General features: G+C 39.4%; 6 protein-coding genes across 8 annotated transcripts in view; 1 reads left to right on the top strand and 5 right to left on the bottom strand.

Moving 5' to 3' along the window:
• Positions 1–3,373: 3,373 nt before the first annotated feature.
• On the bottom strand, positions 3,374–4,960 carry LOC137257543 (uncharacterized). Its single transcript, XM_067794868.1, has one exon. It carries the CDS (start codon positions 4,958–4,960, stop codon positions 3,374–3,376), a length of 1,587 nt encoding a protein of 528 aa, XP_067650969.1.
• Positions 4,961–14,745: 9,785 nt separating this feature from the next.
• On the bottom strand, positions 14,746–16,647 carry LOC137258233 (uncharacterized). The gene has a single exon (XM_067795826.1). It carries the CDS (start codon positions 16,645–16,647, stop codon positions 14,746–14,748), a length of 1,902 nt encoding a protein of 633 aa, XP_067651927.1.
• Positions 16,648–21,819: 5,172 nt separating this feature from the next.
• LOC137259010 (plasmolipin-like) lies at positions 21,820–67,968 on the bottom strand. Its single transcript, XM_067796712.1, has 5 exons — positions 67,896–67,968; positions 31,399–31,567; positions 29,468–29,635; positions 28,305–28,403; positions 21,820–27,382 (listed from the first exon to the last, which is right to left on the bottom strand). Exons 2-5 carry the CDS (start codon positions 31,507–31,509, stop codon positions 27,224–27,226), a joined length of 537 nt encoding a protein of 178 aa, XP_067652813.1. The 5' UTR covers positions 31,510–31,567; positions 67,896–67,968; the 3' UTR covers positions 21,820–27,223.
• A 147-nt stretch (positions 67,969–68,115) lies between these two features.
• On the bottom strand, positions 68,116–81,376 carry LOC137259009 (CKLF-like MARVEL transmembrane domain-containing protein 7). 2 transcript variants are annotated; one of them, XM_067796710.1, is made up of 6 exons: positions 80,984–81,376; positions 76,492–76,605; positions 74,759–74,899; positions 74,051–74,248; positions 73,634–73,732; positions 68,116–70,018 (listed from the first exon to the last, which is right to left on the bottom strand). In XM_067796710.1, exons 3-6 carry the CDS (start codon positions 74,888–74,890, stop codon positions 69,860–69,862), a joined length of 588 nt encoding a protein of 195 aa, XP_067652811.1. In that variant the 5' UTR covers positions 74,891–74,899; positions 76,492–76,605; positions 80,984–81,376; the 3' UTR covers positions 68,116–69,859. The 2 variants fall into 2 exon arrangements, with proteins under 2 accessions (XP_067652811.1, XP_067652812.1); XM_067796711.1 differs by lacking the exon at positions 80,984–81,376 and having other exon boundaries at positions 76,394–76,514.
• A 15,438-nt stretch (positions 81,377–96,814) lies between these two features.
• On the bottom strand, positions 96,815–106,602 carry LOC137258347 (uncharacterized). 2 transcript variants are annotated; one of them, XM_067795997.1, is made up of 5 exons: positions 106,392–106,571; positions 101,750–101,893; positions 99,407–99,586; positions 97,898–97,990; positions 96,815–97,431 (listed from the first exon to the last, which is right to left on the bottom strand). In XM_067795997.1, the coding sequence occupies exons 1-5, from the start codon at positions 106,422–106,424 to the stop codon at positions 97,270–97,272; spliced, it is 612 nt and encodes a 203-aa protein (XP_067652098.1). In that variant the 5' UTR covers positions 106,425–106,571; the 3' UTR covers positions 96,815–97,269. The 2 variants fall into 2 exon arrangements, with proteins under 2 accessions (XP_067652098.1, XP_067652099.1); XM_067795998.1 differs by lacking the exon at positions 101,750–101,893 and having other exon boundaries at positions 106,392–106,602.
• A 12,664-nt stretch (positions 106,603–119,266) lies between these two features.
• The window catches only part of LOC137258356 (uncharacterized), an 11,813-nt gene continuing 4,811 nt past the window's right edge, over positions 119,267–126,268 (top strand). Inside the window, exons 1-2 of the mRNA XM_067796008.1 lie at positions 119,267–119,501; positions 125,478–125,784. Coding sequence (XP_067652109.1) covers positions 119,415–119,501; positions 125,478–125,784 — 394 coding nt within the window. The 5' untranslated portion in view covers positions 119,267–119,414. The remainder of the gene's footprint in view (positions 119,502–125,477; positions 125,785–126,268) is intronic.

Raw genomic sequence — 126,268 nt, 5'->3', positions numbered from 1 at the left:
ATGCATGGATAGTGTGAGATTATTACGTATGGTGATAAACCGGAAACAGTCTGGTGAATTAGCAGCGTAATTAGTCGTGTCAGGATCCGGTGATCTTGGGTTCGATTCCCAGATTTGCTCTGTTGTCTTGATTTGGTTGTAATCAGCCAACCAATGCTTCCGGGTTTCAACATAGTGTTAAACGTGTACGATCTATGCCAAGCTTTCACGCTGCGGTAGGCGGAACACAGGTCAGCTGATGTTAAACTCTCCAGAATACCTACATACGCAGTCAGATCCTAAATCCTAAACTGATACAAAGGGGCATAATGTACAACCCTCTCAACCTGCTGATTGACAAGTATTAGATGAGCCCAAATGACCCCAACTTGCATCAATGGGAACGCCCTCCAGAACATTCCATTTGAAACAAGAGGGAAACATGTTGTCGTCTAAATATTGAATGTTCAATTCCCTCGTGCGAATCCTGTCGTGATGGTGTTTTGCTGAACTAAATCGCTCTACGAGACATGTGTTAAACAGTGGTTGTATTGATTTCATGCCACGGTCAGCATGTATTGCACGTTCTTCATCGCCAATCTACCTGTAGTAACCAAGTGTGTTCGCCCAGATTACTTGCCCCCCTGCTTGTCATAAACGCGTTCGCTGCGCTGGCTCATCTAATACATGTCAAGCAGTACCTATGTCAAGGTAAATCAGACAACGAATTCAGGTATTCAGGTAATTTACAGGTAATCAGTTTGATTGGGATTTCTGTTTGTCATTGGAATTGTGGAGACTGATGAATAATAAAAAAGGTATGGCATTTTATGGATGACAACTTCTTTATACTATTATTATGCGACGTTTCGGTACAGTGTCTTAAGCCGTTGACAAGAGCACACGTGCAGTATAAACGTCTTTCATATGTTTATATAAAACACATATTCCCTGCTATAAACAACAGGAAGGCCATTGCAATGACTGTTGGCTGAACAGATAGTAGTCATGTGACAAAATGTCTATTAAGAGGCTTGATTGTAAACGTTGGACTTGAAGGATGCAGACGGGTGCATGTGCAGGCTTCAAGGCGATATACGATAAGGCACTTGATGCGGGTTATGAAATTATGTGATTACTGTGATGTATTATTGAAATAAATACGTTTTAATTTAAATATGGTTTTTATTCAGTGTCTCCATTCTTTCACTAAAATGTGGAAATTTATCATGGACACACCTAGAACATCTATTCTACTACTATTTAACACTTGCATAAATGCACTCAACCCACCTTTTTATATTTTATGGACATGCGCAATTTAAACACGTTAATTCACGTCACGTTTGACAAATTAATGACTGAACGTTGTATCTTATCCTTATCCTATGTTCCCATGGTTTAGACTTTGCATGTGTTTGTGACGTCACCTTTCCCCGAGCACCGGGTGTCCTTACAATATGACGCTGATGAAAAAAAACCCGTTGTTTGCAAAACAGTCCAAATAGTACAAATCCTCTTTATTACTTTTAGCAGAGATTTTTTTTATGATTGTGGAAAGTGGGCAGTCGCTTTGATTCACACACTTAGAGAATATAAATATATATTTTCACAACTGATCTATGAATGTGAATGAGTGGAATTAGTTTAACAGCGTTTTACGGTGGGGTACACCAGGAATGGGCTTCACACTCGGTGTCCATGTAGGGAATCGAACCCGGGTCTTCGGCGTGACGAGCCACAAGGCTACCCTACTTGTCGAAGACAATATGGCATGATGTTAATCACGTAGATGATATGTACTCCCACAGCTCCCAATAGGTGTCGGGATATTGTGTAGTGGCATGGAGCAGCAGAGCTATTCGTTGAGCTCAGACGGGTACGTTGGACACACCAGAAACATATGAGTTCGAATACCAATCTTTCCGGAAATATATTTAGCGTTGTCAGTATCAGCGCGAGAGCTTCACAAAGTAATAAAGGCGTGAGACATGTGTCAGTTTCCTTCCATATTCAGCGAACACATTGTACTGTTACCAAAACACGAGTCCTGGAGATATGGTGGATGACTGTCCTCGGACCTACTCACATCGCTCACATCGCACACATGACCATACCGCAGTACTTAGTATCCGGGACGGAAGTGATCCTCAGTAATACAGACGTGCTTGTCGTATAAGAGGAGAGTAACACGATATCGGATGTTCGCTGGTTTGGTTGGTATCCTAAATACGAAGATGCTCGTGATTGTGATCACTGCTGGTCCAGACTCAATTATTTAACGACCGCTGCAATCTAGCAGGAGTTTTGCAGAGTGCGGCGTAAAACCAAACTCACTGACTCATCACCACCTGGAAACCCAGCGAATTGATTCTACTATGTCGCTGTTTAACTCGACATTACGCAACACATCATGACAGAAGACGTGCCCTCACTGAAATGCTTATCGAAGTTTAATTTTATACTATTCAAAAATACCTTTTATCAATAGCGACGTCGTATTGTGTGGAAAGTGTGTGTAGGGATCTGTCTGCGCATGGCTTACAATGCATGTATAACGGTAGTGGTATCGAAAGCGGTGCCCCAACTTCAGGGGTACATAAGTACAGTAGGCATTAGCACCTGAGTATTATAAATGATCACATTGGGCGATGAAGGGTTTGCCAGCTGTGTAAAGCGTCACTCTACACGGCGTTTCAGTTACACCACGGCGCCGATGTAACGTTAAAATTTAACTCACTCACTCACTAAATATCAGTTTCTTCAAACTCGACGTGAGCAGGTGTTTTCATTCCTCGATCACAAGTTCCGCAAGGACAGACAACTCTACACATGTGACCCCAAGACAGTAAAAGATGCTTCACAATGGTATTATTAACAAGACAAAAGCTGCAACAATTTCTGAAAACCACAATTTTATACAATACAAGATACATGCAATATCACACATGTAGACAGGACATGTTTAAGTGCGTAAATATATACAGGAGGATGCATTTGGTTAACCTTCAAAACTTACAACTTTGTACTGATTCTAGACCAGAGATGACATCCATGCATACTGATAACAGCCAGAGTTTTGCAGAAAGGCATTGCGTAAAACGTGCTCTGCTGATGTCAGTGAAAACCGCCTTAAATCAGTTCCTGTTAACCCCGAGTCCCTTAACTTCCGGCCGTATGCTGCTATATGGCATGTATCCATAGCCTGATGTCGGCAGGCGTGACTTGAATACAAAGAACACCATAGTCTGAATTAAAGAGGTTTCACTTAATAAAGTTCTGTGTATGTACTGATTCTCACCACTCAACAAATTCTTATATAAAGGATTCTGAATGGTCCAATCTTCCGGCACAGAAACGATTTCAACACTAATGCACTGCCATCATCAGGTGACTAGCTGTCGCGTAGCCATTGGGCAACATTCTGTACTTGGTTATTAGCTTTTGGTTTCTTGTATCGCCAATTGTCATTCACCTGCCAACTCGGCTTGTAGTCCTCGTATCTTCTCTCAGAACGAGCGTTGAGAGGTGTCCACTGAGCTAACCTCAGTCTCTCCTTCTTTGCAGCCCTCTGAGAGACACTGGTAAAATCGGAATCATTATCACGGAGTCTGTACCTCAACCTATCCTTGTAGTCTCGCCGTCTCCGTATGTCCTGATCGTGTAAATACTTCAGACGTTCGTTTTCACTCATGTACCAATCAGGGCCCAGATCGGACCCTCCCATCGGTAGAAGACTTCCTCTGGTAAGGAGATGGTCCCTTCTCATTCCAAAATGGCGTTCACGTTCCCTCTGGCGTTGGATTTCTTTCTCCCTTTGCCACCAGTTCCGGTGATCAGTGCGGTCCGGCAGTATACCATAGTTCTTGTTGAGCCATTTCGACGTCTCCATAATGGCAGGGTCAGTGCGACGGTACCGCCGATAGCGGTTGTGTTGCTCTAAGACTTCGCTGTCGATGTCGTTGTATAGCAAGTAGTCGTCATATTGCCTGTCCCATCTATCTCTGTCTGTGAGTCGGGGCACGTGACCTATATACCTTCTCTTCCCCAACGGAGTCTCTAGGAAGTCACGGTTCATCGCCTCATCACGATAGATGCGGAATGGCCAGACTCCAGGATTCCTTGGCGCAGCGTGGTTGTGGATCCACAATGCTGTCTGAACCTTTCCTGTGTCGCTGACAACGTTCCTCTGGTGTGCTTTCTGCTTTCGAATTATTCTCGGAGGTCGAATCGGTTCTGTGTAGGAATACCTCGGCCGGGGCTCGTCGGGAGGGTATGAGAAGTATGGATAGTGGCCACTGGGGAGGTCATACGGGTAGTGACCTTCATAGTCATCTTCATCTTCTCTCAGAGGATTCCTTGAATAGTGCCCATTGTACGCCGCATATGGATAGCGGTCTTTCAGAGGATTCTTTGAATAGTCGGCAACAGGTGGTTCGTAGAAGTCAAAGTCTCTACTGATGGTTCTTGTGGCGAGGGTTTGGTTCCCGTGTGACAGAGGTGCTAATCTCTGGGTGGGGAACTCATAAGGAAGGTCTCCACGACCGTAGTCAGCTTCACGGCTCCACGGAATGAAAAGGCCACGGACTTGCCCCACGCTATGCGCGGGGGAGCCGGGGTGGTGGTAACGTTTGATACGGGAGGGTGTGTGGGGGTCAGCAATGTCTCCAACCGTTCGCGGCTTCTGTCCCTGTCTAGTTATGATCTGCTCGGGGGTCCGGGCCAGGATGACGACTGTTCCAGGGGTTACTCTTCTCTCTATAGGTGGCTCATTCACAGTGAGGACTTGTGTACCATTGTCGTCTACAGGTTCTATAATCTCTGTCCGGTTGTCGTCAGTTCTGTTCTGGGTGGGTGCCTTATTGGTTCGTGTTGGCGGTAAAGATCCTGCCGCCTTATTAGATTGTTCAGCCTTTGGTTCAGGTCCTTTGGATCCTTCAGCCACGTTTGTTCGTGAAGGTGGTTGGGATCGTGACGTCATTATAAATGTTCAGATTTTTGGAGAATTACAACGGTGTCACCATGTCCAGATCTGAAATGGTGAGGACATGTTAACAGACTTAATAACTGATACATCAGGACATATACATGTGTAGAAGAACCTTGCATGTTTAATTAAAATAACAGCGATCAGTCTGAACCCCCCAAACAGCCTTCACTGAGTTGGAAGGAATGGAAGTATCCATTTTCTACTATGAAGAAGTGAATCACGGCGAATGCTCCGCATGTTATCTGGGTACAGGGAGCTTGCTATATTCACTGACCATTGTATAACTGACCACTGAATACCGTCGTATGAAGAACGGCAAATAATAGAGTATTATTACGTATTTTACTATGACGTCATGTTTTGTTATTATTGCTATGTAACACTAAGGCACGCTTGAGGAAACTGTTATATTTTCTTATAAACTTAACATAACATAACATAACATAACATAACATAACATAACATAACATAACATAACATAACATAACATAACATAACAATACCACAGTTGAAACGTACATTCACAGTTAAATCAACTCTTGAAAGGTTAAAATGTGGAGGACCCTTTGATTCGGGTAAAGAGGGTTACCTTGCTGGAATGGTTTTTGAACAATTACATTCATCTATGTGAAGTACATTTATTTATAAGAAGAAAAGAAAATCAATCCAAAGTGTAATTACCAGCTTCCACTCGCATGAGCTTGTTTAAAGCTGTGAATATCTAACCGAACGGTAGTTCTTCGCCAGCTGCCATTTTGGATCTTGAATCTTGGGTCTCCATTGACGACAAGGGCTTTTCTTGTTGGAACAAAATAGGTCAAATGGAATGAAAGACAGCCGTGCACGCTTCTTGTCGAGAGTAAACTCTTGTCGATAGGATACTATTGCAGTGAGAGTGTGTAGACACTTCGGAACACTAGGGCGTATATACTGCTGTAGCTAACCTCAGCGACTCATTGTTGTCTGTTTACTTCAACTATTTGTATCTCACCGTGTGGTTTGAAAGGAGTAACATACTGCTTTGGAAACAAATATTTTGTTCCTCGGCGGGACAGTAATAAATCTGTACATTGAACGAGATAGATATAGTTTTGAATGATAGGCGTTTAGACTTGCTGAGTGAGTATCAGCGCTTGGATACCCGTGTGGTATTAAGACAGTCTTGCATGTCCATTGTGTTGTTTGTGTAGGCAGTCTGTGTGTGTGTAATACGTGCACGTGTGTGGTTGAACATAGCTCTGAGCAAAATAATTTTGTGTGCTATCGCATGATACATCCTGATTTGCCGAAGTGGTGTTCATTTAGGCAATGAATGTAAAGCTGACGAGCACTTGAAAATTGGACCTAACTTAGATAACACACAAAAAGTACTGTATGGTGAACAGTCGCTGAAATGCTACAGTGGCTGAATTACAACAATGAAATCTGTATTATCTTTTTGGGCTTTTAAAAAAAATATAGCAGTAACATAGCTCAGTGGCGATAGCCTCAAAGAGTATCAGTGGTCTACTCTCAAATGCCTACATAGGTAACGTCTGTTTGTGTCTTGTGTCTTATGTCTTGTGTCTGTCTTCATATGGATTATGATAAGGAATTGTGACGACTGAGCTGAGTGACTAACGGTGGAGCCAAATTACTTTCGTCGATCCACATTGATCTTCATCCCTATCTTCATCCCTATCTTCATCCCAATCTTCATCCCTACACATCAAAACAATATTGCTGCATGAGCGCCAGTGGACTGGAGAGAAATGTGCCAGAATAGGATGATGACTGGTTCGATACCCGCATTTACCCTCATTCTTCGTCACAAAATTTTTAAACGGATGCCCAGAAAAACCAATAGGAAGTGTTGAAAGTTATGTCCAATAAATCTAATAGGAACAGTTGAAATGTATCTCAGTAGAACCAATAGGACGTGCTGAAATATAAGTCCATGAAAACTAGCATGAATTGTTGAAATGTATGTCTATGAAAACAAGTAGGACTTGTTGAAATGTATGTCTATAAAACCAACAGGAAGTGTTGAAATGTATGTCTATAAAACCAACAGGAAGTGTTGAAATGAATGTCTATGAAGCCAATAGGAAGTGTTGAAAAGTATGTCTATAAAACCAACAGGAAGTGTTGAAATGTATGTCTATAAAGCCAACAGGAAGTGTTGAAATGTATGTCTATGAAGCCAATAGGAAGTGTTGAAATGTATGTCTATAGAACCAACAGGAAGTGTTGAAATGAATGTCTATGAAGCCAATAGGAAGTGTTGAAAAGTATGTCTATAAAACCAACAGGAAGTGTTGAAATGTATGTCTATAAAGCCAACAGGAAGTGTTGAAATGTATGTCTATAAAACCAATAGGAAGTGTTGAAATGTATGTCTATAGAACCAACAGGAAGTGTTGAAATGAATGTCTATGAAGCCAATGGGAAGTGTTGAAAAGTATGTCTATAAAACCAATAGGAAGTGTTGAAATGAATGTCTATGAAGCCAATGGGAAGTGTTGAAAAGTATGTCTATAAAACCAACAGGAAGTGTTGAAATGAATGTCTATGAAACCAATAGGAAGTGTTGAAATGTATGTCTATGAAGTCAATAGGAAGTGTTGAAAAGTATGTCTATAAAACCAATAGGAAGTGTTGAAATGTATGTCTATAAAACCAACAGGAAGTGTTGAAAAGTATGTCTATGAAGCCAATAGGAAGTGTTGAAATGTATGTCTATGAAGCCAATAGGAAGTGTTGAAAAGTATGTCTATGAAGCCAATGGGAAGTGTTGAAATGTATGTCTATAAAACCAATAGGAAGTGTTGAAATGTATGTCTATGAAGCCAATAGGAAGTGTTGAAATGTATGTCTATGAAGCCAATAGGAAGTGTTGAAAAGTATGTCTATGAAGCCAATAGGAAGTGTTGAAATGTATGTCTATAAAACCAATAGGAAGTGTTGAAATGTATGTCTATAAAACCAACAGGAAGTGTTGAAATGTATGTCTATAAAACCAATAGGAAGTGTTGAAATGTATGTCTATAAAACCAACAGGAAGTGTTGAAAAGTATGTCTATGAAGCCAATGGGAAGTGTTGAAAAGTATGTCTATGAAGCCAATAGGAAGTGTTGAAATGAATGTCTATAAAACCAACAGGAAGTGTTGAAAAGTATGTCTATAAAACCAACAGGAAGTGTTGAAAAGTATGTCTATAAAACCAACAGGAAGTGTTGAAATGTATGTCTATAAAACCAATAGGAAGTGTTGAAATGTATGTCTATAAAACCAACAGGAAGTGTTGAAAAGTATGTCTATAAAACCAACAGGAAGTGTTGAAATGTATGTCTATAAAACCAATAGGAAGTGTTGAAATGTATGTCTATAAAACCAATAGGAAGTGTTGAAAAGTATGTCTATAAAACCAACAGGAAGTGTTGAAATGTATGTCTATAAAACCAATAGGAAGTGTTGAAAAGTATGTCTATGAAGCCAATAGGAAGTGTTGAAATGTATGTCTATAAAACCAATAGGAAGTGTTGAAATGTATGTCTATAAAACCAATAGGAAGTGTTGAAATGTATGTCTATGAAGCCAATAGGAAGTGTTGAAAAGTATGTCTATAAAACCAATAGGAAGTGTTGAAATGTATGTCTATAAAACCAACAGGAAGTGTTGAAAAGTATGTCTATGAAGCCAATAGGAAGTGTTGAAATGTATGTCTATGAAGCCAATAGGAAGTGTTGAAAAGTATGTCTATGAAGCCAATGGGAAGTGTTGAAATGAATGTCTATGAAGCCAATAGGAAGTGTTGAAATGTATGTCTATAAAACCAATAGGAAGTGTTGAAATGTATGTCTATGAAGCCAATAGGAAGTGTTGAAATGTATGTCTATAAAACCAATAGGAAGTGTTGAAATGTATGTCTATAAAACCAACAGGAAGTGTTGAAAAGTATGTCTATGAAGCCAATAGGAAGTGTTGAAATGTATGTCTATGAAGCCAATAGGAAGTGTTGAAAAGTATGTCTATGAAGCCAATGGGAAGTGTTGAAATGAATGTCTATGAAGCCAATAGGAAGTGTTGAAATGTATGTCTATGAAGCCAATAGGAAGTGTTGAAATGAATGTCTATGAAGCCAATAGGAAGTGTTGAAAAGTATGTCTATGAAGCCAATAGGAAGTGTTGAAATGTATGTCTATAAAACCAATAGGAAGTGTTGAAATGTATGTCTATAAAACCAACAGGAAGTGTTGAAATGTATGTCTATAAAACCAATAGGAAGTGTTGAAATGTATGTCTATAAAACCAACAGGAAGTGTTGAAAAGTATGTCTATGAAGCCAATGGGAAGTGTTGAAAAGTATGTCTATGAAGCCAATAGGAAGTGTTGAAATGAATGTCTATAAAACCAACAGGAAGTGTTGAAAAGTATGTCTATAAAACCAACAGGAAGTGTTGAAAAGTATGTCTATAAAACCAACAGGAAGTGTTGAAATGTATGTCTATAAAACCAATAGGAAGTGTTGAAATGTATGTCTATAAAACCAACAGGAAGTGTTGAAAAGTATGTCTATAAAACCAACAGGAAGTGTTGAAATGTATGTCTATAAAACCAATAGGAAGTGTTGAAATGTATGTCTATAAAACCAATAGGAAGTGTTGAAAAGTATGTCTATAAAACCAACAGGAAGTGTTGAAATGTATGTCTATAAAACCAATAGGAAGTGTTGAAAAGTATGTCTATGAAGCCAATAGGAAGTGTTGAAATGTATGTCTATAAAACCAATAGGAAGTGTTGAAATGTATGTCTATAAAACCAACAGGAAGTGTTGAAAAGTATGTCTATGAAGCCAATAGGAAGTGTTGAAATGTATGTCTATAAAACCAATAGGAAGTGTTGAAATGTATGTCTATAAAACCAATAGGAAGTGTTGAAAAGTATGTCTATAAAACCAACAGGAAGTGTTGAAATGTATGTCTATAAAACCAATAGGAAGTGTTGAAATGTATGTCTATAAAACCAATAGGAAGTGTTGAAAAGTATGTCTATAAAACCAATAGGAAGTGTTGAAATGTATGTCTATAAAACCAACAGGAAGTGTTGAAATGTATGTCTATGAAGCCAATAGGAAGTGTTGAAATGTATGTCTATAAAACCAACAGGAAGTGTTGAAATGAATGTCTATGAAGCCAATGGGAAGTGTTGAAAAGTATGTCTATAAAACCAACAGGAAGTGTTGAAATGAATGTCTATGAAGCCAATGGGAAGTGTTGAAAAGTATGTCTATAAAACCAACAGGAAGTGTTGAAATGTATGTCTATAAAACCAATAGGAAGTGTTGAAATGTATGTCTATAAAACCAACAGGAAGTGTTGAAATGAATGTCTATGAAGCCAATAGGAAGTGTTGAAATGAATGTCTATGAAGCCAATAGGAAGTGTTGAAATGTATGTCTATAAAACCAACAGGAAGTGTTGAAATGAATGTCTATGAAGCCAATAGGAAGTGTTGAAATGTATGTCTATAAAACCAACAGGAAGTGTTGAAATGTATGTCTATGAAGCCAATAGGAAGTGTTGAAATGTATGTCTATAAAACCAACAGGAAGTGTTGAAATGAATGTCTATGAAGCCAATGGGAAGTGTTGAAAAGTATGTCTATAAAACCAACAGGAAGTGTTGAAATGAATGTCTATGAAGCCAATGGGAAGTGTTGAAAAGTATGTCTATAAAACCAACAGGAAGTGTTGAAATGTATGTCTATAAAACCAATAGGAAGTGTTGAAATGTATGTCTATAAAACCAACAGGAAGTGTTGAAATGTATGTCTATAAAACCAATAGGAAGTGTTGAAATGTATGTCTATAAAACCAATAGGAAGTGTTGAAATGTATGTCTATAAAACCAATAGGAAGTGTTGAAATGTATGTCTATAAAACCAATAGGAAGTGTTGAAATGTATGTCTATAAAATCAATAGGAAGTGTTGAAATGCACATGCAATAAAACTAATAGGTGTTGAAATGTTTGTGCAATAAAATCAGTTGTCAGTGTTGAAGTGTCTGCCAATGAAAACTGCAGTATCGAGATCATGCATCTTGTATTGTTATCAAGAACAAGTCATGGGTTGACTGTGTGGACACCGTCGGATTCGAACACAGAATCACGTTGCCACGTCAGCGTGGTCCAACTTGAAGAAACTATTACCGAATCCACAACCCAGAACAAAAGACAACTTTATTGTATATACACGTTTGGCATCTGTGGAATTCAACCACTGTAAAGAACATCGACCATACGGTGGTGACGAACCTGACTGGACAGTCAACACTGAGAAACTGAACACACACGTTATTTTGTACATATCAGTATTAAAATGAGAAGTGTTTAAAATATGGAAAGGGATCATCGATTTTGTACATGACGTACAGGGGTTGTGAGAGGCGTGGCGTGGGGTGGGGTGAGGTGGGGGTGGGGCACTTACTTTGTACATACTTTTCCATAAAACTCATCACACACATCCACCCCCCATCCCCTATTCATCCATACATAAACATAACGATGATTGATTATTTAACAAAATTTTGATACAAAGGCTGCTAGATTTTAGGGTCACAATTGATCTTAACGATATGACTAATTTCTGCTATGAGATATTGTCTCTACGCCTCAAAATTATACATCAGGGTCCTTATTCTCGAAACGTTCGCAGCCCTAAGAATTCCTAACTTTGATCGTAGCTAGGGTGTTAGGAATGGGCTTAAGAGAATAGCTAGACAGCTTCAAAAACACTTCTGGGACATCCTTGTCAGCACACTGGCGCTCAAACCCAAACAGTTGAACAATTGTTTGAAGGACATGCCAAATGAAATTGTTAATCAAATGGTCAGTAACATGAGAAACGCCCATATGCCTTTTTATTTAACATTTTATGCGTATAATATGTAACAAGTAAGGATAAACTGTCAAATCTACCTATTCATTTTTAAGAGCAATGAACACGTATTTGTCAGAGCTTAAATTCATTCCACCCATCATAGCGTTTGCGATCTACGCAAGAAACACCTTAGACGTGAATACAGACACATTGACACTACAGATAACAATCATATCTACACAGTTCTGGTGAAAACAGTTTTTATAACAGACAATGAAGACAATGAATTGCTGTCAACCTATCTAACAATAGTCGAAAACAGCAATAAACACGCAACTGGACTTACTTTGCCACAGTAAATGCGTTAGGGGATGAACATTCTTGGACATGTTACTCATTAGAACGTTCAAGTAACCAAAGACATTTTTCACCAGTGTAGGAATAAACTTTGAAGGCGACATTCCAAAAAACATTGTTATCGAACTATAGAGCTAGACTACCCTCAACCCCAACAGGCAAACCCACCCAACATTTCTGAGGAATCCACCCTGGAAATGGATTCACTAGTTTCATCCGTCCACGTCAAGACACGATTTAATGGCAGTCGTGAACCTTTCATAAATGTTTCTCCTCGTCAAACTGTATACCTCGTTTGAAGTAACCATACAAAGCATTTCCCTCTGTCGTGTTCGCCAGATGGAATATTCGGTGTGTGGTATACCATGAAATCAGACAAGACCATTCCTACGGGCATCAAGTATTATGTGGGAGACGAAAGAAAACCCAAATGGATCTGAAAGTAACTATCAAGACTGACCCGAAAAAGGAACAGTTTCCAAGTTACTTTCTGATGAAAACTGTGCACACATTCTATTGTGTTGTCATCTAGGGCCTAGATTTTGGAAGCTTTGCGATAAGATAGTCGTAAGTGCCATATATTAATATCAACAGCGCTGCCACATATTAACAGCGCTTCCAGAATCTAGGCCCTGGGCACAAATTGTCCATGCACTTGTGTCTATCCTGCACAAACGGAAATCATGTTTCACACTCCCTGGACACGCCATGTCTATATTCGACCCCTGTAACAGATAAAACCACGACCGCTTCTCCTCCAAGGCAGAACCAATGTCTGGGATTGACATCAAGCTATAGAGGAACAACGTTCAGAAGAGAGAAATATCCTACAATGTCGTCGAAAGGTTGTCGAGACATTTGCAACACAATTTTACGACTGCATTGATTGTGTTGGATTCATCACTGTGTGGGAGGTTTTGATACTGGAGTTTGAGTAATCAGGTCACTAGAATAATGTTCTCACAGAGCTTCATCACAGTCGAAGCTACAATCACATACACACATGGTCTTCACGAACTCATGACATGGTCAGAATATGGCAATCATGTTTTGATTACTCTTAATCACTAGAAAAATAAAATGTTCTCACAGAGCTTCAGGACAGGTGAAGCTACATCACCCAAACACATGTTCTTCACGAACTCATGACAGTGTAAGAATACGGCCATCGTAATTTCCTCATAGAACCCATTCATGTTCCTGCCTTCTGTCGAAAAAAAATCTTTTGAGAACAAGTCTCCAAGGTAGGAACTGGGTTGGACCTGTTGCCAAGGCTTTCCCTCCCGTGGCTGATAGTGGTACACCGTGTGGCTAGTGGTGTCTCTGGCTGTCTCGAACTGCGCCTGTGTCGAACCACATGACCGTGTATCTAGTTATTGTGCCAGACGCTTCTAGTACCTATTCATGTCGCCAAACACGTGTTGTATTACAGTATATGACATTCACACCGGGTATATGACAGTTATCATATACATTTAGGATATATCAGTTCTCACTATACACTTGATATATCAGAGTTATCGCATGTATACAGGCAGACTATCTAACAGTCACTTACACAAGATGTATATCACAGTGTTCACGTAAACAAAGGTTTTATAACTTTTACCACATTCCCGTAGGATTGATCACAGTTAACTGAAATATACACAAGGTATATCAGTCATGCCATACCTTCACAGGATATATAACAGTTGTCATATATACACATAATACGGATATGTATAATAGCCATCACATACACAGAGTATGTGTATATCACAGTTATCTGTTCCTCGCAGTGCACACGATTGTTTACAAATATATACATAGTTAAAAACGTATATCATATCACAGTCACCATATATACAGAAGATATATAATTCATATAGTACACAGCAGCGGTAGATCACACGTAGTTACCACACCCATACACAGGATATATCACAGTGGCAGTCACGTGATGTTCACAGATATAATACATCCATTGTGGAATCTAGTCCTGGAGAACATAAGAGATGATGTCTTGACCCCGACTCTTGTCACACCTTCCAAGCATCACTGTCACTAGACATGCGCACATTCCTTGATCATATTATATAATGGATTATCTATTGCCGTCTTACGTGTTCAATTCATTATCAGACTCTTCCAAGGATGCAGCATTCATAACACTCACGGCAAGGTCCAGTGACATGGTAATGTCAACAGAATGCCGAAAACAGGGGATTTCTTGCCGAAACTATTGTCAAAAAGTTCCAGTATCTACACCAAATCGATATGTTTTATCATCACTGGAAAATACTACCATCACGCCCATCCAATGAACCTTTGAACTTACGGTGCCAAAACTCCTTTGAGGGTGATGAAATCAAGTTTTGATTAGACTTCAAATTACTGTTTCATAACACTACTATTCGTCAAAAAGCGAAGGAGGGTTGTTTTCATTCGCGTTTGGCAATCCTCCACCCATGTGGTGATGAACACCAGAAATAACCTCGTTGTGACCATAGAGGGAAATGAATCCCTGACATGGAGAACGAACATTTTAACCCCAAGGCTATATCCCATCGCCATCCCTTATCTGTTACTCAACCACCTGTGCACGTTGTCCCGTCCCGGAAGTGCCGAAGGTCCCATTTCATTCATTTCCTTTGAGTAGTCCTTGTATCTGTCCCAGCCAGGATCCCTGGTCGGCTCCTTAGGTCTGTAGTTATTGTACGACTTGGCAGAAACCCGCGAGAACTGACTCTCGTCGTCTCCATGGCGGTCGTATCGATCTGGGGGGATTTCTGGAGACAGCCTGTCTGCATGAGACCCCCGTCTGGGTTTGATGCTCTCGGGAGGATCGTACGCTCGCCTGTGTTTTCGGTTCAGGTTCTTATATCTTTCCGTTTCCCTCAGTGCTTGTTTGTGGTCAAAGTGCCGCTGTTCCCTATAGCCAGGGTCGGAACCATACATGCTATAGTCGCGTACAGGAATCAAGCGTTTAGGATGACCTCTTCCAGGTTCATAGTACCGATGTCGTCTCCTTTCCCTCTCCAGTAGAATAGGATCTGAGCTAAAGTTCTTATTCACCCATCTGGATGTGCTGTAAGCTTTTTCGTTGTACAGTATTGGGTTTGTTGGATAGTAGTCTCTATTTGGGTTGTATTCTGTGTATTGATCTGAATCCAAGTACCTTCTGTCATACTGGTAATATCTCCCATCGAAGTATGGTGTGTCTAGCCAGTCTCTACTGTCTCCAAAGTTCCGCTCAACCCATCGAGCTGTATCTGTAGCTTCTGGCTCCTGTCCAATGAAGCGCCTAGGTCCCAACGGTGTCTGGAGTATGTCTGAATCTGTCTCGACGTCGTATCCGAGCCACATTGGGCGACTTGAATACTCTGCTGCATATCCTGAATGTCTTCCAACCCAGGCAGCAGTATTGCTTATTTGAGGATCAGCTACGAGTCTTTTCTCTGACCATGGTGGGGCAATTAAGGAACCCCTTCTTGGTACTTTACTCCAGCTAGTTTTGGGAGGTCTAGGGGTGGCGTCATACCTCCTGAGCGGTTCCTGAGGAAAGGTTCTGAAGGTGTGGTTGCTAGGAGCACGAACGTTGTACCTTGGGAATGTCCACCGAGAAGACACAGGCGTCCGCAGCACGTCCTCTTCGTTGACCAGTGTCCTTGTAAACCCACTGATCACAGATCCTTTTACGGGCATAATGCTTCTGTTAGAGATGACAGTGTCTTGGTAGTCCCGGGGAAGGGACATCATCGACCCCTGGTCTGGGTGCTCACTCCAAGGCGTGGGTGGGGGAGAGTCGACAAAATCTCTCCTCCTGAGACCCTGTCTCGGAGTCCTCGGTAACTCTCTACGTCGGCGTCGATGACGGGAGGGCGTCGGCGGCTTCCATAAATTTTTTATGCGTCGTGGGGTTCTCTCCCTTGGAAACATTGGACCAGGGGGCGGTAGGTCAGGAGTGACCACGACTGTCCCTGGCGAGTATCTGTCCCGGGGTGGGGTCAGACCTCGTGGATGTCCAGGAACGATTACAACAGTTGCATTTCCCCGACTTGGAACTCGTTTTGGTCTTGGGCCCTCATCTTTGTCTGTTGGTTGTGGTTCGTGCCGTGGCTTTGGTTGTTGCCTTTTTTCTTTCTTTGGTTCTGTCTTGGGATGTTCCTTTGGCTTGTTTTCCGGGGGAGGTTTTCTCTCCGGGGTCTGTTTCCTGGGAGGTTGGTCAGGTTTGGGTTTAGGTTTAGCCTCTTTTGTCGGCTTGGGTTCTGGGGGTTTTTGCTTGGGTTTATTAGACGGTTCACCTTTGTCATACAATGGTTTGTCATCGTAAAGTCGCGTGTTGTCATTTTTGCTTTTGTCATACATATCATTCGACTTTGATTTGTCATACATATCATTTCCCTTAGATTTATCATACATGGGTTTGTCATCGTACATGGGTTTATTCGGAGTGTATAATCTGGTGTTCGTCGCCATGGTGATGGGTCACGCTTTACCTGAAACAAAAAGAATGGTTGATCCACTGAACAATGATATTATATAAACACCATGATATACGCACATATATTAGCATATTTTCAGGAGGGGCGGTAGGGTAAAACGGTGGCTCGTCATGCCGAAGACCCGGGTTCGAGTCCCCACATGGGCACAATATGTGAAGCCCATTTTTGGTGTCCCCCGCCGTGATATTGCTGTAATATCACACGGGGTTTTTGGTAACTGACGAATAATACCATGGGTGGAATGAAACGCTATCGTGACAAATAGTTCTTATGTCGGTGACCTACCAAACAATACAAATTATGGGATACCCTGCCAAACAGTATAATTTGGGATATCGTGCAATTCACATGTGTGATATCACATCAAACAGTGCATATATGGAATATCATACCAAATGGTACATACATGGGATCACATGCCAAAGAGGACATATATCGTGTATCCTACCAAACAGGACTTAAATGGGATATCATACCAAACAGTACATATATCGGATATCATCCTCGACAGTACAAACATGGGGTATCATACTGACCGGTATATATATGAGACATCGTACCAAACAAATTTAAGATATTGTAGGTTGTTATAATATTCTCATCATATATGATAAATGAGTGATAAATATATACGAACATTAAATAAATGACGGGTGCGATTTGTTTTTACAAACTATAGACATTATGAACCAATAGTAAAGGTTTCTTGGAGTTCGTTTTGACATTTTACCAATTTCTAAAACGATGAAAAGTGACGTACCTTCAGTCCCAATTATCACTGATCCAAATAACCGGTCTATAGTACAACACCTACGGGGCTATACACTTCTTTCTGACACAGTACTAGTTCGATAACCATTTTGCCATTCAATCTCATTCTCCAAGGTTGGCGTCCGACAACAACATATCTCTACCTTTGCACATGAAAAGTGAATATCGAATTCAGCTTCCAAAGTACATGCAACAGTTCACCAAACACTGTAGCCTTCCAGCAACGTAGAAAACAAGCAGTACAAGACCGTCCGATTTGGCGACTTCTGTGAACGCTAAAGGCCAGCATTTGTCACTCCGATTTTGTACGCTATTAAACGTGTTTTATTACCTCTCGTGGTTTCTGTTGAATGTTTGAATGCCGCTTTTATTTGTAAGGATCTTGGCAGGCCACGTAGGACAGAGACTTTTCTGTAGACGACTTTCTTTAGTTGAATAGCCCGTTTCAATTACAACTATATACGCGATCTATTCATGGCGTGTTTGAGGGAGGCGTTTATCTAAATACATGGATAAAAGGCCTGTCGAATGTCATATAAAGGAAGTACAGTTGGTTATCATTGGTTGTAACCGGGTGATGTTTGAACAATCGGAGTGAAGGATAGTGTTATTGAACACACCATGTAACTGACGGAGTCTCCCGTTGAGATAGAATGGCATCTAATTTGGACATGTGCAACGTCATTTCTTACGCCAAACATGATTAAATATGGATGATTTTTAAAAAAAAAAAAAAAAAAAATTCTTAAAAATAAATGTATTTCTTTAAGAGGGAATACTAACGAAACTTGGATCTAGCTTCGGGTTGTCCTGCTCAGACTATGTGGGTTGTCTGATTGTGTCATCGTGACCTATCCATCATGACCCAATAGTACGTGCTCATGCTTTCAGTCATTCGTTTGGCTGGTCCGACCCTTCTCAAAATCTATACCTTAGTTATCCTCACGTGTTTAGGATACAGGTTCTTATCTACATAATATTACTATGATGTATGGTGTCATCAAAACATCTACCGCTTCTGTGGAACAGGTGTTCATCCTGCCATCCCATTCTGTCAGCCGCCTGTGTGGAGACGTGGAGTACAGAATGTCCGTAGTTCAATCCTGTAGCTGCCTCATTTTAACAGGGGGCTGCGGGATAGCCAGGATGTTTTAGCGTTTGCCTGCCACCACAATAATCTAGTTCGATTCCCCAAGTTCCTGGTGTAGCCCGACGTGATATTGCTTCAAAATTGACGAAAGTTATATAAAACAACACTCGATCATATCAAAAGACATATTACATAAGAAATGTTATTTATGTTTACCCTGCCTGACGTTTGACAATAAGGAAATACATACAGAACGTCAGTTGGTCAATAGAGAATACTAAACGACCTTCTGTGTAATACCATTTTTATTAAACGAGTTAATGAACTGGTATCAGACGAGCGAAAGCGAGTTTGATACTAAATCTTTAACGAGTTTAATGAAAATGGTATTTCACGGAAGCGAGTTTAGTATTCTGTTTATTACTCGTCAACATAAATTGACAGAAACTGCTTTCAATGTGAGGACTCTCAGCTTTTAAGTCAAGCAAGGTCTAGTAAAATCGCGACATCAACATTAGCATTGTGACGTCACAACTTTGAACCATTTTGACGTCATACCTCAAGCGGCATTACACTAGTGTACTATTGAAGTGAAAATATTACACTGCAGTATCTTCAACGGGCGAGTAATAAACAGAATAACTAGTCTTGACTATCCTCAGAAAGATGTCAGAGCATGACAGGTGATTCTCTCACATGGCAAGCAGGGTGTGAAATAACCGGTGGCCCACTAGCCCGTGGCTAGTAAACATCCAGTCGCAACATATGTCATATTTGGGATTTCACTTTCTTAGTAAAGTAGAAATTCTAGTACTTTTTTCGGTTGAGTCCCATCCGGGATTCGAACCCGCACCCTCAGAGTCAGGCACCTAATCGCCAGCACACAAAGTCAGCCGCCTAGCCCGCTCAGCCACCGCGACTTCCACATCACTGGCACCACTAGCTTGTGAATATTTTGGGGGCGTGTTGTTAAAATATCCATCAGTCACTGACCTGGTAAGTTATAACACACATTTAAACCATGCAAGGTTATGGCCTGATAAAATGTTTATCATATCATCAGCTTAGTGATAACGTATTCAAGCTATTTAAGCATAAACAAAACATTTCAGATATTTAGACATGTATTTTCTTCGTTTTGTGTGGTGTTTTACCTTTCAATACTCTTTAGCTTTTTTCTCAATTCAAATATCAGGCTAGTGAATTATTTGGTGGAATAGTACCTTTCAGGCATAGCTAGCTCGACTGGGTAACAACATCTGGAAACTGTTTCAAAGCACTGATGGCAAGTCCAAAGTGAAGCGAGCTGGGTCTACACTACTTTCAGTGATATTCCTGCGGTATCATGGCAGAGGACAAGCTTTAATACCGGGACTATAACACACAAATATCAAATATTCCTATGGTATCATGGCAGAGGACAAGCTTTAATACCGGGACTATAACACACAAATATCAAATATTCCTATGGTATCATGGCAGAGGACAAGCTTTAATACCGGGACTATAACACACAAATATCAAATATTCCTATGGTATCATGGCAGAGGACAAGCTTTAATACCGGGACTATAACACACAAATATCAAATATTCCTATGGTATCATGGCAGAGGACAAGCTTTAATACCGGGACTATAACACACAAATATCAAATATTCTTGTGGTATCATGGCAGAGGAGAAGCGTTAATACCGGGACTATAACACACAAATATCAAATAATGAGAAATAAGGAACAGGAAAAGGAAAAATCTGAAAGCCAATCAAAAACACAATGAAGGTTTACAGAATTTTGAACATCCAAAATTGTAAGAAAATAATCATAATTTTTGGGGTAAAATTTACCATTAATCATATAGGAAACAGCCACCACTTCGAATCAAGGAGTCTCACTTGTTGTCTGTGAAGCATGATTTGAAACAACATTCTAATGTTGATATTGTGAATATTAACAAGGCAGAATTAATTTCCTGTTTTCATAATCTAAACTGGGTTTGACTGTCCCGAGTCATAGGAAGATATTAACTGAAAGATATACATCCCTGCATGAAAAAAAACATCACCCTGTACTTTTACCAGTTAACTTTATCTGACATGAAATTCTAAACTTTTCCCTAAAAAATAACCTCTATAATTTGATAAAGCAAGCATTCACATATCAAAAACAAGTACATCGTTGAAATGACCATGAACTTTAATGTAGGTAATTGCCAGTGTTTAAAATTGGTGTTTTTTCTGTCCTAAAACAAAATACCTTATTTTGAAAGGGGAAAACAATAATAGATTATGTGGCCTATATATTCGTTTATTTATTGTGAATGGATGAAAGTTCGTAAGCTAAGATTTAGAAAAAAAATGTAACATTATAAAATGCCTTAACAGTTGATTTATGCACAAAACAAATAGATTTTAGCTGTAATTATCAGTATCCGGCAAGACGTGTTTATTCAATACAATTAACTCAACATCATAAAACATTTGCTTCCAAAATCTCAGTATGTGGTCTTTTTCAGTTTTAGTCATTAGCAGACTGAATTGTTGGAGAAAGGTCATGTATGTTCAACATACAGGTTCTTCCTGATTATAAATAATAAAGGCTTCCTTGATGTGTAAATGCCATCTGGGTATATAACATGTGGTTTCAGCAGGAGAGGAAAAGTTAGTTTGGGTAAATGGTCAGTCCTATCACATTTTCATAAAAGTATTCCTTCATAAAGAATAGAAAAGGTTACTGTATTTGTAAAACTGTCAAGGGATAAAGTTTCTTCAACGACAGGTTGATTAAATTGATGGTTGCACCCAACTTTTCTCTAGGATCAGATTTTATTTTCAAATGGGGTGGTGTTTAATTAATACATGGGTGTGTACATGGGCAAGCGCATAGCCTTGTTGATTCATATCCTTGCATCCAAGATACTCTTTTTATTCTCTCCCGATTGCCTGGCCTGGATTTGAACATTGTCATGAGGCTGTTTTGCAGGTGGGTGTGGCATTTAACAAAGAAAAACATAATCCCATAAAATATAGATTTTCCCTTGTACTGATGCGAACATGTGACTGCCCAAAATTGAACAAACAATTAATCCGATAAAATATGGATATTCCACCAACCTGAGGCACACAAAACAAACTGCACAGGTTTCGATTTCAGCAATATTTCAGCAACATCACAGCAGGAGAACCCTGAAATGTGCTTCCCACATAATACGAATGCTGGGAGTAGCACCAGGGTCTTTGGTTGAAGGAGCACCTGGTTACCAAGAAAAGAAACTGACAAGAGAAAATGTAATTTTATTGTTTATTTACTGAATCCCTTTATAATGATTTACATGCAAAAAATAAAATAATAATATCACTGATAGATGACCTTAAATGACTGAATAGACTTGAACTATAAAGGCTTTGAAAGTGAAAACAAATCTGGTATAAGTTGCTTATCAGAACTAACAATCCATCATATTCATGAGTCTAAAACACTTGTTATAAAAGCCCACAAAATGTCCAAGCATAACACTAATTAAATATTCAAGCCACACTATCAAAAATCACCAGTTTGTTTCCACTCAAAAGAAATGTTTTCCTTTTTCCACATGTCATCTTTTACCAAAAAAAAACAACACTTGAATAAATCGAAACATTTGTATCATTACATCAATTGAAAAATTTGTGGTAAATAAAAAACTGTGGTTTCCCCAAAAAATATTTCAGTGCCATATGCAACTATTACTGTAATACAAACGTCAAAGTCATTAACTAGCACCCTCTGAAACTGGTTAGGATTTAATTATTGATAAATTAGACGCAAAAGTAATAAAATATCAAAACTATATGATATATATTTTACATGACGTACACAGACATCCAGTGATAAACATGATTATATATGTCTAAGGTATGCACTACAGGGCAAACGTACCCTGGAACTAGGGTTGGCATAGCAACCACTATAGTCAGATGCTTCCATTCACCAACATCTTGATGACTATAAATTTTACACTGTGTAAATATCGTCAAGTCGGGAAAATATTTTGAAAAATTCAAAACTACGAATTATTGAGCTGAAAATGCTGTTGAATTTACAAAACAGTGAGTTTAGCTTATTTTTTCATAAACAAATTTAATCTCTAGAAAATATGTTAACTGTGACTTGCATATTAAATAGCACCTTCACAGACACACAATGTTAAAGCAACATAAATGAGAGTTACCTCCCCTAATAGCCAGTTTTTTTCAGATCAATTTGTAAATATTTCTGATATATTTTGAGACTTCTGGTAAAGAAACGCCTGTGAACATGTCCTCCTACTGCTGTTAAACTGACGTAATTCATACAGTGTTCAGCAAATAGCCATCAAGAACTCTGTTATTGTAAGTGTAAGCACGTTATATGATGTAACAGCTACACATTAACAGTGATTAACAGCTAGTAACAGTCCTAACAGAACAAACAACAGATGGGGTGTACAGATCTGTACATAGGAGAGTTCAAACATCATATATAGATTCATCTAACAACACAACTGAACTTTACAACACTTTACCCCAAATGCCGTGAGATACTGCTATATTGTTCAAGCATAACAAAGTTCTTTATCAGTCTCAAATGCCCTGAAACAGGTTATTTATGAAAAATTCCAAGAATTAAACAAGAAATGAATAATTTGATAACATATTGTCATGGATTAATATTGCTGATTTTGTTCATTTAGCACATGTAAAACATCTAAAACACAAATTATACACAGAAATTAGTAAGACTTGTCATCCAAGAGATACACAGATCTTGAGGAGAAAGGGAAATATTTGTAAATTTCAAAATAGAAACTGAACAGAAAAGAAAGATATTTAACAATCATTTTAATTTCAAGAACACTTCATTTAGCTTCAGTCATAATGAAAAATTAGCAATGTTTGGAGAATTAAACATAAACAAGTATATTTATAAAACAACAACTTTACAAAACAAAGTACAATTAACAAGAAAAGAAGTAGAAGTAAGTATATCCTTGTATGTAAAATCATCAAAAGTTCATAAAACGTTAGATGAATTTTAATACTTTAAAATTCATCCAACTTTCAATATCAAATCCAAACCATGTAAGTCACTGTTAAATACATAACCCAAGTCAGATCTAATAAAATATACAGCAAAGAGAGATACAGACTGATATGAACATATATCATACACAGGCTTCAAGACATCACAACTAGAGTTGTGCATGCATGTGACTTAAACATGTACATACACAAAATAAAGAGAAGACCATGTACTTTCACCCTGATCAGAAGATGGAGGGACATTTACATTAAATGATGAAGATGACAAATTTAAATAATGATTACAGATCTAAATTCACTGCACATCGGCATCACAGGTGATGATTTTGCTGATTTCCCAAAGCAATTCTTGAGCTAGGATGATCGTAATGCCTATACATCAACATGAGACTTCCGACTATTGAAGGGCGATGATCTCTGTGTGAAACCCAGCCCTTGCATTTGCAATGCCGTAATTAGTACAGGTGTACCCAAACTGGTTTCAGCTATTCACAGCCAACATGAAACACATGATCAACTTGAACTCATAGGTACAATTTTCTATACTGAATAATAAAACATTTTCATATTTATATATTTTTAAACATTTAAATTTTGAAATACATGTCAGTAAGTAAGACATAAAACTTAAAATAGAGACTGTGATGGTAATAAAATTTGTTTAAACACTTAGCTTGCTTAAAAAAAAAATTAAATGTTTCTCGGACACTTTCTTTTCAAAACCGACGATCGCAATAGGAACTTTTTGACAAGATTTGATATAAAAAAAAGTGATGAGGAAGGAGCATGTTTTTGTTCTCACAGACAGAAAAGGATGATTGGGATATGGCCAAGTCAAAATTATCATTTTTTAAAATGGCAATAAAAAATTGTTTCATGCACAAAAAAAACTGACGTGCTGATGCCTGAAAAACATTTCACTGTTTTTTATTTAGCGTTATATTTTAAGTTGAGTTTCAGAAGGAGACAGATGACAGATCAGAATTAATGTACCTGATTCACGTCAGTCTGGAGTGCTATTCCCAGGTAGGTAAGATTTTAGGGATGCTTTGGGACTTACAGGGCCAATATGCGCCCATACGATTACCAGGGAAACCATCCAGGTTGTGTCCCTTTGCATATACATATGGTCTAACAGTCATCAGTCTTTCAAGGTTTCCATATTTAATCAAGGAACCCAGGGTGAACTGCTTTCATCTTTAAAACTGTTCCATCCCAACTTCATCACAAAGTACCTAGAGTGGACCCGCAGCTGACCAAGCCTGGTGTAGTGGTCACTGAAGGCCCTCTCCATACATACAAGGCTGTTAAAGAATGCATAAAGTGAAAAGATGATATGTACCAAGCTTGGCAAAATATACAACATATTCGTACAAATGTGTCCACCGAGAAAAATAGACATTCTAAATGCTACACAGATTTTGGACAAGGGAACAGAATCTGGACTGGTGTAAAAGGCAAATGTCGGCTCAGTGAATTAAGGCCCTTATCTTTGAAGAAATTTTTTTTTCATCCAAGAGACAAAATTATACAATTATAACTTTTGAATAAGGAACAATTGATAATAGCTTCTATTCATATTTGTAAAGTGAAAACATGTTTTGAGTAGTAACATCCCTATCGGCCTTTACAGGCCTTGTCACACCAATGTAATCAAACTATCAAACTATTGAAATCAATACTATCCCATACATTTAGAGGGAACCAGAGATAAACTGTTACCAACAACAAGTAGTCTTATCCAAGTACTGCTATCCTACAGTTAGATTTTATATGAGTCCTAATACTGCTACCCTAGTGTTAGATTACAACATTCACGCAACATCGATCATTATAAGCTCACCATTTCTAGTGCCAACAGTACTGGCAATATTAGTTACAAGATATTAAATTCCTCACAGACAGGAATCTGAGTGAGAAATCCCGTTTCTCATATCAGAAAACTACACAAGTAATTTAATTTATAACCAATTTATAACCTATGATGATAATTTTCAAGTTGTTCTAAAAGCATACCACATCAAAATATGTTATTTTATTTTATATTTTGCAAGAACTGAATAAGCCTTTTTGAGAATCTTGAGTGTCATACTCTTGCAAGATCGACAATTATGAAGTCCTTTGTCAAAATTTGAATACGCTTCAATGCAACACAATCATCACTTAAAACTACCTTGAAGACCTTTAAGACCCCGTTTCACAACCAATAAAAGATCGAAATAGGTGAAGAGATAACAACAGATGGCAATACTATTGGTTTTAGATTGAAGGGTATGCCGGCACAAATTGAAGTTTATTTATTGAATTGTCTAAATTGATGAAGAATTTACTCAGATTAATCACCAGGTAGAATAGGATCAATTAGAATGTCCATGCCCCAAATACACCCCTTAACTCCATATTCTGACATAGTTAACATTCTTTCTAAAATCACCATTGCTACTTACCAAATATCGTGCACCTTTGTGTATTTGTCATCAATGTTATGTATATCAGGAATCTCTAATTAGGCAAGAGCGTGCTAACAGAAATAACAGGGTGGCACATTTTGTCCAATGAATTCCCAAGCTCAACCTTTTGAACTCAACATGCTAATTTACAGTAGTGAACCTGACATGTAATGGGACACTGAACTGACACATTGTTACCTGGACAATTATATATTTGTTTATTATTATTGGAAATTTGATCCTGCTATTGCAATGAATAAAAATGAACAATTGATAAAACATACAGACAATTTACACAATCCAATTTGACACATTTTTTTTGTTTCATCTAATCTTTAAAGCATTTCATTTTTAACAGCCACAGGCATCATTTCACAGAGTGCAACAGTAAAATATTCAAACTTACATAAATAAAGTTCTAAATATAAAAACGGTTCCCTTAATATGATGATAATATGTATCCTATTAATAATTAATAAAAATTTGAAGTGATTTAATTCTTTCAGGTTTTGCATAACAGTCACATTAGCAATCATGCTGTTATTTGAGTATCAGGTCCAATATACATTATCAGGGCATAATATGAACACATTCAGGCCCTGTGCCATTAATATTAATCATCAAGTTTACAAAAATGTCAGCGTGCACTCAACACATGTCTATCTACAGAGTCAATATATCAGTGTTCTCAGACCAGTGTCAAGGTCAGTCTAACAGGTTTGCTGAATATCCACAAGCTGTCAATGTTACTAGCATGAAACGGTTGTTTCTGACAAATGTAGCAGTGTTTGTACAATTCATTGGAGGGAAGTTCAAATAATTTTTTTAGACATCCACAGTTCCTGATGCATCTCATAACAGAGTTAATCTGCCCAGTCAAATGAGAACAAGGACATTTCATCTTTGGATGAAATCAAATGACAGTTATCTGCTGATCAGAAACCATATTGCTCAGTCATTGTGGAACATCTGAATGCTGCAAATAATAAGGGCATTGGTAGCCATTTGCCATTATTCAAGGTACTTTATGAAATGGTAGCCCAAAATGAGCTTATGATAGTTTAAACCAGATCCTGAGTAAACTGAAAATGGATTTTCAAAAGCCTGCACTTGTTGTAATGGTGACTGTAAAGTAAGTGTATGTCTGGTTCCGCGTGACGTAGCCGCGGCAGAGACGAAGCTAGTACTGAGTCTTGGTCTCGTAGGATGTAGTAGTCGTAGTTGTCTCCACAGTAGCTGGAGAGGAGGTGGTGGTGGTGTGGGCAGGGCCACTCTGCCAGCCACGGTACTGGAAGAATGTGTCTATCCCAAAGACGGCTGTTGCAGCGAAACAGAAGAACTGAAATACAGAATGGGAATATAATGTTTCCTTCAGCAAGCACCCCTGATGCTTCTAGGTTAGAATTGGTCTGTGCTGTCTGTCTGTCTGTCTGTCTCAATCGATTACTTCACACCAAGGACCCGTGTTTGATTCTCCACATGGGTACAATGGGTGAAGCCCATTGCTGGTGTCCCCCTTACCATGATATTGGTGGAATATTTCTAAAAGCGATATAAAACTAAACTCACAACACTCACTCCATTGATGATGAAGGGATGACACGGTCAGACATTGTTTGGCTCATGGCATTCACTGACAGTGCGCTGGATTGTCTTATCTAGGTTCGTATTTTACAAACAGATCATAGCACTGACTGTCATAGGTCTACGTTTATCTGCAAGTAAGTGATTCTAGTATACTCTGCTTTTTTTACAGAGACTTTCATTCACACTGAAGTTGTCCATTGTAATCAATTGAGAAAATGGCATAATTTACATACAATATATTTCATAAAACAAGAAAATACAACCAATAAAACGCAAATCTAAATTAGAGATTTCTGGTATCACAACAATAACATTTCTTTTTAGGATATTTCTTTTTAGGATAGCATGTAGAAAATAGATTCTACATGTACAGTGCCACTTACTGTCAAACACAGAAGATACGTATCGTAACATGGATGCAGCCTTGCAGTATATTGCAATACAATTATATTGCCTTAGTTTCAAGCAATCCTCTGTTCAGGATTCAATAACCAGAATAGAAATGCATTAATACGTTCTTCTACTGACAAACTATGGATCATACAGACCCTGGTATTTAGACTATCACATCCTGGAATATGCAAGGAGGTGGTGGGGGTGGAGGGGCAACTCTTTTCATTTTCATGACATCCTTTTACTACTAAAGGCTAAGAAAGTCATATGACAGTACTCACGGATGTAGCAGCAATGGATGAATGCCAGCCTCCACGTGCAGCTGCAACGATGCCCGAGATGAGGAAGAAGACGGTGAAAACGATGTGGCATATAAACTCCTGCAATAGAATGTGTGTATCAGTTAACAAAGGGTGATGAAGAGTGAGTGAGCGAGTTCAGTTTGAGATCGCTTTTACCAATTTTCTAGCAATATCATGGATGGTGACACCAGAAATGGGCTTCACACATTGTACTAATGTAGGGAATTAAACCCAAGTCTCCATCGTGACGAGCAAACACTTTAACCAATAGGCTTACCCCACCGAAACGAAGAGACAAATGCATCCAAATTGAACATGTCTGACTCTGGACTTCACAGGTTGTCATATAATGCTGACAATACCTTAAACAAAAACCTACAAACATAGGTATGCCCCTACCAGGTTTTGACAACATGTTATTGATAACAGGTTTATGGCAGGCAAAGGGACACAACTCTTCACAAAGAAATGTTGGTATGCATGGGTCATTCATGTCTTGCATACCTTATGCTTCAGTTTTATAACTTACAGTGTCATTAATTTTATAGCAATACAATGTTATAAGTAATGTATGAATATTATAACTCATAATACTGTACAGTCTTATCACTAACCTTACACTTCTGTACAATGTTCTTATACCTGCTACACCTAAATGTTATAATACATTGTTATCACTGATATCTGAATACTACACGATACAAATGAATGTTTGTTATACAATGTTATCATTGATATCCCAGTACAATGTTATTATTACTATTACAATGCAGTGACTATACTACTGTTTATGTAATTACAATGTTATAACAAGGATATATTATTGCCCAATCTTATGACATGTCATAAAAAGGATGCATTACTGTCAAATATTACATGAATGCTATCTTTCTGCCTTGGGTCTTAAGGTAAGCTTAAGGTCTTGTAACATTTCTCTTAGCATACATACCCCCTATGTTCTAGTAGAGGAGGTACAAATGCTACAAGGAAAGTTACGAGATATCTTCTTACGAGAGTTTTGTGAAATAACCAGGTTACAATACTGCCCATTGTTACAACAATGTTATGTTCCTGTCAAACATCACCAGTACTACCATACAATGTTGTAAACATGTACATATCTCTACAGAATCATTACTTACAATCAAGGGCCATGGGCCTGGAAGTTTCTCAAAGATGTGAAGGAAGTGGAATATGAACAACAGTGACACTACTACTGCTGCTGCCACAGCCACAAACTGGATCCAGCCGGCTCCATAAGGTACCCAGTACACCACCGATGTGCAGATGAGGACAATGATGCACAGGACCTGTAACAGGAACGCTCAGTTCACGTCATATCATGTGTCTCTGTCTAGTCACTGCTGCCATACATGTGAGTAGGCTGAGGTCAATACAAGGACTGCAATGATTCGATCTGATTCATTCAAAATTGAATCTGACATCTTAGTTTTGATTTTCCATAACTATTATCATCACTATTTTTATTCAATATTTGAATATCTATTTCAAAAGTTTTAACAGGAAAAAAGTAATTTAAAAAAAACGCAAAACCCAATTGGTCGACACTGTGTTAGATATCCAGTAAGCATTATAGGCATCACCAAGTTGACGATGGATTTCATGCTAATAAAACCGACTCACTTGATCTTTGAGAGTTCAATCTGATGTTTTTACTTGCATGATGAATCGAAAATGATTGCAATTGAGGATCCAATATCGAAAATCAAATTGAATCAAAGTCTGGGTGAATCATTGCAGCCCTTTTCAACACCACTTATACCAGTATTCCACTTACATGTTGGCATGTCGAGAAAGCCCTGAAGTTAAGTAGGTCTCAAAACTTTACAACCACCCCTATGGGTTTCACCAAATTTGTGAATTTTGGAGACCTGCATCAATACCCAAAACCTGGACCCATGAAGATCTAAGTTAAAACTGGTCTTCAGCAACCCATGCACATCATAAAAGGGATCGGGTGGTCAGACATGCTGACTTGGTTGACACGTCATCGTATCCCAATTGCACAGATCTATAATGATGTGTGTTTGTTTGTGAACATTTGTCAAATTTAATGATTAGCTTAATTCATTCAAGTGAGTTATACAAAAACAGCAAAATTACAATTTATCAAAAATATGTTCTTTACAACTGATAATAATTTTTAATCCTTCTTTCAATTGATTTTCGATTATTTTCGATCATCAGAGCACCAATAGCATGCATGGCCAGTAGAGCTGCAAACAATATACTATGTATCACGAATACTGGTAACGAAAACGCTATGTATCACAAATACTGGTAACGAATACGCTATGTATCACAAATACTGGTAACGAATACGCTATGTATCACGAATACTGGTAACGAATATGCTATGTATCACAAATACCGGTAACGAATATGCTATGTATCACGAATATTGGTAACGAATATGCTATGTATCACGAATACTGGTAACGAATACGCTATGTATCACGAATACTGGTAACGAATACGCTATGTATCACAAATACTGGTAACGAATACGCTATGTATCACGAATACTGGTAACGAATACGCTATGTATCACGAATACTGGTAACGAATACGCTATGTATCACGAATATTGGTAACGAATATGCTATGTATCACGAATACTGGTAACGAATATGAATAGTTATTCATGAACATAATCTTGTAGTTAAGTGAAGTTAAGTGAATGATGCACAATATGTAAGCTGTAACCCTCATGCTGACCGTTAATTTGTTGTAGTACTAGCTAGTGATCTGACATGACACTCAAAGAAAGAGTCAAATTTGGTATGTAGTACACTAATAGTTGTAGTCTACAGAATCATGTCTAGCCTTTGCAAACTAACATGGCTTGCACTATTGCAATGCTCACACATATTCTATTCTTGCATGTCTCACTTTAATAAAGGCTCAAGTAAAACATGCTGAGATAAAAAATGTAAATATTCATTCATATTCGGTTCTGGTGACCTTGAAAAACGAACTGTATTTGTGAAGGGCTATGGTTTGATTCACCGAATATGTGAGTTTAACTGCCCTAATGATCAGTATCACTTACAAATTCTACTATCTTGAGTATTCCGGGGATGGACTTGATGTATCCCACATCAGGGTGGATGCCTGTGGTGCTACTTGTAGTGGTCGTGGTGGTTGTCTCGTAGGTAGACATGTTGACTTCAGCACTTTTTCACCGATCAGTGGAGACAAGAGATCACGGAAAATTCCAACTGGAAAGAAAATATCACACCATTAAACAACAGCTGACACCAGACAACCACTCATCATGACAACACAAATAACAAACGGAAGTCAGAAAAAAGACCAGGAAAGATAAAACACCTTGAACCAAAACGGAAGTAAAAATCTGATAAAAACTGATCAAAACACAAGCTTCCCCATGACAGTTAAGAGCTGCGAATCCATGTCACAAACAACTCAAATATGGATGACAAACAGAAATTTCTATATGGTGTTTTATCCACTTTTGCTATTAACTAGTACTGAGTGTCCGAGTGATTTTGCTTTTTGCCACTCTTAGCAATATTTCAGCAATATCATGGTGGGCTACACCAGAAATGGGTTTTCTTTATTGTTTTCACAACGTTTCTGGTCTATTCCTTGCCCCTTCATCAGGTGGAAGGGGCAAGGAATAGACCAGAAACGTTGTGAAAACAATAAAGAAGAAGTTGACATCCATAACATTTTGTCGTATATTAAAATACCGACTTCTAAATGACTCTCAAGAACCTCAAATATAATATTGATAATGGCATTATACTGTTTGAAACAACAAAGAAAACAAAAATTGATAATGACAAAGAGAGTTTATAACTGAAATCACCTGTATACAGGGCTCGATTTGGTGCTTTGCTAAATGCATTTGTGCAACCCAATATTACGTAGTGCATCCTAGTCATCAGTCTAACTTGCACCAAGTGCATGTCAGTTTTTGAATGGGTAAACATTTGAATAAAATATCTAAATAATTCAAAAACATATTTCTTTGATTACATACTGAAATAATGCAGTGCATCTGGAATTTGGTGGGTGCCACTAGGATTTTATCTTAGGATGCACCTGGTGCAAGTAAGCTGACATCTCTTAAATCAAGCCCTTGCACACAATACTATAACTACCAGTTTCATAAATGAAATATTATCAAACTCTGTGTTAAAACAATACTAGTCAAAAGGCGATATAAACTTTATTCCGTATTTCAAACATTGTTCAAATAGGATGAGAATTATAATGCCACATGCTTTATGGTGGCGAATAGGAAAAAACAGGTGAGGAAATGTCACAAAGCACTTCCTTTCACGTCATAAAATTGTAACATAAACCACTGAGACATTTACGACCATGATCTGGAGGTGCATTTCAAAGTTGCATGAAATGGTTTCTAATATCGAAAAAGTTGAAATATGTCCTTTGTATAAGAGATATTAACATATGTAATTGTGAATACAAGGATTGAAATTAACAGTGTCATTGTACGAATGGCACAGCTAAGATTCAAATGGCATGTTCAAATTTTTACCTGCATGCCCTTATGGTATGCTTGATTTACTGAAGGGCATTAAAGTATTTACCATATTCTTCGTTATCATCTTTCATGATTTAAAGTGACATTTTGACAAATGACAAATGATAAGGTGTGTAGGTCAGACAGCCATCAAATCATTACAGTCTTTTCAAAGTTTGAGGTCAGCAAACAAACAATAATACATACCTAGCATTGTTTTATTACTCATGATTTATTAGTGAATGTTACCATGGTTACAATACAAATACATTTACTTCAAGTCATTTGAATTACAGTTTAACAGACCATGAATTTATGGCTCACCTTAAACTGAAATGACACACTTAAATTATCAAGACAGTGCCCATTAGACACACTTGCAAAAAAACTTAATTTCGATCGCCAGAATATTAAAAATGTGCCAGTTTCAAATATGGTAAAATCTGAAGTATGGCTGGTGAATGTAGAAATATACTGGATGCATGTCTGCATGTCGGGAATGTATCAAGAAATACTAGTCATTCTTGAAGTCTACGAAAGGAATTGGGAATAACATGAGGTGAATTCTGAAATATAACCAACCATTAACTTCTTTGAGAAGTTGGTACGCTAAGGAAGGATAATATATAGATGTAAGTGAGTGAGTGAGTGAGTGAGTGAGTGAGTGAGTGAATGAGCTCACTTTTAAGCCGCACTCTGAAATATTCCAGCTATATGGCAGTTGTCTGTAAATAATCGAGTTTGGACCAGACAATCCAGTGACCAACAACATGAGCATCGATCTGCGCAACTGGGAACTGATGACATGGGTCAACCAAGTCAGCAAGCCTGACCATCCAATCCCGTTAGCCACCTCTTATGACAAGCATGGTCACCTTTCATGGTAAGCATGGGTTGCCTATTCTACCCCAGGACCATGGGTCTCACAGCGTTAGAACTTTCATCGAAACAACACATGATCGGTAACGATGTTAGAATCTCTCTGTCCTAATGAAGGTATTCACACATAGTGTTATCCTTTCCTGACTTGTGAACAATCTCCACGCATCATTAATGAATGTCAACTTCTCACTGATGAATAAGGAAACTTGATGAAGGAATCATGACTTATGAGCGATGATTGCCCATGTCAGACTTTCGTCAATTTGGCCTCACTACACCGCTGGAATAAGGTTGATATGAATGTGATTTAATGCCCAACTCAACTCTGCTTGGCAAGCACAGCACCTGCTTCCCTGTTTAAAACATAACATATGCAGACTTGATATAACCCCTTCACGTATGACCACATTCCCTTATATTGTGAGACATTGGACAACATGGGCCGTGTAAGATTATACAGTCATTCCTCACCATAACGCAGGTCTTGGGGTCCATGAATAATTCCCCGTCATGAGATATCCACGTTATACACAAAATGGAAAAAAGACCACGTAAATTGTATTTTCTATCTTAACTGCTATTTCAGGTACTGTGCTCAGTTAAAACTATGTCGTATCGGCGAAGGTGAATGAAATTGTAAATTAAAATAGGAAATTTGCTATCAAATAACACTAAGATATGATAATTCAAGCGCTGTTCTACTAATGCTTCCAAAGCATTCAAAAATAGTAATCTGCAGTGTATTAAAATCTGTTCACTTACAAAAAAATTTAAAAACCTATGACTTCATAGAAGTTCTATTCTGTTCTCTATTTTATGTCTTAAGCAGTTATTTTAACATTGACAATAAATATTGTTATTGTGTGAGTACAACACATTACATCTCTCTACTTGCAGTAACAGGTCCTGCACCCAGTAACATAAAGACCTAAATCTGTGCCACTATGACCTGTACGACAGGCCACACCCCTCCCATGTACTCCCCCACACATTTGGCAACCATTCCTTCCCCACCCTGGCTTGTGACTAATCCCTCGCCTACTCCACAGACCAAACATACTGATGGCTGCTCCATATAATCATCCATACTACACAATCATCTCCATGCAATTATTATGTAAAAATCACATGTATCCAAATGTCAATAGTAAATCCCAAAACATTAATACATAAATGTTTTTGCCTTTGTATAAAAGATGCCAACTTTCAGAGACAAGGGAGATAATTCAGTATAGACGTTGAGTTTCTACTCTCAGAGAAATTGAGATTTCACAGTTATTTGGTTACACAAATTTGATTTGACTGTGCAGAAGAATCATCAGCCAGACAAAAACATGTCCTGAAATTAAAGTTTGGTTGCAGATATCAAATATGATTTGGTCACAAAACACATTTGCTAAGCATGAGAATATTCTTAAAACAGTTATGACTGTCAACAATAAAATGCTAAGTGTTCCAGTTATCAGTTGAGAAAGTGTACACAGACTCTTCTAATGGTGCTGAACCACTTGCGAGACTTCTACGCAGTATAGGGCTATATAGCACCCACACCTACCAACACATGCACATGTGGCTACCAGTCTATGTTTATCCACGTATTTACATTTGTTAGAGGTGTATGTGGGCGGTCACTCCTATCTCACTGGAACGGGGACATTCAAGGGGAAAGGGCCAAAGGCCCAGATGATATATTACACCACAATCCCTAAACTGTATGATGCTTATTACTCCATGCATTTGATTGGCCAGTTTTGACAAAGACATACGTGTAATAGATTATACTGTAATAATTGAGTCCTGATTCACTGAAAATGGGCCATACATAGAAATTATCACACAAGCAAGTGTGTCATAATACTTGTATGAAATGACTGTGAAATTGTGTATAATGCACAATTTTGAATGATTTTCGTAAAAGTTGTGTGGCACACTTACAAGTGTAAGAATTTCTTTATTACCCATTTTATTCAAGTACATTTGTGCAGTATAACATAAGCAAGTGTGACTGCCCTATTCATTGATGTCTTGCTCAGTTGTTCAATGATGTCACAGACAATGAAATTCAGAAGCAATGGTTGCTTGTTATGTTTCACCACATGGATCATAAAGACTGATATCACCTATTTCAATAGTCAAAATATCCCTTGTGCAAATGCTTGATATTGATAAAGGTTTTTTTTCAATAGTACAAAATTAAACATCAATAAGCATTGCAGTGAGGGGCAGTTCTTCTGCCTTCATGTGTTGCATAATGTTGAGTCAAACAGTGACATTGTAGAATCAATTCGCTGGGTTTCCAGGTGGTGATGAGTGAGTTTATGCCACACTCTGCAATACTCGTCTTACATAATTGAGTCTGGACCAGAAAATCCAGTGATCAACATCATGAGCACCAATCTACCCACTTGGGATACAATGACATGAGCCAATCAAGTTAACAAGCCTGAACACCCCATCCTGTTAGTCACCTCTTACAACAAGCATGGGTTACTTAACATTACGTTTAACTCGGATCTTCACAGGTCCCAGTTTAACAGTTAATATCAAACAGTCGATATCTCTTCATTCAAATGGTTAATATCACCCATGATCAAATCACTCGTATTTCCCCAGTTCCTGGATTTAATATTTCTTAAAGTCCAAATAAAATACCATCAAAATAATATGTAAATTTCCAAGCAAGCTCCCCATTAAGTCGGGCCATACATGACTGGTGGCTTTGTTGTACAAAGATAATTGCAGGTAAAATGCCATAACTGACATTTCACATGCAAGCCTTTAATGGGTCCTGCTATGAGGACTAAACCTGTGAAACATGTAACCAGTCAGGCATGTTGCACAAGCTAAACCACGGGTGACATTCTTTACATGAAATCTGAGACTTTCATGGGTTGTGGTCCTGTATACTCTATCATGTATCAGCAATATAAATACTTACGACTTACAATTAAATGTGGAACGAGAGGTTGAGTGAGAGGTTGACAGTTTGGCAGAGTGAGTGGTTGAGTGAGAGGTTGAGTGTTTGGTAGAGTGAGTGGTTGAGTGAGAGGTTGAAAGTTTGGTAGAGTGAGTGGTTGAGTGAGAGGTTGAGTGTTTGGCAGAGTGAGTAGATGAGTGTTTGGCAGAGTGAGTAGATGAGTGTTTGGTAGAGTGAGTGGTTGAGTGAGAGGTTGAAAGTTTGGTAGAGTGAGTGGTTGAGTGAGAGGTTGAGTGTTTGGCAGAGTGAGTGGTTGAGTGAGAGGTTGAAAGTTTGGTAGAGTGAGTGGTTGAGTGAGAGGTTGAGTGTTTGGCAGAGTGAGTGGTTGAGTGAGAGGTTGAAAGTTTGGTAGAGTGAGTGGTTGAGTGGTTGAGTGGTTGAGTGAGTGTTTTTTAGGCCGCTGTTGGCACAATTCCAGCTACATATTGACAATATTAGTAAATATTGAAAGAAACAAGGCCTGGTACACCACAGCCATGTTTGTGGTCTGACAATTACAGACAGGTAAGACAGTGCCTGCTTCAACCGGCCTGATGCAAAGTGTGTCTACTGTGACCAGAATCACCACAAGGAATGTCCATACAAACAGCCTTGTTCCTATTTGCCATAACCGGATATATAGAATCTGTTCCACTTCCAAATTCTGTTGGCATGCATAACATTTAAATATTGACCTGCACAATCATAAACAAGATAAAAAAGAAAAGAAAGTGGCCTAAAGCTTTTACACCATAGAGCACAAATAAGCAGTAATTGGGCCATTGTAAGTGAAATCAGTAACTGGCTTCATAGTACCTTCTATTAAATAGAAACCATATCCTGTATCATGAAGCGACCCATGATCTTAGTGAGTCAAACAAACACCTCATCTACTTGCCTACCCTACAGGCCCCATTCCTCAAAGCAATCATTGTGCCACAGACAGTCGTATGGTCTTATTAAAGAATAGGAGTTACGATCATCTTAGAGCGTTCGATCACTTTGGGGAACAGGACCTAGTAGTCAACAGCACAATGTTTGTTGCTCCTAGTGTGAATGAACTGGCACTTAGCCTAAACTAGACTGACACTAAGTGCATGAAAACATTTCTTTAAAATAATGACAAGGTATAAATTACCACAGAGGCTTTCTTCCACTCCTGGCTTTAAAGCGGTAACTACAAAAGCTTAAGTTTGGCTTGGACTTGACAGGACATTTATAAATATAGAAATACGGATTTCAGAGTCATGGTACAAGACTTAGGCTTCCCAGTTATTAGAATCTTCTTATAAAATGTTAAGTGATCAAGATGTGTATGTGTCTAGCTTATTGGGCCTCTTTACATCCTGCTACAGAGAAAATCAATCACTACATGCTATAAGTGCATGTTTTATACACTGTCAGTGAAGTATTGTTATGTGACAATTATAGATCATCTTTCTGACAGACAGTCAATATTGTATTTAGCCTGGCAAACAGAATCTATTTGTGATGTATCAAATGTATGGAGCATGATGATAAAAGAATTATGCTTATGGTCAGTGGACAGCTAGATTAACATCTAGTCTCTGAAATAAACACCTTTCGCATGACAGAACACTGTTTATAAACATAATCATGAAACATAATAAAAACAAAGCCCAGGGACTTTCTTCCTTCCTCCTTCTTGTATCCTTACCAGTTTCCAATAAGAAAAAAATAAAGTGTCCACACTTTAACGAGAACAATGGACAGATGAACAGAGCCCAAAACAATACTTCCCCCCCCACCTTGTTGCATGAGAAGTATGATAGAGATACAGAAGGATATCCTTGTTAGTCATGAGAGATCAATGGTGGAGAGGTTAGAAGTCAGTTCAAAAACACTCTGCAAGGGTTCCTATTTGACTAAGTGGGTGAGTGAGTGACAAGAGTGAGTGAATGTGTGCATGAATGTGTGGGCTGTGGGCTGTGTGTACGGGTGAATGTGTGAGTCAGAGGGTTGTGGGTGAGGGTGAATATGTGAGTGAGTGGGTTGTGGGCGAGGGTGAATGTGTGAGTGAGTGGGTTGTGGGTGAGGGTGGATGTGTGAGTGGGGTGTGAGTGAGCAAGTGGGTTGTGGGTGAGGGTGAATGTGTGAGTCAGAGGGTTGTGGGTGAGGGTGAATGTGTGAGTGAGTGGGTTGTGGGTGAGGGTGAATGTGTGAGTGAGTGGGTTGTGGGTGAGGGTGGATGTGTGAGTGGGGTGTGAGTGAGCAAGTGGGTTGTGGGTGAGGGTGAATGTGTGAGTTAATGGGTTGTGGGTGAGGGTGAATGTGTGAGTGAGTGGGTTGTGTGAGCGAGTGGGTTGTGGGTGAGGGTGTATGTGTGAGTGGGGTGTGAGTGAGCAAGTGGGTTGTGGGTGAGGGTGAATGTGTGAGTTAGTGGGTTGTGGGTGAGGGTGAATGTGTGAGTTAGTGGGTTGTGGGTGAGGGTGGATGTGTGAGTGAGTGAGGTGTGTGAGTGAGTGGGTTGTGGGTGAGGGTGGATGTGTGAGTGGGGTGTGAGTGAGCAAGTGGGTTGTGGGTGAGAGTGAATGTGTGAGTTAGTGGGTTGTGGGTGAGGGTTAAGGTGTGATGAGTGGGTTGCATAACTTACTATAACTTACTGTTACTTGATCGAAATTCTTACAAAATGCCTTTTCTATATCCATGTGAACGCACAAACAAATTTTGCTGCATCCATTGTGAATTTTTATGTGTAAATGATGCAATAATTTGTGTTCTGTAACTCCCTGTTAATTGTGTCGTTCAGACCATCCTGATCAAAACTAGTGACTCTGCACACAAACATGAGACATTTCAAATTCCAATAACACAGCATTTACATAACCATCTGTCAGAAATACAATGTTAATCCGAGCCACTGACAATAACTAGAAAACAAAATGCCGGAATCCATTGCCTTTATCTCTCGATCTCACTATGATCAGGAGCACGGAATAAATTAACAGCGAGCATTAATCAATGAAGATGTTGTACAAGTCTCATAGCAAGAAGTTCCCACCAAATCAATTACAGCTGACTGATCCAATGATAAAGGAGATATAAACATAGCTCATAGTCTCACGCTGCAGGGCATGCGTGCTTGCCTTGCTATTTACGGTGGGGATCCCTCAACTCATGATGCGCGTGCATACATGTACAATGCAGCATCACAGATAGTGCCGACAGCGCTCACCCCAAAATAGATGCAGATGGGGACTTGTTGAGTGGGATAGAGAACTTGGTCACAGAGCCAGAGAGATTTCAGTTGGAACTTGGTGCGAACTTTAGCAATATATCTAGACTAACCTCTAATCACTAAAATGAATAGATCCTGCAGAAAAACAGATGACACATGCATCTTTATGATATAACAAGATGGGTTTAAGCACTGTGACAAACCTGGATGTTACTTTGGACGTGTGCCACAGCTCTTCCGAACTACAGTTCAAACTATTTACTTTTGAAATATCGAGAGGGAAGGATGAAGAAGAGAACATTAATTAATATATACACAAGACTTGCATGAAACTAGTATGATGAGCCTACGGGATTACTAAATACACATATGTTTGGATTAGGTGTTTTGGGCAGCCATGTTTGCCATACACTCGCAGTAATGTAGTGGTGACGGTGGTGGGGAAGAAGAAGAAGAGGAAGATGAGGAAGGAGGAGGAAGGGAAGACAGAGTGAGTGAGTGAGTGAGTTCAGTTTTATGCCGCACTCAGCAATATTCCAGTTATATGGCAAGGATGAGTTGCTGAAGACCTATTCTACCCCAGATATTTACAGGTCGGAGAGAGAGGGGGCCTTAATGTCAACACTGTATGTTTTCAAAGATACTTTGTTTTTAAGATAAAGATATTTTAGGTTCTTGAGAGGCATTTAGAAGTCGGTATTCAAATATACGACAAAACGTTATGGACGTCAACTTCTTCTTTATTGTTTTCACAACGTTTCTGGGCTATTCCTTGCCCCTTCGTCAGGTGGATGCTAACTAACAGTTAAACAGGATATATATACTAGTAATGTACATGAAGCCAGAAAGGTGATTTAAGCATGTATATACAATTGATAGATAGATATTTTATGTGATGTTTTACAGTTGATCATGAATGATTAGGTCAGTTTACACAAGATTGATGGAAAAATTACCAATGTTTCAGTGTTTTGGAACACTTAATGCATTGACGATTTTCAAAGAAACAAAGAACCCATTTAATGAGACAGAACGTAACAGGTGGATGGGAGATTAAAGCTGTGAAAAAACTACTTTATTTACAGCTAATGACATTACATGCTCATGACGTTGTTCACTAGACTGTCTGGTCCAGATGTGATTATTCACAGACCTCTGCCATACAGCCGTAATACTGCTGAGTGTGGCAATAAACAACAACCTAACCATGACTTTTACCTGCGTGACTCCTGTGAGAGTCTGGCTCTACATGAAAGTGTCCCTGGTGTAACTACACTGTTTCAGGGGTGGAAAATCTCATCAAGTAGGGGGGATGTTCACAAAATATCACTTCCATTTTCCCCTCATTGTAACACATTTTATCAAACCATTTTCCTACACATCTTATGTCAATGCATAATCAATATACATAATTCAGAAGGTAAACCATTTCTAGAATCTATACATCTGGATGTGCAACCAAGTCAATCCAGTGGAAGAATTCTGTGTTATAACGAGGTCGTATGGCAACCTCATTGACTGTTTAAAGAGGGAGACAAATCTATAAATAGCCCTTTTCAGTTGATGAACATGTAAATGGAGGTCTAGGGGGAAACCCAGTGAACACTGGCCTCACTTAAACAAACACTACATGCTGGATTATTTGACGTTGCAGAAATAGTGCATCCTTAGGCAACTAGAAAAACAGTAACGAATAAAGGGCATAGTGTTCTTTTCTTATGAAGAAAGAAATTCTAAATTAAGCGTAGCTAAATTAGATTTTGCATTTGTGAAAGAGCCAGCAGTATTCAATGTAGTATCAGCACATCTTGTCACTGTACAGGATATACAATGAGCTATATATCAGGACATAATACTTGGTAATGGCGGGGTTGAGAGATGACACAAATGCCATCTGAGGGTTGTGAGCGTCATGAACAATTGACAGAATTGTTAATAATCCATGTGAGCGAGTTTTGTTTTATGCCTCTTTTAGCAATACTCCAGCAATATCATGGCGGTAGACACCAGAAATGGGCTTCACACATTGTACCCATGTTGGAAATCAAACCCAGGTCTTTAAGGTGATGAGTGAAATCCTCAACCACAGAGCTACCCCACGGCTAACAAGGTAGCAGACTTTGAGCACCAGGATGCAGGGTAACATGGGTGGTACACTGAGCAGCATGGGTAGTTGCCAAGAAAGTCATGTGGCACACTGGACAGCAGGGGGCATGGCCATTGAGGGTTATGCTGTACAATGAGCAGCAGGGGGCGTGGCCATTGAGGGTTATGCTGTACAATGAGCAGCAGGGGGCGTGGCCATTGAGGGTTATGCTGTACAATGAGCAGCAGGGGGCATGGCCATTGAGGGTTATGCTGTACAATGAGCAGCAGGGGGCGTGGCCATTGAGGGTTATGCTGTACAATGAGCAGCAGGGGGCGTGGCCATTGAGGGTTATGCTGTACAATGAGCAGCAGGGGGCGTGGCCATTGAGGGTTATGCTGTACAATGAGCAGCAGGGGGCATGGCCATTGAGGGTTATGCTGTACAATGAGCAGCAGGGGGCATGGCCATTGAGGGTTATGCTGTACAATGAGCAGCAGGGGGCGTGGCCATTGAGGGTTATGCTGTACAATGAGCAGCAGGGGGCGTGGCCATTGAGGGTTATGCTGTACAATGAGCAGCAGGGGGCATGGCCATTGAGGGTTATGCTGTACAATGAGCAGCAGGGGGCGTGGCCATTGAGGGTTATGCTGTACAATGAGCAGCAGGGGGCGTGGCCATTGAGGGTTATGCTGTACAATGAGCAGCAGGGGGCGTGGCCATTGAGGGTTATGCTGTACAATGAGCAGCAGGGGGCATGGCCATTGAGGGTTATGCTGTACAATGAGCAGCAGGGGGCGTGGCCATTGAGGGTTATGCTGTACAATGAGCAGCAGGGGGCGTGGCCATTGAGGGTTATGCTGTACAATGAGCAGCAGGGGGCGTGGCCATTGAGGGTTATGCTGTACAATGAGAAGCAGGGGCGTGGCCATTGAGGGTTATGCTGTACAATGAGCAGCAGGGGGTGTGGCCATTGAGGGTTATGCTGTACAATGAGCAGCAGGGGGCGTGGCCCATGTGGTAATGTGGTACAGTCAGCAGCAGATTAACTTGCATGGCCAACACCCTTTTCGTACAACCATCTTTACTTCATAGATTCTTGTCTCTGGAACAACATGACACAATTAAAGTATAAGACACATAATCCTCAGTCTCTGAAAGCTGCCAAATAGGCTACCAACCAAACCTACACTGTAACCCACCAAACCTAGATGTAACCAACCAATCCACATTGAAACCAGCCAAGCCTCAATGTTATCAACCAATCCACATTATAACCAGTTAATCCATATTGTAACCAGCCAAACCTTGATGAAACCAACCAATCCACATTATAACCAACCAATCCACAATGTAATCATACAATCTTCATCGCATTCACCAAACCTAACTGCAAAGTCCCAAATCTTACCATAACAATCCAATTCATATTGTAACCAATTGATCCTAACTGTAACCAACCACTCTTAACAGTACCTCATTAAAGCCCCACCAATCCCCATAAGTCATGTCAGGATGCACCTGCACTAGTCATGTATATTGTAATTTGAATAGTAGTTACAGAATGAATGACATGACAACTGAACCATTTGCTCACTCAAGCAATTCATACATGTAACGACCAGACAGTGCAGCCAATGTTGAAGTGATACCCAACACATACAACATCATGCACTGATGTATGCTATTTATAGCCTGCGACATGTGTCAAGGTCAGACTTGTAATTACATTAACATAATCAATACAGGATTTGACATGAATGTGGCCACAGCCACTCACAGACTGACATTGCTAGAGTCATCGTCAGCATGTCATTCTACATACTTCCCAAACACAGCAAATTTACATGATCAATGAAAAATATTGCTCTTAAAATTAAACTGTTAATGGGGTATGATTTAACAATCCTTAATTCTCTTTATCTATCCTTTATCAGAATAATTAAATCATCAAATTCCTGTCAAGCAATCACTATACAAATTATGCAAGAGTTATACAATAATTAATAAATACATTTAACAATCTACAAAGATAGTCAAGCCAGTATGTATATTATAATAAACTTTAAGCACCAATTATACCTGATAACTCGAGTGACATTTAGGGTACTCAGGACTACTTCTGAGAAAGGTACTTGGTGACGTGGTTGCCATTACATTGTTTGTTGCTAAGGTACTTAACATTTGTGCTGGCTTGTGATGAGGATTACAGATTGATAATCATTACCTAGATATTGACTGATTACCAATAAATATCACAATTGTGCAATTAGACACAACTAGACAATGTTACAAAAATAGCGCAATATTTTATGGATAACTACTTCTTTAATTGCGAGATTGTGATGTTTCGATACTAACTGTAACCAACCACTCTTCAGATTCTTGTACCGTTTCAAGCAGGAGTGACAATGGTACATGAATCTGTATCAAAACGTCTTACTCACGCAATCATGGAAGTTCTCATCCATAAACTATTGTCGTAATTTGCACGTTTCAAATGCTAAAATGCCACTCCAACAAGAAAAACAATGTTTTTTACTTTTTCAATTATAATGTTTATTTCTAGAAATTGTATTATATGTAGGGATTAAGATACACAAACATATAGCCTCTGAAATGAACATATTTTACAGAAAAACTGCACATGAAAAATATCACAAAATATAATAAAAAAGAGTCCAAAAACTTTCTGCATTTGCAGAAACTGAAACTGTGGTAATCTAGACTTGCCATGCATTCTAGACTTGCATTGTGTTTCTTGGATATATTTGATTCAAGTACTGTATGACAGACTAGGATTAAGATCACTGTGTAGAAACAGGTGGCATACTTTTCCCACTGCTTAATAGCGATTTAGTAGTGAGCGAAAAAATAGTATCTGAAACTAATTATTTTACCCAAACAAAGATATTCTACCACTGTGACAATTTAATTGCAGGTTTGCTATATATATATATCATAAACTATCATAATCATAATCGTCATGACAATGTTTAAGTCGCAGCGTCAGTTTTGCCGGTTACATTTTATGTATGGTACAATTTGACGTCACAGTTGTGGTTTCACACAATCGTGCACCTGCAGGCAAAATGGTCATTGTGTGTATGTGACCGAGTCTAGTTTTATACTGCTTTTAGCAAGATACCAGCAATATTGCAGCGGGAACACCAGAAATGGGCCTCACACATAGTACCCATGAGGGGAATTGAACTTGGGACTTCAGTGTGACAAGCAAACCCTTTAACCATTAGGCTATCCCACCGCCCTCTTTGTGTACATGAATATCAGGTGGATGACAAGCTTTGCATATATTTTGAAAGGGGCTTTTGAATGGAGCTTAGTATTAAGTGGGAAATGTTCTTCAAACTCACCACTATTTTCGCATGTGGGGTTCAATAGTTCCCTAATGCCCCTGAACCAGCTCAACATCCAAACATTATCATGATTCTGGGTTCATATATTCAATATGCTTAGTACTGTCAGGTGTTACCATACACAGGGACAGTAGTTCAATAGGCACTGACAACACAGATCAAATGTATCAACAGCAATAACAATGATGCATCGACTACTTTCGATTATCTCCACACTATTAATGTTTAAATAGTGGCAGCTGTAATAGATGAAGGTTGTGTATTCAAATGGTGATCGGCATGTGCTACTTAACTGGCACCTGGCTGTTTCAAAACGATCCACACTCCTGTGCATCCAACCAGCATGCACACCATCTATAATAAGGTTTAGATAAATAAATAATTTTTAAATAAATACTGAAGAGAGCAATATAAATAGTTAATTTAAAAATCCTGAAGAAGTTTTTAACCATTAACATAACAATATATATATGCACATAATGATTTCAGTCCAGTAATATTTGTCAAAGACTAAGTTTAACATTTCTTCTTTTCCATTGAGTCAAGTAATATTCATAATTATTGCACAAAGTTTTACAACATGTTGCCAAAAACATTTTTCAGAAAAATGACTTAAAAGAATAACATGCCACTGAAAAATGAATAGAGGTGGTGGAAAGACTAGTGGTTAAAGTGTCCACTCGTCATGCTGAAGTCATGGGTTCAATTCCCCACATGCGTATAATGTATGAAGCCCATTTCTTGTGTCCCCTGCTGTGATCTTGCAGGAACATTACTATAACCTATAAGCGGTATAAAACTGAACATATTAACTCAAGCAGCCTAGATATATCATGCCTGTGCACATGGAACAGCAGAATCAACAGATGTCCAACTGAACAGTCTGTTATTACAATACATGACTTTGACTGCCAGGGCAATAAACACCATAATCTGTCTAGCAGTTTAAGACCAAACCACTCAATGATTGGTCTAGACATGCTCAAGGCTTTTATGAACATAAAACCCTTTAACCAGATGAGTAAACTAAATATATTTTCATACTGCTAATAGAGGTCTTCAGTTAACCACAGTGCCATCTGATCAAGAACTTGAATTTATCTTACCTAATCAACAGGCAACACAACAATTGCAAGTGGGTTGTGATACGCTGAAACAGTATAACCTGAATATGATCATATTCATATTTCAATGCATCACTCATGTATGAATAATCTGTATTATGCAGTTTGACAAATACCCTCAATATGAGTTGTGACATTTGTTATGCAAAATGACTTGGGTTGACAGAGAGGGCTATCTGACCATGCTGACTGTCACAACAGTTTGACAATAGTTGTGATAGCACCATGCTGTAGAATATTTCCTGCTATTTCTTGCTGATATTCATACTTGACAAAACCTAAGCAATTCAAGAAGGTCCCCATACAAATTACCAAATATCTCACAGAAGACAGATTTCTGGAAATTATAAATGGACCATGAGTGATGGGACTTTTGCTGCAATGGTATTTGAATCCGCAAGGGATTGTAATGCAAATTATTTAGTGTCAAACTCAAAGGATATATCGTTACTGAAAGGATATTGGTACTATGGTTGTTACAAGTAACACCAGGTTACCCTAGATCCTAAACCTGTTATCTTATCTTGCATTAGACAGGCCAAACCTGCTTACAGTGAAAGTAGGAACAACTGGCATACTGGTTAAAGCATTTGCTTGTCACCCCAAAAGACCCAGGTTTGAGTCCCCACATGTGTACAATGTGTGAAGCCCTTTTCTGGTGTCTCCTGTCATGAAATTCATGGAATGCTGCTAAACTCTAAACTCACTTCAGAGAAAGTACAAATTGCATACTTTCTACTGGAAAAGTCTAAGTTCTTATCAACCTACAATAATATCAATACATTGTCCTGAAATACTAGACCTACAAATGCAGTTTAACATGTATTATTAAGCATGCCCAATTGTAATCATGGTAATGCAAGGGCAATACTCCTGGCAAATATAGTCCCATATTGTCAATAATATTCAAAAGCATTCATTCTGAGAAAATATATCATGATGAATATAATAGTGACTTAGTGGGTTTAGTTTTGGTACTTTTACGCCCCACTCGTCGATATTCCAGCTATATGGCGGTATATACGAAAAGCAATCACAATAGTGTTCACATACTATTGATCACATACCATGTGTATGTATGATTATACACACAAAAAAGTTCAACTTACCCAAACTGTGTAAACAAAGTGAAATCTTTGAAATGGTACCTACCTAGGAAACAGTCCGGGTCAGCTTCTCAGTAAAACAATAGTGGGCGTGAACACAACAATCTGATATTATATCAGAATACCAGTCTATAATGACCTTAAATGCTGTAATTAGACCCACTAATCAATGTTCCCAAAATACTGCTAGGTATCGCTTTAAACGCACACAGCTGTATCAGCAAGTTTTAGTTGGCACCATTCTTTGACTATACAGGGCGCCTCGTTGGACAACTCGTAGCATAACTTGATCATCTCCATCACAGAGGGTGTACTGTAGGAAGTATGCAAGTAGAACTCCATTGCATCACTATGCATTACTACTACAGTGGAACAGGCTTAACCCTTGATATGTCAATGTGATACTGCATAAAAACTAATGTGTTCAGAATCATGATAATGAGCTGTGATTACAGCATCATAATTCCATTAAATAGTTTCATCAGTTTCACAGACCAGACAGAATAATATAGCAGTTTAGTCCTATGACAGATTGTATAACAAGAGGAAAAGTGGTAGGTTTAGTTCTCTCTCTGTGTGTGTGTGTGTGTGTGTGTGTGTGAGTGCGTGCGTGCGTGCGTGCGTGCGTGCGTGCGTGCGTGTGTGAAGGGGTAGGGGAGGTGTAGTGGATAGGGGGCTTAACTAACTAGTCCCTGAAATGTCCATATTTTAAGCGTCCTTCACATAACGTACTAAAGTTTGACAACACATGTTGTGAAAAGTGCGAACATTCTATTCTCACTAAGTTTTCCAAACTTTTGGTGTTGTCACACTCATGCAATTCAGAAACAACCAATAGCAGTCAATGATACTGTATTGATATTTAGTTTTGAAAGTATCGGTTTAAATATGTTCATGAAACGTTTACATTTTGCAAATGTATCATGTTTTTCGATGTTATGAGAGTTATTAATGATTATTTTTCATGCACAAAATGTTGATCCAGTCACAAACTATTAAATATTAATGTACAAAATGTAACTAAATTTATGCAACAATGCCACGAATATCGGTATCATGACACTATCGAACTGTCAGTGACAATGGCCTCGTGATACCTATCCAAACATTAAACTTTTGTATCGTGACATCCCAGGTGACCGATGCTTGATATTGGACATTCATCATTTCCTGCCTCTGTAAGATGAAACTGCTAGTCTGCTAGTACAAGGAGACCTCATACAGTTCCATATGGCCAAGTAATGGGAATGGGAAGGAGGGATTAACAGCAAGACAAAAGAATGCTGATACCAGGTAACAGATTTTGATATCTACTTATAAACCAGGTAGCAAGTACCTGCTAAAAACGTTAACTTCAAACACTGCATCCCTCCTTCAAGGACTGAAGAGCAATTACCTTATTCACTAGGCCAATTGCTGCCTCTGAGAAATGAATCAATATGTGTTGCATATCAGATGATACTGACCCATCTGTATTGACACACATTTACTGGCAATCTCCATACATTCATCACTTCTAGGGTTAATACTAGCATCTTCAACTGAGATGATTTATCTTAAGAGACAGGGCATAATTTTCCTCAAAAGATTGTGTTTCTAATCTTAGGCTTATGCTGCAAATAATAGCTTCTAGTGAGTACTAGATCATGGAGAGGCTCAACATACCTCATGAGACCATCCTTCGCTTGCATCGTCACAAGTCAACATCACACCAAGGAAATAATAATGCATAAGTACAGGCTTTCTGTTGGTCAACATAAAATATACTACCTTTGAACTTACGAAACTGTTTAGCTAAGTTTGTTATGGCTGTTGTGTAACAATAAAGCACTTACTTGAAACATATGTTACCAATCTCTGAAATTTTCATACTTGTTCAGTGTATGTAGTATGGATATGTAAAACATACAAAGTGTTGGATTAGAATGGGAACACTTTAAATGTTTAGATAAAAGTCTCATTAGAAAATGAAAAGTTGATGTGTGACATCATAGTGTTTCACTTTTGATAGGTAAAAATATTTGTGTAAGAATTGAAATATCCTTATCTCCAGTTGACAAACTTATTTTCATATTATGTATAGCATCAACTTACACAGGAACACATCTGATTAAAACAATTAATAGTTGCGTGATATTAAATAAGTGCCTTGTTTGAAGCACTACATTATTGAAACAGTAATAATATACACAGGTATTCATGAAGGATATCCAAGTGTCTGTCTGTTTGAGGTAAATTGAGGGAAAATCCTCAGTTATTTTAACTATTGTTTTTTTTTAAGTTTTCATTTCTTAAAGTCAGAGTTCAACAATATTGTCCTGGACGTAATCACAGAAGGCTAAACCAGAACACATCTACCATTACTGTTTTGATCATCAGTGCACTCATCCCCTACATGGTGATAACATCAGATAACAGTCCAACTGGGGATTGATAAGGACATTTATTCCAGACATGGAAAACTGGCTAAATCTCTGTATGCTCATTTATTAATTAGCATGATTGTGTATGATAATTGTTCCCTCTGTTAACACGGTACTTCCATTGTTTTTACAGTCACGTTATACGGTCATTATGACATGCAAAGTTAATTACTTCATTGGTAGCATGGCGGAAACACCTTGGACATTGGTGAACTGATTTAACTGTGTATGAGCAATATACACGTATCAGAGGGGTACACAAGGTCAGTGGTCTTATACTAGTAGTAGCCATGGTAGCTGTGTGGTGTATGTGTTTGACTTATATTGTTTGATTCTGAAAGTGTGGGTTTGAACTTTGATTCCAAGATGGGAGTCAACCCAACGAAAATAGTAGAATCGGTGCTTAACTGAGAAAGTTACAACTCTATGTGAGCAATATACACTTATCAGAGGGGTACACAAGGTCAGTGGTCTAGTAGCCATGGTAACTGGGTGGAGTAGGTGTTTGATTTATAGTGTTTGATTCTGTGGGTGTGGGTTTGATTCCCAGATGGGACCCAACCCAACTAAAGTACTAGAATTGGTACTTATGTGAGAAAGTTAAAAGAAACGAGGATCAAATATATTGCCTGCATAAGTTATGTATTTGGCCAGTTCATTTAACACTCAAGTTATATTGTCTTCTACACTATTCAACACTATTCTGTAGTAACCAGCAACTTGTGACACCTTTTACCCATGTCCAGCCTGTTTCCATGTTCATTGTTGCTTTGTTTTTGTAGTTGATATGCGTGAAGTTCTCATATGAATATATTCCTGTAATAATGTTCCTGAATAAAAATATGGTCATAAGTACACCATTTACAAAACAGGGACATATCTCAACTACATTAAAGTCATATTAACCACACAACTGGGAAATGGAAGAAATTTGGAATCATGTCTTAGAGTTTAAGGAAGTATTTTGAAAATGCATTTTCATCATTCTTTTACGTGTAATAAGTGACAGCCTAACAGTGAAACTAAATACCCTGAAATCGCAAAAGGGTAATCAACAGGTAATTAGTACAATTACTAGCTGATTGCAGGTAAAGCAAACAATACACATACGTTGTAGTGAATCTGATAATCATCAGAGATAATGAGTATTTACAGGCCATTCTTAGGGGAATGCTATTCAATCAGAATCCTTGCATAGTGGATTTTTTGTATGCTCAAGAAACATTCATAGCTAATAACACAAACAGTAAAACATGTCACTCACACATAAGGGACAAAGTTTTTGGTGAACACAAGCTATCCTCTGAGTACTTACTACTATGCTCTACAGATTCCGTGAAATAGCATGTGAGATCATGAATAAACACGGCAGTCTGAAAATGCATGACATCCAAATTGACCTAATCCACTATCAGTGGCACTGTCAGTCTAACAGCTTAACAATGATTCCATGATGCATGACAGGAAATGCTGTTTTTGAAGATGACATAACGTGTGGTGTAGTTTCTAGGTCCAGGATAGAGAAAGTGCAACTACCAGTATACCTGCAGTCATGTTCAAGAAGAAATCCATCACTTCAGTTTACAGTTGATGAGGTTTACTGATTTGTTCGCAATAAAATGAAATGACTGTTCTGATGCTTGAAGTTTAAAATCAAAAGTCCAGACACACTAATTATCACAAAGGCACATATGAATTATCTGTCTTGTTGTGTCCTCTTAGCACCTTTCAAAAATAAAGCATACTGTAACAACAGTACTATGTGTTCTTATGGATGCAGTGAATGTTTTTCTGTCCTGTTCTACATTTGTTACATTTCTATCCCAGCTTAATGAGAAATGCCTAGCGACCAGTTATCGCCATTGTCTAGCAGTTATTAATGATTTGCTCCATTGTTTCTTAACACAGTGAAATTTACCTTGATGACACACTGAAGTATAAATATCCAAGAAAGCCCACGCAAGTCTAGAAAATGTGGCAAGTCTAGATTTCCATAGCTGAAAATGAAGAAAGTCTCAGGGCTCTATTTTATTATATTATTTTTTTTTTCACTATGGACATTTTTTCATTAAATTATGTTCATTTCAGAGACTAGCTGTTAGTGTAACACACTAGCTATTCACCTATAATTCCTGCTTGTTTACAGTTGCTGATCATGTTTCGCCAAAACATAGCCAACGGGAAGCGTGGTAGTGCATCTTGTGCTTTTCCAACAACTAACAGGACCAGTTATCACCATTTCTGAATTTTTCATGTTGTTCACAAAATAAGACATAAATTATAGCAATAAGTTTATTGTACTTCAAACTTGAAAAACTCAAGAAATTCAAGAATTGGAAATTTTTGGTAATGTTTGTTGTCTCAAAGAAAAAAAAGTAAAGAAGAAGGTGAAAACTGACATGTCACCTGCCTGTCATATTTTGTCTGTATCGTCTGCATAGTATTCGTAGAGTCAGTAAAATGGGGATGCAAATTTAGGTCAGTTCCATGTTTACTGATTGAGTGTTGGCATTACGGGTATGTTTAGACAGATTAAAATCTGCACTTTTTATGGACTGAACTGTAATGGCATCGATTCATAACATAGCTAGGATGATTTTCTTTTAATTCATTCATGGTCACATTACATGACCCCCTTCCTCCCAACCCGATGTGTTTGGCTCTAGGTCTTCTGAGGAGATTAATATTTTTAAGAATGTAAATTCTTATTGTGATTTTAACTCTCATAGCCTGTCGCTTTTGTGATGTGCCAATGTGTAAAATACTACCGAAGTACAAGTAAAGCTATCTGCTCAAGCGTGCCACAGTGACGTGTTCGTGAAAACTGGTAGTGGTACGGGACTATAACTGGTCGCTAGCCAGTAAACGTTTTCTTTGTATAATTCTGATATATATACTGTGTCAGCTCAGGTGACCTCTAGTTTGCATCTGGTGCACTGATCCCACTTGCTGTGTCAGCCTCCGGCTGCAACACGTCCACATGTTGCTGTGATCGGTGAGATAAACTGCTTATTCATATTATTCACTGCAACAGGTCATGCCTAATGTTTCTAGGACCTGCATTCAATCAGAAATATGACTAATGCTTACATGTACAAGTTGAAATGACAGTCTGTCTCACAGACCCTCAAGCACATTATTGTTCCTTCTCCCTATCAGTCTTAGGTCAATCTGTACAACTCACATATATATTTGACTTGCCAATCATTCATGCAAAAAGTTGTAAAGACTTCTCAAAAACTGGATATTCAAGCAAGTTTTAATTCCATGCTCCATACACTTTGCTATACTTGAATCTGCATGATTCCGAAAAGATGCAAAGCGGTGAATGTGAAAAAATATAAGTCTTATTAAGTGAAACAGGTTGTTCGACTTATCCCCAAACACCGAAGCTGGAGTGTTGCAAACAAGCACAACAATGACACTTTGATAAGTGTCGCCCTATTTTGCGATCCTGTTTGGAAACAAGTTGTTCATCTTCACCCTGCACGAATGATCAAACCTATTTCAGCAACATATCCAACTGCACAGCATGTGCATGATGAAGTGTCCTTGACCCACAAACCAAATGCCAACGTCAAATGTGATGCCAGTAAGCTGCACTGGGTCACCCATTATTTAGAGGACCAGGAATGCGAGGTATTTCTGTGAATGTGTGTGTGAAATGCAGCAGTCTGCTCACTCTGAGAGTTTAGGTAGAAGAGTTTTACCATTTTTGTGGAGGTGCCCTGTCCTTGGTGATGGGTCAAATGACTTTACATGTATAATCTGTTTCCACTTTGACATGTTCATAACTATTTCCTTTCAAGATACATAAACCATGGTGAATCTTTTGTTCCACAGGAAAAATATCACTGTATATATTACACAAACATAAAACCATCAGGCTTGGAATGTAGTCTGATGATGTCATCTTACGTAAATGTAGAAATGGTTTGGGAATAGATGCTGATTAATGCAGATCAATCAAATATTGTTACTGTAGCCTGTGCATGCCTGTCTACATTCAGCAATGGTATGGAAATGTCACTTGATACATCATGTAATAGCTCTGATAATGAATAAATTAATCTTATTTATGACTGTGAGTGTTTCAGACAGAAATTCCAACAATGTTGTACCAGGTGCCACCAGAAATAAGACTTCAAGAGCAGTATTGATGCGTGGAATGGAACATATTGCAGGCCGATGATTAACCTCTACCTGAGACTAACACTTGGCCCCTGAATATACATAATACTGACAGTAACAAAAAAAAAAACCCATTTAATTTGAAAAGGAGTCCCAGTCAGTTGGGAGGTTGAGGACCTGGTCAAATCTAGACTTGCTTCACTTAGGATGTTAGCAGTGCATGGAAGGCTAGACAGACACAGAGAACATGATGCTTCATGAACTGAGACTTCTTCCATCCCACTGCTGGCATGGTAGAAGGAGAGGCTCCAGCAACTACTTCTTCATCAACCTCACTTGCACATAATCATGACCATGATGAAAATAAGGACGAACCAACTAAAGAATGAGTTTAACAAGTCAGGTCTACACATGGCAAACACATACAGTGATGAATTTAAATGACTATCCTGGTTTCTGAGATGGAAATGCAGGTTGTCCATATTTGACAAAATCTAGGGAAACACTTGAGGATACGATGCAGTTATTCCACTTTTCACTTGGCAGTCATGAAACAGGATGCAGTTTACTTTAAGCTCTACTGCACTGGCTGTAGTTGATAATTAGGTATGCAACAATAACGCAGTGTTGGTAACATCCATGTCAGATATTGCTAGGACAGATGCAGCCATTGGCCTTTTTGTTCGAGTTAAGTGAAAATCTTCAGGGACGAGTTGGTATTTTCTAAAATCTCCCCATTTCATGGACACTGACAGTCCTAAATTATTCATAGTCTATTTTGATTTGACCAATGATGTCTGACCCTGATTATTACCAGGAAAGGATATAACTGTGACCAGATCAAAAAGCATTAATCTGGTAATCTCAACTCCTGATAGCGAGAAGCATGTCGACAGAAATTTCCATAAAATAAACACTGTGATAGCTGGCTATTGCATATGTAGAGGATACAAAATGACCCTCCATGTAACACCATTTTTATTAAACCATTTAAAGATTTTGTATCAAACGAGCGAAAGCGAGTTTCCTACGAAATTTTTAAAGAGTTTTAATAAAACTGTTTTTCACGGGAGCGGTTTAACATTCTGTTTATTCTCCAACATAAACTTTTAAAAACTGCAGTGAGATACCTATAGTGTGAGGACTCTCAGCTTTCCATGCGTCAAGCATAGTCTAGTACCACTGCGAGAGCAGCATTAGCATTGTGAGTCATAATGTGACATCAAAACTGTGAACCATCATGAAGTCATATGTCTAGCAGTATTACACTTGTTTATTATTGCAGTAGCTTCCAAGGGCGAGTAATAATACAACATATAAGTTGTGGTTTCAAAACCCTTTTTTGAATGTTGATGGAAAATCAGCACAACTTACTTTCTGTATTGTATGGTTTAAAGAAAATTTATGGCGCAATATTAACACATGTTCAAGGCAAACTTAGATACAACTCCTGGTACAAATGTAATATAGTGTGATAGAGCTTATGTTAAACCAATGATAACAATCTTTTCACAGAAACTTGAAAACAACACCTGCAACATGCTGAACATATGAACACCTTTGACTACCCATATGCCTACATCCAAAAGTTTAATGTTTCTAGTCCCTACCTTGTCACTTTCAAACACAATCCCGGTTTTTAATCAAGGGCAGGTAACATAACCTGCCTTCATAAAAATGAACATACAAACTGCACCTTGCATGTTTCTGCCCACGTCTGTGTAGCTAGTGTGTTTGCAGAAGATTACACAGACTACCTGCCTTTTGCTGCAGTTTAGACAACTTGCTGCAGACCTTTTTGACTCATAGTTGCAATGAAACAGACATTTTCAAACCTGAGAAAACTACATTCTTCTTCAAGAATCTGAAGATTATTTGTCAAAACATGACTAAGACATGAATTGCCCTGTCGTACACAGATCAATATATACTGCTAGTACTGACAATACAAGTTTCAGTTTTAATGAAATCTATTCTTCTAGATGGCATGCTTTTATCATTTTAGCTACAGGCATTCTTAGTTGCCATAGTAATAACACTTAAAAACACTGCATCTTTTTCTCTGACTTAATATGTTAAAGGAGTCATTATAATTAATGTCAAGGAATTTTTACATGTCAAAAATAGTAGGTAAACATTTTGATCTTTATTCTGAACTACTTGTGCATGATTATATAGTTATCAGAAGTGAGAGAAAGAACCTTGCTCAATAGGCAAAGCTTACACCACACTCATCTTGTTTGCTGTCAGGGTAACCATGGTAACTGGATTGGATTTTCACAATTTAGTAAACATCCACCTATGATGCAAATTGCAATCTGACATAATGGTATTGCCATGGTAATGGAATATACAAATCTCAAGCAAATACAATCAGAAATGTAGATGTTGTACTTGTAGATTTTGTTCTAATTATTATCATTTCATGACAAACAGTTTGCTCTTAATTTGTGATTGTAGTGTCCACGGACAGCCCACGGTGCCAGTGATGACATTCAGGCAGGTTGATGTTCGGTGGAATGTTTCCATGCTGACCATGCCAGTGGTATTTGTACTGTTTATATGAAACTGAAATGTTTGGTCAAAACAAAGCATACAAAATTCAGTGAATTGTTTAGGCAGACCATATGAGGATGTATGTTGCTTGGGGAAGTCCAGAGTTGGCAACAAGTGAATACCTGCAATAATGTATGAGTTCACAAAGATTTAATAGTAATGGTTAGTTGGTTGTTAAACGTCACAATCAGCAATATTCCAGCCATATGACGGCAGTCAATGTCATTCAAGACAAAAGACAAGACAATCGTTTATTGTATTGTAGGCCACTGGCCCTTATACAAGAAAGTTGCATACAGCGATATACGTCGGATATGCATTAGGACATGACTTATTGGAAGTGCTCGTTACGACGAATAAATGCATACTTAACATAGAGAGCTAGGTTACGAAGGGTGGATTCATTACTAGTTGTTAATATACTAGTAATGGCTATCAATGATGGTCTCGACAGATAATATTCTGGGATATACTTGTAATGTAAATCTTCATAAAACGGACAGTCAAGGGTAAAATGTACTTCATCTTCGACTGAAGAATTGCATAAAGGACAAATTCTTTCAGATTTTGGGATGGACAGTTTTCTGCCTCTATGTACCATTAAGTCCAACAAGCCTGTCCTGTATTTGGCAAATATCTATCGATTACAGTAATAAGTTAGTTTAGATAAATACAATTCAGGTTGTATTGGAGTTTTAAATGTGCTATACAATTCATAACAAGAGCTACTTTCTAGAGTCAAATGCCATTCTTGATAAAACATATTTAACTCTCGATCACGAAATTCTTTTAAAGTTAGCAAGTCTGATAACACGATCCTGTTACTCAATCCTGTTACTTGCCTCTTATGACATACATGGTTTAATGAAGGGCAACCTAACCCGGACTGTCACGGGTCCTTAATGATATTTGAACAATGAAGGATAACAAGTTAGAAGCAACAGCTTGGAAGATAGCATCTCACCGAGACTGTTTCCAAGACCCAAGACAAAATATCAACAGAATACATCTCGGGTGATCTGGCACATCCAGACTACCTCAGTCTGAAATATACATTGTGATGGTCTGTATTTGGACTATATATTGTGTACAAATTTCCAAATAATATATCTCTGGGACTCTGAGATTAGCCTATATTTTGCCTTATTTCTGGGATAGATATTTGTGAATGCGTTAGTAAGCCTTAAACTGGTGGTAGGTCGGGATATATCTCTATGGCAGTAACAACACCACAGTGAGGTAGGTATGTGATACGTGTGTAGTGAACCTACATCGGTGCCCTTCAGTATGAGATTGTTGTCTTGGTGCCAGCTATCACATATAAATCTACAAAAGTCAAAGCATCCACTTTGTCTCACATGGTCCTCTAGCAGGTAACTCATAGGGTCAGTTCTTGTGATCAGACAGGGAACATATTTACACCTTACTGTTCCTGAACAATTATTGACAGGTAGTAGGTTAAGCCTTGCGATAAAGGCTCGTTACATTGAAGACCTGGGTTTGATTCCCCACAATGCATGAAGCCCATTTTCAGTGTCCACCGCCATGATATTGCTGGAATATTGCTAAAAGTCACATAAAACCATTCTCATTAACTCATACTAACTCTTATCGTTGGCCTTGTTCAGGTCTACAGACAGGTTCAGAATTATGCTCAACATCAGAAAATGTTTCAAAGGCTATTCAAGGCCCACTTCTTCTGGCATGGTTTAAGTCTAGAATAATTTCTGAGTACCCTGCCATCTAAACCATGGCTTCAGTGCATATCAGTTGGTCACAATGTCTGCCTGGCCTGGAAAGCCTGCATGGTAAGAAGTAAATGTTTCTAATGCACATTATTTTCAAAAGTGACGAGGACGGTAGGACCTTTTTTTCAAATTTTTTATAGTGACGAGGAGGAACACATTTTCATTGTTCTCTCTCAGAAATATAGCTTGATAAGTTCAGCATGTGTTAATGAATACTGTTGTAGATTCAGCCACACTCGTTCTTACAGACACTCATTCTTATAGTGAAAAAATGGATGATCAGGATGGGGCCAAATCAAAATTATGTTTTTAAAACAGCAATAAAAATTTGTTTTGCTGACAAATGAAAGTGATGCAGTGATGAAGGAAAAACAGCCTAATGTGTCACCTTAACCATTCTCAGTGTTATTACTGTTAATGCTTTCACAGTATCAATGCTAATGTGAATTGGAAGATTGCAATTTCTGACCTGCATGGTAGTGCCTAATTTTGTTGTGAAATTCCATCACTGAATAATGCCCTTAATATCAATGGTATTTCACAGACTGTTGTATTTCTGCAGGAAAATCATTGCGAAATTTGAAACGGAGCAGTACTATATCACTGTGTACCATGTGTCCACACAGAAACATACCTGTGATGTCCAAGATGTATTGAAGCATATATCCTGGCTGGTTAAACTGCCCCTACCCTGACTACCAGCCAGCAATGCATCACATACCACAGCTGGTATTTCAGGTAGGACGGCAATTACAGCAACTATGGTACCTGTAAAGTTGCACTGATTGCCACGGAAAGGAAAGGACAGGCAGCACTATATCCTGTGGAGCTGGAATGTGACTGATACGAACACAACAAAGTATAGCCACTAGTAAGGCAGTCTAGAGCAGGGTTACAAGTCTCACAGTCCTGTCAGTGTCATGCCCACAAGATCAGATGTCAAGGTCTTGACCTCGGCCATCATGGTTGAGTGGCCATGGCTACACCATGTACACTATGTCAACTCTGTGAGGTTGTGTGTCATGCTGTGACAGAGATGGGCGTCAAAATGTGACTAACTGCATGAAATGAGGAAACGCTCTCATGAAAACAATTGTCTCTCAAAGTGAAGACATTAAGTCTGTACTTGTGATATTTCATCAGATATTTGACACATGGCTGAAATGCAGTATAATGAGAGACTCCAGAGAGAGTTAATATATTTCTTCATACTCAAACAGGGCATGCAACCATGTTAAACCAATATGAATCGTTAAAAAAATACCGGCACATAAAAAAGTAATAGACCTTAGTTATACCTTTCAACTCAGACTCATGAAAAATGACTGCATAAAGTGAAGTTCCAAACCAAAATTCTAAGAGCAGAGAATTATTTTGACTGTCACTTAAACATGTGAATTTCCACATGAACAGAGTGGACCTTTTCCAATATAATTCAAATACCAGATCTATGAAACAGTATGAAAATGAGAGTTGGTTATAGCATATGTTACTTAATCATTTTAATTTTGTATATTACAATATATAAACAAAATATCTGTCTCAGCAAGATCATACACCAACTATCCATGAACCTATGACACTGATACACCTCTCACCATGCTAATAGTATGGCTTGCCACAAAGCATCAAAGACTACTGGTAATAAGTACGACCAACCTTCTGATAACATATTAGCTGAATCAGCATTCTTCCTACCAGCATCCCTGACATTCACTGTATATACCAAAGCAACTGGCAAAATGTCTATCAAAACAGCGGCCGGGGTCTGTGTAAAGTGCATGCCTTGTTGCCACAAGTTTTGAGTTTATCATGGTTATAGTGCAACCTTACTCCCTTTACAACTTGTACTACTTACAATATTACTACTGTGACTTGCACAGCAATTTATTAATATATTGTATAACAACTTGTGGAATATATTGCACATGTTCATTTAGTCATCTGCCATTCTGGAAGTTGCTATGGTTACCAATCAAGCTAAAAGCACATTATATGCAGGAAGCTCTTCGCAGTAATTTTGTTTTCGGAAAGAAACCTATTGCCTCATGCTGAATTTTAGCATTCCAATTTGACTTGTCATATCAATAAACTTTGCCAACAAAACAAAAATATGCATGATTTTGAGAAACATAATATACCTGTCTTTTCAAAACTGACTGTAATGCATTCGTCAGCATTTCAAATTGTGGTATATCACTGGAGTATTATCACATGCAGTATTTAGAGGAGGTATAATCTAAGACTATAAACATAACACTATGTTTAGAGGAGGTATATAAAACTTTACAACTGGTATGTATATTTGCAAACTTACTCCCTATCTATATGAACACTTGTATCAAACGATACAATGTATACTATCATCTTCCTCAACAAACATTTCAAACTACAAAGTTTCCAGTAAGTTTGACCTGTATGTGATGGTTGCAAGGAAGGAGAGCAGATGCCACGTTACAGTAATATAAAAATCAATGTCAACAGCTTCTATCTTAAACTAGGAGATGTTGAGAGATAAATGGGAATTTCTGCTATTCCATTCGGTTAGACATTCAAGTCTTATTCTCTCTTAGTCCTGCTATAAATAGTAGACAAATAAAAAATGAAACAAAAAGTTGCATGGCTAGGCCATCATATTAGTTTTATCTTAGTAAAACATGAAATGGGATTTTTTTAGATCAATTTTGGAATTTCAAGCGACATTCACTGCAGACTTGGTGCCAAATATTGGCCTCAGAGCAGCTTTAGACATATTCCTGACGTCAGGCAGTCATGTTTTCTGTTAAACTAAGCATGCATGTGATGATGAGGGAAAACAGATCTTCAGCAGTTAATGCAATTCTGTATCTTGTTTTGTGGCTAGCACCTCAAGAGTTCCTTTTAACACCAGGATATGGAACAACAACAGCTGTGGGTCTGGATAGACAAACAGGGATGTGGATAACAGATGGTTATCAGCCTACCCGTGTATCCTACATTTGATATTTAGACTATTATACCAATCCAAGGATACAGATGTTGTGCATGATAGGCTTTCATTATTGGACCCCTGAAGATCTGGGTAAGAAATGATCTTCAGTAACTCATGCTTATTGCAGAGGCTCTTGTGGGATTGGGTGGCCCAGACATATCATTACAATATTGCTCAGTGCAGTATAAAACCAACCTAACTCACTCATTCATTGTAATGCTTCAAATTGCATCATACCATGTCAGAATCACATACTGACCAATCACAGACTTCATCTCGATGATGCTAGTTGAATGTCCTGCCAATCTAATACATTTCATGTTTTACAGAAAATGCTGACAGCCCATTCTCTTCCCACAGTGGTTACTTGTCATATCTTCCTACATAACCTCTGTTCTAATACGACCTTTTCATGGTGCGAGTGTTCAAGCCTCGTGACTGGAGGCAATCAGATTTATTTGTGCAATCAGCGACCTTGTTTCTAAAGGGATCGTTTGCAAGATCTTGGTAATTTCCGGATGCATCATGAAAACTAGAACCACTTCCCGAGCGTGATACTAAAATATTTCTTCTAGACAGAACTCAGTCATGTCATATTTGTTTCTCCACATTGCTTGCATTTGTCAAGTTGAATCTAGGTCGATGTAACATGTGTTCTGATTGGACAGAAAAAAAGGGAGATAAATCTGCTGCCATTTTTTGCCGCTAGGGGATTTTATGAGAACCGCGAAATATAGCTGTATTGGAACAGAGGTTCGTAGGAAGATATGACAAGTAACCTCTGTGGGAAGAGAATGCTAAAAGCCATGAAATAGAAAAAGGCAAAAGGAGTGATATATTTTGCTTTAGTAACAGACTGATATGTCATCTCTAGAATCAAAATTCATGTATACATACAGTGTTCCCAGAAATTATTGAGAAAATCTTTGTTTTTTTTCTAATGATGCTAAGATTGGAAAAGGGGCTTTCACTATGCACTAAGCATACTAAATAAGGGAGACAACTCTTGAAGGCTTAGAAGGCAGCTCATTACGTCAAGAGTTATCTCCCTTGTCTGAGCAGACAGCTTCCTGTGTTGACATGGCAGAATTTACAGCAAGATAGAAAAGAAAGCTCCTTCTAGATGATTTTGAAAGGGGTGAGGCTGATGCTAAAGTGTTAGCTTGTAGACATGGTATTCCTCTGTCTACAGTATACAGAACTTTGAAGAATATTGAAACAGGAACCGGGATAGAGCACAAAGCAGGGGCAGGTCAGCCTAGGAAATTCAGTGTTGTGGATCGCCGAAGACTTGGGCAGATTGTGAGTAGGGGCAAATTGAAAAGTGTTGAGAACATCAGAAATGAAATGATTAGCAGAGGAAGTCCTCAGGTATGCAATGAAACAGTTAGGCAGGAATTACAGAGACTTAATTGGGTGAAAAAACGTGGAATTCCCTCGCCGTTGATGAAAGATGCACAAAAGGAAAAACGTTTAAACTGGTGTCGGGCTCATGAAAATCAAGATTGGGATAATGTTTTCCTTTTCGGATGAAGGTTCTGTTTGGCTTTTCCCTAACTGTGTGAAAATTTGGACCAAAGATACTGTCAAACCTATCTACCAGCCACCAAAACATAGCCCGAAGTTTCACATGTGGGGTGGCATATCGGCTCGCGGAGTGACGCAATTGTGTGTTTTCACGGGAAACTTGACAAAAGAAAAATACGTTGACATTCTAAATGGTCACCTTCTTCCGACAGCACAAACATTGTATGAAGATGATTGGATTTTCCAGCATGATAATGACCCAAAACACACTGCGCTACACAAAACAGTGGTTGTCGGGCGAAAATGTTCAAGTTTTAGACTGGCCCAGTTACAGCCCAGACCTAAACCCAATTGAGAATGTGTGGGGAGTCATGAAGGACAGAATAAACCAAAAGGGACTGAGAAATATTGAAGATATGAAGGCCGAGGTGGTCCAATATTGGGATACCCTATCACACGATTACCTACAAACTTTGATGGGTAGTGTGCCTAGGCGTAATCAGGCATGCATTGCTGAGCGAGGAGGTCTAACAAAGTACTAAAACAAGACTGAGACTGTAAAAGGATGATGTTTTAACATGTTTATGTAAGTAAAATGCCAGAAGTTAATAAACGTAATGAGTTACATGACGCAACATGATTTTCAATAATTTCTGGGAATACTATATCTGCATCTGATATAGCTTGGTACAGGTGTATGTAGTTCATAACTAAAAGAGAAGAGGTACTTTTGTATTAAAGGTAAGGTTGAAAAACTTTTCACAAAACAATAAATACACAAAATCCAAATTTTGAAGAAAATGTATGAATAGAAAGTTGGGATTCATTGAGAAATCCCTGGTTTCCGTAAAGAAAATCTATTTGATTCAAGAGTCAGTTCCAAATCAAACTCTCTAAGTTGAATGTAACTCATGAACCTTGACCTGGTGACTCATGTTCCTACAGGTCAAGCAATCCTACAGGTCAAGCAATCCTACAGGTCAAGCAATCCTACAGGTCAAATGATCCATCAATGATAGGCTAATATCCATTAGCACAAACATGGGGTCATGGTGCCCTGATGGTAACTGTATAGGTACCGGGGTATCCATGTTTTCCAGAATCACAAAATCACAGACTTAATGATAGAATCCAGACACACAAGGGAATATGACAAAGTTGGTTCTAATTAAATATTACATGCTCTTAACATAAATGCAACATAAAAATTATGATTGAACACTTGTAAAAAGGTCCAAATTTTGACACTATGAAAATATTAACCCAAGATCTGAAATACCCACACTGACTATTTGCATCGACGGTTCTTTTTACGCTACAGTGACGTGATTGTTCATGCAGGATGGTGACCCATTTAGGATGTTCCGCTAACAGATCAATATTTGTACTCCAGATGATGGAGGCTACAGCCGTTGCTCAAGCATACAAACCTTCACAGTTCTGTCATGAAAGTCTGGCCCGAGCAAGGCTCATTACAAGTCTTTCAGTTACACAAAGGATTTGTTCAGACACCTGTTAAACATCTTATATAACAATGCAGGCATGGCAAAAGAAAAACGATATTAACTAAGACGTTTTAAGAATGGTAACAGCTGTTCTATTTCAGTGTGTCTTTGGACATGTATTAAACTAGTTGTCTTAACATGTTGAATAACAAGAAAAACTTGTTGTTTGAACTGACATACGCAAACCTTTCACTGTGCCTTGGGAAGATTTCTTCCCACTGTTTGGCTGCCGTCAATATTCCTCATGCAAACTATAGCCATGTCCAATTTATGATTTCATACTCACAAATCACTTACTTTTCATCATCTAACAAACATCACAGATTTTAAAAACATTTTTACAGCAAACATGAGACTTGAAATGTAATTAACATTGATATGATTCAATCAAAAGTCCCATTTTAAAATAAAAAACAATCCTGTTTCTCGTTCAACGAAATGACCTTCAAAAGGGTAACTGTCCTCACTTACCGTACAGATATTAATGATATATCCTGGGCAGACGATAAGTCACCAGTCCATGACACTGAGTAATACTCGCTGTAAAATCCCTTACACTACAAGAGTGTATGGCTCAAGCCATGGTGACAGTGAGTCAAGTTATTTATAGTTCACACCCTGGATTCAAAATACCATTTGAACACACCAAGTGGCCCAACAACCTGGCCCCTACAGATGAAAATGCTGTCAATAAGCCAACTGCTGCATGATTTGTACGTGCTGGAGCTCTTATCTCAATATACACCCACAAGCACATTTAAAACCTTGCAGTGTTAGGCTGTCAACCAAGTCTACATTGCAGCGTGTTACCCTGCTGCTTATTGTCCGCCCAGTCATAACAAAACATGATTATTCACTTAAAGCATGGACCACGGCACCAGCTGATTTTCATACAACTTTGAATAGGTTCTGGTAGTCTGTTTCACAGTCCCTGAAAAGCATTATTATCTCGTGTTACTAGCCCTTTCTGCGATGCTAATGTCGGAAATGAACCAGGTCTATATTCCTCCCTTTGACTAAAATCCCAAATTGATTACAATATGTCGGGTTGAACCACACTGCATGTTATCTCTGTTAATCTGCGGAAGGAAAAAGTGGCAAACGGAAGGAGCACTTTCTCCTTCCTTCTCACTGGCTACCTTTTCAATTTAAAAGGAATTATTTATCTCTATTAACATTATACTTATGTAACCATTGTGAACCACTTTCATGCTAGCCTATTGATCAATTTAATGACAGAAAATGGTATACTGAGTGAGTGAGTTATAATTTATTGTCACATTGGCAATATTTCAGCCATATCATGATGAGAATAATGAATTACAAAAATACATATTAATTACTGACACATTGTAAAAACCTGTCAACGAAGGACAGTAAAACTAACTAGAATATTATCACTGAGAAGAATGTAAAACTAGTGATTAGATCCAGTTTAACTATAGGGGACAATACAATACAAAAATGGGCTATAAATGACCAACAACAGAAGGCAGGGACGAATATGGTATATTCATAATACTCATCTGTTATATATTCGACTGCAGACAATCGATGTAGCTGCCTCATTACATGATATAGGAAAATTAAGTGTCTCCCAGGATAGGGCAAAGGTATTGGTACCTGGTTCATTTTAAGAGCATAAGTGGTGAGATAGGAAACATTTATATTTTCAACATTTTGGCAACATCCCAGTGATGTTTGGAAATTTAAAAAAAATGAAGCATACGTCATTGAATGTATCAATTAACTTCAGTTAACAATTGCAGAAAGTAACAAAACCCATGGCCTTTCCCAGTAGTTTCAAATCAGTAAATGACATAATTATGAACAATTGAACTATATTACCAACAGAGAAAGTTCAGTACATGTTGTCACTCGTTATTGACACAATACAGAATCTCTGGATGTAGACTTAACACATCTTATATGGACAGAAACCAAAGTCACGCTTTAGGCATTAAACAATATATTAATAATTACTAAACAATTAGATATAAGAACAACACATTTCCTACAATTAGGAATGACATTTTAATGTAGGTTCTATCGATCAAGCAAGTGTTGACAACAGTGCTAGACCATGCACTGAAACACTGATCATTATTGCAAAGAAGTTGTTCATCCATAACATTTATCCCTACTTTGTGCCCCAACATGTAAAAGCCTCTCAAAGAATAACAGGTGTTACCAGCAGGCTTTAGTCATCTGTAGCCATCTAAAGAATCACATAAATGGTTGTAAGAGAGGTAAAGAGTGTCTTATAACCATCCACAATATTTCAAGTCAGAAATCAGAATCACACTTTGATGATAAGCAAGTATTGGAAATTTTCCCGGAAAGTCATAGTATACAGAAAGCGATGCTTCGTGTGAAATTCACACAGCTGTTTCAGCAAAATAATCAATACTGTTACAAGTAAGCCTTCAGTTATGATTGTGATCATGTGGCAAAGTTGCTCTCAGATATTGATCAGTCAGGAAAATTGCTGAACTTACTAACTTAATGAAATCAATTTTACCTTCAAATGATTTTTTTTTAAATATACAAATATCAGATAACAATTATCATGTGACATTATTTGCCACTGCTTAAAACACTATTGACTTAGAGTGGATGAATAAGGTAGTGTAGCAGAAAGTGAAGACAAGACCCGTAGGCAAGTGAAACGTGCTGTCTATAATTTGTAGCTAACGATCAAGTCATGGCCAAAGAATAAGGTATAAAAATTATGTCTCACATAATTATTCAGCATGACTTACCTTAATCAACATCCGCCAAAAATATGTTCAATTAACTTTCACTTCAATGCCCGAGAATAGCCGGAAACTTTAACTCCTAATATCGCAATCCTATTCAATGTCAACACGACAACGACGTAGTACTAGGGTGAACGGTCTGGGTTAGTACGATACGATGTCTCGATAGCTCCGGTGAAGTCTACGTATGTCAGCGTAGCAACCTATCGCCTTGCATGTAGCTCAAAGCGTTTACATTGCGTTTGCTATTTACACACACGAAACCGTACAAAACCGACTGATAACCTCATAAATGACGAGAATTCTGACTAAATCGGGGTATCACTATAACATTATTCCGAGTTTTGGTAAGTAATATACAGGGTCAGAATGGGCTGACAGTTGCATCTCGGCAGTGCAGAATAATGTCATGGTCAAGGAGCACACGATACAGAGGTATTAGAAACTCCCATTGACAGACGATAGTGCGCGGGACAAACTCGTTTGACTGGGAGGGAAGCGTCAGTGAGGCAGCAAGTGCTCCTTACAATCCAGTTATGGAGGTTGAAGTTTCCAATAAAACTCGATGCAAATACGTGATCAGTTAACAATTACGAAATGCTAGGTCAACATGTTAATTTATCAGTGTTGAGTATGAATGCAAGAAGTACCTGTAAGTTAGAAATCGAATGAAGATGACTTACCAAACAGCGAAAGAATTTCTAATTTCTCCAACGGAAGTACAAGCCACTTCCGGACAAGTGGGCGGAGTCAAGAGCAGACAACTTTGTAATGTTTGAATACATTGCTAGCCGCTGCAAAAGACAAAAAACAACATTTTTTTCCCAGCGTTTTGGCGAATTAAAACGCCTCTGTTGATTCGCCATCATTTCCTAATAACAAGATAACACAAATAACACCAAGGAAAAACAATGTAAATTTTATTCTGATACCTAGCACACATCATGGTGGAAATCGATACCTCAGAGCTTCATGTGTATACAAATATCTGTACATATATCACAATACACATGTAGACGTCCCCGAACGCTTTGTGGATTCACTGAGCACCAATAATGAGAACCAGTTTATTAGTGCATTTCAAACGCCGATGAACACATCATGTACATGACAATCAAACACCATCTGTTACTTCATTCATAATTTTGTCAAACTTATGAAACGTAGAGGACAATTACGCCGAGGAGTTGGAATATCAAGCTCCGTCCAATTCATACAAACCAAAATAATACTGATCTCATTGTAGAATCCTATTTAAAAAATTGATTTGAAAAAGTCGCAAAAAGGTGACAAGGTTAATTTAGTTGATTCTTAAAAACATGTATACATGTATGTATCGAAAGTAACATATCCAGCGACGCTTTAAATGAATCTTCTTCAGGGGTAATGATTACATTGAACACTGTCTGCAATGCTGAAAGCAATACAAAATAGAAACTACCAGACATCATTGATACAGAATCATTGAGAAAGTCTAGTTTGCATAATCCCTCCAATGTATATAGGGCGATATAATTCTTTAGATGAATGGGATATGTAATAATTTCATAAACCTCCAATCTATTTCATACATGATTGATGGTGACTACAAACAGAGGAACATGAACATTTGGGGATCCCTAACAAAATAGTGAATGGAACAATTTTCAAATGCAAACGTTGTTTTGCCTGACACTTCCATTGTTTACAATGCTTGAAAATGATAATTGTGGAAAGAAAAGACCACGAAATTCCATAATGATTCATGCCTGTTGTTACACTGCCATTCAGCAATAATGCAAGGACACATGTGCGTGTGTATGTACTGGTGAAACAGTGGTAAAGTCAAGACTGACTGTTCCGTTTATCCAGTGTATTATATTTCCACTGTATTATGATCCACTGGGTAATCCAGACAACCATCATTGTGAAACATGTAGTAATAATTCACAAGACATGTAAGACAACATGGGGCGGTGGGGTAGCCTCGTGGTTAAGACGTTCGCTCGTCACATCCCGGGTTCAGTTCCCCATATGATCACAACGTGTGCAACTTAGTTTTGGTGTCCCCACCGCGATATTGCTAAACTATTTCTCCCTCACCTTCAGACTTTACTTCTGGCAACATAAATGCCAGCTAGCTGTGTATTATATTAAAACATTTTCTCTGTGTTCCAACCAACCATTAAAGGCGTACAATCCTTACTTTAAAAATGACCAAACCGAAATGCATGATAAAATGATCACTAACCAGACACCCAATGCCAATAAAAGGGTACCGTTCCATGATCTAGTAAATGAAAGTATTTTCACCGTTTTGTGTCCATTTTATGCAGCAATGCCTTTTTGGGCAGTGCATGTTTCAAAGTACATTTCCAGTGCCACAGAAGGCGTATAAGCAGTCGGGATATCTGTGACAAAAATGTCTCAAAGAACTTGGGTAACGGATTTGCACAAATGCTATCAATAACGAATGGGTTCCCGGAGTTTGAAACATTGTTTTGGGGCACATTGTCTGACACAACCCGTTGGCATTTTTCTGCTACTTCTGTGAAATATTCTAATGAGAGCAATGTAAAATGAATCTTAAAAACATGATATCAAGTAAAAATACGGATCATGGACATGATGGAATTGTGAACTTGGCATCTCGTCCCAACATGAAGTTTCAGTACTGTTCGAAGTTCTTCTCGGCGCTGTAATCTGGGGCTGTGCTTGAGGACTGTGGGCCGGTCACTCCCCCGGTCCCTGAGCGCTCCTCCCTCCATGCTTTGAAGGCGAAGTAAGCCATGGCTACATGCAAACCCATTGCCACAAACCCGAACACCTTCAGGTAAAAACAGAAAATAAAGTTACTATTTCATTGTGAGTGAAGGCTGTTTTAATCAATGGCGCAGTTAAAGGACAACCTTTCAAAAAAATCGGGCATGCGCATGGTGAAATGGCTGCTTCAACAACCTGGGTTCATACACGTGAAACCGGAAATGAGAAGGATTAGTTAACGCATCTTGTTTCATGTATATGTTACAGATTTGATTGTGAAGTCATTTCATGAAATAACTAATCATTTCAGTCACTTCGTGAAATCACTATATGGGTCAGCAATTTCGAGTCATTTTGTGTGAAAACAATCAACATACTTCAGTCATTTCACGAAACTTCATTTAATCTATATATGGTCGACAGGGATTATGAGGTGTGGCTGCTCTGGACACAGCCAACATACAGCTTCACGTGTTTAAAGTCAAACTGAAGTGCTATAGTCGCCACAAAAGTTTCAAGTACGTGATGTCGAAATTGTGATCCACTTTTGTAAATGAAGTTATTCAGTGAAATTTCATGGAATGACTGAAGTATATTGATTGTATATGAAGCGAAATGGTTGACGTTCTGCGTCATTTCACTTGATGACTGAAAGTTTTAGTCCTTTCACGAAAAGACTGATTTCACAATCTGACTGTAATATACTGAACATATAGAAGGCCTGTAACATGTCTATTTCATAACGCTTTCGAAAGCAATACAATAGGTTTTGAGAGATTGTACCAAAGTTTAAATTATTCCGCTTTTCCAAATGCAGTCGTACAAACTAAGAAGCTCCTGTTCGAATGTATATGTACAGTTTTGCTATGAAGACTAAGGTAAGTTCCAGAACGGACCTGACCTCACAACGCAACATATCAACACACATATGTAAACAACAACAGCCTATGGGTTAAGTTTCGCAAATCCATGTTACCCCTATATACAACATAAGTTCCACCTTGGCTATACTACAGACAAGTTGATATTGGAAAAAAAATTAAAAGCTGTAAAATTCAAGATTCCTAAAATTTTCAAGAGGTAATGTCAACTCTTTATGGGGCCCCCGTCTTTTAAAAAACACGAGTAAATCATACAACACGCACGGCTAAGAGACACTGATGAGCGCCATCTGAAACATTTCTGAACAATTGGTCAGTACACAATGGCTGCCTCGATTATACGTTGAGTGAATGAGTGTTCACAAACAGAGTAACGACGATAACTGACATGAATTTACATCAAAATGAGTTTTAAAAATATTGCTAAATATCATCGGTGAACACATGCCATCGCATCTAGGTTGTGTAGATTTATGATTATGTTCATGATGCTGATCACTGGATTGTCTGTTGCAGACTCGATTATTTACAGACTGCAGTCATATAGTGGGAATATTGTAAAGTGCGGCGTGAAACTAAACTCACTCACATTCTCTGTGGGCATTACAACCAGACCAAACGTCACGCTGTCAGCAGTAGTGAGTGAAGCGCAGATAAAATACATTCACGCAGTTTCATAAAAAGAGTGACCATTATAAAGAAATATTATTAGCTAACTGTGCATTATATAATGACTGGAAGTTCTCTGCCTCTCTTACAAATACTTGATATTTTTCATTTCACCTGATGAAGGAGCAAGACTTAGTTATGAAACGTCGTGTATAGAATCCACAAAACGTGTCACATATGCAGAATTAATGATTTACAATCCATTTAAAAGTAAAAGTTAATTTAGGACATATAAGCACTGTTTGAACATTTTAACAAAGTGTTCTTCATTATTCAGTAATTCAATATTATCATCGGAAAGACTCAGGTAGCCTGCTAGAGAATAATTACTGTCGATAGGGATTGAGAACCATAAACTATAATACTGCAGGAGTTACCTCCCATTAACAATACACCGTCACAAGCGACTGGTTGTTTGACTCGCTGATTCATGTACAGTACGTCTCACAGTCCCATAACCACATTATCTTTCCTCCGAGAAGCCCTTTCTGCAATGTCAAAGTTTTAAATGAAGCAATTCTAGACTTCCTCAAAGATCGCCCCTCTCACTAAGGCTCCTTTTCAATTTGAAGTAATTCTTCTTTTCTGTCAACATTAAAAATATAAACAGGCTAAACCTGCTCATTTCCAGTAGACACTATTAGTTGAATCCCTCTTGTCCTCATCAAATTTTCAGTAGTGGTTGACAACCTGTCTTTCATAAAGTTTGGTCGCAGTTCTTAACAACATTCCACCTGCATGACTGGCCTGTCGAAATCGAGACCAGATATATGAATGAGATAGTTTATTTTTACGCTGCACTCACCAATATTTCAACTATAAGGCGGTCAGTACATAATCGAGTCTGGACCAGACAATCCAGTGATCAACATCATGAGCATCGACCTGTGCAACCGGGAACCGATGACATGTGTCAACCAAGTCAGCGAGCCTGACCCCCACGATCCCATCAGTCGCCTCTTACGACAAGCATAGTCGGACCCCCGAACCTTCACATGTCACCAGATAAATGTCTTTTAATGGCATTTAAAAGTGATATACGTAAAGGGTGGTCAATCCTAGGATAACTTCTTTGCGAGGCATCTCCTCAAACTTGTATATATGCTCCTGTTTCCTTATTCTTTGCTTGATGGCGGTGTTCGAAACAACATCGTAACATCACTCTCACAGCAGTCAAGAAGTTATCCATATATTGTTATCCGTCCTCAGTTCATGGATGTCAGCTTGTATAATATGAGGGAACACAAGGTTTGCTTCTTTGATCCTACTCTTTCAGGTGTAGGGGTGAGAATATATTCCAAAACATTGTTATCCCTCATATTACAAAACATTTATCCTAAGATGAATAAAATTCTGGTACTTAAATGTTCAACTGGCAACTGGCAAGATAAAATGATGATGATTCGCAGTCTTATTTTCGCTTAACATGATTTGCTTTTTTGTTTAAAGCGAAATTCATCGGTACGTTTTCACTGCAAACAGACTATAGCCAAGATGTTTCTGGTTCACGTTTTGGGCGGGTAGCCAAGTGGTTAAAGCGTCCACTCGTGACGCCGAAAACCTGGGTTCGCCTCACCGCAGGTGTACAATGTGTGAAGTCCATTTCTGGTGTCCCCTTTCATTATATGGATGGACTATTGCTAAAAGAGGCGTAGAACTAACTAACTCACCCACTCACGTGATCAACTTTTATATCACACAACTGAAGTGGTTGCTAGGAAGCTATTCAGTCAGAGAATCTCAGGTGACGAATATGCTTTATACCGCCTATACGTTCTCAGAATCCAATATAATCCAGCTTTGGCAGGTATAATCAAATATCATTCTGTTAAAGTAGACACTTGCCATATCAGAAGAATTGTATTTGTAAATCATGTAAAGAAACGACTATCCTTATCGAAAGTGGAGTCCGTAGCATGGTAAGTGAACGCTAAGACACCATGGACACAGGACATAACATAAGTTAAACCTATTACCGAATTTCCTCGATTAAACACTAGGCATATAGTTTCTTCGGGCGCTCTTTAGTAGATGTTTAATTTCAAAAGTTATAACAAGAAGCGTAATGGAGTGTGTATAAACCCAGTGTGTAATGGAGGAAATACGGTACAAAGGGCGTGAAGTGTTACCGCCGCTGCAGCGTTCCCTGCTTGACTACAGGCTTGTACTGCCACCACGATGGACGCAACGAAGTAAAAGAAGGACCATAAACCCGACCATATGAGATCCTGAAAACAAATAATATGCTTACATTAATATACAGGACAAGAGAATTTTGTCCACCGAAACCAAATTATGATAGCTTCATGGCAAGGTGTTATGAAATAGTACCTCAGGTGTGCGGTTCCGGGATGATCTCAGTGTTAGGCCCGTCCTTATCTTATGGCCCAGCTGGGTGGCTTGGTGGTTAAAGCATTTGTTCGTTACGCATATGACCTGGGTTTGAACCCGTACATAGATACGAGGCGTGAAGGATGTTTTGGGTGTACCGCGTTATTATCTCGTATTATCTCAAGTCAATGTAATTGTATTAATACGTAACTTACCCATATCTTCCAGGGAACAAACTTGAATATGATTTTTTCGTAGAGAACCAGCATAAATATGATGTAGTTGATGAGGCCAGTGAGAAAATCTGACATGGAGACGAAGCCGTAGAAGCTGTAGGCGGAACCGTACAGGTAATCGCAGTAGACGCTGGCACGCCCGGCAGACATGCAGATGAATCCGATCAGGGAAATGATCTGGTAACATAAGCCATAGTGAAACGCCTTTGTTAATTTTTAGCATGTTCATTTTCAAAGTCACTATTGTAACCTTCATTCCATATACACCAGCTAGTGAAAGACAGTCAGTTCGCAAGCCTGCGTTCTCTAATAACTTCCTCTCCCTCTCTCCCTCTCTCCATCTCTCGCACGCAAACGCTAGTTATGCGAGTGTGTTTACATGTCCAATCTTACAGCTGACATCAGATGATAATGACGTACATGTATATGCCCTATTTGTAGTCGCCTGCCGTCGTTATATCAGCAGTAAGGATGCCATGCCAGCTCTATCTTGCACTAAGTCATATTAATGTATATGCACTATTCGATGTCGCCTACCGTTATATCAGCAGTAAGGATGAAATGCCAGGTCTTATGAATATATATGCACTATTTGAAGCTCCCTACCGTTGTTGCAGCTGTGAGGATGGCACTCCAAGTCGTGCAGTAGGTGATATCAATGTATATGCACTATTTGAAGTTCCCTACCGTTGTAACGGCTGTTAGGATGCCATGCCTGCTCTTGCAGTAGGTGATATCAATGTATATGCCCCACTTTAAGTCGAACGTCTCCCGTCCATCAGTGCCTGTATTTGTATTTTCTGGTTCGTTGCTTGCCATATTGGATATCTACAAATAAAGAGTGAGTGATTGAGTAAGTTTAGTTTTACGCCACAGCAATATTCCAGCTATGTGGCGGCGGTCTGTAAATAATCCAGTTTGGACCAGACAATCCAGTGATCAACAGCATGAACGTCGATCTGCGCAATTGGGAAACGATGACATGTGTCAACCAAGTCAGCAAGCCTGACCACCACGATCCCTTAGTCACCTCTTACGACAAGCATGGTCGCCTTTTATGGCAAACATGGTTTGCTAAAGGCCTATTCTACCCCAGGACCTTCACGGGTCCTACTAAAAAAGTCATTGTTGCCAATATTTATAATAACTCTGAAACACATACAAGCATTAACAACTTTGTAGAATCATTGTGAGTTAGTGAGTGAATCGTGTTTGGTGTCATTTTCAGCACGATTTTAGTTATGTTGTAAACAATAGTCTGAACCAGGCAATGCCAAAAACCGATAGAGAGTGAGTGAGTGAGAGAGTTTGCTATTTTACGCCGCTTTGTACTAGATTCCAGCAGTAACACGACTGGGAACACCAGAAATGGGCTTCACACATTGTACCCATGTAGGGAATCAAACCCGGGTCTTCGGCGTGATTAGCGAACGCTTTAACCCCCAGATTACTTCACCAGCCCCAGACACCGAAAGCATTAGAAACGATCTTTCCTCTGTCAGAATACCGGAAATATGGTATTAATAATACAAGGTACAACTCTTGCCATTACCTGCATTACCGGCGACGATTTGCTGTAATATTGCTAAAGGCGATGTAACATTAAATTCACTCATTCAGCGACGATCGATGGTTTTACCTTTACACGCAAACCAAGCAGTTTGGGTTTTTCTTTCACTATAAACGTTATGCCATTAAAGCATTCCTGTCACACGTCATAAATATACAAACTGACACAATATTTGCTGTTCAGCCGCCCTAATTTTATTCATTGCGTCGTCGACCAAGCGTGACCATTATTTTGCGTGTCTACTTTGCATACGATATACATGACAAACATACAGTGTCTACACGTTAACTCCAGCTTTCTAAACCCAACACCCCGTCACCGTATACAAGCATGTGTCTATGCGTATGAGTGACGTGTCCCACTAATAGGTGACTTGTACACAATCAACAGTCTAGTTAGTTGTTTCAACGTCCTTTCAATCAACACATACACTTGTCCGCCAGACAAGCGACACCGTTCCCGGAAGTTTGAAATTAATGTTTCGCTATGACGGTTATAACACGGGCTATTATGAAAAAACGCTATCGCGTCTGCTTGTGATGTGCTCATCTGACCTGAAAACAAACAGCTCAAAACTGTTCACAAAAAGTCTCGTTACACAGAAACAAATCCCAGCCTTAACCATCTCGGACAAAGCTAAACACATGAACCATACCTAGATTACAGTATTTATCGAGTATCACAGGGAAAGGCAACAGTATTATAACGAGGATAGTGGGTAAAGAAAACCATTGATAGACTATTACACATACCAGTTGATACTGTCGGTAAGTACTTGGTAACAAGTGAATATTGGACTTAAGTTTACATATAGGCACTGAGTGATGCAGCTGGGTGACGGCTTGCTTACCTTCTGCTCAGATCCGCCCCTGTGTGGGTTCTGATGACACGTGACTCAAAGGAACGCCGGTAGGGGGAGGTGTGTGTGGTTATCACTATCTGTGAAACGGGAGCTGGCTTGTACCTGGAGCATCATACACACGAGACATGACAGAGCTGCTCTTGATAGAACACAACGTGTCTGTCGATTTATTCATGTGTAAACTACTTGAAACTAATTCTATAAACTACGCACAGTTGCATCTTTTGTCAAGTCATGTGGCATGTTATCAGATATGGTACAAAACATGCCATTTTCAATAGAATGTCTGCGAGTGAATATTGTTTTAAGGCATAGTTAATAAGGATGTTTGTTGACATTTCTGAGACATCGACTAATGTGACAAAACCGGGTGACAGTATCGCCAACAAACATGCAACTCACTGGGTCATGATGACCTACAACCAAACTGACATTGTGTTTGTTTCCGACAATTGTTATATTGCTAACATTTCATTTCCTGTTGGATAAGGTTACAAACGTCTGTTCTGGAACGTTGCATTCACAACATAAAAGAAGTTGTGATCTATAATTTTGACAGAACTGTACTACACAACTTCTAAAATTAAAATGATTATTAAACTCGACTCGACAACATATTCCAGCTGTATAAAGACGGGTTCTGCCATTTTCTTTTTCGATATGATGTTATAGCAAGTTGTAGCTGAAAATCCTTAATACGGTAATCGGATTGGTACCACAGACGTTAGGTCTAGAGGAAATTGCACATTAATTTGTTTTGTTTGCTGTCTAACTCCACACTCAGCAATATTCCGGATATATGGTGGCGGTCTGTAAATAATCGAGTCTGGACCAGACAATCTAGTGATCAACATCATCCTACCCACAATCTACACAACTGGGATATGATGCCATGTGTCAACCAAGTCAGCGAGCCTGGCAACCCAAGAGGCGGATACAGCTTTATGAGAAAGGGTACGTGCACACTAACGAGAAAAGGATAGGGTGGGTGGCGGGTGGGGTGTGCGTGTGCACTCTTCATTTCCGTTTCCGCTCGGGTTGGTCATAAAACACAATTTGAGGAGAAAGGTGGTGGTGAGGGTGTTGTTTTGCGTTAATGGACAATTCTTATCAATGGCCAATTCTGACCCGAATGTACAGAGTGAACATGGTTGTAACAATATGCAGCGGCACCTCGAGGGTGCTTTGGGAGGATACCTCTCTTGAGCCTTTCAAACTGTACCCACGTGATAAAGAAGCCGGACATCCTGTTGGATGAGCGAACGCTTTGACAAACAGACTGCGACACTGCCTCGTCGGGAATTTGAAATTAAATTACATACGATAATAAAGACTCCGCCGTGATATTGCTGGGATATTGCTAACTGCGGGGTAAAACCCTTATTGTCTCTGAGTTGGCTTCAGAAATAAACTCAAAGAAATTCCACAAATATTTACTGTCACTCCACTCTTAATGATGCTCAATTACTGCTACATAATGTTTCTGTGTGGTGAAACTATGCTGAAGAGTATAAATTCCGTCCAGTATATATCGAAAACTTACAAAATACAGATCAATCAACCCCAGTAAACCATTAATCATATACAGTAGGACTTATTTTATCACCAAATAAATAAAAACAGTTTGTCAAATTATACAAGAGATTTCACCTGATTATATTGCATGATACTTTCCTAAAATGCGTGAATCATTTACATGAAGAAGTTGTTACTCGCAACAGTTGTACAGAACTGAATATTGTGTATTTGTTACACATTTCAAGTTAAAAAAATAAGTTGCCTTTTAATGTCAGCGTGAACTTTTATCTACAAGCATTTTCCTTTTCATGACACATCTTCATCTCTTGTTAAAAGTCGTATAGTATATTTACTTATCAGAGGATGACACTTGTGAGGAATTCTGATGTGGCTGTTAGGGAAGTGACGTATTGTTTATGCTAGAAAATAACGAACTGGAGTCACCGATTCAAATGGAATATTACCGCTTAGGTCTCTTAATGCCTACAGGGAATAATAGTATGTTGTTTTAGGTGAGCAGCAGTGATACGCTTCCCTGCAATCAAGTGGTCACTATGAAAACTTCCTAGACATTATCTGATCATATCGGCACAAGTAGTGCCTTATGTATCCTTTTTGCTTGTTTTCAATACAATTTGTCTATCTATCTCAACAGGAACTATATATGTAAAAGCAATGTAATTACATCTGTTTAGCATGTAATAAAATTTGTAATGAGTAAGTTTGAGAAGGGAACACTTTGAAATAGAATAGGACTTCTGCTTAGTTTGGTTCAAATCATGGAGAATCCAAAGAAGGTAGAGTACTTCGTCAAAGAAAGGTGGGCAGCAAGTTCTGTTAGGTGGCTACAGGCACAGGCTGAATAACCGGCGTCGGACATGTGTGTACTGGAAGTGTGTTCAAGATGGTTGTCTGGGCAAAAATACCACAGTTGGACAGTTTGTCCGTAACCAGTCGCCACATAATCATCCTCCAGAAGACCAGGTTGCCTTGAAGATTACATGCACACTTCATCAGAGAGTCCAGGCCGAGACAACTCCCATCCAGATGATCTATAACGAAGAATTAGCTCAGCTTGGTCTTCAAGAGGCTGCTGCCATTCCCTCCTTTCACACCATGAAGAGTGGCCTATACAAGCGGAGAAGGAAGACCATGCCTCCACTATCCAAGACTCTTGCTGACGTCAATCTTCCAGACATCTTCAAGCAGACAGTAGATGCAGAGCCATTTCCATGTGATGATGATGTCGAAGAAGACAGAATTCTGTGTTTCGCAACAAGTAATCGGCTCAGGCTTCTCAACGTTGTGGGCACACTTTACATGGATGGAACCTTTCACTCCTGCCCTGCACTCTGTATGTTATCCATGGCCTCACTGACACTAAGATGACTCAGTGTTTTGTTTATTGTCAAACCGACAACGCCGCACGTATGAACGTCTGTTCAGACCCTTGAGTGAGGAGGTACAGCAAACCACTGGACATCCACTTCAGCCAACTAGTATCCACGCAGACTTTGAAATATCCGCCATCAGAGCAGCAGAAGCAGTACGTGTTCCCAAATAGTGCTGTCAGAGGTTGGTGTTCACAAGTTCTGTAGGGGAAGGTGCAGGAACTTAAGTTCACTGATGTCTACCTCCAGGATCCTGAGGTGTATACATGGATTAGACGTGCCGCAGCTCTACCCTTTCTGCCTGTGAGGCAGGTTCAGGACCTGGGTAGAGATCATGTAAGATGCTCCCGAGATTCCACAGAAGGTCCAGTGCACGCCTACATCATCAACACCTGGGTTGACGACCATGCCTTCTACAGAGTCGGAATCTGGAACCAGCATGACAACCTAGGACCTGATATCACCATGCACTCTACATTGCATTATTTGCAAACACAGATACACTGTGACGGTTTGGATATGAATGTGCATTTATTAATTTACCACTCTGCTAACCTATATAAACAGTCTATTTCATTTTGCTTTTACTATTGATTTTGATCTTGTGATGCAGTAAACACTCACTCTAAAACTATGGCATAAAGATTTCATGGCACAAGTTATATCGCTCACAGATATGTTTAGAAGACGTCATAGGAATACGTATGTTTACAAACTAAGGATGAACGTTCACAAGGCAAGGCATAAAAATTGACGGAAGAACAATCATGTAAATCCATATACATCTTTTAGGAAACTGTCGTCCTATATTCAGTTTCCAGGAACTTTACCGTGTCAGAGGCAGGAACCCGTGTATTCAAAATCTGTACATGAATATTGAATTTAAAATGTACATTCTTGTGAAGAACGGAGACTTCTGATCAGGAAGCTTTAACCTCAAAATGTTTCACTAACGATTTTATAGCTTTTACATTTGGTTTTTAGCAAACTTTAGGAAAACCTACGCCAACGTTTCAATAACGTTTCTAAAACGTTGGTGTGTAGGAGTTTGGATTTTTGTTTCTTGATAACGTTTCTATAACGTTTCAAAATAACGTTTAAAAAGCCGTTTCAAGAACATTATCAAAATGTTTTCAGGAACCAGTTTCAAGGAAACAACTAGAAACGTTTTGTTTTAGCTGGGTAAAACATGAAGTACTTCAAAACGGCATGACGACACCAATGGAGAGGCGTCAATGGCCTTGGTCGCATTTCGATATGCAAACCATTGACTTTTCTATACCTCTACCACATCTGAACATTATAACAACCCAAAAGGTAGTCACCTAGAAAAAACTTAATTGTAAATATTCCCCAATACCACTGGTTGTCTAAATACATTTCAGCAAATATATCTTCTTCATCATGTGTCTTCAAGCTGTAGCTAGCATGGATTTACAGATGACTAATCTGCTGATACATGTAAATCGATCTCTTTTTACACGAAGGTATGCTGAACTCCCGCTAAGTTTAATAACCCTAACATAACAAACATGCTAAACCGTCAAGAACAAGTCAAATTTCTACTGTACCTTAGTGTACTCCAAGATGAGTTCACGGACACATGAGGCCTCACCCAACCTGGCTGTTACTCCAAACCTTAGGCTCGTTATATATTATATCACACAAGCAAATCCAGCCAAGCAGTCGCCCTACAACACGGGCAACCCCTGAGCCTATATCTCAGTTATACCTGCAGCTTGATTAACCGCTCTATAAGTAATCCCTGTGTAAGACAATCAAGCCCTAGCGACAGTCATGTGTGCCGTGACGTTACACTATGGGCGAGTAACACAATGACTGTCATATAGGTTCCGTGTTAGTGTGCATTGCTCAATGTACGTATTCTTCTCACGACCAGGGTCAATTATGAAAGTTAAAACCTGTAATACGATACTGCAGAGTTGCGATATGCTTGTCATGTACACCCTGGCATTGCCGTCACATCTGGGCCAGCCGCATGTTTACCGTATTGCATCTATTAAATATCGGTCTTGTCAGCGCATTTATCTGCGTTTGTTTTCAGAGATCATTTAGAAAACTTACAGCGTCCGTCTTACCTTTTACACCAAACTGGATCTGCTGCGACGGATGATAGATGCTGGTTGTTGTCAAGATGAGGTTCTGTTTGTTTTGTTAGTTATTATTCAGTGTCTCTTTAGGGAGGAACAGAGTAAATGACTAAGCTTCACACAGCTATCCATTAGATGCAGGGATTTAACACACAAGGAAAAACGTAAATGCAGGCGACAATACATGATATGGCCTAACTTTGAGCGCTTATGTCCAGTGTCAGTACACGCACGTGTTAAACCCATGCATGTATAGTACGACAAGTCTAGACAGTGGGACTACGTAGCATTGCCCCAAGGCTGTACTAAGTGCTGAGCCCATGAATGTGAGCCCATGAATTCTGTCCTCGAAAGAGGCACGTCTTGATAAGTAGACCACTGGAGTTGCTCCAAGGCTGTGCTGAGTGTTAAGCCCATGCATGTGTTGTAATTCAATGTCTTTAGAAGAACCGTTCAGATAAGCAGACCACTGCCCTTGCCCCAAGGCTGTACTGAGTACTAACCTCATGCATTCTATCCTTAAAAGAGGCACGTATGGGTACGTGGACCACGAGGCCTTGCTCCAAGACTGTATTGAGTGGTGAGCCCACGCATGTATAGTAATTCTATCCTTTAGAGAGGCACGTCTGATTAGGTGGACCACAAACCATGCTTCAAGGCCGTACTGAGTGGTGAGCCCATGCATGTGTAACAATTCTGACCTCCAAAGAGGTACGGGTGGATAAAGAGACCAATAGCCCTTCTCCACGGCTGTACTGTTTGGTGAGCCCATGCATGTATGGTACGTCTATCCCTTAAAGAGGGTCTAGATAAGCGGACAGCTACTAGTACAGGATCCCACTGTGTTATTCCTATATACACTTTTTTTTTATAAATGATCAATAAAACTATGTAACCATCATCATTTAGAGACTTGTACAAGTTTACACACGCACCATTATCGATGAAACAAACAAACATTTGTTGTTTATGTCCACCGTCATAACACGCACAAGCCATGTTCCAAGGCTGCACTGAGTGCTAAACCCATCCATATATAGTAATTCTGTTCTTTAAAGTGGCACGTCTAGATAAGTGGTTCACTAGCCTTGTTTCAAGGCCCTACTGTGTGCTAAGTCCATGCATGCATAGTAATCGTATCCTTTATGGAGGGACGTCTGGATAAGTGGTTCACTAGCCTTGCTTCAAGGCCCTACTGTGTGCTAAGTTCATGAATGCATAGTAATCGTATCCTTTATGGAGGGACGTCTGGATAAGTGGTTCACTAGCCTTGTTTCAAGGCCCTACTGTGTGCTAAGTCCATGCATGCATAGTAATCGTATCCTTTATGGAGGGACGTCTGGATAAGTGGTTCACTAGCCTTGCTTCAAGGCCCTACTGTGTGCTAAGTTCATGAATGCATAGTAATCGTATCCTTTATGGAGGGACGTCTAGATAAGAGGTTCACTAGCCTAGCTTCAAGGCCCTACTGTGTGCTAAGTCCATGCATGCATAGTAATCGTATCCTTTATGGAGGGACGTCTGGATAAGTGGTTCACTAGCCTTGTTTCAAGGCCCTACTGTGTGCTAAGTCCATGCATGCATAGTAATCGTATCCTTTATGGAGGGACGTCTGGATAAGTGGTTCACTAGCCTAGCTTCAAGGCCGTCCTGTGTGCTAAGTTCAGGCATGTATTGTAAGTCCATCCCTTAAAGAGTGAGTGAGTGAGTGAGTTTAGTTTTACGTCGCACTTAGCAATATTCCAGCTATATGGCGACGGTCTGTAAATAATCGAGTCTGGACCAGACAATCCAGTGATCAACAACATGAGCATCGATCTGCGCAATGGGGAACCGATGACATGTGTCAACCAAGTCAGCTAGTCTGACCACCCGATCCCGTTAGTCGCCTCTTACGACAAGCATAGTCACCTTTTATGGCAAGCATGGGTTGCTGAAGGCCTATTCTACCCCGGGACCATCCCTTAAAGAGGGTCCAGGTAAGCGGACAGTACAGGAGCTCAGTCTGTTATTTTCATAAAAACCTTTCAAAAATTATCAATGAAACTAATGATTTGAAAACATGTTCAAGACTCCCGAAACCGATTCTCGAGTAAATAGTATTCACAGCGTTCTTTAAACGAATTTCTGCCAATGGTAGAAGGTTAGAAAATGTCTGAATAAGTTTACATGGGTTTTCAAATGAGTTTGAAGTATCAGTTCAATGTAGTAGTGTTAATCAATGTGTGTTCCATGTATAGTGCATTGCATATGTCAATGGTTAGTGAAGATCTTGTGTGTGTTGTATTTAAACAGAGTTCTGGAATACACTACAGGCTGCCACAACCCAGTGGGGCTCCCCTTTATATTCTGAACAAAGGAGCTGTAGAAATTTATAGAGTTGTTTATTTCTTGACCTCTCGTCTCACATCACAACACGTTTAGCAACATTCCAGCAATATCACGCCGAGGACACCAGAAATGCATGGGCTTCACTCATTTTATCAATGTGGGGAATCGAACCCGGGCCTTCGGTGTGACGAGCGAACGCCTTAACCACCATGCTGCCTCACCACCCCTTAAGATACAAGAGGACCAGCATTGTAAATAATGGTAATTAAAACAAGGCTACTCTGCCTAGTTGCAAGATAAAAAACGGTTTCTGTGAGGTGAATATTGCCATAACTGTCTTTATTGTTATTATTTGGTCTTTTGTGTTTAAAAGGGGGACAAAGGGTGATCGCTCCTCGCAACAGAACACTTGTCATCAGTATTAACAGCGTTGGGCTACCGAAGCAATGAGCGCACCCCGGTGTGGAGGGTAGGGCATCCAGGCCTATCGACAGCTCGGGGCTTATCATTAACCCGCCAATGCCGACTGAATCCTCCATGCTGGGTTGGTACCATGAGGTTCTGTCAGTCGTCGCCACTGGGTACGATATCTGGTGTTTTGGCAACGCACATAATGTTTGATGGAAAACTTTATGGATCATCAATATCTATATTTTCACAATAGCGACATGTCGGTATGGATTCTTTTACCGTTTTCAAACAAGTAAGTCACAATCAAAATACTTGTGAACCTATGTACATGGTCTTTTGGAAAATGATCCCAAACGATTAAGTGTGTATTCTCCTTTGCAAATCAGTAAGCAATATTCCCTACAGTCTTCCTTTTTGTGTGCTCACACTAGAAATATAATCTGCTAAAATAATCAGACTTGATATTCATACAAAATGAATAACAAATAAACTAGTGGGCAAAAAGAAAGTGAACGCCCTTCTTAATGTTAGTTAAAATCAAAGCAAAGTGTTAAGTTATAGTACATTTGATGAAGCCAGCATGTGGGACGATGCACCAACAGTGTCTTTGAGAAGCTCATCACAGATGAAGAGCACGTGTCATGTAATGGACAGAGGGGTACAGATAGCACAGGTCAAAGGTACAACAAGAGCCAGTCATGGAACGTCTCACTCATTTCAAGTCTCTGGTCACGCATACACACCGGTAGTAACGGGTGTGTGATATTACTCTATCTTTGATTCAGCTCCGAAAAACAGAATCTCTCTGTGATTTCCAACGTATTTGTGTCTCAACGTGTTAATTAAGATATGGTTTATGCTATGTGGCAAATATGCTTGCTTCCAAAATCCAAGATGACCGCCAGTTTTCCAAGAAAGGGCAAAGTTTTGATGATATTTCTTGTTTTCATATGAAAACATAACACAATCAAAAGTAGTCTTCATGTTTGACTTTATACTGGATGTAATAGGTTAGAAAACACCCATTCACCCAAGATGGCCGTCATATTATGTGATAAACATGTGTTAAAATGAGGCAAAACAGGACAATTTTCACCCAGGTTTCGACTTTTATGTCTCAGATATGGTTGAAGGTTTTCATATTGATCAAATACATAGGGTTGGTTACGCCAAAAGGAGGCGAGATAATATTCTAAAGGCAAAATTATACCAATGGAAGATGGATGTTCCACAACTTGGATTATCAGATAATGATCACTTAATACAATACTACTCAAACCAAACAAATAGATACGCGCAGAAAGGTCAAGGCCACAGTGCAGTCAATATCTTGTGTGACTGCCATTAGCATTAATGGTTGCCTGACATCAATGGTTGCATCCCATATATTGGATCAGATTTCGGAGGAATTGTGTGGGAATGTCCTGATATTCTTCCTGAAAAGCCAGAAACAAGGCAGCTAAGGTCTACGGTTGAGGATCACACATGATCCAGTCCGTCCCACAAATGTTCTGTTAGTTCATGTTGTGGGGAGGGCCATGCCTGACCTGAACGCAGTGCAAGAAAATCTCTGGTCGTGTGAATCTTGCCGTATGAGGTCGAGCACTGTCATGCTGGAAAATGACATTCTGGCGGTTGCTAAATGGAATGAAATAAGGTCTGATGATTTTATCTTAGTAACTTTTGAGCTGTAAGACATCGGGTCTTCCACTTCTTGCCCAAACAATAACACCTCCTAAACATAACACTTTCGCCACATCCTGGACGGGCCTTTGGAGGTGGTGTCGATACCACTGCCTATTGTTTTGTTGAGGATGTCGCGTGAGGAAAAGTTTCCAGAAAGGGCCTATAGGACGAAGACAACTTTGTCCGAGATTGTTCGGTGTGCTGCGACTGCAGATGCTGTAGAGGATGCGGTTGCGAACCTGTCCTGGGCGGATGTGGTCACTCGATCTCTTCCTGACCAAGGGCGACCTTGTGTCGGTGCCAAAGCCTTCATATGGTACTCTGGGAGGCATAAAATGATTTCAATCGACTTACCAGCTTCCAAATGGCCGATCGCATTGTTGCGCTGAGCCTCAGTAAGTCTAGGCATGACTTACCTTCAAGATTTAGTTTCACAGCTGTTGCTAAAACAATCAGATCCCCTGGTTTGTAAATGTTGCACGGACTGTACGTGCAGGAGGAAGCACGTGAATCGCATTAACAGATTCAGCTGCATCAGTGGCAACGGATTCAAACTCGGGAATATTTTGAGGGAACGTTCACCATTTCAGAGAGCAAATCATAAAGCAACACAGATGCAGATACAGCTTTTGAAAAGGGGTGGGTTATTGTGTTTGGATGGGGAGGTGCACATTTCATTGTCACGGGAATTTCAAATGGTCACCCTAGTCCCCTGAATCCCCCTCGCAATATACTGCGATACATTAATTTATTACGATATATTGGGAACTTAAGTTTACTGTAAATCAATGTCTGTGTAGATTTTAATCCAAACCATAAAAATAATCAGAAAAACTTCATATGTGTTCCTTGTCCAATGTATGGGTGCTCACAAATAATACTGCAAGACATATTGTTTGAAAATCATATCGCGATATACCGGTATACCGGTAATACCGTGCAGTCCTATTCACCATTCACATAAGTACTAGGCACTTACTTATGATTCATTTTCGAAACATTTATGGAAAAATACTGGTTATGTGCTTCTTGAGTATTATATATTTGATTAACCATTTGAAAAGAATCTGTTAACTGCCCAATGTTGTGTGCCACAATATTTCTTGAAAGCTACATGTGTTAACAGAAATAGGGACAAGAGGTAAACAAACATGAATGTTTGCATTATATATTCTTGATCATGTAATCATTATGTTATTTTTACATGTATGATATTACTGCAATATCGTCATATCATATAATCATTACATTACTGCAACATTTTCATATTTTATCATTAATATATTACTGCAGTACTTTTACCAACTGCCTTAAAGAATGTCTCTTTAAAACACGTTTATGTATCAATATCATAGTGATGAAAGTCTGCACAGAAAATCTAAAGAGAATCCAAATTTCAGTATGATCTGTAGCAGTCATCTTGAAAAAGGTGGTGGTCATCATAGATTGTTGAATGGCCAATGCTGCTTTCGTCCTTATCCATCTTTGTTGAGTAAAGTTACCAGTTTGGGTCCTTTAACATCCAAAACCAACAACAACATTTAATACAATGATAGTCCATTTATCATTACTCCATGAACCCTATTGATCCGAGTATTATTACCCCGATTTGTGTTTAACTGATTCGTGTCCTGTGCTTTGTGCACAGGCCCACGTGCCACCACAGAAAAGATATTGAAAAGACACAGAAAAGAGTTACGACACAAAATGACAAAATTTTAATTTTGTCTCACCATATTCTGATAAATCCACGTATAGAATGTATAATTTGTCATTTTTTCATTAAAGCTTTGTTCTGCAAGCTAAACTAAGGTGGAATTAAACATTTGGGTGAAAAACGTCTGCCAAAAATGATAGTCAAAAGAAAACGATAATATATGTTTGCATAACTAATGCCGACCATCATGGATTTTTGATTGGCCAAAGTTATTGTCTGAACAGGGAGGCCATGGTGATCAATAATGCCAATTTTGGTGCTTGTTTCACAAAGGGAACGATTCGGCCAATTTTGGTTTGTTATCCACCCAACTATATGGCTGTTGTTGGGGCCCATCTGCCTCATACCTATGATCCCGCCTCTCTCTGTTTGCAGAGGAAACAATTTTTGTCAGCTGAGATGCATCACCACCGATTCGAAGTGGGGTGAATGTGTGTGTGAGAATTTTGAGAAAACATGTACGTATACAATAATCATACATTCTGTAGTTTCCGACCCAGAAATTGGAAGAAAACAAAAAACAAAACAAAAAACAACCACATAAAACACAAACAACAACACACACACACACACACAAAAATATACAAACAAACAAAACCAAACAAAATAAAAATAAAAATAAAAATTAAAAAAACCAACCAACCAACCAACCAAAAAACCGACCCAAAACCAAAAACGACAAAAAAAAAAAAATAACGTACAAAAAACAAAACGCATAAACAAAACAAAAACAAACAAAAAAAACCCCGTAACAATACAAACGAACTTACAGTAGACACAACACGGTACGTAACCAGAGCTCTGCTGATCTCGTCACTTTCGACCTCTGATCTTACCGTTATCACTGTGGTGGCGATCCAAGTTACTCACTCACCCTTAAAGCTTACTCGTTCATACGCTGGAGACGCCCCCAATTTAGAGCAGTGTCTGAATTGATTAGGTTGGCATACAGGGTTTAGATACGGAGTTATCTGTCGTGGAGAGCAATCATCTTGGATTGTTTCAGTTTGTGGTTGTGTCTGTGGTTAAGGACAATTATTCTGAATTGATAACTGGCTGTGGTGTGTGTTTGGAGAAATGGAGAGCCAGACAGGGACGTGTAACCAGAAATGTGGTTATCTGGAGGTCAAACAGTCTGCTAAAGTGAGAAATAGGAAACTGAAGGTGAGATTTTAAGGATTTTTGCGAAAGCATGGAACCACTCATAATCACACAGGACAGTGGGGTGGCCTAGGGGTTAAATACGAAAACCCTGGTTCGATTTCCTTACTTAGCTGATTTATGAGAATCCTGTGTCTCTCGTTCTGATGATTACACAATAACATTTGTGGTCAAATGTAACATGTGTCATATTTGGGATAGCACTTTCTTAGTAAAGTACAAATTCTGGCACTTTTTTAATGGCTGAGCCACATTCGGGATTCGAACCCGTTCTTATGTTGCGGAAGGGTTTTTGCGCAGTCTTCACACTTGCGAAAACACATAACATCATAAAGAATGGTTTCGCTATGATTTCGTGTGATACAGACATAAGCTGTACAGTTGCCTCCCTTAGCTCAAGCAGGATAAAACACTACATACTTACGGCTGCAAGCCAATAACTGATAAGTATTGAATATGGCGTAGTAGTAAGTGCGCAACATCGGGACGTTGTGTTGTAGAGTAACATAAGGGATGCATGGAGAAGTAACATGATGGAGACATGGAGAAGTAACATGATGGAGACATGGAGAAGTGACGTCATGGATATATGGAGAAGTAAGATGATGTAGACATATAGAAGTAGCAGGATGGAGATATGAAGAAGTAACATGATGGAGACACGGAGAAGTAACATGATGGAGACATGGAGAAGCAACATGATGGAGACATGGAGAAGTAACGTGATGGAGGTATGGAGAAGTAAGATGATGGAGGCATGGAGAAGTAAGATGATGGAGGCATGGAGAAGTAAGATGACTGAGGCATGGAGAAGTAACATGATGGAGACATGGAGAAGTAACAAGGTGGAGGCATGGTGGATGGTAAGATGATGGAGATATGGAGAAGTAACAAGGTGGAGGCATTGTGGATGGTCAGATGATGGAGACATGGAAAAGTAACATGATGGACATATATATGGAGTAAACTATGCTGAACAGGAAAAGAAACTGTTTATTCTTAAGGTTTTAAATAGGGACATAAACATGATCGCTTACTTTCATGGTTTTATTTTTTCTAAACTTGCGGGTTTTTTTCAGTTGTTCAGTGTATTTTGCTGTGACAGGTCAGTTAAAAACTTTTGAACGGAATGCTAATTAATGAAGCCTGGGTAGGTAGCTTATGACCAAAACCAACTGTTCACTTAATACTGTTACCCTGACTTTAAACTCAACAGTTCTTAGTTGTAATTATTTCATGACATGTGAACAGTATGAGTGGCCTGGCGTGGACCAAACAGACAACACGAGAAGGGAAAACACCTTGACTAGGACCAGTCCCCATCTCTAATATACAATCAACAAAAATCGGGAATACATTGTGTTCATTTTCTCCTGTTCCTCAAGGTAACTGAGACGTGCTTTACTTGCTGTTTCAAACCAGGAGGCTGTTGAAGTCTGCGTGTAACCGAAATGACTAAACCTTATGGACGGTCAAATTCGATAGTGACGTTTCGGATTTTTGTACCATTTTCAAGCAAATGGGGGAATGATGAGGTACTTTAGTGTATATACATGATACATTATAACTTGTTCACTGGTCACAACGTGTTTACCTCACCGAACACCTCAATGTTAATGTTAGAACTGCATGAGTATCGGATCGTACACTTGAGCCAACCTGTGTGAATCAAACGACTCGAATCTTGCATCTTGCTGTTTTTTTCCTGAAGGTATTGTCTTAGTAAAGTCGCCGCGATGTAATTCCCCTTTTAATATTCACAGGGACTACATTTGAAAGTTTTGTCAAAATTTATTCATTGGAATGCGAGGCAAATCTTTTCGTAGCCGTCGCCAGATATGGCGGACAACACAAGAAATACAGGTTCAGAGGCATCTCACTGCCTTCGATTTGCATTCGTAAAACATCGGTAATTGCCGTTCATCATGACGCAATATTATTCGAGCTAACTACCACGAAGTACCGAATGAGTTGCTATTGGCAACCGGGTGTATTGCACGCACCTCATACACGGGGTGCACTGGAAATAATAGAAGAACAACTTTGTAAACAGTAAATATGAAAACGTATACCAAGCTCACGGAATCATCCCGTCAAATAATATGACATGACATCACAAAGGCTTATTGTATGTTTAAATGAGTCAAATATGTCATTTGGACAGGTCAGTGTCATGCGCGTGTTACTGTAAATAAGGGAATTTGTGACGAAGAGTAGATTCATTGGAATTAAATACTGAATAACATTATTGGCATACACAATGCATGATAAACCATGTATCTTCACCATGGGGGATGACCTTACAAGCTGAGGATCTGTGAGCTAGACCTATACTTCTTTCTCAATGGTCTACTACAGAATAATACCGAATACCTCTTACGCATTTGCTTGAAGTATTTGTTAACCGGAAAGCATTCACAAAAGGAACTAGACAATGTAGTAACTGGCAGTTGTATTCTAAAATGATCAAAGTTTACAAATTCATACAATTCGAAGGTATCACTACTGCACAAAAAGTATAGTGTTTCCGTACAAATGCAAAAGGCAGTATAATACACTCTTCAAAAAAGAAACGCAAAGGTGATTTTAAGAATACTGGACTCATGTACCTGCGATAAAAATACAAATATGCTATTTCTTTCCAAAATGGTACCTTTGTGTAATTAATTTTAACTGTTTCTTTTGTTTTTGAAACGTTTGAATAAATATTCGACAAAACGTTACCAAGAAAACTTACCGGTGTTGTGTTGGAGTGTCAACTGGCATTGTATCGTGTTCAGTGTACTTGTGGTACACGATAGGGGAAATAACTGCGACAGCTGTGCAGAACATGATATGGGCGATGATCTATCCCGATGCCATCTAGTGAGGACTGCTATAATACCTCAAAGAAGAGGGAGTATAAAAGCAGCATCATAAAAAAGTATCCAGGCACTGCATTGTAATGAGATACTTTACGCCAATACAAATAAATTTTGTTCAGCAAATTAGATCACCAATAGGATTTCGTTTTATCTATACACCTGGAAATTAATCAAGCAACACCCCAATTTTTTCTATTGGAGCAACTTTGAAGTGTTCTGACAATCAAAATATGCCGGGTTGATATAGTTTGACACTTTTTTATTCAACAGACGATCTCTGACAAACAACTTAAAGGGAAAAAGTATCAAGACTTTGCTTTATTGCAACGAAATCCAAATTCTTAAAACTGTCTTAAATTCATGAAAAAATGGACACAATTTACTATTCATCCACAGACGTTGTTGTCAGGTGTATTAACACAAATGTCACATGGAAAGAAAGAACAGTCATCTGAGAGTCTGCACACCGACTTTCATCAATATCTAGTGTGTCCTCCCTGCGCACGCACCACCGATTCCAGACGCCTCCTCATTCCTTGGATGAGTCTCCGGATCTGATTCTGGGGGATCCTGTTCCACTCCTCATGCAGGGCAGCCGTCAATTCGTTGAGATTATGGACTGGTGGGTCTCTCTGCCTCACACGACGGCCAATAAAGTCCCACAAATGTTCAATGGGGTTGAGGTCAGGGCTCATGGCAGGCCATGGAATTCTGTCAATTGCATTTTGCCGCAAAAAATCATTTACAGCATGCGCCCTGTGAGGTCTAGCATTGTCGTCCATAAATATGGGTCTCGTTGCCAGAGGATGGTTCTCAAAATGAGGTACCACAGCCCTGTCAAGAACCTCCTGTTGGTAACGAACACCGTTAAGGTTGCCACGGATGGTAATGATATCCAACTTGCAGTTCATGGAAATGCACCCCCATACCATAACGGAACCTCCCCCAAAGGCCACAGTCTCCTGGATGTTCCGTGGAGCCATTGCTGTGTTCCTCTGCCTCCAGACCCGAGTACGACCGTCCACCATGTGCAGCAAGAACCGGCTCTCATCTGAGAAATGGACCTTCCTCCAAGAGGCAATGTTCCAGTGCAAACGGTCATTACACCAGGCCAGTCGGGCTGCCTTATGGGCTGGAGACAGTCTGGGTCGCTTGATTGGCCTCCTTGCCCGGTATCCTGCAGCTTTCAGACGATTCCGAACAGTCCTGTTCGAGATGGGTCTCCCTGGAAGCCACTCCTGTCTCAACCGAGAGCTCGAGTCGAAGGACCTGCGCCGTACAAGTCTCAGTAAAGCTCTGTCCTCCCGGACTGTGGTCTTCCTGGGTCTTCCTGGTCTAGGCAGGTCTTTAACTTCATTAGTGGCCCGGTATTTTTTCAAAAGTTTTGAAATTATGGAATGATGTCGTCCGATTTGAGTCCCGATTTGTCTTAGAGACATACCAGCATTCCTCATGCCGATTATTTGCCAACGAGTGGCCTCTGATAATTTCCTACGTGCCATGACATTGAAATGAATGAAAAACCGAATGCAATCGACAACCTGCGCTTGTAAACACCCCAGGGAAAAAGTGCATTTTTCGAAAGTTGAGGTTAAAGCAATGCACGTGCGCTGTGCAAGCTTCACGCGCGTCATATCAACCCATGAAAAGCTCATGCTGTATGTCAATACATCAAAATTGAATAATCAATCATCAAAATTACTTCGTTAAACTTTGTTAAGTTTTTATGTGTCTTTGAATTTGGTGTTGCTTAATTAATTTCCATATGTATATTATCTATAAAATTTAAACCGTTATCTTATATGTGCCTCAAAAATATTTTCAGTGAGACTGTGAGGCTTATGAGTAAGTCAATACAGGTTCTCTCGTCGTGGTGGGAGTCGTTGGTCCAGTGGGAGTTTTCAACGGTTGCATACACTATGTACATGGAGCAATCGGTTGTAAATGACATTGTCATCTTGGATAGAGTCATTCATGTTTAGATGATACGTAAGAGAATGTGTGAAATAAGGTTTGACACACTTGTACTTGCCCCTAGATGTTCATGTTAGTAGATGTACAAACCCGTGGATTACAGGAAACGGGTGATAGCCCAAACAACATAACACAACGTTATTATTGATATCGTATGGGCGAAACAATTACACTTGTTTGATAACGCTCTCACAGTGACAACAAACCCAGTGTCCAGGGAGGTAGTAAAATCATCGGGCCTAGCTGTAGATACAAACAGGTTATAGTGGAGGTGTATCGTAACATATACACTGGAGATTGTCGAGGATGTGTTAGGACAACACGACTTTCATCATACGAACCTGTTTGTTGCGGACCCCGAACTAGACTTCCTGATTTTGAAAGTTTAGCTACCGTGTAAAAGGGAACAATGGCATCTAGGCGTGTGGTATTTTACATTTTAAATGGATAAGATGAGCAGATATATGTGGTTATGAATTGTTGATGAATTGTGACAGTTTGTGTTGTTTCTGCATGCAAATTGTCTCATCTCTCAGTTTGTATACCAATGTAAGAGTTTGAGGCCTTCGAGATGGGCTATTGACTTTTCGCTCAGGTTCTATATGCGTGTTCAATGTGCCTAACGCTCTGTCTGAATATTCGCTGTGTCTGAGATTCTGTGTGAATGTTCACTGTCTGTGCGGTTTATGTAAGTGTTCCCTTTGTCTGATATTATGTAATGGCGTTCCCTGTGTCTGAGGTTCTATGTGCGTGCTCTCTGTGTCAGAAAATATGTAACAGTGTTCCCTTTGTCTGATGGTCTACATGAGTGTTCATGGTATGAGGTTCCACGAGAGTGTTCTCTGTGTTTGAGGTTCTATGTGAGTGTTTGTTGTGTCTGAGGTTCTACATGAGTGTTCTCTGTGTCTGAGGTTCTATGTGAGTGTTCTTTGTGTCTGACGTTCTATTCGAGTGTTCTCTGTGTCTGAGGTTCTACATGAGTGTTCTCTGTGTCTGAGGTTCTACATGAGTGTTCTTTGTGTCTGACGTTCTATTCGAGTGTTCTCTGTGACTGAGGTTCTACATGAGTGTTCTCTGTGGCTGAGGTCCTGTATGAATGTCCTCTGTGTCTGAGGTTCTATGTGGGTGTGTTCTGTGTATGACGTTCTATGTGGCTGTTCTCTGCTTCAGAGCTTCTATGTGAGTGTTCATTGTATGAAGTTCTACATGGGTGTTCTCTGTGTCTGATGTTCAATGTGATGATGATGCATTATCACCTACTAAAGCAATGGCAACTCTCTGCATATCTTCGGAAATGAGAAGCGCTTGGAGACTATGTGACTATGTAAAAAGTATAGTGCACTTTAGCTGTACAGTGAGCACGTGGATTAAATATTTCGGGCAGCTTCAATACAAAGCTGATTTAACAGGATATGGTGTGAAAGGATAGAATGTACCATAAGAATGACATGTGAGAATATGGTTTACTATACGTTGTGTCACACTTCCGGGTTAATCTCCGATCACTATGATTTTTCGGTGTTTGCAGAAGCCTTTTGCATCTGTCTACAAACGAGACAAGAAGTCATTGCATGGAATTATACTCCTTGGCTTTTGATTGTGGCTTTGCTATCTTAGATACCGTGTCTCTAGATATTAGAAGTTGCTGATGAAGTAACTGTGAACTTCTTCCGTGTTTCGCTGGAAAACGGAACAAGAAAGAAGTGCAAGGAATTGATAGTATTTTAGTTTTGATTGAGACACTGGCATCTTAGATAGCAAGTCTTTAAATACTATCAGATCCTGATCAAACAACTATGAACTTCTACCCCGTTTAGCAGGGTTTTGTTTTAGACCGTGCTATCACGAGCATAACTCCTTGACACTAAACATGACGTATTGACAGTCACATGAATCATAACAAGCCATTTAACGCAAACACCAAACGTAGGAGCGGTGGGGTAGCCCAGTAGTTAAAAGGTTTCGCTCGTCACACCGAAGCCGTAGGTTCGATTTTCCACGTGAGTACAATATGTGGAGCCCATTTCTGATGTACTCCTCGTGATATTGCGGGAACACTGCCCAAAACGTCGTAAAACCATACTCACTCACCCCAAACGTAAATAATTAAGGGGAGCAAATTTAACGCGGAGAGTTGTTTTCATCGGAACATCATCCGTCGCAATCATCCGTTCGAGGTTACGTCCCTTAGCGTTACAAACGTCACAAAACGGCGGCTTCCTTTACTTGAAATAGAAATCCGCCTAGCAAGTAGGATGTGGAATGAAATCCAGACCTAGTTGATGTTGAAATGGATAAAAATGTTCAGTGAACGTTCGGTGTGTGTTTGTGTCCTGTGAGAGTTAGATGAGCTGCCGAAGGTGAAGGACACCGTGAGGCTACGCGGTTTTCTTTCAGCGTCCAGCTGAGTGTTGATTGCCGTTCATATACACATGACGTATTAACAATCGTGTTACATCTTCCTGGTGTAACTCTACGATTGACAAAATAATCACGAGATATACAGACCCTCATCGGGAACAGAACAAGGACTGGCTTGGATATGTTTGCAAATAGACGACATTTCATCCAGATGACTGCATTTAATGCAAAGACAGGGATTTAATGTTTGTGAGAATATCGGCATTGGTCAGCGTGTCACTGTGGAAATACGTAATCTCCGAATGTACTTCAAGCTGGCCTCCATTGTATACATCATGTTTGTTTTTTAAAGTCTGAGTTACTCTCAAGTGATATAGCTGAAGAATGACTGCAAAGATGCATTTGAGAATGTCATTTCGAATGTTACATTTATCAACATTTCAGCATATGAATTGAATATACGATTGAATGAAGATCCCTTACAGAATCTGCGAAGATCCGGATTAAAACTGGTCTTCAATAATCCATGTCCAAACAGGCGACTATAGGGATCGGGTGGTCAGGTCCTCTAACTTGGTTGACACATGTAATCGTAGCTCAGTGCTCATATTGTTGATCACTGGATTGTCTGGTACAGACTCGATTATTTACAGACCGCCGCCATCTAGCTGGAATATTGCTGAGGACTGCGTTATACAACCAGCCAACCAACCAACCAACCATTATGGGACGATGATGTCGCCCAGGATTTCATAGACATAACAACACAACAGACATTGAAGAATATCATTTGCATATTTTTTTTATTTCATAAGCCAGTTACTGAACTCACCACAATACTTTACTTCCACTGAAAATGTTTGTTTAAAAAAATGGAAACCAAAACGAGTCAAACATTGTATTGCTGTATGCATGCAAGAGTTATTAGCCTTTTTTAAAAAGGAAATTGTGTGTCCCACTGCGTTCATTGTAGCATTACTATTATTTTATAAAACAGTATTAATGCTCTTAATTTGAACCTGCAAAACCCACCGTAGCTGAGAAAAGAGATTCTAGAGGAAGTAAGATATTCCAAATGTTTAAAACGTTCACCGTAGTTGAGAAAAGAGATTCTAGAGGAAGTAAGATATTCAGAATCGCCACGGCGTTCCTGTACACTTTATATCTCTTCGCCATTCAATCACTCCATTCCGTATATGGGTATAATTAAGGGGCTGTGATGATCTTCAAACATTTGAAGATCACAGTAATACTGAGGCTCCGTGTATGTGTTGCTGCTGAGCGTGGAGCTGGTTTGCACTGATATCCGGGTATGGATATCCGCCAGGACGGTCATAGTGCCAAGCCTTGTAAGACCAGATGATCTTTGCTATGCAAAGTATACCGGCCACGTAACCACATACCTGAAAAACAACCACACCGCTATAGCACCAGTAGCACATAAATGATAAAAAGCTAATGCATGTATGGTTTGTTTGAGTGGCGTTTTAGATGTTGTAGGATAGAGGTATCAGACTTTATGGATGATCAACTTCTTTATTTTCACAATAGCGACGTTTCGGTATGGCTTCTTATACCGTTTTGAAGCTATGCCGAAACGACGCAATTGAAACCATATAGAAGCTGATCATGCCTACAGTTTTGCCATCTCTAAGACTTGTTGTTGAAAATCGCTCCAATAGGTTGCCAGGTTAATGGCATAGTTGTAAAGATGGCGCGTTGATGAGTCGAACCATAGACGTGCCCAAACGTCCTCAGATTCACTTTTGCGAACAGTGGTTTCAACCACTTTACGATAAGTTGATGCTTATTTCCAATGGGAAATTGTTGACACGTCGTAAATCGAGCTATAAAATAATATGAACATACCGCAACAGACAGACATTGACCACACCTGTCGTTTATCACCATGACTGACGCAATGAAGTATAAAACAGACCACACAGAGTACCATATCATGTCCTGAAACAAACACACACTGCTGAAATATACATAGTAAGAAGTTACAAGATTGTAAACCTCAAACACCCTTATCAGTGTGAAGTAACAAACCATACAATAAAAAAAATCATGAAAATATAATTGTATATATTTTGACACATTTGGATCATTTTCTTGACTGGCGGAACTGCCTTGTCATAATTAATATCACATAGCATTAATCATTAGAAAGCGGTGCAGGATGCAGTCAGTATTTCCGAAACAGCTGATATCAAATAGTATATATATTATATTACTATCTGGTATGAGTACACTACGCCATCTGGAAGGTGGGCAAATAGTATGTTAAGCTTGGGAATAGACCCAAGGAGCAAAGGACAGATTCCTATTGTCCTGGTCACGTAGCGAAGTGTCACCAGAGGATACCTGCAGGTGAGCCCCTGACTGTGCCATTGACGATGTGGAGCTGCACTTTGTATGACTGCAAATTCAATGTGACCGTTGTACACAGGGTACCGTTGTTTGTGGCTCAGTGACGACGTGGGGTTGCACGTTGTATGACTGCACGTTCAATGTCATCATGGTTATCTACAGGATACCACCGTCGTGCCTCATTTGGACAACCACAACCTTTGTCAGCGGTTCAATACTCCTGGTTGACAAGGCTTGACATTACCGCTTATCGCTGTCATCGCTCATTTGCAGAATAACGTTAATGCCCGCTAGTAACCCCGATATCAACCCCAAGGAACACAGCTGGGGCTGTCTTGGACGCCAAGCTGGAGCTGCAGATTCCCCTGTTACAAAATCTGCAGGAAATGACGCAGCTTTTCCATGAGGAATAACAGAGGTCAGATTGTGAGAATTCAGTACTTGATTTCTAGTATGAGGATTATGGATGCAGGTGATGTTCGAACAGAGGGCACCACGAAAGGTATCAACACTTCTATTTGCTGGTAGTGGGTGATCAATGCTGATGGTGGCCATGCTACCGTCGAAGGTTCTTGCCAGCTGACGTTGTGAAAGCCCCATATTGAACATACGAATATTCCTGTCTCGTTGAACGTAAATATCGCATATTCGTGGTGTTTTTTATGCACAGAAACATTGTTATCAGAACCATGTTGTGTTTAGGCGAATGTTTTCTGTTTGGGTTCACCCATGTATCGGCGTTTTTGTCTTATATACAATGTCTTTAAAAACAATGACTTTCCTTTGCCAAGTAGTTTACTACAACAAGTAGAAGAGGGGGCGGTGCATGATTTATGCTCATGTGTATCTCATGTGTATCTCTAAAACGAAACCCACGAATTAATGGGTTCCAACCGTTAGAAATTCCCCACCAGAACAATATTTTACATCTTATGACCAGTCCACCTTGGTCAGGTCACATAGCAAGTTATTGAAAGGGATTGCTGATTCAGCGTTTTCACATACCTTAAGAGGATCAAAGTTGAATCTTAGATTTTTGTGAATAACGACGGAATAGAAGAAGTAGCTGACGACCCCTGTGAAGAAGACAGAACCTGACACAAATTCATAGAATGTATGTCCAGAACCACTGTCTCGAGAGATGACGTCACTGAGCGAAGACGCCCAGCCAATCAGAGAAACAACCTGCAAAAACATAGGTAACTTTAGAATTATATTTGGAACCGGCATTCTTGTCAGAAGAGGGCAAGGAAAATAACAAGGAAGAGGGCAACTAACGAAATTCGGTTGGGTGTATCGTTGACTTAAGTATGTACCTTTTATATTTAGTACTATCACGGTATTGATATGTAATATGCCAGATGTGGGCACCTGTGCAGCGTGAAGACATGTTGCTTGAAAAATAGTCTGTTGTCATGTGTCACACGCCGGAAACGGTCACCTCATATCCTCAGCTGTGAGACATACAGGATTCAGTCTTCCACTTGTGTTTCTATCATTTGTGGTTGACACCCTGAATCCGGTGTCTTGTCATGGACTGCATTCATATCATTGTTTTGATGGTAATTAACGTTGTTGACCGTAACTCATATGGCATAGTAGACTGAAGTTGGGTGAAATAGAATCTAAGTAGCAGTAAACCGTAGTGTCAGGTTTTGGTGTACTAAGGTCAACACAAAGGTGCAGGACGGTTAGCTACGGTCTACTAGGGAAAACAAGGGTCAGCCACGTTCCGCTACGGTAACAGTAGTGTATTGAGTGAGTGAGTGAGTGAGTGAGTTGGGTTTTACGCCGCACTCAGCACTATTCCACCTATATGGCGGTGGCCAGTAAATAATCGAGTCTGGACCAGACAATCCAGTGATCAACAACATGAGCATCGATCTGCGCAATTGGGCACCAATGACATGTGTCAACCAAGTCAGAGAGCCTGGACACCCGATCCCGTTAGTCGCCTCTTACGACAAGCATAGTCACCTATTATGGCAAGCATGGGTTGCTGAAAGCAGTGTATTGGCATTCAAGCTAACCGTAGAGATATTCTGAACATGTTGAAACGTTTTTGGTCTAAACGTGGCCAAATGGGTTTGCTGACGTTCAAAGTACGGTCAGGAGCACGTTGGTCTAAGATGAACAACTTTTGAACGCATTTAAGTATGTTTACCTCAGGTCTAATACTGTCTGCCACGCTCTACTACGCTCAGTCAGTGCAGCCAGGCATGATCACAATGAAGAGATTCACGACATGATATTTGGGATTCGATCAACTAAGCTGTTGGACTGAGCCAGTATGCCTCACAGCTGGGGACGGTAACAGGTGGGGGATTTATGAATGACGTTTTTATGTGTTGCTGGATCGTATGTTAGTGTGATCAGTCTGGATGTCTTACATTGGAGGTATTTACGAAATGATACCGTCCTATTTCAAACTGGAAGAAGCTGTCTGATATCAATTCCAATATCGCCCTAGTGATCACAATTTGGCTCCAAAGAGAATGCCATGGAATGTTAGGTAGTGGTGATCCAGTACGATGCATTCCAAGCCTTCCGCATAATTCTTCGTACTCCTTTTAGGGAGCGTATAGGGCCATTATGTTATTGTAATCCTATGCAGTAACTGTGCCATCTGCTTCTGATCAACATGAAGAAGAAATGTGGCTTAAATGTATAAAGCTAATAGCAAACCCTGTTAAACCCTGGCTGTATCAACTAAATTTTGACTGTGACACTCTGTATCCTGTAAATACACATGTATAGGTTACTACCTGTTGTATCTTGGGCCTGGGAGGAAGTATCTCCGAAATATATCTCTCTTACTGTGTCATAGCAAGCACCTAATGGATATCATGACTGGTGACTTGTTGCCAACCAATAATTAATGGCAAACAATGTCTACCCATGAAACCAGGACATGTTGAAATTTAAATAACTAATGGGATTTCAGACTGTATTAAACTTTCAAAACAATATCTAAGTGTCTGAAGAAACTTACTACTTTTGACCAAGGGGCCATTCCAGATGGCGTCAGAGAAAGGGCTGCGACCTCGGGTCAGGGTTGGACCACTGGGAAATAGAGGTTTGGGTCAGACTTGGGGCAATGGAGTCGGAAATAGGCATTGGAGACTTCAACAGAGACATGGGTCAGGGACAAGGGTTGTGGATAGAGGCAGGAGTCAGGGTTGGGGCATTGGAGTCGAGAATAGTGAAATGGTCAGGTTTGGGGTCGAAACCGTTGAAAAGGAGTAGAAATCCTTGGATAAATGGTCTCCTAAAGGCAGCTGGGGACATTTTGATAGTTGGTTTGGGCCGGACCAGTGGACCGGAGTAAGAACAGGGTAGTGGGTGTACCGTTATCGCAGCATTGAGCATGCCATGTATGCTCTTGCAGTAAGTGATATCAATATATATGCCACAGTTCACGTGGTAAATCTCTCTATCGGGGATGTCGATACTTCTTCTCCTTTTCTGGTCACAGATTATGTTGTGGCTTCTCTGCAATAGGACGTTTGACAGTTGTGAATGGTCAGTGGTGTAAATAGGCAGATGCAGTAGTATGAACGTCTTTGATAGATAAATATAGTAGACGTCTCATATTCTAATGAAAACAGATGTATTTTGGCATCAAAGCATATACAATGGGACCATGTCTCCATGACCTCTGTCAACAAGTCCCCTAATCACTAAACATACAGGTTCTCGCTTTTAAGGGCATATGGACCCGTTATGCTCCTGGGGTAGAATAGGCCTTCAGCAACCCATGTTTGCCATAAACGTTGACTGTGCTTGTCGTAAGAGGCGACTAACGGGATCGGGCGCTCAGGTTCGCTGACTTGGTGGACACATGTCATCGGTTCCCAACTGCGCAGATCGATGCTCATGTTGTTGATCACTGGATTGTCTGGTCCAGACTCGATTATTTACAGACCGCTGCCATATAGTTGGAATGTTTCTGAGTGCGGGGTCAAACTAAATTCACTCACTCACTATAAGGACGTATGCATTGTTTGAAATATTGTCTGAATAAACATTATTTTTTATGAAACATCTTTTATTTTGGAAACTCTTATCAGTCATCTCCACTACCCAAAATCTATTGAGGCGAAAGAATGAAAATGATAGATTACATGGAGATGAGATTATTCAGGTAATATTCACCGAAAAACCCCGAACTCATTTTAGAGAATTTAGTGGACTCATGGGCGATGAATGAGTTTAGTTTTACACCGCAAGCAGCAATATTCCAGCTGTATGGCCGCGGTCTGGATCAGACAACCGAGTGGTCAACAACGTTATCGTTCTACACAAGTGGATACGATGCCATACGTCAGTCAGGTCAGCAAATCTGACCACGTCATCACGTTTGTCGCCTCTTACGACATTGATGGATTACTACAGACCAAGTTTATCCCAAGTCTTCACGGGTTTCACAATGTTCAAGCTGAAGGCGTTTATTCTTCCTTGGGATTTCTCATTAGCAAAGTTTTTAAGGTTGCAATGCTTAACAAATTGGTTATACTGCAGAAAAGAATCCAAATGTGATGCTGGACAGTTTGAGGCAGTGTTTCTTCAAAACTGTCAGCAATGTGTCTGAGAAGACATTCGGACCTATCTTGAGAAGAAAGTTGATTGGATTGTGGGTGTTGTATATGAGACACAGTTGCCTAAAACTTAACAAATATGAGCAGAGATTCCAAAAGTCCCTGATTTGAATCCAAAATTATTATAGTACCTTTAAGACCCGTTTTAACTTTCATCCAACATCACGCCGTGATATGATCGAATTACTGCTAGATGGACTGTCACTCACTCACTCGCTCACTCGCTCACTCACATATCTCTTTATACTCCAGTCATGCTCATGTTGTTGATCACTGGATTGTCTGTTCTAGACTCAATTATTTACAGACCGCCGCCATATAGCTGGACTATTGCTGGGTGTGGCGTAAAACTCAACTCATTCACTCACTCATACTCCTGTCATTCAGTCGGATAAAGGCAATATTTATAGCACCCCGATTCCAGACTAGATATTTCACCTTAAACCAGATCATTATACGTATAACCCAAGCTGCCTGTTAGAGGGATAACAGTCTCACGACTTATTTCACCGGGTACCCATCTTCTGCTGTGTGAACAGAGGCAGGTTTGAACACCGTCATTTGCCTAAGGTGAGACGACATGCATCATGTGTGCTCCACTGTGGTGCAGGAGTAACGTCCTTGAAACTCTCAAGAGCCAAGCTGTCACACGCGGGTTACTCATCAAGCATGTGTGGTGCAATAAATATTTTGGATCAAACATATCAATAAATGTTTGAAGGCTAGATTACCTGAACACATCTGGTACACACATCGCAGGACTCATTATTGACAGGTGCTCAATAAAACTATTCACTGACAATTTATACGTAATGTGTGTTTTGTTTAATGAATTATTTCAAGGGCACCTACATTGAAATGTTATCATTTCAATATGAAACTTATCTTATGTAATGTAACTGAATATGTCAAGTTCGATGGGGGGTTAACTTCAACTCACACACTTTAGTCTGGGGTAGATCATGTTCACCATATCTACATGCTATTGGTAAAATGTTTCAGTAATACATATCCCATAACAGTAGGGTGCACTCGCGAAAAACATTCTCCTCGTGGTGAGTACTGAGTAAAACTAACAGCTCTTCCCCTCCGTCTGGTCGTCAGGTCATGATTTCGATGAACACTACGTTGACGAAGACAAATGAATACGTTGGTGAAGACGAAGGCATAGTTTAGTAGTTCAAACTTCTTTAGTTGGTTTCACAAGACGTGACAAACAAGTATACATGAATGAGATGAGCGGACTTCCAGCTCAACCGCAGGGCCTTTCCTGCGAGCGGCTTAGTCCTGGTGGCAGTCGAATAATAATAACTAAATATCATATAGCCTGCCTACATAGGTTTTGGTCTGTAGAAATATTTGGACATGACTGTCCTGAAGTAGATACTATAACAACTTCCCCCTGTTCCGTAAAGTTTGGACCCAAAGCTTAAATACATTGAGTCCAAACTGATAGGAGTGAAGTTGTGTAAATACCAACAGTGCGAATCAGTACACATTCACAGTAAAGCAATTCTTCATGTCGTTGACATGCCGTGCAGCAAATATATCTATGTAGTGACGTTAAGAGAATGATCATCTTGTCAATCTGACATCAGGAAAATAATCAAAGGATCGTTGCAATGTACATTTCACTTTCAGGTATTGGCTACTTCGGACAGATTATTTCAGAGAAAGTATCTTCAAATCAGGAGTTTGGCTTTGTGGTGAGGCTCAGTGCCACATAGTGATAATGATTAATGTCATAAAAATATACATTAACATCTCAGCAAATATTTCACATAAAGAAACTTGAAACCAGGAGTCTAACTTTACCTCGTGACTCAGACGGTACTTGTGGGTACTGTTGCCCTTTTAAATATGATGGGTGCTCTTCCCGTGTCTGTGACGGAGCTTGCCCATATAGTGCGGGTGTTATGCCCAATAATGAAATAAATACTCCTACAATGGGGGCTATTCCTGCGTCGTTGACAGAGCTTGCCCATATATTGTGGGTGCTATGCCCAGAAAAGAAGTATTAATAAAAACTCTATTCTGACTTCAAAATTCTAAAATGCTGAATATTGCTTTGCTGTTAATATCTTAATATTGACACATTATAAAAATGTGGTTATGGGTATCTGGACAAAAGAATATTCCCAGTCTGATTTCATGCTATATCTATATAAGTAATCAGTGTTCACATGCACGAAATACAATATGGTATAAATATACGAAGGTAGTAATGTACTGGTCTATGATCAAACACACCTTGTTGCACTTGTCAACAATAACACATTGTATATCCTGCACTCAGTACATTTACGTACACAGAGATAACTAAGTCCTAATGAGCTGTCTTGTACACAATGTCCATCTTGGAGATGTCCGTAAGGTGGCGTCTGTATGAATACACGATATCCATGTTGATGACTGTGATAAGATCTCTGTGGGAGAGACGTACCTACTTGCTTGGTCTGTAGTATCTCGCTTCCTCCTTAACTTGTAGGCTGTCCATTAGGTAGTTGCTGTATGATCTCCATTCAAGATGGCAACTGTGATGATCCGTGTTGATCAAGGCGCTTGAAATCTCTTCATTTTGACGTAGAACTTGTTACTGGTAGGCACATAGAGAGGTTTCAAGATCGGGAGTAAGCTAAACGTTACTCCAACCGGATTCAAACACCAGTTGTCAACGCGTTCATTATATGGTTGGTGCGTCGACTGGGGATCGGCTCATGGATAGGATGACTGGAGAATTACCTCGTGATTTCAATGAACATTACGTTGACGAAGACAAATGAATACGTTGATGAAGACGAAGGCATAGTTTCGTAGTTCAAACTTCTTCAGTTCGTTTCACAAGACATGACAAATAAGTATACATGAATGAGGTGAGCGGACTTCCACCTCAACCGCAGGGCCTTTCCTGCGAGCGGCATAATCCTGCTCGCGGTCGTCCCTACAAAGACAGTCGGAATGCCGGTTTCTACATCTCACGTTCAGTATAGATTTGAGCATACATACATATAGGTTTTAGCAACAGTAGACAGACAAAGATTCAACAATGGACAGATAGGAAACAATAGCACTCTCTTCTACAGTTGATGTGATGACAGACACAGCCAAGGGGAATGACCAATGAAGGTCATAAATGTCATATACAGTAATTAATGGAAGTGACAAAGAGGAACAAGGTAACTGACAAAACAATGTACTCTGCGGTAGTGATAAAGATCAAGATAGCAGATTGAATAATAATAACTAAATATCATATAGCCTGGCTACATAGTTTTTGGTCTGTAGAAATATTTGGACATGACTGTCCTGAAGTAGACACTATAACAGCACGAATGACCATTTGTCTTGTCTGAGGACGACTGAGGTCTTTCAACATACATGCATATACTTACGCTTTGGGGCGTTGTGTCCAAGAAAGTATCCATTGTGAAAGATTCAGGTTACGATATGTCATTGTAAGAGCAGCGACCAAGGGTTTCAAAATTATCCCGTTTTGAAAACTAGTCCACACTACCAGCGATATATAAACATGGAGCTTGCCAGTCCGCACAACATCTGGTCCAACCCCGTTTCTGTTGACTCGGCTGGAGCACACGTGGAGTCTATTGACTGTAGTTTCAGCTGAAATTACCGTCAGGGTGGGGGAGAGGGAGGATATACATTTGCAGTACTCTACTGGTGTACACAGCTTTAGTCTGTATATGTAGGTCCACTGATCTTCTCAAGGTTAATTTGTACGCCTACAGTATTTCACTGATCTTCATATGGTTAGTCTGCACACCTATATTGGTCCACTGTCACTGTTCCCATCAGGGTTAGTCTTACATCTACAGTGTTCCAAGGATCTGCTCGGGGTTAGTTTTCACATCTACAGTGTTTCACTGATCTACCCAGAGTTACTCTGTACGTCTACAGCGTTTCACTGATCCAATCAGGGTTAGTCTGAACATCTATAGTGTTCCACTGGTCTACTTTGGGTTAGTCTGTACATCTACAGTCTTCTACTGATCTACTCAGAGTTAGCCTGCACGTCTACATTGTTCCATTGATCAACTGTTATTCTGTCCACCTACAGTGTTCCACCGATCTACTCCGGGTTAATCTGCACGTCTAAAGTGTTCCATTTACATATCCAGAGTTAGTCTGTACGTATACAGCGTTTCACTGATCTAATCAGGGTTAGTCTGTACGTCTATAGTGTTTCACGGGTCTACTCAGGGTTAGTCTGTACATCTACAGTGCTTCACTGATCTTCTCAGGATTAATCTGTATATCACCAGTGCTTCACTGATGTACTCAGAGTTAATCTGTACATAACCATTGCTTCATTGATGTACCCATGGTTAATCTGTATATCACCAGTGCTTCACTGATCTAATCAGGGTTAATCTGTATATCGCCAGTGCTTCACAGATGTACTCATGGTCAATCTGTATATCATCAGTGACTCACTGATCTAATCAGGGTTAATCTGTATATCACCGTTGCTTCACTGATGTACCCATGGTTAATCTGTATATCACCAGTGCTTCACGGATCTTCTCAGGGGTAATCTGTATATCACCAGTACTTCACTGATGTACTTAGGGGTAATCTGTACATCACCAGTGCTTCATTGATGTACCCATGGTTAATCTGTATATCGCCAGTGATTCACTGATGTACTCAGGGTTAATCTGTATATCACTATTGCTTCACTGATGTACTCAGGGTTAATCTGTATATCACCAGTGCTTCACTGCTGTACTCAGGGTTAATCTGTATATCACCAGTGATTCACTGATCTCCTCAGGGACAATTTGTATATTACCAGTGATTCACTGATCTAGTCAGTGTTAATCTGTATATCACCAGTGCTTCACTGCTGTACTCAGGCTTAATCTGTATATCACCAGTGCTTCACTGCTGTACTCAAGGGTAATCTGTATATCACTATTGGTTCACTGCTGTACTCAGGGTTAATCTGTATATCACCAGTGCTTCACTGCTGTACTCAGGGTTAATCTGTTTATCACCAGTGCTTCACTGCTGTACTCAGGGTTAATCTGTATATCACTATTGCTTCACTACTGTACTCAGGGTTAATCTGTATATCACCAGTGCTTCACTGCTGTACTCAGGGTTAATCTGTATATCACCAGTGCTTCACTGCTGTACCCATGATTAATCTGTATATCACCAGTGATTCACTGATCTACTCAGGGATAATTTGTATATTACCAGTGATTCACTGATCTAATCAGGGTTAATCTGTATATCACCAGTGCTTCACTGATGTACTCAGGGTTAATCTGTATATCATTATTGCTTCCCTGCTGTACTCAGGGTTAATCTGTATATCACCAGTGCTTCACTGCTGTACTCAGGGTTAATCTGTATATCACCAGTGCTTCATTCATGTACCCATGGTTAATCTGTATATCACCAGTGCTTCACTGATCTACTCAGGGTTAATCTGTATATCACCAGTGCTTCACTGCTGTACCCATGATTAATCTGTATATCACCAGTGATTCACTGATCTAATCAGGGATAATTTGTATACTACCAGTGATTCACTGATCTAATCAGGGTTAATCTGTATATCACTATTGCTTCACTACTGTACTCAGGGTTAATCTGTATATCACCAGTGCTTCACTGCTGTACTCAGGGTTAATCTGTATATCACCAGTGCTTCACTGCTGTACCCATGATTAATCTGTATATCACCAGTGATTCACTGATCTACTCAGGGATAATTTGTATATTACCAGTGATTCACTGATCTAATCAGGGTTAATCTGTATATCACCAGTGCTTCACTGATGTACTCAGGGTTAATCTGTATATCACTATTGCTTCACTGCTGTACTCAGGGGTAGTCTGTATATCACCAGTGCTTCACTGCTGTACTCAGGGTTAATCTGTATATCACCAGTGATTCACTGATGTACCCATGGTTAATCTGTATATCACCAGTGATTCACTGATCTACTCAGGGGTAATCTGTATATCAACAGTGCTTCACTGATCTACTCAGGGGTAGTCTGTATATCACCAGTGCTTCACTGATCTACTCAGGGGTAATCTGTATATCACCAGTGCTTCACTGATCTACTCAGGGGGTAATCTGTATATCACCAGTGCTTCACTGATCTACTCAGGGGTAGTCTGTGTATCGCCAGTGTTTCACTGGTGTGCTTAGGGTTAATATGTATATCACCAGTGCTTCACTGATCTACTCAGGGTTAATCTGTATATCACCAGTGCTTCACTGATCTACTCAGGGGTAATCTGTATATCACCAGTGCTTCACTGATCTACTCAGGGGTAGTCTGTGTATCGCCAGTGTTTCACTGGTGTGCTTAGGGTTAATCTGTATATCCCCAGTGCTTCACTGATCTACTCAGGGTTAATCTGTATATCACCAGTGCTTCACTGATCTACTCAGGGTTAATCTGTATATCACCAGTGCTTCACTGATCTACTCAGGGGTAGTCTGCCCATCAATCTGTGTTTTACTTAATTCGTCTTCCGAAGAAGTTGTTGGTTAAAGAAACAAACCGTATGGCAAATAAACTTACCTGCTTCGCTTTGTATACGTAATGACGTTCTTCAGGTCGACATCTTGCGTCTTCCGTTTGATAAGGTAAGCATAGACATGAACTATAGTTTAACTGTAGTGGATGTTATTTGCCGTTGCAAAAGGGTTGAGCCAGTACCTACGAAGACTTAACGGAAGTGGTCAGTACGCTGGAGTTCCATGGTCATATGTTCGCCTTTGTATTGTCTGTCCCCAACAAGGCCGAGGAGCCTTATGGTAGGATATTTGAATATCCGAGTAACACGGCACATCAGCTGAACCTTGAACTAAACCCAAGATCTTCCCCAAACACCAGACATCAGATAAACGACAACGTTGAAAGGCAGAACCACAAATTAATCAAAATAGCAAGAAAGAGTCACCCAAAGTATATACGAGGTGATCCAACTCTTCCAGTTCGAGCAGTAGAACACTGAAGTTGCCATCTGGTGTATCGATGGACACAGGGCAGAACCAGCCAGACAACGCAAGTAACAGAATATTGACGCTCGGCTCCAGTCCTTGAAGAATGGCCTTGTCAGCTACCAGATTGGCGAGGGTGATTACACTGACATTGCTGCATATCGACTGCACTTAACGCGACAATGAACATGATTTGCAGTGAAATGGTTTGTAATATATAATATGAAATGTGTCAGTTCAGACATATGCTGTATCAATAATACTAATGTATTTATATTTGTAAACAAGATCGTTTCTGACAAGCACGTTGTTGACATTGACCGTTACAAAGCACTGACATGTTCTAAACAAATAGCGTAACGTGATGGCATTGGCAAGTGATTATTATACAACGGCAATACGTTAAAATGCTCAAAACAACATGCTCCTTTCCAGTGACATATTTCTTATCAAAACAGATTTCAAAACTTTGAATTTGGTGAAAACGAGGCTGCCAATAACACTCGTATATTGTTGCAAATCTAATTACAGGGTTATCATAATAACAATATCTGCATTGCCATAAGCTGTGAAAATACAAATAGGAAATTATTTATAGCTTACGTAACTTTATATATTGTGCAATTAAAATATAGGATACGAAAGTAAGATTCTTTATGGATAACATCTTATGCGACTGTTCTCTACATATTCTTATATCGTTGTCAAGCAAGAGATGCCGCTCTGGATATGTTGTTACCCACAAAGAATCTTACTTCCTTATTGCTAACCAACTTCTAAAATGCCAATGGAATAGATAAAATACAGGAACAGTTTTAGAGTCTTCGTGATGGCCATGGCAGTGGGAAAGTAGCCCATCGGTGTCAAGTGTTGTTGAAAGATCTCCTGCTTGACAAGCATTAGATGAACCAGCGCAGTGAACGCGTTTTTGACAAGCAGGTGGGGCAAGTAATCTGGACGAATACACTTGGTTGCTACAGGTACACTGGCCAGGGTTCAAAGGAAAGTTTTCGAAAAAAATCCTAAAGACATGGGGTTTAGGGGGCAAAAAAAAACCGCAGTCAAACCGTAAGGATTTAATGGAACGAAATGACATCGCTGCAAACCGTTGTAATACGGAAGCGTATTAGGGCCACGGTGAAAAAAAATTTTGGTGTCACTATCTCCTTCGTATGACTTAATATCTCCTACGTAGGAGTTAGTATCTCCTGCGTAGGACTTAGTATCTCCTACGTAGGACTTAGTACTTAACAGTAAGGAGATAGTAAGTCCTACGTAGGACTTGATATCACCTACGTAGGACTTACTATATCCTACGTAGGACGTATTATCATCTACGTAGGACTTAGTATCCCCTACGTAGGACTTAGTATCACCAACGTAGGTGATACTAAGTCCTACGTAGGAGATATTAAGTCCTGCGTAGCCTAAGGTGAAAATCTTCTGGATTCTTGTTGTATGTGGTTAGCATGGAGTTGCTTAATAATATGGTGACGCTTGTTTGCTTCATTTCATCTGTAAGCATTCTTGGCACCCATCTTGCGCACACCTTAGACATGACGAGATGTTCATGAAGAATTGTCTCGATGGATCCGTGTGAAATGCCTGTGGTCTCCTCTAACTCGTGGAGTGTGATTCGACGATTTTCCAGCACAAGTCTATGCACTCTGTTAATGTGTTCCTGACTAGTGCTTGTTGTTGGGCGACCTGGACGGGGGTCATTTTCAAGACTCTCTCTACCATGCTTAAATTCATTGACCCATCGTTTGATGGTAGCAGATGAAGGGGAAGACTTCCCATAAACTGCTGAAAGCCTTTCTTCAATGTTCTTCGCCTAGTTTCCTTCAAGAACTAAAAGCTTAATTACTGCTCAACACTCAATTTTATTAATTTTTACTGCCGTGAGAGGGGTCTCTTTCTGTCAATGTGAGCTGTTTAATAACTTCTGAGAGTAGGATACCGAAACTTATGTATCACATCAGCTACACCCCAAGGTTCAATGTCGTACCATAAGGCTGTGACACCTGGGTATGAAAACTGCTCAAGGCTCAAAACTTACTGACATCCCCTCGTAGTGATGTCTTGTTCATACATAACCCATAAATCCTTAATTTGTTTTTTCGAGTGGTCAGACTCGCTGACTTGGTTGACACATGTTATCGGTTCCCAGTTGTGCAGATCGATACTCATGCTGTTGATCACTGGATTGTCTGGTCCAGACTGGATTATTTACAGACCGCCGTCATATAGCAAGAATATCGCTAAGAGCGGCATAAAACTAAACTCACTCACTTTTATTTGTTTGCTGTATACTAGTATACATCTCTTAGTTTGTTAGCTTATGGTAACGTAAAGAAATCAACTTTTATGTGCCGTCATATGTAGAATGATCTACTTGTTGAATCTCTTTTACTTATCACAGAAAATGATTTTCACTTATCCTTCAGTGCAAATCCGATAATCTGTTAGCTTCTGATAATCCGAATACTTCTGATAATCCGAATACTTCTGATAATCATTTTCACTGACTATGACATGCCCCCTGTAAGCACTGGGAGCGTTGACTGAGTGACTCCTCTCATGCATTTCAGGAATTAATGATCCGAAAATGTAATTAAAAAGGAGACGGTGTGACTTGTCTAATTCACCAATAATAAACGTCCTTTCACTGCAGTCACTAACGCTAGGATTCCAGGCACTGTATCGCTTCGGTAACTCAAGACCAGGATCCGGTTACAGTATTACGTCATTAGACCCACCTGAAAATAATATCAACATCAAACACTAATAATGTGTTACATTTATTATTTGGATGAAATATGGACGATATGCATACATGTCGTCCTGTAGAGCGGTATGCTTTCAAGGTGTTGCGGCACGTCGATCTATTGAACACGTGGCTATCTTGCGTACTGCCTGTTCATCTCGTCATTATGTCCGTACATAAAGAAGCAAAACTGTCAATTTCAGTACAATTACATGTCGTCGTTGAATCAGATGCACCCAACAACCGAATTGCCAATAATACATCTGATTAAATATTAGCTATAGTATAGGAATGCCTCGACCACAGTATGTGGTGTCAGGATAATGAGTTTCTACATCGTTTCAAGTGTTTCAACATTCAGCTGTCGATACGTTTTCACTCTTCATGACAATATTGCCTTTTCTTTGTTCATCTTGACAGGCGGTAGTTTGGAAGCGTCAACTATTTCACAACACACGACACACGACACAATAGAGGAGCTCCCTTTTCTATAATGCTTCACGGAGGCGTGATATATCGGAATTTAGGAATTTAGGTTTCTCTTTTATCCACACACGCACGTACGAACACACTCATACACACACATGACGTCATGTACCAGGTATACTGGTGGATGCTTTCACATCGTGTGTCTTTGACAATCAGGTATTGACATTCTCATTGACATTGAAATTGGCTTGCTCTCTGTTTTCCTTAATCCTTTCTGTCATAAATGTATACGTCACCTGTGTGTCCTATAGCGACTCAATTCATCTTGTATCTTTACAGTAACTCTCTTTATTACATCATGCATGCATAGTCTCCGTCTGGTGACGTTTCGATCAATTTCTTTTCCATAGATGTTCGATCGGGTTCAGATTCAGAGGACCAGGGAAGGACACAGACGTTTGCACTGGCGAGATGGGTACCTGTTACACGATCTATGTGGGGTCGAGCGCTGTTATGTTGAAATAGATCTCTCCGAGGGTAAAAAAGCAGGAACGCCGTTCGGTGCAAAACATTCGTGTTGGCGTCGTTAGACAAGTTTTCTGCCCATCCCGTTGGTGAACGATTGGACACGTCGTTGTCGATATTGTCGTGTTGGACAGGTCCAACGTTTGCTCGATATGCTTCGAATTTCCTCTTCTCTTACATGATTTCTGAAGTCTTGGTAGCAATTTCTTCAAAGACCAGACTCCTGACCAACAGGGTCCGTTGCTCTAAGCAAATCCGTGACGCAGATGAAACACCAGGATGAATCAGTCCTGAGAAGGAGTGGTCACTCTTGGTCTTGCACTTTTGGGACGATATGGGATGGAAGCGGGTCTATCGATGTCATGGTCGACATATGGTGATTTAGTGTACGCTGATGCTTTGCAACGGCAGACCGGGACTACGTGTTTCCAAACGTCCAATGGAGACATTTCGGCTAGCAACATTCAAAATATTGTATCTTCGAAACATCTTTCGAAATGAAAAGATGAATTGGGTTTGGCCTTTTATAGTCGATGTTTTGCGATACCGTAAACGTGCATTACACGGAAATTCCGCTCATTTTATGTATCGTTTTCATGCTTTACGACAAACATTTACAAATACATTTTGGATGCGTTAGCGTGCAGTACAGGTCCGACATGATTAGCGATATTCAAATGTCAAAATACGTCATAATGAACTGCTGATAACGTCTAGGATTTTCTCTACTAAGAGTGCTAACTTGCATAATACTGTTTTTGTTTTGCCAGGCTGTTTTATTGATAATATTAAGCAGACATACTAAGATATGTAAAATCAGCTTACATGAACCAAGTATTTCACACGACTGAGTCAAATGATGACCGTGTTTGAACATGAACATGGAAAACAAACGTTCGTATACACATCCTTGGTACATGATATCTAAGCTGAGTAAACATTTGGAATTGTGAAAATGTATTCTGTATATGTATTTCCAAACTTTAGGAAATGTGCTTAAACGTTATGACAGGGCGAAAGTGTGCTATGCTACACTATAAATGGTGGTAGATCGAACGATATTTTTTTTCTAATTGACAACACTGACATATAGCTGTGATATTGCTGTGTGTGGCGCAATAGTTACTAACACACTCTAACCCTGATGGGGGATGGAAGGATCCCCTTTTTGTCCTGTTGGTTTATTAAATATTAAATGACCATTGCTAGCGGATTTAAATGAGTGTGCGACCCCTCTTTCTCGACAAGTTGTATCCGGCGTTGCTGATGCCATGCAGACTTAGCGCTTCCTTTTCTTCATGATGTGTATAACTCAATTCACCAAATTTATTGTCAGTGGAATTTCCTTAAATTATTTACATTGGGTTTTTCGAACCCCATGCAGTGCTATACAAATATATGAAAAAAAAACATTCACTATAGTTCGTAGTGAAAGTATTCTCTATCATTATAATTCATACACAAACGATTATTCCGACAAAAAAATCTTGCTTTTCATTCATCAGACTATGAGCAAACGTGTCTCCACAGCTGATAAACCGTTTTAAAATGATCTAACACCAAAGATAAGGTGAACAGTCATCAGCAAACCCCGGAACATACCGTCTTCAATTGTCTGTGAAAATGATTTTCGGTGTCCATCGTCATGATATTGCTGGAATATTGCTAACAGCGGCGTAAAACCATACTCACCCATTTGACGATATATGTGATATACAACGATGATGATTAGTCTATAAACAATGGGTGAGGAGGTCAGTTGTCAAGGTAGTTTCAGCTTTAGATATACACTCAGTCAAAAGCCTCATGGAGTTCCAGCTTGCAATGAAGGTAATATATTGCAATTTCTATGATTTTCTGCCAATCACTCAGCCTAGTGTTCGATCTTACACAATGTTTGATTAATTGCACGACCAGATTCCTTATCTGTCAGTGTTAATACACGTGTCAGTATTTTGACAAATTATGATCCATACACACCTCTGTACGCTGTTCAGAGGCGAATACATTTCATGGCTTAGGTCATCTCTAAGTTTGCAGCTTGTAACCTAACCTGGCTAGGGACACGTGACACTGACAACAAGGTGTGCATCGGAATGTGTTCAGATTGTTCAGGTTCGAACGTTCTTATCTTCATGAATCCGTGAAGGTCCCGGGGTAGAATAGGCCTTCAGCAACCCATGCTTGTCATAAAAAGGTGACTGTGCTTGTCGTAAGAGGCGACTAGCAGGATCGGGTGGTCAAGCTCGCTGACACATGTCATTGGTTCCCAATTGCGCAGATCGATGCTCATGCTATTGAGGACTGGATTGTCTGGTCCAGACTCGAATATTTACAGACCGCTGCTATATAGCTGGAGTATTGCTGAGTGCGGCGTAAAAGTGAACTCACTCACTCATTTATCTGGTCTCGATTTCGACAGACCAGTCATGCAGTCACTAGCTCTTATCTTCATCAATATATTTCATAAAAAAATAAACCGTACATGCTGACAAGGTTCATTTACAAGTCCCGTTATGCACGAGGAAGAGCAGTACCTTCAGCTGACGTACGACTCTGTATGTGAAAGTGTAACATCGTGCAGTCGGATACTAACATACACGCAGTTTTTTATATAGAACAAGAGACTGTGAATGTACTGCACTGAAAAACTCAGATGAAACTACTAACCTATTGCTCGATAAATGCATCTATTTTCAAAAGTCAGTTTGATACCTCATCTATGTTTGAAAGTAAATTTGACAACTCAATGTTTGAAAGTAAGACTGAGATATCGTTTTGGTACGATTGTTATTATTAGATCTCAGATAGGTATGAATGCTGATTTGCGAACTCAACTACCTATGAATGTTATTGTTTGCATATATATAGAATAATTACTTATGTATTATGCTACATACATTCATTTCTTAAGCAACATTTTTATGCACTAAATGATATAAGCATAATAATATGAATTACGTCAACTTGCCCAACTTGTGACTAGAGTTAAACGCTATTTAAAATGTTGTTTGTGTCATACTACTTCATCAGATTCACCTGTAGGGATTCCAGGTAAGAACATAGGTCATAATGGTTGATTAATTGTGTAGGATATTCAGGCCTACTGACTTGGCTAAGGCATATCATCATAACACACTTCTATAGGTCTTCGTGATTCACACCTACTGACTTGGTTAAGGCATATCATCATAACACACTTCTATAGGTCTTCGTGATTCAGACCTACTGACTTGGCTAAGGCATATCATCATAACACACTTCTATAGGTCTTCATGATTCAGACCTACTGACTTAGCTAAGGCATATCATCATAACACACTTCTATAGGTCTTCGTGATTCACACCTACTGACTTGGTTAAGGCATATCATCATAACACACTTCTATAGGTCTTCGTGATTCAGACCTACTGACTTAGCTAAGGCATATCATCATAACACACATCTCTAGGTCTTCGTGATTCACACCTACTGACTTAGCTAAGGCATATCATCATAACACACTTCTATAGGTCTTCGTGATTCACACCTACTGACTTGGTTAAGGCATATCATCATAACACACTTCTATAGGTCTTCGTGATTCAGACCTACTGACTTAGCTAAGGCATATCATCATAACACACATCTCTAGGTCTTCGTGATTCAGACTTACTGACTTAGTTAAGGCATATCATCATAACACACTTCTATAGGTCTTCGTGATTCAGACCTACTGACTTAGCTAAGGCATATCATCATAACACACATCTCTAGGTCTTCGTGATTCACACCTACTGACTTAGCTAAGGCATATCATCATAACACACTTCTATAGGTCTTCGTGATTCAGACCTACTGACTTGGCTAAGGCATATCATCATAACACACATCTCTAGGTCTTCGTGATTCAGACTTACTGACTTAGTTAAGGCATATCATCATAACACACTTCTATAGGTCTTCATGATTCAGACCTACTGACTTAGCTAAGGCATATCATCATAACACACTTTTTGGTCTTCATGATGACAACATGGATGCTGTAATCGACCACTGTCAAATAAGTAGAAGCTATTTATTGTTGACAGTGGCATTTAAAACAACAAACGAACAAAATTGCCGCATTAAGTTAGCGAGTTAAGGTAGAAACTTATCAGTATTTTTCTAATCGGTTGTAAACAAATAGGGTTGTGGGAGCCTCTTGGTTAATTCGTTTGCGTGTTACGCCGAAGATCCGGGTTCAATTCCCCACATGGGTACAATCTGAACAGCCCATTTCTGGTGTCCCCCGCCATGGAATATTGCTAAGCGGCGTGAACACAAACTCGCTGTACTATACAGACACATTTTGTCTTAGAAATGAAGCAACTACCGATTGCAAGACTGCATGGCTGTACTTCCAGTTGGTTTTGTGAGCATTGTGGAAAATGAAATCTCACAGCACTCCCTAAATATGCTAGGAATGACTATTTATGCAAATTCTACACAATCCATCAATATCAGGGCCGCATACACATATGTACATGTCCATTAACATAAAGACAATACCTACATCTGACCTAGTCCTTGTACCGTAGCTATTGTAATAACTAGATGAACAGTTTATGTACATTTGCTGTACATGTTAGCTTTACTTGTTTGAATGCCATGAGCAATTAGCAAGCACTGATTTTGCTGTAATATCATTCTTAAATGAAAACATAGTCTGGTAGTCTTCCACTAAATGCGTTATGGAATGAATTACGACCTCATTGAAATATACATCTTTGAGATCGTGGGTTCTCTGTTGATGTTCAACACAATACTGAACATGTTTCATTCATAAATAGTACCTCGATTTCAAGGCATCGATCAATAGTTTCGATCAAATTGTGGGTAGATGCATAGTGAATCTCACCCAAGTGTCTAGTGATATCAATTATTTCAGCATGAGTTGATAAAGTTAGAAATATCAGCTGCTATACATTTATGAGCGAGTGTTGATCAGTAGACACGATGGTGAGATGTTATTTATCATAAAAAAGCACCCCTTTGATGAAAAAAATATATTTATGAACACCGCAGTACTAGTAGACGTGGATGGCAGCGACGTCATAGCATTGTTACGTCATATATAATCATAATAAGTTCATGACGTCATGGCAGTCTCTCAGATGATATCGTTTGATCTAACACAAACAATATCTCCAGTGGAACACAATTATGAATGATACATACACACGCAAGCACGCACGTAAGCACGAACGCACGAACAAACGCACGCACACACGCACATACATACATACATATCTTTTGAACTGATATATAATAGGTTTTTTTGGTCTGCAATAATTTGAAATATTACATGTGTATTTCAAAGGTGAATGTATCAATAATGATATATAATATTGACTAGAAATATACAGGAAAAGTTGATCGAAAAAGTTGCCAAATTTACGCCCACACAGCGACCATACATTAGGTACAGTCCGGTAGGTAACATCATCTCGTGTCATCTCCCAATTCTCGACCTGTGATACCTATCAGTATCAGGATCACTGCGGGCCTAAATACTCGCCCTATCTTGTTGCTCACTAGTTCATATCGGAGACGTCCTCGGCATCAGGCTGTAGTTTGTTCTTATCTGCACAATAGACTCAGCTGAACGGGGATAATTGATGGTGTGGTGATTAAGCCTGTCTTCATTGCTGTTTTATTTCTTGTTGACATTTGTTGACAACACAATGTTGAATCAGCCTGAGAAAGGAGTAAAGAAATCGGGTTACTTAGAGATCAAACAGTCTTCTAAAGTGAAGAATAGGAAACTGAAGGTGAGACAAAATGCACTCTTTGTAGTTACTTGATCGGATTTCTGTTAAAAGATTCTATAAAATTCAGTCGTTATATTTTTTCATTTGAATTAGATTATTTTGTTTGCAAAATTTGATACATCTGTGATAACACTGATGTCTGGTGAAAATACTCATTTCATCGTTAATTGATGCTGTTTCCTTGTCTTTGCATGTGTTTGTGATATGTGCCATCGGGGGAGCAGAATACGTTTTGTGTTGCTGGTACGGTCATTATTTGATAGTGATTCGGTCTACTAATGTTTCAGCAAACAATTCCTATGAATGTAGAAATGGCTGTCTAGTGTTCATTTTGTAATAAGATGCAAATGATGCGGTGCAAAAGACTAGGCGAGAGTAGTCATGTTGACCTGTGATGTTAATATATGTCAGTAGCATATGATCCATTGCTAGAGAAGTACTGCATGTTTCTTGTGCTCATATTTACTTACTCTACTAAAATTAACAATTAATTAATATCAGTTATTTACTATCACTTTCTTTTCTTTATCATTCACTTGATTTGACACTTAATGCCATATTGTACATACTGATTATGATCAGAACCCGTTTTCGCACAAGTATGTTCCTCTTTATGAAAGAAATAAACATATCACCGTCAAATGTAAATAGTACATGTTTACGAAGAGTTTGTTTCTTTGCCGATGAGTTGATATGACGACTACAGCAGTGATTTGAGGAATTCATATCTATGTATTAAGTGGTTGGTTTTAATGATCTGAAACAAACAAACAAACAAATAATACTAAATTAACGACGATTAATACTACATGTGTATATTACACGCTTTTTATCTGTCAATACGAGGAATGCATATAAAGGATGATAAGTTTAGTTTTCTTGTTTGTTTCATAAGCAATGAACTATGGAAGATATTTCAGGACAGAATCAATATCTCTAATGGTAGTTGTGACTGAACCAAAAAGACCTAGGTGTCAATCCCTTCAAGGGGGACTCTTCCCCTTGAAATTGTACATATGTACAGTCTTTGTCTAAACCTTATAATTAGTGCCGTGTTTGAAACTGATATCGACTGTCCACAATGTGTGTACCAAAGTGTTCGTGTGTAAATATTATTCCACGAAATTGTTTTGCAATTGAGATAAACACATCATATGTCACATGTGTTCATTCTTTGTTAATTGCGAAAGCAGTACGACGCATGTCAGTGTCGTCATCACGTTTTGTCCCCATGGCTGTGCAATCACTGAACAGCCTGACGTGTCGTGTCCAAGATAATGTGCATGATGCGTTGCTTACATAAAGAGCGAGTAGGAGGATTGCTACAGCGCTCTTTGACATCTTTATACTATCAATGCATGGCGTCATCAGTTGGATATCGCTGCACATGGGGAATACGACACATGGGGAATACAGTTCTGCCATGTGTAGTTAAAACATGTTTAACAGTTAAATACCATTTATCGCAGTTTAATGAAAGGATGAAAACTAAGAATTATATTCCCATATGCAATACAGGAGTGTGTACATTTCTTAAGCCTATCGAGATAAAACGTATGCTTTCAGTTTTCTGTCGGTTTGCACAGTCAGTCATTACTACTATAAAATCAATCGCTCACTACCTCATTTGGAATCCGCCGTGTATTATTTCGTGGGGGCTTGAGCTGTTTAGCAAACGTTTTATTTCATGAAACACAGCTCTTTCACACGATTAATTTCACTCTGAGCGAACATTTTTGTTTTAGTGCTTAAAAGCAAAGGCAGTATTATTAACTGTGATGTTTATGATATGTTAAAGTACCTAATATTATAAATATGAATAGAGATCAGCGCATATCCTAATATGATACTATGACAATACTTGATATGCACTAACAACAAATCCCTCAGTGTTGATCGTGACGTATAAAATGTTGCCTTAATGTCTAATGACAGTGTACACGTATAACTGTGTCCACTCACACAACACCTTCTATCAAAGCACTCAGCAATATTCCATCTTTATGGCGACAGTCTGTGAAACATTGATCCAGACAATACAACCCTGTGACTATAAGGATCAGTCAGTTCTTCCATTAACCAGTTCAGAGTGTCAGTATGTGTATAATATAAAAAGAATGTTGACATTTGATGCAATATCCAGATAATACCTTTTCGTCACCACTACTTCAACAGAACATATCCTTAACCGAGACATATATTTTGCCCCTACTAACTTGCAAAACGAACATATATCTAAAAAAGCGTGTCCATGCCATACACGCTAAATGGAATAGTTCTGCAGACAGCCGGAATGTTGACATTGTATATTTACATCGACACATTGGGTACATTATATAAACTTATTATTACAGACTTTAAATGTCCAGTTATCGTCTCCTGTACGAGTCAGTGAGTACGTGTACCTGTAATCAGCGGCAAGGAGACAGGTCAACTGCAGTCCTTGATAAGCAGAGCCCGAGCATACGTTCTCCGACACTGAATCTTAAGGACAAAGTTTGCTCTCAATCACTATCATAATATCAATTAGGGATGGACATCCATTGATGGAAATTTACCATGTAAAAATGCTGCAAACAAAATAAGTCATTTATAGCTTCTTCGGGCTAAAGAATAATAATTACTGAATGTATTTTGATTTTTGTAAGAAAATATAAAAAAGTCAATAAAAAATCATTAATAAATCATCGCTCATCTGCATCTGATGAACTGACCGTTTGATGCTGTGAACCAAGATACTGTTTTGCTGCAACATCTCCTTCCGTTGCTTTTGCGGTAGACAAATTAATTTTTTTAAAAGTTAAGTCCAAGAAGCATAGCAATTTTCCCATGTTTTTTCTTCAAGTGTTTCTCAGACTTTTGCTTAAGGATATCATTTGATATTTATTGACTGTATCTTTTATCAAGCAGGTGTTAACGGTACAAGCAAATATACCCTGACATTGCACTGAAGGAATAACGAACTGCATCTAAACATGTGAAATATATCTGAAACGGCACCTATGAGCTGGATCTGAAACATCGCTTTATGTCGCAATATGACGATAGCAGATAAGTATCTGAATATAGACTGACTGATCGTGACTTAGGAGCGATCACTGACTTAGTGACCAACATCACCTAGATATCATGTCCACGAATGGAAATAGGTCACTCACCAGCATATTTAGTAAAAACATATATCATTGAAATGGATTTGCTGTTTTCCATTATCGTTAAACTCACTGTGAAAAGTAACACTTTCACTTTTATGAACAGTTAAGACGATTTATGCCACAGAGAAAACATATTTCTCAGTATCACATAGATGTAGACGAGTAGCACAGAACAATAAACTTTCCCTAAATCAAAAGATTTATCGTCAAGCACGGTGGTTCTCTAACACTGATGATATTCATTGGACAGACCCACGGTAATCAGGTGTTCAGAGGATGATAGTTGGTTCAGTGTATGTATGCCAAGGTTGACTGCTGGCTGTAATCGATAGTTTAATTGGATGAGGTGATTAACATGGTTGTGTGTCCAGAGCTGACGCTGTCACGTCACCTTAAACCTATATGCCCCTGACCTTTGTTGGATGTCCATGCGTAGCTGTATCATGCCTTCTTGCACCTATATGGCCGTAGCGTTTGCTGAATGTCCGTATCTAGCTGTGTCTTGAGAGTTTGAACCTATATGACCCTGGCCTCTGCTGTATGTCCATAAATGACAACGTCTTGTCAGTTTGAACCTGTACGCCTCTAGCCCTTGTTGTATGCCCGTACTTAGCTGAGTCTTTTCAGCTTAATAAAATGTCCAAAGCCTTGTCAATGAATGCCCTTCTTAGTCGCAGACAGCACATCTTCTACAACCGTCTTAGCATCAGAAGAATTTCAGGCAACAAACCTGATCGTGTCCTTTTTGTAATGCTAGTGAATTGTTTCACTGAATTTTCTGCCCCCATATGACAGCAATGTGATTGTAAGGATACGTATGTGGGGCCTTGTATTTGAAATATCTTTGAAATAGCTGTGGTGATGCTACGCAAATAAAGATATTAATTATACAAACACAAAATATTGAGAGGATAATAATGGTGGTGAAGGTAGAGATGTTGATAACGACGACGACGATGATAACAATGACGATGACGATGACGACGATGACAATGATGATGTAATATTGGATTCATATCTCACACGTTGTCATGGCAATAGATTTCTTGTTTCATTTCGTCAGTGACACATCATAAGACCATACTAAGAAGCACTCACGTTATGACAAACTGAACCGTCCAATACCTATGTTCACTTGCCTTTACATGTTTGTGTATAGGTCCATTCTTGGATATGTTTACCACAGTATTATAGATCCTAACCCATATCATCTTTCCAGCCATTTATATAATACACAAACCATAACTGAAGCAAGTCTTCTTTTCCCTTAGGTCACTTACACTGGACATTTTATTTTGAAATGAAGTTATTTCTGTGTGTCAAAATTACACATCATGCAAGCTTTAAGTGACGCCAACCATTTTACAAATACCAAATTAAAAGAAAAACATACCAAACAACACACACACAAAAAAATGTGGTCCGCCAATTAAATCTGCGATTGCTCTTAACTACACTACAGGAAACGCTACTAACTGTAAACTCCTTATGGCAATTCAAATTATAGGTAAATCATCAATGCTATTCTTTAAAAAATAGCTGCAGCGATTACCCATGAGAGGTAAAAAAAGTTGTCATTGAAAAACATGTATCATAGATGCATTCACTCATGACTGAACATTCGAGTACTTGAGTGCGTGCGGATTGTATCTAGATGTTGATAAAAATGTGATAAGGCTCGAACTGTCACACAAACCGATTTCCCTTATCAGAGTCTGTCCAATAGCAGCGGAGAAGGTTCAGTTTCCGCACGCTGACTGACGCGTGCTATTATGTAAAGATAAACGTTGTAACAATATGGCCTTGAACATCAACATATACCAGTGCACGCAGTTCGCTAGTTATCGGTGAGGATTCAGGTTACAACTGATCATTGACTATTCATGCTAGCTCTTGGAGGCAACAAATGGGATTGGGTGGTCAGGCTCAAATGGTTTGACTGATGTTGATGTCATATGATAACTCCCATGGCGTAGATCAAAGTTCATGATGTCAGTCACTGAGTTCTGTGGTCCAGACACAGGCCTGGTATATTACCTCGAGCGTAAACAGTAAACAAACAAACAAACAAACAAACAAGCAAGCAAACAAACAAACAAACAAACAAGTACGGGAGTAGACCATTGAAATTCGATGGCACTCCTTTCAAAACATGTTTTAGAATTTAATAGAGTTGTTATTGTAATCAACCTTGTGCATCAAGCTTGTGCACCGCTGTCATTTGCTTCAAAAGTTCAAAAATGAAACATGCAATTGTATAGATGACAGCTTTTTGTCTATTAGTGAGGCGTTATGATGTAGGTTGTTACATCGTTATCAAGCTACGAGTGAACACAACATGATAATGAGAGCTATATACAGCATGAATAACAATATATAACTGAGTAACATTACATGTACAGCTGGTACATTTTGAAGAAGCCAGTGGGAGACTTGGAACAGCATACTCTCTCATCATCTGGTTCTATTCGCTTTTGCTTGATGCCGATGTACGAACTTACGTCGAAACGTCTATCTTTGCAATAAATAAGATGTTGTCATCCGTAGAGTTGCGTGTTTCATTTTCACTGCTATCGTTGTTCTTGATTCATCCGAGTCTCGTTTTTCAAAGCAGTTTTAGCTTTATGTGGTCGTTGTGTTAAGCATATTCTAAAATTAAGATCACCTTAGCGCTGATATCTCCATAGAACGGGACAGTGATCCTGGAGGGAGACCTCTTCAGATTACACAGTACAAATTAAAATATTTTGCTCCAAGATTGTTTAACAACAGCATATAACATACACCTAAACAGCATTTGAGAATTTGTCTTTCTCCGTAGTCATGGAAACGGCGCTGGATTGTGGTACACCAGATGAGCGACCTCACCAGCGGTACTTACGCTGCAAAGGTAGAGGTGTACACTGACGCCGAAACAGCCAGTCGAACACCAGGAGACAGACAGACGTTCATTCTGGATCACGTGACCGATGTTCAACTCGCGACGTCAAAGACACGTCCCTATGCGTTTGAAATCGTGGAGACAGAACCAGTTCTAGTCTTCTCGGGGTCGTCTCACGATGAAACGTTGGAGTGGATGAACGCCTTTAAGAGAATCTTCTATCCAGAAAAACCAGGAGGAGAATACGGTAATGTTTTACTTTAATGCAACCCGTGAATGCCTGGGGTAGAATAGGCCTTCAACAACCCATGCTTGCCATGAAAGGTGACTGTGCCTGTCGCAAGAGGCGACTAACGGGATCGGGTGGTCAGGCTCACTGACCTGGTTGACACATGTCATTGGTTCCCATTTGCGCAGATCGATGCTCATGCTGTTGATGACTTGATTGTCTGGTCCATCTGGAATATTGCCAAGTGTGACGAAAAAACTCACTCACTCAGTCACTCACTCACTCACTCACTCACCTACTCACGTTAATACACAGAGGAAACGAAGGGAAGATTTATGTACTAATTATCTCGGAAAGAAGTCAACGTGGGATTTGATTAAGGTCAGAAGCAGTTTTGTTACTAGTCATGTGACATTTTGTCGACTTATTGTGAGAGAAAACGGCAATATTGTGCAAGTCATAAACGGTAGCCAGTGAGCACAGGCAAACAATATGTCATAAG

This window comes from Haliotis asinina, chromosome 12 (assembly GCF_037392515.1).
Source record: "Haliotis asinina isolate JCU_RB_2024 chromosome 12, JCU_Hal_asi_v2, whole genome shotgun sequence".
NCBI classification, from domain to species: Eukaryota; Metazoa; Mollusca; class Gastropoda; order Lepetellida; family Haliotidae; genus Haliotis; species Haliotis asinina.
This window is presented reverse-complemented; position numbering and strand designations above follow the sequence as displayed.

Bases quoted from the DNA above. Each gene is read 5' to 3' on its own strand.
- LOC137259009 (XM_067796710.1), bottom strand. From the start codon at position 74,890: ATGGCAAGCAACGAACCAGAAAATACAAATACAGGCACTGATGGACGG. The intron at 73,733-74,050 runs GTAAGTTACGTA...ATTTGTTTTCAG, and splicing joins TTGTTCCCTGGAAGATATGG to GATCTCATATGGTCGGGTTT. The intron at 70,019-73,633 runs GTAACACTTCAC...TTTTACCTGAAG, and splicing joins CAGGGAACGCTGCAGCGGCG to GTGTTCGGGTTTGTGGCAAT.
- LOC137258233 (XM_067795826.1), bottom strand. From the start codon at position 16,647: ATGGCGACGAACACCAGATTATACACTCCGAATAAACCCATGTACGAT.
- LOC137257543 (XM_067794868.1), bottom strand. From the start codon at position 4,960: ATGACGTCACGATCCCAACCACCTTCACGAACAAACGTGGCTGAAGGA.
- LOC137259010 (XM_067796712.1), bottom strand. From the start codon at position 31,509: ATGTCTACCTACGAGACAACCACCACGACCACTACAAGTAGCACCACA. The intron at 29,636-31,398 runs GTAAGTGATACT...TTCCTGTTACAG, and splicing joins TACTCAAGATAGTAGAATTT to GTCCTGTGCATCATTGTCCT. The intron at 28,404-29,467 runs GTAAGTAATGAT...ATTCTATTGCAG, and splicing joins CAGGCCCATGGCCCTTGATT to GAGTTTATATGCCACATCGT.
- LOC137258347 (XM_067795997.1), bottom strand. From the start codon at position 106,424: ATGGATACTTTCTTGGACACAACGCCCCAAAGC. The intron at 97,991-99,406 runs GTATGTGAAAAC...TGTTTGTTTCAG, and splicing joins TCAACTTTGATCCTCTTAAG to GACATGATATGGTACTCTGT. The intron at 97,432-97,897 runs GTATGTTCATAT...GTTGTTTTTCAG, and splicing joins GTCAATGTCTGTCTGTTGCG to GTATGTGGTTACGTGGCCGG.